Source organism: Gorilla gorilla, chromosome 3 (assembly GCF_029281585.2).
Source record: "Gorilla gorilla gorilla isolate KB3781 chromosome 3, NHGRI_mGorGor1-v2.1_pri, whole genome shotgun sequence".
Taxonomy (NCBI): Eukaryota; Metazoa; Chordata; class Mammalia; order Primates; family Hominidae; genus Gorilla; species Gorilla gorilla.
This window is the reverse complement of record NC_073227.2, coordinates 58,871,824-59,016,002: the sequence shown is the minus strand read 5'-3', so window position 1 is coordinate 59,016,002 and position 144,179 is coordinate 58,871,824. Positions and strand designations below refer to the sequence as shown.

Here is a 144,179-nt window from a genome sequence, read left to right as displayed (position 1 = left end):
TATATGTGCCACATTTTCTTACTCCAGTCTATCATTGATGGACATTTGGGTTGGTTCCAAGTCTTTGCTATTGTGAACAGTGCTGCAGTAAACATATGTGTGCATGCGTCTTTATAGTAGACTGATTTATAATCATTTGGGTATATGCCCAATAATGGGATTGCTGGGTCAAATGGTATTTCTGGTTCTAGATCCTTGAGGCATCGCCACACTGTCTTCCACAATGGGTGAACTAATTTACACCCCCAAAAACAGTGTAAAAGCGTTCCTATTTCTCCACATCCTTGCCACCATCTGTTGTTTCCTGACTTTTTAATGATCACCATTCTAACTGGTGTGAGGTGGTATCTCATTGTGGTTTTGATTTGCATTTCTCTAATGACCAGTGATGATGAGCTTTTTTTCATATGTTTGTAGGCCACATAAATATCTTCTTTTGAAAAGTGTCTGTTCATATCCTTTGCCCACTTTTTGATGGAGTTGTTTTTCTCTTGTAAATTTAAGTTCCTTGTAGATTCTGGATATTAGCCTTTTGTCAGATGGATAGATTGCAAAAATTTTCTCCCATTCTGTAGGTTGCCTGTTCACTCTGATAATAGTTTCTTTTGCTGTGCTGAAGTTCTTTAGTTTAATTAGATCCCATTTGTCTATTTTGGCTTTTGTTGCAATTGCTTTTGGTGTTTTAGTCATAAAGTCTTTGCCTATGCCTATGTCCTGAATGGTATTGCCTAGGTTTTCTCTAGGGTTTTTATGGTTTTAGGTCTTATGTTTAACTCTTTAATCCATCTTGAGTTAATTTTTGTATAAGGTGTAAGGAAGGGGTCCAGTTTCAGTTTTCTGCATATGGCTAGCCAGTTTTCCCAGCACCGTTTATTAAATAGGATATCCTTTCCCCATTGCTTGTTTCTGTCAGGTTTGTCAAAGATTAGATGGTTGTAGATGTTTGGTGTTATTTCTGAGGCCTCTTTTCTGTTCCATTGGCCTATATATCTGTTTTGGTACCAGTACCAAGCTGTTTTGGTTACTGTAGCATTGTAGTATAGTTTGAAGTCAGGGAGCATGATGCCTCCAGCTTTGCTCTTTTTGCTTAGGATTGTCTTGGCTATACAGCTCTTTTTTGGTTCCACATGAAATTTAAAGAAGTTTTTTCTAAATCTGTGAAAAAAATCAGTGGTGGCTTGATGGGAATAGCATTGAATCTATAAATTACTTTAGGCATTATGGCCGTTTTCACTATATTGATTCTTCCTATCCATGAGCATGGAATGTTTTTCCATTTGTTTGTGTCCTCTCTTTATTTTCTTGAGCAGTGGTTTGAGGTTACACCTTGAAGAGGTCCTTCACATCCCTTGTAAGTTGTATTCCTAGGTATTTTATTCTCTTTGTAGCAATTGTGAATGGGAGTTCACTCATGGTTTGGCTCTTTGTTTTTCTATTAACGGCATATAGGAATGCTTGTGATTTTTGCACATTGATTTTTTTCCTGAGACTTTGCCTAAGTTGCTTATCAGCAGGGAGTTTTTGGGCTAAGACAATGGGGTTTTCTAAATATACAACCATGTCATCTGCAAACAGAGATAATTTTACTTCCTGTCTTCCTATTTAAATATGCTTTTTTTCTTTCTCTTGCCTGATTGCCATGGCCAGAACTTCCAATACTATGTTGAATAGGAGTGGTAAGAGAGGGCATCCTTGTCTTGTGTCAGTTTTTAAAGGGAATGCATCCAGCTTTTGCCCATTCAGTATTATATTGGCTGTGGGTTTGTCATAAACAGCTGTTACTATTTTGAGATTCATTCCATCAATACCGAGTTTATTGAGTGTATTTAGCATAAAGCAGTGTTGAATTTTATCAAAGACCTTTTCTACATCTATTCAGATAATCATGTGGTTTTTGTCATTGGTTCTTTTTATGTGATGGATTACGTTTACTGATTTGCATGTGTTGAACCAGCCTTGCATCACAGGAATTAAGCTGACTTGATATGGTGGATAAGTATTTTGATGTGCTGCTGGATTTGGGTTGCCAGTATTTTATTGAGGATTTTTGCATTGATGTTCATCAGGAATATTGACCCGAAATTTTCTTTTTTTGTTGTCTGTCAGGTTTTGGTATCAGGGTGATGCTGGCCTCATAAAATGAGTTAGGGAGACGTCTCTCTTTTTCGTTTTTTTCTTTTTCTTTTCTTTTTTTTTTTTTTTTTGGAGATGGAGTCTCACTCTGTCACCCAGGCTGGAGTGCAGTGGCACAATCTAGGCTCACTGCAAGCTCCGTCTCCTGGGTTCAAGCCATTCTCCTGCCTCAGCCTCCTGAGTAGCTAGGACTACAGGCACCCGCCACCACGCCCAGCTAATTTTTTTGTATTTTTTTTTAGTGGAGACGGGGTTTCACGTGTTAGCTAGGATGGTCTCAATATCCTGACCTCATAATCCACCCACCTCAGCCTTCCAAAGTGCTGGGATTACAGGCGTGAGCCACCGCACCCGGTCAGGAGTCCCTCTTTTTCTATTGTTTGGAATAGTTTTAGAAGGAATGGTGCCAGTTCCTCTTTGTACCTCTGGTAGAATTCAGCTGTGAATCCATCTGGCCCTGGGCTTTTTTTGGTTGGTAGGCTATTAATTACTCCTCAGTTTCAGAACCTGTTATTGGTCTATTCAAAGACTCGACTTCTTCCTTGTTTAGTCTTGGGAGGGTGTATGTGTCCAGGAATTTATCTATTTCTTCTAGATTTTCTAGTTCATTTGTGTAGAGGTGTTTATAGTATTCTCTGATGGTAGTTTGTATTTCTATGGGATCAGTGGTGATATCCCCTTTATCATTTTTTATTGCATCTATTTGATTCTTCTCTCCTTTCTTCTTTATTAGTCTGGTTAGCAGTCTATTTTGTTAGTCTTTTCAAAAAACCAGCTCCTGGGTTCATTGATTTTTTGAAGAGTTTTTCGTGTCTCTGTCTCCTTCACTTCTGCTATTATCTTAGTTATTTATTTTCTTCTGCTAGTTTTGAATTTGTTTGTTCTTGCTTCTCTAGTTCTTTTAATTGTGAAGTTAGGGTATCTATTTTAGATCTTTCCCGCTTTCTCTTGTGGGCATTTAGTGCTATGAACACAGCTCTAAACGTTGCTTTAGCTGTGTCCCAGAGACTCTGGTACGTTGTGTCTTTGATCTCATTGGTTTCCAAGAACTTATTTACTTCTCCTTTAATGTTGTTATTTACCCAGTAGTCATTCAGGAGCATGTTGTTCAGTTGCCATGTAGTTGTGTGGTTTTGAGTGAGTTTCTTAATCCTGAGTTCTAATTTGATTGCACTGTGCTTTGAAAGACTGTTTGTTATGATTTCCATTGTTTTGCATTTGCTGAGGAGTGTTTTACTTCCAATTATGTGGTCAGTTTTAGAATTAGTGCTATGTGGTGCTGAGAAGGATGTATATTCTGTTGATTTGGGGTGGAGAGTTCTGTAGATGTCTATTAGGTCCACTTGGTCCAGAGATGATTGTCAAGGTATTCAGAACTGAGTTCCTGAATATTCTTGTTAATTTTCTGTCTCATTGATCTGTTTAATACTGACAATGGGGTGTTAAAGTCTCCCACTATTATTGTGGGGGAGTCTAAGTCTCTTTGTAGGTCTCTAAATACTTGGTTTATGAATCTAGGTGCTCCTGTATTGGGTGCATATATATTTAGGATAGTTAGCTCTTCTTGTTGCATTGATCCCTTTACCATTATGTAATGCCCTTCTTTGTCTTTTTTAATCTTTGTTGGTTTAAAGTCTATTTTATCAGAGACTAGGATTGCAAACCCTGCTCTTTTTTTTTTTTTTTTTTTTTTTTTTGCTTTCCATTTGCTTAGTAAATCTTCCTCCATCCCTTTATTTTGAGCCTATGTGTGTTTTTGCATATGAAATGGGTCTCTGAATACAGCACACCAATGGGTCTTGACTCTTTATCCAATTTGCCAGTCTGTGTCTTTTAATTGGGGCATTTAGCCCATTTATATTTAAGGTTAATATTGTTATGTGTGAATTTGATCCTGTCATTATGATGCTAGTTGGTTATTTTGCCCATTAGTTGATGCAGTTTCTTCATAGTGTCAATGGTCTTTATATTTTGGTATGTTTTTGCAGTGGCTGGTACCAATTTTTCCTTTCCATATTTAGTGCTTCCTTCAGGAGCTCTTGTAAGGCAGGCCTGGTGGTGACAAAAATCCCTCAGCATTTGCTTGTCTGTAAAGGATTTTATTTCTCCTTCACTTATGAAGCTTAGTTTGGCTGGATATGAAATTCTGGGTTGAAAATTCTTATCTTTAAGAATGTTGAATGTTGGCCTGGTTTGTAGGGTTTCTGTAGAGAGATCCTCTGTTAGTCTGATGGGCTTCCTTTTGTGGGTAACCCCACCTTTCTCTTGGCTGCCCTTAACATTTTTTCCTTCATTTCAACCTTGGTGAGTCTGACAATTATATGTCTTGGGGTTGCTCTTCTCAAGGAGTATCTTTGTGGTGTTCTCTGTATTTCCTGAATTTGAGTGTTGACCTGTCTTGCTAGGTTGGGGAAGTTCTCCTGGATAACATAGTGAAGTGTGTTTTCCAACTTGGTTCCATTCTTTCCGTCACTTTCAGGTACACCAATCAAACATAGGTTTGGTCTCTTCACATAATCCCATATTTCTTGGAGGCTTTCTTCATTCCTTTTCATTCTTTTTTCTCTAATCTTGTCTTCATGCTTTATTTCATTAAGTTGATCTTCGATCTCTGATATCCTTTCTTCCGCTTGATCGATTCAGCTATTGATACTTGTGTGTGCTTCATGAAATTCTCATGCTGTGTTTTTCAGCTCCATCAGGTCATTTATGCCTTTCTCTAAACTGATTATTCTAGTTAGCAGTTCCTGTAACCTTTTATCAAGGTTCTTAGCTTCATTGCGTCGGGTTAGGGAGATGGGAGTTTTATCTCTAAGCCCCTGACTGGGGCTGCTGCCATTCAGAGGTGCCCTGCCCAGAGAGGAGGAATTTATAGAGGCAGTCTGGCTACAGCGGCTTTGCAGAGCTGCGGTGGACTCTGCCCAGTTCGAACTTCCTGGTGGCTTTGTTTACACTGTGAGGGGAAAACTGCCTACTGAAGCCTCAGTAATGGCGGATGCCCCCACCCCACACACCCGCCCACATCCACAACAAGCTCGAGTGTCCCAGGTTGAGTGTCCCATGCTCCTTTAGCTCAGAGGAGTTTGTTATTACCCACCTTCTCATACCAACTTCTGTCAATTCATCAAACTCATTCTCAATCCAGTTGTGTTCCCTTGCTGGTGAGGAGTTGCCAGCTTTTGGAGAAGAAGAGGCATTCTGGGTTTTGGAATTTTCAGCCTTTTTGCACTGGTTTTTCCTCATCTTCATGGATTTGTCTGCCTTTGGTCTTTGATGTTGGTGGCCTTCGAATGGGGTTGTCATGTGGTCATCCTTTTTGTTGATCTTGATGCTATTCCTTTCTGTTTGTTAGTTTTCCTTCTAACACTCAGGCCCCTCTTCTGCAGCTCTGCTGGAGTTTGCTGGAGGTCCCCTCCAGACCCTGTTTGCCTGGGTATCACCAGCAAGGGCTGCAGAATGGCAACAATTGCTGCCTGCTCCTTCCTCTGGAGTCTTCGTCCCAGAGGGGTACCTGCCAGATGTCAGCTGGAGCTCTCCTGTATGAGGTGTGTGTCGACCCCTGCTGTGAGGTGTCTCCCCGTCAGGAGGCATGGGGGTCAGGGACCAACTTGAGGAGGCAATCTGTCCTTTAGCAGAGCTCGAGTGCTGTGCTGGGAGATCCGCTGCTCTCTTCAGAGCTCGCAGGCAGGAATGTTTAAATCTGCGGAAGCTGCGCCTACAGCTGCCCCTTCCCCCAGGTGCTCTGTCCCAGGGAGATGGGAGTTTTATCTCTAAGCCCCTGACTGGGGCTGCTGCCATTCAGAGGTGCCCTGCCCAGAGAGGAGGAATTTATAGAGGCAGTCTGGCTACAGTGGCTTTGCAGAGCTGCGGTGGACTCTGCCCAGTTCGAACTTCCTGGTGGCTTTGTTTACACTGTGAGGGGAAAACTGCCTACTGAAGCCTCAGTAATGGCGGATGCCCCCACCCCACACACCCGCCCACATCCACAACAAGCTCGAGTGTCCCAGGTTGACTTCAGACTGCTGTGCTGGCAGTGAGAATTTCAAGCCAGTGGATCTTAGCTTGTTGGGCTCCATGGGAGTGAGATCTGCTGAGCAACACCACTCGGCTCCCTGGCTTCAGCCTCCTTTTCAGGGAAGTGAATGATTCTGTCTCGCTGGCATTCCAGGTGCCACTGGAGTATGAAAAAAACTCCTGCAGCTAGCTCAGTGTCTGCCTAAATGGATGCCCAGGTTGTGCTTGAAACCTAGGGCCCTGGTGGTATAGGTACCCGAGGGAATCTCCTAGTCTGTGAGTTGTGAAGACAGTGGGAAATGCATAGTATCTGGGCCAGATAGCTCCGTCCCTCACAGCACAGACCCTCATGGCTTCCTTTGGCTAGGGGAAGGAGTTCCCCAACCTGTTGCACTTCCTGGGTGAGGCGACACCCCTACCCTGCTTCTGCTTTCTTTCAGTGGGCTGCACCCACTATCTAACTAGTCCCAATGAGATGAGCTGGGTACCTCAGTTGGAAATGCAGAAATCACCAGCCTTCTGCATTGGTCTCACTGGGAGCTGCATATTGGAGCTATTTCTACTCAGCCATCTTTCCCAGGCATCAATGTTTGTATTTTTTGTAGAGACAGGGTTTCACATTGTTGCCCAGGCTGGTTTTGAACTCCTGAGCTCAAGCAATCTACCCGTCTCAGCCTCCCAAAGTGCTAGAATTACAGGCATGAGGCACCATGCCCAGCCAACTCAATTTTTCAAAACAAAAAAATTAGTTTAAAAAACTGGCATGGTTTTACATTTTTGCCAATTTGTAATATCTAGCTTAATAGAAGACAGCTGTATTCTCATCTTGACTTCTGTATGCAGTGTGATACAATATGCTGTTTGAAAGAAATCTGGTCACACAGATATGTAATTGGAAAAGGGAGAAATACTGTCATAGCCTTTTTAGATTCTAGGGTGTATGCTTCTTTTACATTGAACTAACATTGATAAGTGGTATTTTCTTAAAGTTTGTTGTAAGGTGGCATCTGAACAGCCATATTAACAAACTTTTTTAACTTTATGATGTTAAAATTTGTTGGACTTTCTTACATCTCAAATAGATCTTTTTACACATACATGATTTTGTATCATACATGGCTCATTTGAAAATATTGGTTCACTGAGTTATGTGGATCATTCAAATGCTGATGCATTTCACTATACCATATCAAAAACTCACATTTGTTAATATATGATCAGCAAAGTCTTTATGTATTGGGACGCAGTGAAGTTCAAGGTAGTAGATACAAGTCTTCAAGGATAATTCTAATTTTCACTTGAAAACTCAAATTTACCATTGGAAATAAATATGGTCAGTTGTTTTCCCTGAAGTTATAAGCTCATGTAATTCATTTCCAAGAAAAGATGTTTGCCAAATATCCAAGTCTTAATAACAATTGTTTATTTGTCAATTGGTCACTCAAAAATTATGTTTCATAAAAATACTGTCTGGTCCAGCTCACAAGTCAAAAAAAAGTGCTTTTCCTTTGGACAGTCATGGCATTTTTTAATAGCTTTATCAGGATAAAATTCACACAATTCACCCATTTGAATTGTACATTTCAATGATTTTTAGTATATTCACAGAGTTGTACATTGTACATCATAACCACAATCAATTTTAGAATGTTTCAATTACCAGCCAAAGAAACCAAATACGCTTCAGCCATCATCTTCCAATTCCTCTATCCTCCCCAGTGATAGGCAACCACTAATCTACTTTCTGTCTCTATAGATTTATCTATTCTAGACTATCATATAAATAAAATCACATGGTTTTTGTAACAGGCTTCTTTGACTTACCATAATGTTTTTAAGGTTCATCTAAGTTGTAGCATATATCAGTACAGTACTTCATTCACTTTTATGGCCAACTTAAGATCTAGGTTATCTATATGATGAAATATTGTTTGGCCATAAGGCCTCAAACAGCTGATGCTGTTTCCATTTTGGGCTAAGTAATGCTGCCAAGAACATTACTGTACAAGTTTTTGCATGGAGATATATTTTAATTTTTCATGGGTATATAACTAAGATTGCCATTGCTAAATCATGTGATAACTCTATGTTCAATCATTTGAGGACCTGCCAGACTGTTTTCCAAGTAGCTGCACTATTTATCATTCACACCAATAGTGTGTAAGGGTTCCAATTTCTCTTCATCCTCTCTAACCCTTGTCTTTATCTGTCTTTTTTTATATTAGCCGTCCTAGTGGGTGTGAAGTTGTACCTTACAATGGTTCTATTTGCATTTCCATGATGGTTAATAATGTTGAGTATCTTTTTATGTGATTATTAGCCATTTGTATATCATCAGTGGAGAAATGTATTTTCTAATTATTTGCCCATTTATAAATGTCAATTGAGTTATAAACTCAATTTATCTCTGTATTATTCGATTGTAGGAGTTCTTTATATGTTCTAGATACAACTCTCATCAGATTTAAAATTTTCAAATGTTTTCTCCCATTCTGTGGGTTGTCTTTTTATTGATGTCATTCTTTGAAGCATAACATTTTTTAAATTTCATGATTTCTTCTTTATTTTTACTTTCATCCCTTGTGGTATTGTTGTGATATCTAAAAAACCATTGCCTAAGGCAAGGCCCACAAGAGTTACATCTATGTTTCCTTCTATAAGTTTTATAGTTTTAGCTCTTAATTTATGCCTTCAATTCATTTTGTATTAATTGTTATATACATGGTGAGGTAGGTGTCCAAATTCATTCTTTTCATGTGGATATCCAGGTGTGCTAGCATTGGTTGCTATGGAGACTATTCTTTCTCCATTGAGTTGTCTTGGTACACTTTTTAAAAACCAGTTGACAACAGATGTATAGATTTATTTCTGGATTCTCAATTCTGTTCCATTGGCCTATATGTCTCTTTATGCCAGTGCCATACAGTTTTGATTACTGTAGCTTTGTGGTAAGTTTTGAAATAAGAGAAAAATGAGAGTCTCACTTTGTTCTTTTTGCACACTTGTTCTGGCTATTCTATAATAGGTCCCTTGAATTTCCATGTGAATTTTATTTTATTTTATTTTTGAGACAGAGTCTTGCTCTGTCACCCAGGTTCAAGTACAATGGCATAGTCTCGGCTCCCTGCAACCTCCACCTCTCAGGTTCAAGCAATTCTCAAGCCTCAGCCTCCCAAGAAACTGGGAATACAGGCATGTGCCACCATGCCTGGCTAATTTTTGTATTTTTAGTAGACTCAGGGTTTTGCCATGTTGGCCAGGCTAGTCTCGGACTCCTGGCCTCAAGAAATTCCCCCATCTCAGCCTCCTAAAGTGCTAGGATTACAGGCGTGAGCCACTGTACCTGACTGTGAATTTTAATTTGTTAGTTTCTGAAAAAAAAAAAAAAAACAGCTGTTATTCTAATAAGAATTGTCTTGAATCTGTAGATTAATTTTGGGAGTACTGCTACTGTGATGGTTAATTTTAGGTGTCAACTTGACTGAATTAAAAAATACCTAGATAATTAGTAAAGCATTACTTCTCGATGTGTCTATAAGGTTGTTTCTAGGGGAGGTTGACGTGTGAGTCAGTGGCCTGAGTGGGGAAGATCTACCCTCAATGTGGGTGGGTGCCATCCCATACCTTGGGGCCCAACTAGAACAACAAAAAAAGAGGGGAAAGGATTTCTTCTCTCACCCTCCAGGACCTAGGCTACACTCTCCTCCTCTGCCCTTAGAAAGCAGAATTCCAGACTCTGCAACATTGGGACTCCAGGAGTTAACACCAGCAACTTTTCAAGTCTTCGGGCCTTTGGTCTCAGACTGAGAATTACACCATTGGCCTTCTGGTTTTGATCATTTTAGACTTGGACTGAACCATGTTACAGGCATCCCAGGGTTTTGAGCTTGAAGATGGCCTGTTGATATGGTTAGGCTTGTGTACCCACCCAAATCTCATCTGGAATTATAATCCCCATAATCCCAATGTGTCAAGGGAGAGACCAGGTGGTGGTAATTGGATCATGGGGCAGTTTTTCCCATGCTGTTTTCATGATAGTGAGTGAGTTCACATGAAATCTGATGGTTTTATAAGTTTTTGGCTGCATAGTATTCCATGGTGTATATGTGCCATATTTTCTTAATCCAGTCTATCATTGTTGGACATTTGGGTTGGTTCCAAGTCTTTGTTATTGTGAATAGTGCTGCAATAAACATACGTGTGCAAACCTGCACGTTGTGCACATGTACCCTAAAACTTAAAGTATAATAAAATAAATAAATAAATAAGTTTTTGTTAGTTCCTCCTGTGTTCATTCTCCTTCCTGCTGCCTTGTGAAGAAGGTGCCTTGCTTTCCCTTTACCTTCCACTGTGATTATAAGTTTCCTAAGGCTTCCCAGCCATGTGGAACTGTGAATCAATTAAACCTCTTTCCTTTATAAATTACCCAGTCTTGGGCAGTTCTTTATAGCAGTATGAAGAATGGACTAATACACCTGTTGTGGAACTTCTCAGCCTCCATAATTGCTTGGGCCAATTCTAATAAATCCCCTTTCATCTATCTGTCAGTCTATCTATCTATCTATCTATCTATCTATCTATCTATCTATCTATCATCTATCTATCTTCTATCTATCAATCCATCTACTGTTCCAGTTGGTTCTGTCTCCCTGGAGAACTCTAGCTAATATAACTACCTTAACAATATTAAGTCTTTCAATCCACAAGTATGGCATATCTTTTTATTTAAGTCTTTCAACCCACAAGTATCGGATATCTTTTTATTTATCCAGGCCTTCTTTAATTAAAGCAAAATGTTTTTTAGTGCTCAGTGTACAACTCTTGCACTTCTCTCACCAAATTTATTCTTCAGCATTGCATTCTTTTTGATGCCATTGTTAATGTGATTGCTTTCCTAATTTAATTTTCAGATCATTTATTGCAAGTGCATAGAAATATAATTATGTTTGTATATTGCTCATGTGTCCAGCAATGGGCTAGACTCGTTTATTAGTTCTAATAGTTTTTTAGTGGATTCCTTAGGAATTTCTATATATAAAATTACATCATCTGCAAATAAAGATAGTTGTACTTCTTCCTTTCCAATATGGACACGTTTTATTTTGTTTACTTCCCTAATTGCCCTCACTAAAGCTAACAGTATAATGCTGAGTAGAAGTGGCCAGAACAGCTTTCTCTTGTTTCACATATTAGAGGCAAAGCATTCAGTCTTACCCCATTAATATAATGTTAGTTGTGGGTGTTTTATAGATGCCCTTTAGTAGGTTGCATAAATTTCTTTCTATTTCTTGTTTATTAACTGTGTTTACTGTGAAGAAGTATAGAATGTTGTCAAATGCTTTTTCTGCTTATATTGGGGTGATCATATGGTTTTTGTTCTTTATTCTATTGATGAGGTGTGTTACATTAATTGATTTTCAGATGTCAAAATGGCTTGTATTCTTGGAATAAATCACACTTGGTTATGGAGTGTAATCCTTTTAATATACTGCTGGATTTGATTTGCTAGTGTTTTGTTGAGGAATTCTGTGTCTATATTCATAAAAGACATTGATCCGTAGTTTTCTTTTCTTGTAATGTATTTGCCTAGATTTGGTATCAGGATAAAATTAGCCTCATAGAATGCATTGGGAAGTATTCTCTCATCTTTTATTTATTGGAGGAGTTTGTGAATAATTGGTATTAATTACATAAATATTTGACAGCATTTACCAGTGAAGTCACCTGGTCCTGGGCTTTCCTTCATGGGAATGTTGGTATTACAAATCGAATCGCTTTACATGTTATAAGTCTATTCGGATTTTTTGGTCTTTCTTGAATCAGTTCAGGTAGTTTGGGTCTTTCTAGAAATTTTTCATTTTATCTAAGTTATCTAGTTTATTGCCATACAGGTGTTCAACTACGGAAATTTTGTACATAGCAGAAGTGCTCTCTATATATTTCCCATTTCACCACACAGAATATTGAAAAATATGTGCACTCAAGGATCAAAATTTAATAAAATTAATTTTTTACTGCTTCAGCAAAGACATTCTGAAGCTATTTTTTTAAAAAACCGTAATTCCTTAGTGATGAAGAATACAATGACTACGAGGGCATTTGATGCCAGTATCCAGAGGTCCACAGAGTATACTTTCAGAAGAACTGGCTTATAGTAAAGACTCTGTACTTCAAGTTTGGGCTATTTAAGTCATGCATATCCTTTTTCTCTTGTAAAGTTCTTGCAAATGAAAGCCTTGCTTATCAGACTATTGTTTCTGCAATGCTGTTTTAACAATTTTTTTAAAACTAGTTAAAATGTTCAACTTAGCAATGTCTTCTTTGCTTTCAGTTATACCAGCTCGCACCTTGAAGCAATGGTATCTGAGCTTCAATAAATGGAGACCTGCAGGGCAAAAAATAACAATTTCAGGGAAGAAAAAATATTGTTTCAAATTTTCAAATTTTACTTCCTTTAACAGGCAGTCATATTATAGTTCTGTGGGTGCTTGGATGAAGAAAAGTACTGGTGTCTATGAAAGCTCAAAGAATAGGTGCCAAAAATCACTTCTGAGCAGAGACAAAGCATGGAGGGTAAAGAAGAGCATGCCATAGAGAAAGGGCACATGCAAAAGATCCAAAGATCAGACAGCGTTTGACCCAGTAGTTAAATGGAAGTCTTTTTTTTTTTTTTTTTTTTTTTTGGCTGCAAGGCAAACTGAAAGGATATAGCTCTAGAAATAAAACTGTCAAGGTAAATAGGAATGGTATGATATCTACTCACATTGATGAGGGCAGGTCTTCTTTACTCAGTCCACTGATTCAAATGCTAATCTCTTCTGGAGACATGCTCACACTCTCAGAAATGTTTCACTAGCTATTTGGTAAAAATATTGTTTAAAATCCTCAAATTTTATTTCCTCTCATGGGCAATCATATTATCATTCTGTGGGTGCTCTGATGAAGAAAAGCACTAGTGTCTATGAAAGCACAAAGAATGGGTGCTGTTCATTGTTACATTAAGGACATGTGATACACTCTTGAGAGCAATAGGAGAGACATGAAAAATCACTTTGGCTACAGTGTGCAAAATAGATTAGAAGAGCAAGATAGGAGGTCAGAAGAGCAGTTAGAAGATTGTTGAAATAATCCAAATGAGAGAAAATGGGGGCTGGAAAACACAGTGGCAAAGGGTGAAAAGGAGCAGGTAGATTTTTAAAACAGAAACATAAAAACATCAAAACTGGTAAAATTTTAAATGCAGAGAGTGAGAGAGAAGAAAATCAAGAATAATGCCTACGTTTCTGATGGATGGTGTGTCATCTTAAGATACGCAAGAGTGGCCAGGTGAGGTGGCTCACGCCTGTAATCCCAGCACTTTGGGAGGCCGACCGGGCAGATCACAAGGTCAGGAGATCGAGACCATCCTGGCTAACACGGTGAAAACCCGTCTCTACTAAAAATACAAAAAAAAAAATTAGCCAGGTGTGGTGGCAGGTGCCTGTAGCCCCAGCTACTTGGGAGGCTGCAGCAGTTGAATGGCGTGAACCCAGGAAGCAGAGCTCGCAGTGAGCCGAGATCGCGCCACTGCACTCCAGCCTGGGCGACAGAGCGAGACTCAGCCAAAAAAAAAAAAAAAAAAAGATACACAAGAAGGGGTTGGGGATATTTAGGTGAGAAGTTAATTAGCCGAGTTTGGCACAGGCAGTTTTGGGTGTTTATGAGATATGTGAGTCGAGATATATGGTGAATTATTTAACAGAAGTTTTCTGTACATTGCTGAGAATAGCCAAGTTAGTTTCTGCTCATTTTTATTCATACCATTTTGCAAGCTTGTGTGAGTATCTTCAACAGCGCTCAGTAGCTTGGGTGTAAGAGCTAGTATGGCTGATGACTTGGTGATGATGGAGCATGCTGGGATAATGACACTGGTTCCAGCAATTCTAATTTTCAAGTGGGGAAGAAGAGCTTGTGCCACAGAAGTCAGCAACTGTGGTCCCAAGAATAACAGTCTCCAGAAGCATCCTTCAACTGTGCAATTAAAATTGAGGGTGGCCGATAAACAGGACCCAGAAGAGGAAAGCCCATGGAAGGAAAGAGACAGATCAGCAGAGTTGTATTGCTCTCACCAGGGCTTTTTCTCAAGGCAAAATTCCTGTTGTGACATAGACATCTTTATTCCATTTTTTTCTTTTTCTCACCTTTCCTTTCTTTTTTTTAGTCAGGCTTCTGAGAAGGAAAAAGCACTATATTTTAAGCTAGAAAAGACATGATACAGGAAATCCGGTGCTTACAGCCTTATTGGTAGGGATGATGCAGCAGGTCTTCTCAAATGATGCTCATGGAACACAGAAATGATTTTTGGGGGCAGATACCACCTCAGAGCCTGCCCTTGTAGCTATGCTGGAGCCACTCCAACACCCTCTGGACACCCAAGAAGATGGAGAATAGTCACCTGAAGATTCAATACAAGGAATAGGATGTCATATCAAGAAATGACAATTGCCAGCATTGCATTTCAACACCCAGGAAGCTAGAGAAGGAATACTAGAACAACTTTGTGGGGAAACCTAGTGTTTCCATAACATTGCTTGCCAAAATCATGAGCCAAGAACCACTGGAGAATGGCCCCCTCTTTACATCTACCTTCCAAATCTCATGTAAGTGCATTTATTTGGCAGAACCTAATATGCATTTAATGGCTAACACGGTGAAAACCCGTCTCTACTAAAAATACAAAAAAAAAAAAAAAAATTAGCCAGGCGTGGTGGCGGGCACCTGGAGTCCCACCTACTCGGGAGGTTGAGGCAGGAGAATGGCGTGAACACAGGAGGCGGAGCTTGCAGTGAGCCGAGATCACGCCACGGCACTCCAGCCTGGGCGACAGAGCGAGACTCAGTCTCAAAAAAAAAAAAAAAAAAAAGATACACACGATGGAGATAGGGATATTTAGGTGAGAAGTGCATTTAAAACCTAGATGAAAGGGGGTCTTGGAAATGTAATTTTTGCCTTTTCAATCAATCACTCAACGGAGAGGAGGGCAGAGTGGAGTTTAGTTGAGTCAATTCAGAGAACCCACATCCTGGGGATGCCAACAAAGAGGGAAATGTGTTTTTTTTTTTTATTTTTTCAGAAATGATGTGTACCCTCCTCCTCGCCCTATTCAGTGGATCTATGCCAAGAAATGATTAGGAAGTTACATTTCTGGCCCTCAGATGAGAAGTTACTAAGCCTTTAGTTTCTCTTACTTAAATTTTTATTTGAGGTTTCGCCTTTTCTCATACTTTCCTTGAGCCTTGTGTCACACCTGATGGACTTTTCCCAAGCCAGGATCACTTTCAAATCAGACATCCTATTGAGTGGCAGGTACTGTTCAAGGCACTAAACACACAAAAATGAAGAAAGGAATTGAAAAGCCTGGTCTTTAGGAACATTATATTATAATAGGAATGATAAACAACTAATAAAATGATTAAATAAACTACAAGCTATTTTAGGAGGTGGCGAGAGCTGTATTTAGTCCAAGGCTATTTGTCCCCCACTACTGAGGCAAGATCCTTCTGAGTAATTTTATTAATGCCCCATGTCTCATGACCAGTCTGGCTGGTGAGAGCAGACACTATGCACTGTTTCTCCAGGTCCTCTCAGTTATTTCCCCAGCCTTGGGTGGTCTCCTCACAAGCATGAGCCAAATGTACTCTGCTGAACACTTTGGGAAACTCTCCAGCGCCTGGGTCTCCCTTGACTCTCAACTTGGGAAGTCTGCTAGCTCTCCTTGGGTTCCTCCTTCCTTTTGTCTCACTTTCACAGGATAACTGTGTTGTATTTCATGATGTCCATTGTTTTGTAATGCACTATTTCATGTATTTTCTCTGCTTTGGGGGTTGTTTTAGGCAGGAGGGTAAATCTAGTCCCTTTTACTACATTATGGCTGAAAGCAAATGTTCCGATGACAGCCCCTATATGTCCCAGTTGGTATGTTTAATAATTTTATGAAATGGTAGGACAAGATACATGAATATTAAACTCTGACTCTATCACTAGAGAGCCACATTGATACTTAAATGTTGATGACTATAAATTTTATGAGGGATGGTGTGATGGTTAATTTTACTTATCAACATGACTAGGCTGTGGTACCCAGTTGTTTGGTCAAACATCAATCTAGACATTGCTGTGAAGGTGTTTTTAGATGTGATTAATATGCAGATCAATAGATTATCCTCCATAATATGAGTGGGCTTATCCCATCAGTTGAAGGCCTTAAGAAAAATGACTAAAGTTCCCTAAAAAGGAAAAAATTCTGCTTCCAGACTGTATTCAGCCTCAAGATCAATATCAACTCTTCCCTGGGTCACCAGCCTGCTGGCTTGCCCTGCAGATTGCAGACTTAGCAGCTCCAACAATCTTGTGTGTCAATTTGTTAAACTCTTTCAAGATATTAGATTATATATATAATCTTCAATTGGTTGTTTTTCTGAAGAATCCTGACTAACATAGATGTATATATGTCTGTCTTTTTTACAGCAAACCCAAGGGAACTGGAATAGCTCTTAAATAATTCAAAACCGTGCTATCTTGAGTTCTTTGCAGCACTTCTTTATTTAGAATACCAAGACATATATAATCCAATTTGTCTCTGGAAATAGTCTACTAATGACAGAATATATTGAATTGGTCAAAACTTAAGGAAATAAAAAGTTTGCTCCTCTGCTGGCTAGTGCTGACACACAAGGCCCAGAATAAGAATTTTAAGGTTGATTCTATTGTCTTTGGTATGTTCTATATCTGAAATGTCTATTACCTTAATCCCAGTGTCGTTCTCTCCCCGTGCACCATATCTCGCACACTATTACCCAAACTCATCCCTCACAGTATTAACAGCCACAGGGATTGTGGTGAATCAGAATAATCCCCAGGACTTCTCTGACAGAGATACTAAGGAAAACTGTCTTTTGCTTTGCAGCATGGCTAGAAGAATGTGTAACTAGGACTACTTGTGGCCATCTTCCTCATTTGCAGCAGGAGAGAATGAAAGCCACACAGGAAGAGTGAAAGAAAGAGCCAGATATTCTCTGCCAGGGAAGAATCTCAATTTCTAGCCTCAAGTCTTTGCTTTCTTTAGATTTTCTTTCTTGTGAACTGCTGCAATATCCTTCACAATAATGGGAGCCAATAAATTCATTTTTGCCTACTCTATTAGAATTGGGTTGGGGGTGACTGGAACTAATAGTGATTGCACATGTTTGCACCTTGTTGTTATTGGAGATTCCCATAACAAGAACTAGAGGTGTAGCAGCATCAGAGTGATTGGACTGTACCACTGCAGGGAGAACACATGTTCTAACATGGTGGAGAGATTTAATGTGTGATTCAAAATTATATTTTCTCTGTGAGTCAGTGGAGATCCAGAAGTTAATATTTTGATGAACAAAGTTATCTTACAAACTATCTTACTATTGATCATAAAAAATCCATTGGTTACCAAAAATTTCTTTAAGTTCCTTGCCTAATGCAATTAATTAATTGTTTTAATGCAAAAACACAGATAGAAAAACAACAATGAGATGCCACTGTATACTATTAGGATGGCTATAATTTAAAAAAATAATAATAAGTATTACTGATAATATGGAAAAATTGAAACCCTTAAGCTTTACTGGTAGGAATGTAAAATGGTGCATTCACTGTGGAAAACAGTTTGGTGGTTCCTCAAAATGTTAAACATAAACTTACCATATGACCCAGCAATTCCACTCTTACATACATACCACAAAGAAATGAAAGCAGAGACTTAAGCAGATACTTGTTCATTAATGTTCACAACAGCATTATTAATGATAGCCAAAAGTTACAAACAACCTGAGCACCCATCAATAGAGGAAGGGACAAACAAAATGTGGTCTATACATACAGTGGAATGTTATTCATCTATGAAAAGAAGTTAAGTTTTGATACACGTCACACATGAATAAACCCTGAAAATATGCTAAGTGAAATAAGCCAGATACAGAAAGGCAAATGTTATAAGATTCCACTTACATGAAATATCCAGAATAGACAAATTCATAAGGTAGATTAGAGGTTACTAGGGGCTGGGGGAAGTGGGAATGGAGAGTTACTGCTTAGTAGGTATAAAATTTCTGATGGGGGTGATGAAAAATTTTGAAAATAGATAATGGTGATGGTGGCATAACATTGTGAATATAATCAATGCCACTGACTTATATGCTTAAAAGTGGTAAAAATTGTAATTTTATGATATATATATCTCAAATATTTATCTTTTACCACAATAAAACAAATGATAAAGCACACACACATACACACACAACTAGAGAGACAGTACTATATGTGCGGCGACTAAGAACAAAAGACAATGGCTGCGGGTCAAACAATTTGAGGTTCAAGTAGGAATCTTTGGGAATGTTCTTGATTAGTTTGTATCCCCATTTCTTTATCTGCAAAACTAGGATAGGAAGTACAATAGCTAGTTCATGGTGTATTAGTTCATTCTCACATTGCTATAAAGAAACACCTGAGACTGGGTAATTTATAAAGAAAAGAAATTTAATTGACTCACAGTTCCACAGGCTGTACAAGAAGCATCACTGGGGAGGCCTCAGGAAACTTACAATCATGGCAGAAAGAGAAGGGGAAGCAGGCACATCCTGCATAGCTGGAGTATGAGAAAGAGCAAGAAGTGGGAGGTGATATACACTTTTAAAAAAGCAGATCTCATGAGAACTCACTCACTATCATGAGAACAGCAAGGGGGATGTCTGCCCCCATGATCCAATAACCTCCAACCAGGCTCCTCCTCGAAAATTGGGGATTACAATTTCACAAGAGATTTGGGTGGGGGCACAAATCCAAACGGTATCACGTGGGTTGGAGAAAAGATAACATTTATATAAAGTATTAATTTTGCATGGTAAACATGGTGGATAACTATTAAATATTAGCTGTTGTTACCATTATTATTGAGTTCACGCTCTACTTTAGTAATCTCCGCATTACCCTACAGTACTGAAAATTCTACTCATAATTTTTATATCATTATTTATTTAATTTGTATGAAATAATTATTTTAAAATTGTATTTTCAATCTGGAGCCTGTATATGTGGTTAAAAACTTGAATTTCAAAGCATAGGCTAAAAACCTTAGAAAATAAGGTAAGGGAAATTAAGAATAATATGAAAATCTTGAGAATTCTATGTGACATTGTGTTGCCTCTGGGATGCCAAGCCATGACAGTGCAAAAATGAATCCTGCCCATCCATAACCAATGATTGCATAGAAAGTTACAGTAGCAGCAGTTATCTTAAAATCCCAGTATGTACTGAGGTACTCTTTTAAAAGTTAGGACATGCCATTATTGTGCAGATAACAATTAGCCACAATCACCTATATATTCATGTATGTTATGCAGGAAATCCTGAGAGATGATTGCATAAAATTATCATTTAAACTTCAGAGGTAAATTACTGGACTATTCCGTTGTCTAAGAGCACTCAACTCTTGGCAGAACAATTTAGTTAAAAGTACAATTAAGCAAACAATAAACAATAGTTTGAAACTCACTTCAATTGTAAAGTGAAAATAATGGAAGTAGTAGGTTTGGAAAAATCCAGCTATTTTAGATCAGAAAATGACTTACTTATCTATGCAAATGGCTAAACAATATGTGAGATGATGGGGGTAGTTTATGCCAGTTCCTTATACAAACAACTGAACTATTTCATGCCACTATTGTTCATGTTCTTATTGTTTCTTAGTTTATTGTAGCAAACCGTATTTGTAAAAGCAAAAAGTAAATAAACTTTATCCTTAAGAAAGTTGGAGAGGGGGCCAGGCATGGTGGCTCACACCTGTAATCTCAGCACTTTGGGAGGCCGAGGCAGGTGGATCACTTGAGGTCAGGAGTTCGAGGCCAGCCTGGCCAACATGGTGAAACCCCATCTCTACTAAAAATAGAAAAATTAGCTGTACAGGGTGGTGGGCACCTGTAATCCCAGCTACTCGGGAGGCTGAGCCAGGGAGAATCGCTTGAACCCTGGAGGTGGAGGTTGCAGTGAGCCGAGATCGTGCCACTGCACTCCAGCCTGGGAAACACAGCGAGATTCCATCCAAAAAAAAAAAAAACGTTGGAGAGGGACAGCTCAATCTCGCCCATCATTAGGTCAAATTTCTTTGAAGACTTAAATTTTGCTCAACAATTTATTTGGATTTTCCTTCCACATTATTATGTCTCTGTGTTAATCTTTAAATAATATTCTAAATTATTAACAAGGAAAAACTCTTATCACAACGGTTAGAGCAAGATGGTCTTCCATTTTCTTACTGATTCTGAAAAATTGATATAAAATAAAGAAAGCAGACACTGCACACTCAGGTAGTATCTCTTCTCTATCTTGGTTTCACAATAGTTGCTGGGTTTGTTTTTTTTTTTAAGGGGATCTCAATGTGGCAAAAGTATTTTATGTTGTCAGGGTAATCACTCTAAAGAGACATGCAAATCATCTGGTAGCACTTTCAGACATATTAATTGTTTCTAGGGCTGCTGTAACAAATTACTTCAAACCTGGGGTCTTAAAACAAGAGAAACTTATTACCTCAGAGTTCTGGAGGCTAGAAGTCTGAAATCAAGTTGCCAGCAGAGCCACACTCCCACTAACGGCTCTAGGGGAGAACCTTTCCTTGCCTCTTCCAGTTTTTGGTGGCTCCCAGCATCCCTTGACTTGTGGCGGCATCACTCCAAGCTCTGCCTCCATTTTCACATGGCCTTCCATGTATCCCTGGGTGTCCTTCTGTCTCTTAGAAGTGAATTTAGGGCTGACCCTAGTACAGCATAAACTCATCTTGATGCTTACTTTACATCTACAAAGTCCCTATTTGCAAATGAAGTCACATTCTGACATTCCAAGTGGACGTAAATTTTGGGAGTCATTATGCAACCTAGTAAACTAATGAGGGGAATGGGCCTTGGCTTCAACAAATTTGAGTTCAAAAACCCAAGTCTTTCCCTTTCTAACTCTGTGACCTTAGCAAATCATACATCTCTGGACTTCAAAGTTTGTCCTCATAGATAAAATACAATGAGATTGTATTCAACACTGGAAATATTAACTATGCCCTGTTCAAGTATTTGGATGTGGTTTTTAAAATGTCTAATAACATACTTAAAGAGTGCGAGTAGGCCGGGCGCGGTGGCTCACGCCTGTAATCCCAGCACTTTGGGAGGCAGAGGCAGGCGGATCATGAGGTCAGGAGATCGAGACCATCCTGGCTAACACAGTGAAACCCTGCGTCTACTAAAAATACAAAAAATTAGCCGGGCGTGGTGGCGGGCGCCTCTAGTCCCAGCTACTCGGGAGGCTGAGGCAGGAGAATGGCATGAACCCGGGAGGCGGAGCTTGCAGTGAGCCGAGATCGCGCCACTGCACTCCAGCCTGGGCGACAGAGCGAGACTCCGTCTCAAAAAAAAAAAAAAAAAAAAAAGAGTGGGAGTAAATCAAGTAGTGGGAAAGGAATGACTCTTCATAGTTGATTCTTTATGAGATATTCTGAGCAGTTTAATGTTTAAAATTGTGACATTTTTTTCTAATATAGATAGGCTAAAAAGGATAGTGAACGTATTGCTGAAATACACCACTTGAAGGAGCCAACCGAAAAAAATAAAATATAATAATTAGTAGCATAATCCAGGTCATTAAAAACTGTTTCAAATTCATTTCTTATTTCAAATCCTGTTGTGAATATATCTCCTCTCAATAATAACCAGTATAAAATGGTAGTAGCTTATACTCACTGTTAGAAGCTGAATTTTGCCCCTGAAAAGTTTTTATGTTGAAGTCCTAACCCCTGATACCTCAGAATATGAGAGTATTTGGAAATAGAGCCTTTTAGAAAGTACTTAATTTTGGCCGGGCGCAGTGGCCCATGCCTGTAATCCCAGCACTTTGGGAGGCTGAGGCAGGTGGATCACCTGAGGTCAGGAGTTGGAGACCAGCCTGGCCAACATGGTGAAACCCTGTCTCTACTAAAAATACAAAAATTAGCTGGGCATGGTGGCAGACACCTGTAATCGCTGCTACTTGAGAGGCCGAGGCAGGAGAATTGCTTAAACCCGAAGGCAGAGGTTGCAGTGAGCCGACACCGCGCCATTGCACTCCAGCCTGGACGACAAGAACGAAACTCCGTCTCAAAAAAATAAAATAAAATAAAATTTAAAATAGAAAGTACTTAAGTTCAGATGAATATGTTAGGATGGGTGCTAATCCATTACGACTGGTGTGCTTACAAGAAGATCAAATTTGGACGCAGACATATACAGAGGAAAGACCATGCAAATACACAGGAAAAACACAGCTATCTACTTAGCAAGTTGAAAAGAAACCAACCCTTCCAACACTTTGATCTCAGACTTTTAGCCTTCAGAACTATGAGAAAATAAATTTCTGTTGGTTAAGCCACCTGGTCTGTGATGCTTTTTTTTTTTTTTTTTGGCAACCTTAGCAAATTCATACAGTCACCATTCATTTTTGCATACCACACTGAATCTAATCATATTTAGAGTTTTTTAAAATCAAGAAGCAGCACATCATTGTCTGCTAACTTCTCTATGTGAATACACTGTCTAGATTGGCATGTAAGCACAAACTGCACAGATGGCTGGTGCTTCACTAAGTCCAACTTGCTTCCCAGAATAAAGGGAAGTTTGCCTTACAGATAAATCTAGGACTTTGCCTATTAGGATCTAGAACACTGGCCTCTGCTTTAATTGTTTTTTTCTGTCTTTTTCACTAAAATTCAGAAAAATTCCTAGGTCTAATATCATGCAGGGTCACCCTATTACAATACTATGGGGTTTCAGAGAAAGGAGAGCTCACATTGGGTCAGGGGATGGGAAATGCTTCATTAGAGGGTGGCATTCAAACCATACTTCATCCCCCCTCCCCCGCCCCTTAGGGGAAAGTGAGAACGCAGTCTCTCACTATCACCAATTATGCAGTTGAGTTTCCCACATTTGGGGAAATCGCAGGGGTCAGCACATCCTGAGTTTAATGGATAAACCTCACCCTGGGAAAACCACCTTTGTGATCATGGTATCTCCTCTGCCAGCTAAGTATCAAACCATACATGAGTGGGATAGGCAGCAATTAACAGGCAGTATACTTTAACTGGAAATAAAAGATTAAGAAAATCAGTGAAGTCTGGAAAATTTGGTATTTAGAGAGAATGGTTTCATATCATTAAAGCATGTATATGTTTAGGGGGTGGTGCATAAAGGCTTTAAAAAGTATTCTAGAAACAAGTTATTGATTATTATCGTTAAGGTTAAAAAATTTGGATATTAGCCCAAAGGACAAGTGTATTTCAACTTACATGGGATAGCTGTTAAAAATAGCTTCCTGAGCCCCATTCACGAATAAATAAATAGGAATCTCTGCCAGCAGGCCTCCAATATGTGCATTATAGCTAGCTTCCCAGATGCTGCTTATTATCACACTAAAATTTGAGAACTACTGCAATAGATATTAAGAAACTATTAAATGGTCCTGCAAATTTTTGAGCAAAGAATAATCAAATTATATCTACACTTTAGGATGATTAATCTAATAATGATAGGTATTCAAGACAAGGTAGATATGGGTTTAGGAAGTTGATGCACCAGTCAAGGCAAGAGACAATGAAAGTTGAGATAAAAGTGGATATAAAGGGCTTTTTGTCTTACCGTGCAAAAAATATGACAAAGGTAGGAATGTAGAATTTTATAGCTCACATATAAGAGGATGAGATAAAGAAGTATCGAGGATGACTGTGAGTGTTAATATTGAGTGTCAACTTGATTGGATTGAAGGATGCAAAGTATTGTTCCTGGGTGTGTCTGTGAGGGTGTTGCCAAAGATTAACATTTGAGTCAGTGGACTGGCAGAGGCAGACCCACCCTCAATCTGAGTGGGCACCATCTAATCAGCAGCCAGCACAGCTAGAATAAAGCAGGCAGAAGAAGGTGGAAGGAGCTGACTAGCTGAGTCTTCTGGCCCTCACCTTTCTCCTGTGATGGATGCTTCCTACCTTCAAACATCAGACTCCAAGTTCTTCAGCTTGTGGACCACTGGACTTACATCAGTGGTTTGCCAGGGCTCTCTGGCCTTTGGCCACTGACTGAAGGCTGCACTGTTGGCTTCCCTACTTTTGAGGTTTTGGGACTCGGACTGGTTTCCTTGCTCCTCAGTTTGCAGACAGCCTATTGTGGAACTTTACCTTGTGAACATGTGAGTCAATACTCCTTAATAAATTCCCCTTCATATATACATCTATCCTATTAGTTCTGTCCCTCTAGAGAACTCTAACTAATACAAAGACTAAGTATTAAGTTGTGGTAGGGTTAATTAGAGATAGGGGCATCATAAGGAAAAGGCTGTTGAGCATTTAAGCGGGAGTACATGATGGATTCAGACTGAGACATGTTGAATTTTGCTATTCTGGTAGGACACCCAGAGCAAGACATTCAGCTGGCTGTCTAAAATATAAGCTGGTGTCTAAGAGTGATGTTTGAGCTGAAAATACTGATTCAGCATTTATCTGGAAGAGATGATGATTGAAGCAATCTGAATGGATAACACTTGGCTCTTATCTATCCAACATAGGCCATAGGAGAAAGTCACACAGAACCAGTGAATTTAATGACAAACTACAAGAATTTTAAATTGAAATTTTATTGTTATGATTTCTTACATTGTTAAGTTTATAATAGTTTACATTATGATCAGTACCTAAAATTATATTCTCTGGGCCTTAGGTTCATTTTTAAAACTAAAAACAAACAGCCCTTACAATGTAATTGTAATGAACACATAAGTATTTTTCTTGTAAAATCAAGTACAGTAACAGCTAAAGAATTGTGTCACCTGGGTCATCCTGGTCCTTACCGTTTCCAGTATCTTCTGTATTTACCTTGCAAATTCTCAGTTTTCTTCATATGGTGCCCATTGGTTGTAAACTTTCTGAATCTTTTCATTTTGACAACCTATCCTACCATGACTTGATTGTTTGGTTAGATTCAAGATTTGAAATCATTTTTATCTCAAGCTTGGAAAGAACTGTTATACTACCAGTATTGCTGAAGTGCTCCCAATGCCGATGCTTATTCCTTTGTAATGATCTTGTTTTGTCTCTGAAAGCTTCTAGGATTTCCTTTTTATCATTAGAGTTTGAATTGTTATCAAAATGATGCTAGATTTTATTTTTCTTCTTGGCTCTTAGGGGACCTTTTCAATCTAAAGAAATCTTTCTATCTTCAGTTCAAAAAAAAATTGTCTTCCATCATTTTCTCCTTTCCACTCCCTCAAGTGTGTCCTTATGTGATTTCTATGAATGCTGTACCTACTAAATCTACCATGTCCCTTAACTTTTCCATCGTTTCTCATCTATTTATTTTATTATTTATCTCTCTGTGACTTTATCTTTCAGATTGCCGATCTTTTTTTCAACTGTGTTCTTTCTAATATTTAGCATGTATACTGAATATTTAAATTTCCAAGAACTCTTTTGTATCTTCTAATTGCTTCTTTTTGTTTAGTAGTCATCTTTGTTTTATGGATCCAACTTCTTTAATACTCCTGAAGACACTAAGTAGAATTTTAATTTTTTTTAAATTCTCTTCTCTTACCTAAATTGTTTCTTTTTCATCCAGGTGTTGGTTGTTCTGTCTGTTCATCTTGATCTGTCTCTTCCATTCTATTCTTTTTCCTCCTGTGTGAGTTGCACCTGCAGTTTGGTTGTCCTGTTTCCCTAACAATCCTTTTGAAGAAGAGAGTAGGCTTCATAGAAAGGCATGACACTTGTCAACAGGCAGAGTTCCCTGTAAGATAGGTGGCCTAGGAACAGACCAACAGGCAGACAAGGCTACCATTTGACAAAATAAAGAGCGGTTTACTCTGAAGTCAAAGTGCTTTAGCATTTTGTACCCATGAGTGCAACACCCTATCCTTTTAATTTTCCTCTGTATTATTTTGAAGGACCCCAAGATCTATTCTACTTCTTTCTCAGGATCCACCCAAACCAGAAACCTGCCTCAGGACCCAATGAATTTCTTTCAAATTATGCTACTTAATCTATTACCTGAACCAGAAACCTCTGGGTTAGTGTTTTAAACATTTTCCATCTTCTTTTAGCTAGCAGTCATAATTATTAAAGTTAAATAATATTGTGATACTGTACCTTACATTCAGTATCAACAACAAAATTACCTTGCTTTCTTTTAAGAGACTTTTTTAGAGTAGTTTCAGATATACAAAAAAAATTGAGAGGAAAGTACACAGTTCTAGTATGCAACCTCTTTCTCTGAAACACACACAGTTCCCACTATTAGCATCTTGCATTAATGTGGTAGATTTGTTACAACTGATGACCGTCACCTTGCATTGTTATAGCACTTTTTTTAATAAAAACATTTAGTTATCTAATTTAATCATCAGATAGTAGGTGTCCAATAAATATTTTTGAATCATTGAATGAAATTAAGCATCTGCACATGAGCTACAATTGGTTGCAATTAAATCATATGGCAGAAGAAAAATATTAAAATAACTATATTTTTAGTTTCAGCATCTATCATTTGCTAAATTATGTCTTCCAGACTACTAACAATTCCTTGGAGTGAACATTTGATATCTAAAATTTTCCCTTCATCTGGCTCATCAGGCAACATGACTATCTAAACTATGCAAATAAACACAATAAAGCAAACACTTGAAATTATCCTTTATCAAAATATTGTTTTTACAACCCCTTTAATTGTAGTAAACTTCTGGCACAACTTATTAAAACTGGTTTTACAAAAAACATGCTCTTCCTCTTACCAACATTTGAATCATCTGAAACATTGCTTTTGAATGCCCATCCTGTGCTGGGAAGAAAATTTATCCTAACCGTCAAATATTTATGGTAAGTGATATGGTTTGGCTGTGTCCCCACCCAAATCGCATCTTGAATTGTAGCTTCCATAATTCCCACGTGTTGTGGGAGGGGCCCAGTGGGAGATAATTGAATCATGGGGGCAGTTTCTCCCATACTGTTCTCGTGGTAGTGAATAAGTCCCACAAGATCTGATTGTTTTATAAGGGGTTTTCCCCTTTTACCTGGCTCTCATTTTTCTTTTCTTTTTTTTTTTTTTTTTTCTGAGATGGAGTCTTGCTGTGTCTCCCAGGCTGGAGTGCAATGGCATGATCTTGGCTTACTGCAACCTCTGCCTCCTGGGTTCAAGCAATTCTCCTGCCTCAGCCTCCCAAGTAGCTTGGATTACAGGCGCCTGCCACCATACCTGGCTAATTTTTGTATTTTTTTAGTAGAGATGGGGTTTCACCATGTTGGCCAGGCTGGTCTTGAACTCCTGACCTCAAGTGATCCACCCGCCTTGGCTTCCCAAAGTGCTGGAATTACAGGCGTGAACCACCGCACACCCAACCTCATTTTTCTCTTTTCTGCTACCATGTAAAATGGGCCTTTTGCCTTCTGCCATGATTGTGAGGCCTCCCCAGCCACGTGGAACTGGGAATCCATTAAATCTCTTTTTCTTTATAAATTACCCAGTCTCCATTATGTCTTTATTAGCAGTGTGAATACAGACTAATACTAATAATCTTCCTAGTAAGATTAGGAAGTTGCCAAAGGAAGAAAATGCTCAAATGCTGAAAGATAGATATCTTATACTACATAAATCCTCCAAAAAAAAAAATAGTCTCAGTAATTTGTAACCTGTGTTTTCTGCTTTCGTGAGCAGGATTCTCTTAGGCAAAAAAAAAAAAAAAAGCGTCTGTTCATAGGGGTCAGATCTAAAACTTAATCCTTCATTGGGTAGAAATCCACCTCCAATGACAGCTCAGAGTTTCATAGCATATTCCTGTCATAACTGTTATTTTCTTGAATCCTTAACTTTGATGGACTTTAGAAATCAGCATGTTGAAGGGCAACCCACTTGGGTCCCCTTCCACACTGTGGAAGCTTTGTTCTTTCACTCTTCACAATAAATCTTGCTGCTGCTCAAAAAAAAAAAAAAAAAAAAAAAAAAAAGGGCAACCCACTCAGATCCCCTTCCACGCTGCAGAAGCTTTGCTCTTTCACTCTTCACAATAAATCTTGCTGCTGCTATAAAAAAAAAAAAATGCACCATGTTAAGAAGATTGATTGCTGAGAGGAAAAACCTTTTGTTTGGTTGCATACTGTTAACAACAAGAGGCCATTGGAGGAAAAAGAGCAATAGTCAAATAAGGAAACCACCATTATTTTCTTTTTGCATATGTTCTATATGTTTTGGCCCTATTACAGAGTAATCAGGATTCCCCAAAAATAACTGCCTATGAGTTTTAGAACAGGTAGGCATATAAGAATAAGATGAGGCCTGGGAGAGTTGAATTGTAACAGTGTACACGTAGAAGCCCACTGAAGAAGTCTTAGAGATTGTTCTTATCTTCATTTATCTTATACTTGGCAAAGAAACTTAAAAAAATTTGGTTGAAAGGAGTAAGTCAACTTCATATGCTAATTACTGTCTTGTGATCCTTTTACTTATTAAACTTCTTAATATAAGCCAAGAACTCTGACATAACATAATGTTTAGAACCACTTTCCTAATAGAGTTGACCCTTGAACAACACAGGTTTAAACTGCATGGGTCCACTTACACATGGATTTTCTTCCACCTGCCACTCCTGAGATGGCAAGACCAACCCCTCCTCTTCTCCTCTTCCTTCACTTTACTCACCATGAAGATGACAAGGATGAAGACTTTTATAATAATCCACTTCCACTTAATAAACAGTAAACATATTTTCTCTTCATTTTGATTTTCTAAGTAACATTTATATTCTCTAGCTTACTTTACTGTAAAAATGTAGTATATAACACATATAATTTATAAAATATGTGTTACTTTACTGTTTATATTATTAGTGAGGCTTCTAGTCAACAATAGGCTACTAGTAGTTAAGCTTTGGAGGAGTCAAAAGTTTTATGCTATATCAGTCCATTCTCACACTGCTATAAAGAACTACCTGAGATTGGGTAATTTATGAGGAAAAGAGGTTTAATTGACTCACAGTTCCACAATCTGTACAGGAAGCATGGCTGAAAGACCTCAGGAAACTTACAACCATGGCAGAAGGTGAAGTGGAAGCAAGCACATCTTCACATGGTGGCAGAAGAGAGGGAGAGAAGGAAGAAGTGCCACACACTTTTAAACCATCAGATCTCATGAGAACTCACTCACTATCACAAGAACAGCAAGGGGGAAATCAACCATAATGATCCAATCACCTCACACCAATTCCCTCCCCAACACTGGGAATGACAATTTAACACGACATTTGGGTGGGGACACAAAGCCAAACCATATCATATGGAAATTTTTAACTGTTTGGTTGATCAGTGCTCTTTACTCCTGCATTATTGAAGGGTTAACTATAAATTTAAAAAAAAAAAAAACACACACAAAAAAAGAATATTTACTTAACACTGCAAGGAATATTTAAGAATATTTATCTTAAACAGTATCTTACTTTAAAAAGTAAAATTAGATGTATTACTTTAAAAATCAGTGATAAAACTTTGTTCTTAAAATTCTGGCCACAGAATTAAAATATAAAATACAAATTATAAGTTACACAAAGGTGTAACTCATAAAAGAAAAAATATACATTTCAGTCATGTACACACATATATACATTTTGCAAATAATTTATATTCTGAATTTATATTTACTATATAAATCTTTAAAAGCTGAAAGTTTATCAAATTAACAAGTTTAATAAAGTGACTATACATTAGATAAACATGGAAAATCAGTTATTTTCTAATATCCCATCATTATCCATAAAATATTTTATGAAAAAAAATCTGAATATCTACAACAAGAAAATTAAATGCCATGTAATAAACTGCTTACAAGAGTCCAATTATTTAGACCACGTAGTACCCATGCCCTTTGCTATGTGACTTTGCAGTTCCTCTTTCCAAAGAGGTGAAGTCTATCCCACCTTCTCACCCCTGCTAAAATTTGGGGTGGGAAGGTGGTGATTTGTTTTGGCCAATACAGTAAGTCTAAGGTTCTAGAGACCTTGAATATTTTTGCTTGTTGCTTTTTTGTTCCTGTCATTGCCAAACAAACAAGCCTTGTCTAGCTCACTAGCCGGCTAGAAAAGGAAAGATAACAGAACAGCCAAGTTGTCTCAGTCATCCAGCAAAAGCTATCTTAGATGAGGTAATACCAGGTGATCTCTAGATGTGAGTGACTGCCACCAAGATTAGCAGAGTTACCTCACCAACCAGCAGCTGGCCACAGTCAAATAAGCAAACCCAGTCAAGATCATTCAAGCCAAGCACAAATTAACCAAGCCCAAGAGACTCATAAGCTAAGTAAATGTTTAACATTAAATGCCACTGAAGTTCAGCAGTTGTTACACAGCATTATTGTGGCAATAGATAATTGATACATACTATTTAAAGACATTACTAACATGGAAATATACTTATATTTTCTAGATTTCCTAAATGGCCCTAAAAGACTTAATACTCATATAGCCTTTACTATATGCCAGGCACTGCTCTTATTTAGACCCCATAATAATTCTCTAAGAAGGCACTATTATCACTGTCATTTAATAAATGATGTAACTAAGGCACAAAAATTTTAGTTTCCCCAGATCTCACAGCTCAGTGGTGGAACTAGGAATAGAACTTTAATAATATGGCTTCAGAATCCATGGTTTTAACTATTGCACTATAATACATTTTGGACATTTTGCTTACAAAATTAAAAATATATATTCATGTATTATAAATATACTATATATATATATATATAGAGAGAGAGAGAGAGAGAATATAATTTTAGTAAAATAAAACTATTTTGGTATTATGCTAGCTTGGTACAACCTACATTCCAGCCTACCCATACAAACATCCTCAGCTGTGTTGAGAGTGGAACCTAATCCAAACCAAGCTAGGCATATTTTTTCATCAGAAAGTATAAAATTGGAACAAAGAAAGAATCTGTCAAACTTTGAACTGGAACTCTACAGGGTCACCTCTGAAGCATATGAAGAAGCCAAAAATATCAGTCTACAAAGAAAAAGATGGTGAAGCAGATTTTTAAATAGAACCAGAAATCAAAGACCATGATGCCTCCTAAAGAGAGGTGTTGTCTTAGTTCCTGATAACTTTTCAGACATGGGTTTCAGCGCCTCATGAGATTCAATAACAATCCTGGCCTTGATTCCTATAAGAAACCCATATATTCTCTTATTAAGTTCTTCCTTTCTCCCTAAAATAGTTTGAGTAGTTTTTTGTGGTAGATAGAATAACATTCTCCCGAAAGATGTCCACATACTAATCCCAGAACCCAGCAAAAGGAACTCTACAGATACGATTAAGGCAGGGATGTTGACATGAAGAGATTATCCTGTATTACTCAATTGGGGCTGATGTAATCACAAGGGTTTTTATAAGTGAAAGAGGGATGCCAATAGTGAAAGCAACAATAAAACAATGGGTTGAGAACACAAAGGGGAAAAATAGAGGCAATTTGTTTCTTCATTGCAAATTTGCCTAGGGTGTGATTTTACAAAACAGTGTTTAGCAGTTTCTTTAAAAGTAAGCATAGTCCTGCATACAATCCAGGAATTGTGCTCCTAATTTTTGCCCAATTGAGTTGAAAACATACAGTCACACAAAAACAAGCACACAAATGTTTATAATGGTTTTATTCATAATTGCCAAAATCTAGACGCAAGGAAATGTCCTTCAATGGGTGAACAGCTAAGAAAATAAAGATGTATTCATACAATGGAATTTAATTTATCAGTAACAAAGGAATGACTGACCTCCAGTTTCCAGGCCAGCACATAAGGAGCTGGAAGTCACCATTTCATCCTAAGAAGTAAAAAACTGAACAAACAGAAATCAATGACTCCTTTGAGATATAACAGAGAGTTGGGGTCACAGGGCAAACCACTGCACCTCAAGTTGGAGAGACCAACAACCATAGCTTGCTGTAGCAGAAACTCACAAATACAAACTCACCAGGGGAACCAGTGGTGAAGTAGGGAAACCTTAACTATAACTGATGAATTGCTGAAATCTCAGTATGGAAAAGTCTGAGAGATAAAAACTCCAGTGGGAGGCCAGTTAGCCAATCATTGATGGCCCCACACTTTTTTGAGTTTTACCTCCAGGAACTCAATCAGGTTCTCACGGTGAATATCAGAGAATAAAAAATCAGCCTGTGCTTCTTGCAGAGGGAGGGAAAAATAAACCATTTTGAAATATGCCAGAGCATTCTGTTCTTCTTAACAAGGTTTTCCCACAGGAGAAACTAGTTAACCAAACCCTAACATGCTGAGGCTTTACCAAAGTCTAACTAATGGGGGATGGGAAATACTCAACTCCGACTAGCTCTAGTGTTTCATCTGAAAGAAGAGAAATACCCAGTGCCAGCCCATGTTAGCCATCCTTTCCCACCTAAGGGGAAGGAGGTGGAAACTGAGAAATATGTGTGAAGTTCAAAGTTCAGAGGCAAAGGCTCACTAGAAGACTGAGACCTATTCAAATGACTACAGAATGATTCCTCCTCCCCACACTTAACCACGTTACCAAAAGCCTATTTACTGCAGTTACTTTTATTCTATACATTATGTCCAGCTACTAAGAAAACATTACAAGACATATTAAAAGGCAAAAACCACAGTTTTTAAAGAGACAGAGAAAGCATCAGAGCCAGGCTCGGATATAGCAGAGATGTTGAAATTATTAGACTAGGAATTTAAAACAACTGTGATTAGGTTGCTAAGGGCTCTAATGAATACAGTGAGCAGCATGAAAGAACAGATGAGCAATAAAAGCAGAGAGATAGAAATTCTAAGAAATAACCAAAAATAAATGCTAGAGATAAAAAAAAATACTGTAAAAGAAATAAAGAATGCCTTGGATGGCCTTATTGGCAGACTGGATATGCTGAAGAAAGAGTCTCTGACCTGAAATATATCTTAATAGAAACTGCCAGAATTGAAAAGCGAAGAGAACAAAGACTGAAAATATATATATATAATATCCAAGAAGTGTAGGACAACTACAAAATGTATAACATGTAATGGGATTTCTAGAAAAAGAAGAAAGAAAGGAACAAAAGAAATATCTAAAACAACGACCAAGAATTTCCTCAAATTAGCATCAGACACCATCCGCAGATCCTCGAAACTCAGAAAAAATCCAAGCAGGATAAATGAAGAAAAAAAATGAAAAGCAAAAAACCCTACACCTAGGCACATCATTTTCAAACTACACAAGATGGAAGATAAAGAGAAAAAATCCTGGTCTATGGCCATACCACCCTGAATGTGCTTGATCTTATCTGATCTTGAAAGCTAATCAGGCAAGAGAAAGAAATAAAGCATATTCAATTAGGAAAAGAGGAAGTCAAATTGTCCCTGTTTGCAGATGACATCATTGTATATTTAGAAAACCCCATCATCTCAGCCCCAAATCTCCTTAAGCTGATAAGCAACTTCAGCAAAGTCTCAGGATACAAAATCAATGTGCAAAAATCACAAGCATTCTTATGCACCAAAAACCGACAAACAGCAAATCATGAGTAAACTCCCATTCACAATTGCTTCAAAGAGAATAAAATACCTAGGAATCCAACTTACAAGGGATGTGAAGGACCTCCTCAAGGAGAACTACAAACCACTGCTCAACGAAATAAAAGAGGACACAAACAAATGGAAGAACATTCCATGCTCATGGATAGGAAGAACCAATATTGTGAACATGGCCATACTGCCCAAGGTAATTTATAGATTCAATGCCATCCCCATCAAGCTACCAATGACTTTCTTCACAGAATTCGAAAAAGTTACTTTAAAGTTCATATGGAACCAAAAAAGAGCCCGCATTGCCAAGACAATCCTAAGCAAAAAGATTAAAGCTGGAGGCATCATGCTACCTGACTTCAAACTATACTACAAGGCTACAGTAACCAAAACAGCTTGGTACTGGTACCAAAACAGAGATATAGACCAATGGAACACAGAACAGAGGCCTCAGAAATAACACCACACATTTGCAACCATCTGATCTTTGACAAACCTGACAAAAACAAGAATGGGGGAAGGATTCCCCATTTAATAAATGGTGCTGGGAAAACTGGCTAGCCATATATAGAAAGCTGAAACTGGATCCCTTCCTTACACCTTATACAAAAATTAATTCAAGATGGATTAAAGACTTAAATGTTAGACCCAAAACCATAAAAACCCTAGAAGAAAACCATTCAGGATATAGGCATGGGCAAGGACTTCATAACTAAAACACCAAAAGCAATGGCAACAAAAGCCAAAATAGACAAATGGAATCTAATTAAACTAAAGAGCTTCTGCACGGCAAAAGAAACTACCATCAGAGTGAACAGGCAACCTACAGAGTCGAAGAAAAATTTTGCAATCTACCCATCTGACAAAGGGCTAATATCCAGAATCTACAAAGAACTCAAACAAATTTACAAGAAAAAAAAAAACCCCATCAAAAAAGTGGGCAAAGGATATGCACAGACACTTCTCAAAAGAAAACATTTATGCAGCCAAAAGACACACGAATAAATGCTCATCATCACTGATCATCAGAGAAATGCAAATCAAAACCACAATGAGATACTATCTCATGTCAGTTAGAATGGCGATCATTAAAAAGTCAGAAACAACAGATGCTGGAGAGGATGTGCAGAAATAGGAATGCTGTTACACTGTTGGTGGGAGTGTAAATTAGTTCAACCATTGTGGAAGACAGTGTGGGGATTCCTCAGGGATCTAGAACTAGAAATAACTAGAACTAGTAATGGGATAGACCCAGCAATCCCATTACTGGGTATATACCCAAAGGATTATAAATCATGCTACTATAAAGACACGTGCACACATACGTTTATTGCGGCACTCTTCACAATAGCAAAGTTGTGAATTTGGGTTGGAACCAACCCAAATGTCCATCAATGATAGACTGGATTAAGAAAATGTGGCACATATACAGCATGGGATACTATGCAGCCATAAAAAAGGATGAGTTCATGTCCTTTGCAGGGACATGGATGAAGCTGGAAACCATCATTCTCAGCAAGCTATCACAAAGACAGAAAACCAAACACTGCATGTTCTCACTCATTGGTGGGAAATGAACAATGAGAACACTTGGACACAGGGTGGGGAACATCACACGTCAGGGCCTGTTGGGGGGTGGGGGGCAGGGGGAGGGATAGCATTAGGAGAAATACCTAATGCAAATGACGAGTTGATGGGTGCAGCTAACCAACATGGCACATGTATCAAAACTGCACGTTGTGCACTTGTACCCTAGAACTTAAATTAAAAAAAAATGCTAAGCAAGATTGGGTTTGGCTAGTACTTGAATGGGAAACCATTAGGAAATACCAAGTGCTGTAGGCAACAACAACAACAACAACAAAACAACAACATCCTGAAAGCAAACAGAAGAGTAAAGAAAAAGAACCCACAAAGACCACCTTACTTATAGAGAAGAAAAGATAGGAATTACATCTGCCTTTTCAGAAATTATGCAAGCCGGAAGACAGTAGGGTGAAATATTTAAAGTGTTTAGCAAAAAAAACAAAAAACAAAAAAACAAAAAACTACTAACCTAGAATTCCGTACCCTGTGAAATTATCCTTCAAAAATAAAGGAGAAATAAGACAAAAATCGATCATTTAAGGATGCAGAGAAAAGAGAACTCTTATACATTGTTGGTGGGAATGTAAACTAGTACATCCACTATGGAAAATACTACGGAGATTTCACAAAAAACTAAAATAGAGTCCATTTGGTCCAGCCATCCCACTATTGGGTATCTCCTCAAAGGAAAAGAAATCAATATATCAAAGGGTTACCTGTACTTACACATTTATTGCAGCACTATTCCTAATAGCAAAGATATCAACCTGTGTGTCTATCAACTAATGAATGGATAAAGTGGTACAGATATACATATATATACAGATGTACATGTATATATACATACACATATATGTGTATATATATGTGTATGTATACACACATACACAACAAAATACTATTCAACCATAAAAACAGTGAACTCATGTCATTTGCAGCAACATGGTTGGAAATGGAGGTCATTCTCTTAAGTGAAATAAGCCAGGCACAAAAAGACAAATATTGCATGTTCTCACTAATATGTGGGAGCTAAAAAATTTGATCACATAAAGGTAGAAAGTGGAAAGATAGATAAGTGGGGGAGGATGAAGAGAAGTGAGTTAAAGGATAAAAACATACTGTTAGAATAAATAAATTCAACGTTTGATAACAGAGTACGGTGACTATAGTTATACAAAAATGTATTGTACTCAGGTGCGGAACACCTTAAAACCCTGATTTGATCACTACACATTATAAACACATAAAAAAATTTCACATAACAACATAAATGTGTACAAATAAAAATAATAAAGACAACTTTGAAAGTCAAAAATTATAATAAAAATAAAAATTGAAAACTGAAAAACAAATAGAAACAAAGAAAAGGGACAACAGGTAAAAAAACAGTAACAAATATGGTAGATACTAATCCAACTATATCAATAATCACTTTGAATGCCAGTGGTCTAAATGCGCCAATTAAAAGTCAGAGATTGCCTGTAATCCCAGCACTCTGGGAGGCCAAGGCGGGTGAAACATGAGGTCAGGAGTTTGAGACCAGCCAGACCAACATGATGAAACCGTCTCTACTAAAATTAGCCAGGCATGGTGGCGTGTGCCTGTAATCCCAGCTACTCAGGAGGCTGAGGCAGGAAAATCGCTTGAACCTGGGAGGCAGAGGTTGCAGTAAGCCAAGATCGCACCACTGCATTCCAGCCTAGGCAACAGAGTGAGACTCTGTCTCAAAAAAAAAAAAAAAAAATTAAAAGTCAGAGATTGTCAGAGTGAATCAAGAAACAAGAACCAACCATGTGTTGTCTATTAGAAACTCGCTTGAAATATAAAAACACATACAGATTTAAAGTATACTGATTTCAGACAGGATAGACTTTAGACCAAGGAAATTTATCAGGGATAAAGATAATCATTGCATAATGATAAAGGTGTCAATTCTCCAAGAAGATATAACAATCCTTAATGTGTATGTGCTTAACAACGGAGTATACATGAGCCAAAATCTGATAGAACTTCAGTGAAAAAAAAGATAAACCCACTGATAGTGAGAGACTTCAACATCCCTCTATAAGAAATGTACAGATCCAGCAAGCAGAAATCAGTAAGGATACAGTTTTACTCAACAACTCCATCAAACAGCTGGATATATCAGACGTGTATAGCCTACTTTATCCAACAGCAGCCTAATACACATTCTTCTCAAGATCACATGGAACATTCACAAAGGTAAATCATATTCTGGGTGATAAAATACACCTTAACAAATTTAAAAGAATAGAAATCATGCATTGTCTGTTTTCCAAGCACAATATAATTAAAGTGGAAACCAATAACAGAGAAAGAGCTGGAAAAATCCCAAAATACTTGGAGATTAAACAACACACTTCTAAACAATACACAGATCAATGAAGAAATCTTGAGAGAAACTTAAAAATACTTTGAATTAAATGAAAATGAAAACTTAACATCAAAATTTTGCAAGATGCAGTGAAAGCAGTGCTTAAGATAAATTTAAAGCACTGAATGCATAAATTAAAAAAAACTAAAAATAAAAAATTAATTACCTAAACATCCACCTCAGAAAACTAGCAAAAGAAGGGCAAATTAAGTTCAAAGTAACCAGAAAAAAGTAATAAAAAATAGAACAGAGATCAACAAAGTTGAAAACAGAAAATCAATAGAGAAAATTAATAAAACCAAAAGCTATAATAGTTCTTTGGAAAGATGAATAAAATTGATAAACTTCTAGCCAGGCTGAGAAAAACATGAGAAGATACAAATTATTAATATCAGAAATGAAAGATGGCACATCATTAAAGAGCCCATGGACATTAAAAGCATAATAAAGAATACAATAAAAAAACTCTACTCCCCAAAATTTGATAACCTATATAAAATGAACCAATTCCTTGAAAGACACTATCTGTCAAAATTCACAGAATCTGAAGAGAAAATAGATTCAAAAATCCTCGACAAAATATCAGCAAATCTGATCTAACAATGTGTTTAAAAAATTATACATCATGACCAAGTGAGATTTATTCCAGGTATGCAAGGCTGATTCAACACTGGAAAATCAACTAATGTGACCCATCACATCAACAAGCTAAAAAAAAAAAGTCACATGATTTTATCAATAGATTCAGAAAAAGCATTTGACAAAATCCAACACCCATTAATGATTAAAAAAAATTCCTCAATAAACTGGGAATAGAGGGGAACTTCCTCAAATTGATAAAGGATATCTACAAAAAACTGGAAGTCCTAGCTGAGCATTCAAGAGAAAGAAATAAAAGGTATCCAAATAGGAAAAGAGAAATTCAAACTATCTCTCTTGCTTACAATATGATTCTTAAAGACTCTTCCAAAAGGATCCTGAAACTAATAAACAATGTCAGGAAAGTTTCAGGATATCCAATCATTTTACAAAAATCAGTAGCATTTCTACAAACCAATAATGTTCAAGCTGACAGCCAAATCAAGAACACAATCCCATTCACGACAGCCGCAAAATAAAATAAAATAAAATACCTAGGAATACATGTAACCAAAGAGGTGAAAGATCTCTACAAGGAGAACTACAAGACACTGCTGAAAGAATTCACAGATGACAGAAACATATGGAAAAACTTTCCATGCCCATGGTTTGGAAGAATCAATATCATTAAAATAGCTATACTGCCCAAAGCAATTTACAGATTCAATGTTATTTCTATCAAACTATCACCATAATTTTTCACAGAACTAGAAAAAATTAGCCAAAGCAACACTAAGCAAAAAGCACAAAGCCTGTAGCATCACATTACCCAACTTCAAATTATACTATAAGGCTACAGTAACCAAAATAGTATGGTACTATACAAGAACAGACACATAGACCAATGGAACAGAATAGAGAGCTTAGAAATAAAGCTGTACACCTACAGCCATCTGATATTTAACAAAGGTGACAAAAATAAGCAATGGGAAAGGGACTCTCTATTCAGTAAAGGTGCAGGATAGCTGGCTAACCACATGCAGAAGAATGAAACTAGACCCCCTACCTTTTATCATATACAAAAATTAATTCAAGATGGATGAAAGATTTAAATGTAAGACCTCAAACTATAAGAATCCTAGAAGAGGTGAAAAGCGACGGCGCAGCACGGTGCAGCGCAGCTCCTGCTCGCCTTTCCCCTCGCTGGGCGAGAGGTGTCTACGGAGCACCCGCTGCCGCCGCCGCTACCGCTACCGCCACCGCCACCGCCGCCGGCTGCTGTCTCTATGGCGAGGAGGAGGAGGAGGAGCGCGAGCTCAGCGACACAAGTACATAAATAAAGGATAAAATATTTTATGAAACAAATCTTCAATCAAGTATAACATTTTGATGCTTGGCATCTAGACTCCCTTGTGCCCTCACTATGCCAGCGGCGACTGTAGATCATAGCCAAAGAATTTGTGAAGTTTGGGCTTGCAACTTGGATGAAGAGATGAAGAAAATTCGTCAAGTTATCCGAAAATATAATTACGTTGCTATGGACACGAGTTTCCAGCTGTGGTTGCAAAACCCATTGGAGAATTCAGGAGCAATGCTGATTATCAATACCAACTATTGCGGTGTAATGTAGACTTGTTAAAGATAATTCAGCTAGGGCTGACATTTATGAATGAGCAAGGAGAATACCCTCTAGGAACTTCAACTTGGCAGTTTAATTTTAAATTTAATTTGATGTAAGTGGGAAATAACTGTATAACCCAGACTTCTATTTTTCTTTAACCTTAGGAATTGATTTTCCTCAAGTATGGTGACATGCTAAGTGAATTTGGTGGTTATCCTGGAAATATATAAAACGTAACATTTCAAAAGCATGGTTTTCTTTTTTACTATGGGACCAAAAAAAAAATACTTTGATGTTAAAGATGTTATATTTAAAATATGACTGCAACTTTTTTTGTATTTGGAAAACTTTGGGTATTGAAGAAAGTACTTCTGATAGAAAAAATTATCTTACCACATTAGTTTTACTTTCAAAAATTTTGTGTGCAATTTGAAATATAGCCTTTTATAATATTTATCCTTATTGTAAAGATTTTTATTGCAGTCATATTCCAGTTTATGAGTAGATTACATGTCAGATGCAGTAAGACATTTTCTGGAACCTTGGGTACGTTTTCCTTTCAAGTCAGTATTACATAATCATTATGTTGCCACTTCAGCCCACAAAAGCTCTCTTAAGTTACATATAGGAGAACTAGTAGTATCCTTTAACCTGGTGTTTATCATATGTCAGAATCTGCATTCTAACTCAAGCCCTGGGTCTCCACCCAGTTTCCTTAGTTATAATATTTCTATATTATTAGTAGAAGTAGTCTTGATAGCTAAGGGAAGTTTTAGAGTGTTTTTGGAGAAGGGCAGATTATTTGCAAACTGTAAGTTGGGTAAATAAAATATTTAATACATTCTAATTAAAAAAACAAAAGAATCCTAGAAGAAAACCTAGGAAACACCATATTGGACATTAGCCTAGGGAAAAAACTTGTGACTAAGTCCTCGAAAACAATTGCAACAAAAACAAAAATTGACAAGTGGGATGCAATTAAACTAAAGAGCTTCTGCACAGCCAAAGAAACTATCAGCAGAGTAAATAGATAACCTACAGAATGGGAGGAAATACTCACAGACTATGTGTCAGATAAAGGTCTAATATTCAGACTCTATAAGGAACTTAAATAATTGAACAAGGAAAAAACAAACAATCCCAGTTAAAAATGGGTGGAATACATGAACAGACACTTCTCAAAAAGAGACAAAAAGAGACATAAAAGTGGCCAACAGACATATGAAAAAATGCTCCACACCATTAATCATCAGAGAAATGCAAATCAAAACCATAATGAGATATCATCTCATACCAGTCAGGATAGCTACTATTAAAAAGTCAAAAAGCAACAGATGCTGGTGAGGCTGTGAAGAAAAGAGAAAACTTATACACTGTTGGTGGGAATGTAAATTAGTTAAGCCACTGTAGAAAGCATTTTGAAGATTTCTCAAGGAACTTAAAATTTGACTCAGGAATCCTATTACTGGGTATATATCAAAAAAATAAATAAATTGTTCTAGCAAAAAGACACATGCACTCATATGTTTATCACAGCACTATTCACAATAGCAAAGACATGGAATCAACCTAGGTGCTCATCAACAGTGGATTGGATAAAGAAACTGTGATACATATACACCATGGAATACTACACAGCCATAAAAAAGGAACAAAATTATATCCTTTGCAGCAATATGAATGCAGCTGAAGGCCATTATCCTTAGCAAATTAACTCAAGAACAGAAAATCAAATACCACATGTTCTCACTTATAAGTGGAAGCTAAACTTTGGGTACTCATGGACATAATGATTGCAACAATAGACACTGGGAACCACTGGGGAGAGAGAGAGGGATGGGGGCAAAGATTGAAAAAATAACTATTGGCTACTATGTTCAGTACCTGGGCAATAATATAACTATGTAACAAACCTGCAAATGTACCCCTCTACATCTAAATTAAAGTTGAAATGATTTTTTAAAATGATATATACAAGAAACCTACAGCTAACATCATACTTAATAATTAGATATTTGAAGCTTTCCCGCTAATAGGAACAAGGTAAGAATACCCCCTCTCACTATCACTTTTCAACATCACACTGGAAGTCTTAGGAAATGCAATATGACCCAGAAAAAAGCAAATAAAATGCCCACTAATAAATGGAGACAATCATAAAATTATAAAATATTTTCCTTTTCAACAGCACAAACAGGCTTCCAGTATCATAACAAGAGGGTACAACTTTTCAACAGCACAAAAGGGCTTCAGTGTCATAACAAGAGGGTACAACTTAGAGAGCTGCAAGACACAAACTCTACTTAGATAGAGTTCTTATAGGAATTTCCTCAATTTGATCTACAAAAACAAAAACAAAACAGAAAGCTAACTTCATACTTAATGGAAACTGTACACTTCCCACTACAATTTTCAAGAAGGCCATGTTGTCCCCTCCCACTATTCCTATTCAACATCCTACTGGAAGTCCTAGCTAATGCAATAAAACAATAAAAAGACAAAAAAGGTATACAGATTGGGAAGAATAAATAAAACCCTTTGTTCTTAGATGAATGATCATCTATGTAGAAAATCTGAAAGAATCAACAAAAACACTCCTGGAACTAATAAGCAATTACAGCAAGGGTGTGGAATACAAGGTTAACACACGAAAGTCAAACCCTTTTCTATACACCAGTAATAAAGAAGTGGAATTTGAAGTTTAAAAGAGAATACCATTTACATTAGCATCCAAGAAAGGAATTTCCTAGGTACAAATCTCACAAAATATGTACAGGATCTATATGAGGAAAACTACAAAACTATTGATTAAAGAAATCAAAACAGAATTAAATAAATGAAGAAAATTTCATGTTCATGAATGGAAAGACTTAACATTGTCAAGATGTCAGTTCTTCCCAACTTAATCTACAGATTCAAGGCAATCCCAGTCAAAATCTCAGGAAATCATTTTGTGGATACCAACAAACAAATTTTAGAGTTTATTTGCAGAGGCAAAAGACTCAGAATCGCTGATACAATATTGGAAAAGAACAAAGTTGGAGGACTACCACAAGCTGACTTCAAGACTTATTGTAAAGCTACAGTATTCGATGTAATGTAGTATTGGTGAAGTCTTTCAACAAATGGTGCTTGAACAATTGGCCACGTAGATACAAAAAAACAAGAACCCAGATACAGCCTCATTTATTGCTGGTGGGGATGCAAAATGGTACAACTACTCTGAAACAGAGTTTGGCAGTTTCTTACACGGCTACATATACTCTCATCATACTGTGCAGCAATCATACTCCTTTGTATTTATCAAAGGAATTGAAAACTTATGTTCTATAGAAAATCCTTCATATGGATGTTTATGTCAGCTTTATTCATAATTGCCAAAACTCGGAAGCAACCAAGGTGTCCTTCAGCAGGTGAGTGGATACACTGTGGTACTTCTAGACAATGGAATATTATTCAACAATAAAAAGATAGCAATCAAGCTTTGAAAACATGAAGGAAACATGAATCCATATTACTAAGTGACAGAAATCAATCTGAAAAGGTCATATACTGGATGATTCAAACTATATGACATTCCAGAGAAAGCAAAACTATGGAGACAGTAGAAAGATCAGCGATTGCCAGGGATTAGGAAGGAAGGTGGGACGAATACGCGGAGCATAGAGCATTTTTAGTGTAGTAAAACTACTCTGTATAATACTGTGATGGTGAATACATGTCATTATACGTTTGTTCAAACAGAGAATGTACAATATCAAGAGTGAACTCTGATGTAAACTATGAAGTCTGGGTGACAATGATGTGTCAATCTAGGTTCATCAATTGTAGCAAATGTACCACTCTCTTGGGGGATATTAATAACAAGAGAGTAGAGGCAGGAAGTATATGGGAAATCTCTGTACCTTCCTCTTAATTCTGCTGTGAATCAAAAATTGCTCTAAAAAATAAAGTCTTTGAAACAAATAAGAAATGATCTGTGAAGCCACAAAAAGGCAATGAAGGAAACTTAATTGCATTTTTTCTAAGTGAAATAAGCCAGTCTGAAAACGTTATATATTATATGATTCCTATTATATGACATTCTGTAAAACACAAATAAAAAAAATTCTGTAAAACACAGACCATTCTGTAAAACACAGATCAAGAAAAGGTCAGTCTTTGCCAGAGGTTCAGGCAGAGGAGAAGGTAGTTAAATTGGAAAAACACAGATTTTTAAAGTACTGAAACTATTCCATGACACTGTAATGATTGGTACATAACACTATTTATAAAAATCCATAGACATTTACAGTATAAACAGTGAAGGCTAATGTATACAAATTTTCATGAAGTTATTTAGGAAGTCAGGATATCCCAGTATGGAATGCAGAATATGACAAAACAATCTAACTGTATTACAAAAGTATAAAACAACCTCACTGAATGGGGAAGAGAAGAAGGGTGCTGACCCAAGTAACTCTGGAAATGAGTGGAGTCTGAAATTCCAAAGACAAAACAAACTGAACATAAACTGATAAAGTTGTTTCCCATTGAGGTACAGGTTAACAACTCTGAAACAGCTGTAGAGTCACGCATCACTTAACAAATGGAATACATTCTGAGAAATGCTTCATTAGATGATTTCATCATTACGTGAACATCATAGTGCATACTTACACAAACCTATGATGTACAGCTTCCTACACACCAAGGCTATGTGGTATATATAGCCTATTGCTCCTAGGCTACAAAACTGTACAGCATGATATTGTGCTGAATACTGTAGGGAACTGTAACACAATGGTAAGTATTTGTGCATCTAAACATATCCAAACAGAAAAGGCACAATAAAAATACAGCATAAAAGATTAAAAATGGGCCGGGTGCGGTGGCTCAAGCCTGTAATCCCAGCGCTTTGGGAGGCCGAGGCGGTTGGATCACCTGAGACCAGCCTGGCCAACATGGTGAAATCCCATCTCCACTAAAAATATAAAAAATTAGCCAGGTGTCATGGCGGGCACTTGTAATCCCAGCTACTCAGGAGGCTGAGGCAGGAGAATCGCTTGAACCCGGGAGGAGGAGGTTGCAGTGAGCCGAGATCGCACCATTGCATTCCAGCCTGGGCGACAAGAGTGAGACTCTGAAAAAAAAAAAGATTAAAAGTGGTATACCTGCATAGAACACTTAACATGAATGGAGCTCACAAGACTGACTCACTACATGAGTCAGTGAGTGGGCAGTGAGTAAATGTAAAGGCCTAGAATATTTCTGTACACTACTGTAGAGTTTATAAACACTATACATTTAGGTTACACAAAATTTATAAAAACATTTTTTCTTTCTTCAATAATAAAATTAACCTTAGCTTAATGCAACATTTTTACTTTATATACTTTTTAACTTTAAAAAAATTTTGACTCTTTTGTGTAACACTTAAAACACAAACACATAGTAACACTATAAAAAATTTCTTTCATTATATCCTGATTCTATAAGCTTTTATCTACTAATTTTTTTTTACCTTTTAAACCTTTTTATTAAAAATGAAGACACAAACACACACATTAGTCTAGGCCTACACAGGGTCAGCATCATCAATATCACTGTTTTCCACCTCCATATTTTGTCCCACTGAAAGGTCTTCAAGGGCTATAACACTCAAGAAGCTGTCATCTCCTATAATAAAAATGCCTTCTTCTTCTTTTTTTCCTTTTAATAGAGATGGGGCCTTGCTATGTTGCTCAGGCCAGTCTCAAACTCCTGGCTTCAGATGATCCTCCCACTTCAGCCTCCCACAGTGCTGAGATAACAGGCATGAGCCACCGGGCCTGGCCAAACATTGGCAATGCTGTAATTCCCAATGTTGGGGAACGGACATGGTGGGAGGTGGTTGAATCATGGGGCAGATTCCCTGCTTGCTGTTCTAATGATAGTAAGCTCTCACAAGAACTGATGGTTTAAAAGTGGGTGGCACTTCCCCCTTCACTTTCTCTTTCTCCTGCCACCATGTGAAGACATGCTTGCTTTCCCTTTGCCCTTCCGCCATGATTGTACATTTCCTGAGGCCTGCCAGCCATGGTTCTTTTTCAGCCTGTAGAACTGTGAGTCAATATAAACCTCTTTTCTTCATAAATTATCCAGTCTCAAGTAGTTCTTTATAGCAGTGTGAGAATGAACTGACACAGAGGGGCTGCCAGGAAGTTCTCTGAAATGCCTTCAGGCCTTTTTCTTATCGTCTTGGCTATTATTACTTGCCTTCCTTTTAATTATACAAATTTTGGCAGCTGGCTTGAATTCCTCCCCAGAAAATGCGTTTTTCTTTTCTACCACATGGCCAGGCTGCGAATTTTCCAAACTTTTGCACTTTGCTTCCCTTTTAAATATAAGTGCCAGTTTTGCATAGGGTGTTAGAAGCAGCCAGGCTACATCTTGAATGCTTTGCTGCTTAGAAATTTCTTCCACCAAATACCCTAAATCATTGCTCTCAAGTTCAAAGTTTCTCAGATTACTAGAACAGGGGCACAATGCCTCTAACCTCTTTGCTAATGCATAACTAAAATGACCTTTGCTCCAGTTCCCAATAAGTTTTTCATCTCTATCTGAGACTCCTCAGCCTGAACTTTATTGTCTATATCACTATCAGCATTTTGGTCACAACAATTTAACAAGTCTCTAGGAAGTTCCAAACTTTCCCTCATCTTCCTGTCTTCTTCTGAGCTTTACACACTCTTCCAACTGCTGCCCGTTACCCACTTCCAAAGTTCTTCCACGTTTTCAGGTATCTTTATAGTAATGACCCACAACTAGGTAGCAATTTTCTGTATTAGTTTGCTCTTGCAGTGCTATAAAGTAATACCCAAGACTTGGTAATTTATGAAGAAAAGAGTTTTTACTGGCTCACAGTTCTGCAGGCTGAACAGGAAGCCCACTGGCTTCTGGGGAGGCCTCAGGAAACTCCCAGTCATGGCAGAGGTGAAGAGGAAGCAGACATGTCTTACACGGCTAGAGCAGGAGGAAAGGAGGTGGAGGGGGGAGGCTTTTAAACAACCACATGTCATGAGAACTCACTCATTATCACAAGAACAGTAAGGGCAAAATCTACCCCCATGATCCAATTAGCTCCCACCAGGCCCCACCTCAAACACTGAGGATTACCATTCTACATGAGATTTGGGCAAGGACACATGGCATGATTTGGGTCTGTGTTCCTGCCCAAATCTCATGTCAAATTGTAATCCCCAATGTTGGAGGTGGGGCCTGATGGGAAGTGATTGGATCATAGAGGTTGTTTCTCATGGTTTAACACCATCCCCCTTGGAGATGAAGTTGCAATAGTGAGTTCCCACAAGATCTGGTTGTTTAAAAGTATGTAGCACCTTTCACTCCCTTCTCTTCCTCCTGCTCTGGCCACGTAAGACATGCCTGCTTCCCCTTCACCTTCTCCCATGATTGAAAGTTTCCTGAAGCCTCCCAAGAAGGCATCATGCTTCCTGTACAGCCTGTGGAACTGTGAAATTGAACCCCTTTTCTTTATAAATTACCCAGCCTTGGGCATTTTTTTACGGCAGTGCAAGAACGGACTAATACAAATGCCTTCATCTTGAATAATTCCTGAAGGCTCTGCCTTAGGCTGTTTTACAATTAACTTTTTTTTTAATAAGTAGAAGGAGCATGCTGTCATACAGTGATAAAAAGTACAGTATAATAAATACACAAACTAGTAACATAGTCACCTTTCAAGTATGTACTGTGTGTAATTGTATGTGCTATAATATTATACAACTGGCAGAGCAGTAGGTTTGTTTACACCAGTATCATCACAAACATGAGTAATGCATCAAGCTACATGATAATAGCTACAACATCAATAGGCAGTAGGAATTTTTCAGCTCCATTGTAAACTTACAGGACCACTGTTGCATATGTGGTCTATCATTGACCAAAATGCAGCACATGACTGCACAAGCATACTGGAATAGAACAAATAAATAAATCGATGGATAGTGGGAGCCAGGTTTCTTACAGTTGGAGTGGGAATTTACAGGTAAGCAAGGTGAGGAGGCTAGAATGGTCCATATGAGAATGGATTAGAGTCATTAGTAGTAATTCATGTTTTAGCTCAGTTTAGAGTTGATTACATATAGAAATGTTATAATATGTGTATGTATTCAGATTAGTATACCCAGATATATTACTTTGTTTTATAAGCTGAGAGAGTCTAGAAGCAAAATGCCCAGAGTATATCTAGCACACAAATTTTGTCTTCTAATACCATTTTCTAACAAGAGGAACCAGAGCTTCTTGGAGAAATGGCTAATTCTAGGACTGGGACAAAAAAATATAGACGATGAGCCTAGGGCATCTTGAAGTGCCAGAAAGTAAGGAAGTGCTAAAAAACAAGCAAGCAGGTAAACATGTCACAATAATAGGAATATGTCAAAGGAACACAGGAACCACCTGAGGAGCTCCCAATAGCCAAAGCTAGAACAATTTGAGCAAGAAAATAAAGTACTACTGGGTTATAACTCAAAGTATAAAACAAATATCCAAGAGTTCATACTGAATAAATAAATAATTGAATAAGTAAGCAAACATGGGAGGAAGGACTAATCTCCCTTACAGAAGAATTCAAAATAATTTATATAAATGTCCCACTCTCACATCACACACTGCGGCCTGTTGGGGGTGGGGGGCAAGGGGAGAAAGAGCATTAGGACAAATAACTAATGCATGCGGGGCTTAAAACCTAGATGATGGGTTGATAGGTGGAGCAAACCACCATGGCACAAGTATACCTATGTAACAAACCTGCATGTTCTGTACATGTATCCCAGAACTTAAAGTAAAATAAAATAAAATAAATAAATGTTCCACTCTCAAGGAGGTATAGCATAACTCCCGCCTCATTACATATGGGCTGCACAGTGACTTCCTTTCGAAGACTACAGTATAGAAAGGAGGAGGGAAAAGGTTAACTTTACCTTAGAGAAACATGGCAAACACTACCTCAGTCAGGTGATCAAGGTGAACATCAGTAATCACAAATCATGTTGATAATTTGTACCCTTAAAATGATGTGATGAAAATGGCACTTTACTTCTGTGATCTTCTTCCTAAAAATCTCATAACCCCAGGATAATAATGAGAAAAATATTAGCAAATTCCAATGAAAAATCATTCTACAAAATTCCTCACCAGTACTCCTCAAAACTGTCAAATACATCAAAAACTATATATATATATATAATATATACATGTTGAGGGGTCTCACTATGTTGCCCAGGCTGGTCTTGAGCTCCTGGGCTCAAGCAATCCTCCCACCTTGGCCTCCCAAACTGCTGGGACTACAGATGTGAGCCACTATGTCGGGAAAATGGCTGTTGCTTTTACACAGTAATAGATAACTGGAACAGTTTGCTACTAATATTAAGGTTTTAATAAAAATACCTTTTTGTATACTAGCATTACATAGTACAATAAAATGCCTACACTAGAAAAGGAACACAAAACCATACATTCACACCTACACCCACTTTAACGCATAGATACTGGAAAAAGCAAAATGCATAAAGCAAAAACACCAGAAAAGTGACTGAAATGCCAGAAAAACACCAGAAAAGCATCCAAGAGTACATGTCAAAATCAGTGCTTCTTTGAAAAAAGGCCAAAAACTTTATGTTTCTTATTTTCCAGAAGAAACACCTTGGACACAAAATTTTTAGAAATTAGGATTAAATTAGAAAATTACATAGGAAAGATTAAACTTCAGAATTATGAAACAAACTAGCAAATAAATATGATTTATAAACAAATTGGGCTGTAATTCATTATTTAAAAATCTTTAACCTAAAAATATATCTTAGTCAAATTAAATGTTCATGAACGTGTTTTACAAGAAAAAATAGTATACAAAAAGTAGACGGACTTCAAGTTTCTGTCTCACCTAAGAGGAGAAAAAAAAAAGAGAGACTGAGAAAGACTCAGCTTAGGCCGGATACGATAGCTCACATCTGTAATCCTAACACTCTGAGAGGCTGAGGCAGGAGGATCTCTTGAGTCCAGGAGTTCAAGACCAGCCTGGGCAATATTGTGAGATCCTGTCTCAAAAAAAAAAAAAAATTTAAAAGGAAATTAGCCAGGCATAGTGGCATGCAACTGTAATCCTAGCTATTCAATAGGCTGAGGTAGAAGGATCACTTGAGCCCAGGAGTTAGAGGTTACACAGTGAACTATGGTGGCACTGTGAGAGGCACTGGAACTGGAATAACTCTGCCTTGAATAGGGGCTGGGTAAAATAAGGCTGAGACCTACTGGGCTGCATTCCCAGGATGAGATACGAGGTTGGCAAAAGACCTCTTTATAGATCATAAAGGCCTTGCTGATAAAACAGGATGCTGTAAAGAAGCTGGCCAAAAACCACCAAATCCAAGATAGCAACTAAACTGACCTCTGGTTGTCCTCACTGCTCATTATATGCTAATTGTTACAATACATTAGCATGTTAAGAGATGCTCCCACCAGCACCACGACAGTTTACAAATGCCTTGGCAACATGAGGAAGTTACCTATATAGTCTAAAAGGGAAAGGAATCCTCAGTTCCAGGAATTGCCCACCCCCTTCCCAGAAAACTCATGAATAATCCACCCTTTGTTTAGCATATAATTAAGAAATAACTATACATGTACTCAGTTGAGTGGCCCATGCTACTCTTCCGTCTATGGAGTAACCATTCTTTATTCCTTTACTTTCCTAATAAACTTGCTTTTGCTTTACTCTGTGGACCCACCCTAAATTCCTTCTTGTGGTGAGGTCCAAGAACCTGCTCTTGGGGTCTGGATTGGGACCCCTTTCCAGTAACAGTACCACTGCACTTCAGCCTGGGTGACAGAGTGAAATCCCATGTCTAAACAAATGAACAAACAAAGAAAACAAAACAAAAATATCTCATCCCAGCAACTAAGGCCCACTATTAAACTGAGAGTTAATCATAAGATTATGTTTTCCTTTTCCACACCTTACCACCACCAAAATAGTGCTTGGGTATAATAACAGGGGGTTACAATTTAGAGCTACAAAACATAAACTCTATTTAGATTTCCTAGAAACTTTAATTTGAACTACAAAAAAAAAAACTAAAATAACATCATACTTTTAAAAAGACATTTCCACTGGTGTTCAGAAAAAATGTAGTAGATAAAAATTGTTTTTAAAAAGACATGTCCCCCTAAGATGAAGAAGGCAATGATGTTCCCTTTCACCACTCCAATTCGACATCCTACTGGAAGTTCTAGCTAATGCAATACAGCAAGAAAAGGAAATAAGAGTTATACAAATAGGAAAGGAAGAAACAAAACTATCTTTGTTGATAGATGACATGACTTCGCTATGAAGAAAGTCCCCCAAAATAAAAAACTTCTGGAACTAAGAAACAATTATAGTATGTGGGAGCTTAACTTTATGCGTCAACTTGACTGGGCCACAGAGTGCCAAGACATTTGGCCAAAAATTATTCTGAGTGTTTCTGTGAGGCTGTTTTTGGATGAGATTAACATTTAAATCAGTAAACTAAGTAAAGCAGATTCCCCCCCACCAGTGTGGGAGGGCCTCATTCAATCAGTTGAAGATTTGAATAAAACAAAATGACTAACCTCCAAGTAAGAGAATTCTTTCACCCGGATGGCCTCTGAACTGGAACATCAGCTTTTTTCTTGCCTTCAGACTCAAACTAAACCACTGGCTCTTCCTGGGACTCACCCCTGCCACCCTTTGGACTGGAACACCACCATCTCCTAGGTCTCTAGTTTGCCAATTCACTCTGTAGATAATGGGACTTGCCAGCCTCCACAATCGCATGAATCAATCCCTTACAATAAATCTCTCTCTCTCTGTATACACACACACACACACACACACACACACACACACACACACACACACACACACACACCCTTCGTTGGTTCTATTTCTCTGGAGGGCCCTAACATAGAAAGGTTGCAAGATACAAGCTTAATATGCAAAAGTCAACTGATTTCCTTTATCAATAGTAGCATGAATAACTGAAATTTGAAACTAAAAACACAATACTATTTACATTCACACCAAAAAAAAAACTTAGGTATGAATTTAACAAAAATTAGATAGTATCTATGCAGAAAACAACAAAACTCTAATTTAAGAAATTAAAGGAGATATAAATAAGTGGAGAGCTATTCCATGTTGATGCATTAGAAGATTTAAGATAGTTAAGATGTACATTCTTCTCAAATTCATCTATAGATTCAGTTCGACCTTAATATAAGCTGCGGACTTTAGTTAACATATCAGTAATGGTTCATTATCAAATATACCACACTAATGTAAGATGTTAAAATAAAGGAAACTGTATGTGGGGTGGGAGGAGAGATATATGAGAACTTTCTGTGCTATTTGCTCAATTTTTATGGAAATCTAAAACTGTTATAAAATATAAAATCTATTTTTTAAAAAAGGCCGTTCTATGGCTTCTAGAAAAAATGAAGTAGACATACTTTTCCCTATTCCCTCCACTAAGTACAGCTAAGAATTCTGCACCGTATATACAAAACATGAAAAGACTCTGAAAAGTGGAAAGAAAACAGAAGAACCAGGAACCTTGGGATCTAAGGAATGATATGACAGTGAGTTTCACAGATTTTCTGTTTTGCCTCATTTATCCTAAACTTGGCACTATAGAAGCAGGTTTCAAATTTCCAGGTACTAGACACAGCAACAGGCCAACATTTTTTAGAAAGTTCCAAAACAGCCTGCTCTTTCTAGCCATAGGATCAGGAAAGTGGCAGAACTGCTCAACTCAAGTCAAACAGCATAGAGAAAAAACACAGCTCTATCCCCATTCCCATCACATAATGTTGAGTCTAGACTTCCACCTTAGCCAGCTGTAACAAGACACTCCTCTTACCCTCCAGGGGTGATGCTGGGGAAAGCTGAACTGGGATTCATGATTCATGATTTTAAGCCCAGCAGAAAGAGTGCCCTCCTTTTCCTTCACTGTCGGGGGTGGGAGGGGCGAGGGGGGAGATCAGGTGGAGAAACCTAACTTCCACTCATAACCAGGAAGTAGTGAGACACCTCTCCCCCTTTATGCTGTGGTGACTTTAGTGAAGGCTAAGTGGACAGAAAGGACTTTTATCACCCTAAAAGCCACATGGAGAATACTAACAAGGCACCCCTGTGCCTCTGGGTAGTTAGTAGTGGAGGCCTAATTGGGAGCCTCAATTCTGAAACCCATCTAGCAATAATAAGGCAGCCCTCTTACACCTAAAGGGTAAATGGAGGCTGAGTAGAGAGCCTCCCATTTTGTAGCACGAAGGAAGCAACCCCTTTCCCTGACTGCACAATGTCAGGTATGTAAGAAGAGGTGTCAGAGTACTGCTAAACAGATTGAAATAAAATCCAAATGTAATAACAAAATATCCAAAATGTTCAGATTCAAATGAAAATCACTCCTCATACCAAGAAACAGAAAAGTCTAAAACTGAATGAGAAAAGATAATCAACAGACGCCAATGTCAGGAAGATACAGATTATAGAATCTAACAAATATTTTTAAATAATCATCATAAAAATGTTCCAAGGAACAATTACAAATTGAATTGAAACAAAAAATAGAAAGTTTCAGCAAGTGAAAAATGCAGTGTCCCAACCAAAAGACACCAATGTCAGGATGATATAGATTATAGAATCTAACAAATATTTTAAAGTAACCATCATAAAAATGTTATGAGGAACAATTACAAAATGAATTGAAACAAAAATTAGAAAGGTTCAGCAACTGAAAAATACAATGTCCCAATCAATTAATGGACTCAACAGCAGAATGGAAGGAACAGAGGAAGAAAATAGTGAACCTGAATACAGAACAATAGAAATCACTCAATATGCCGGGCACAGTGGCTCATGCCTGTAATCCCAGCACTTTGGGAGGCCGAGGCAGGCGGATCACAAGGTCAAGAGATTGAGACCATCCTGCCAACATGGGGAAACCCCGTCTCTATTAAAAATACAAAAATTAGCTGGGCGTGGTGGCACGTGCCTGTAGTCCCACCTACTCCCAGCTACTTGGGAGGCTGAGGCAGAGAATCGCCTGAACCTGGGAGGCAGAGGTTGAAGTGAGCCGAGACCCTGCCAAGGTGGAGGTTGAAGTGAGCTGAGATCCTGCCACTGTGCTCCAGCCTGGCAACAGAGCAAGACTCCATCCATCTCAAAAAAAAAAAAAAAAAAAAAAGAAATTACTCAATATGAACAACAGATGGAAAACAGACTGAAAATAAATACAGCATCTCAGTAATCTGTGGGAATTTAACAACAAAAAAATCTAACATTTGTGTCATCAGATCCTAGAGGGAGAAAAGAAAGAGAGTGGGCTTGAAAAGTATTTGATGAAATAATGGCTAAAATATTCCCAAACTTAGCAAGATACATAAACCTACAAACTCAAGAAGCTGAACAAACACCAAACAGGATAAACCCAAAAAGTTCACATCGAGACAATTATAAAAAAACTTCTGAAAACCAAAGATAAATTAAAAATCTTGAGAGGCATAAGAGAGAAATGTCTCAAGTCCAGGGGAAATATTCAAATGGCAGTGTATTTCTCATCAGGAATGATGGAGGCCAGAATGAAGTGTCCCAGCATTTTTCAATAAGTGATAGAAAAGAACTGTTAACTTAGAATTCTATATCTAGTGCAATATCTTTCAAAAATGAAGGGAAATAAAGACATTCTCAGATGAAAAAAAAATTGTCACCAGCAGACCTATCAATAAAAGAATGGCTAATAAAATTCTTGAAATAAAAAAAACTCTTGAAACATCAAGAAGAACAAGGAACTACAAAGTGAGTAAGTATATGGGTAAATACAACAGATTTTCTCTTTCCACTTGCCTTTTATAAACTATGATTTAGAGCAAAAATTCTCATACTGGTATGGTTCTCAATTTATATAGAAGAAATATTTAAAAATCAGTTATATTATACATAAAGGCAGGCAAAGGGATGTAGATGATGCTAAGATTTCTATACACAAATATGTAAAGTGGTAACTCGTGTATGTATGTATAATAAATACTTTATTCTAGGTATTAAAATACTATATAAGCAGATAAACTAAAAATGCTACAGATAAATTAATTCTACAAAATGTTAAGCAAGCCACTAGAAGGGTGAAAAAAGACGAAACAAAAAACAGGGAACAAACTGAAAAATTAAAATAGCAGACAATAGCCCTTCCATATGAATAAATGCATTAGAAGTGAGCAGTCTAAATTTCCCAATTAAATGACAAAGATTTGGTGAGGTGTATTAAAACAAAACAAAAACAACTGAAGGTTCTGGAACTCAAGTAGAGTTCCAAGGCTGAGGTAAGCAGATCACTTGAGGCCGGGAGTTCAAAACAAGCCTGGGTAACAAAGCAAGACCCTATCTCTATTATAATTAAAAACAATTTATTTTAAAAAACCACCCAGATCCAACAATATACTGTCTATAAGAAATTACCTTCAAATATATGTCTTTAAAGAATCACAGTCCTGCCTACTTTGTCAGGCAGCCCTCATGCTCATGAAGGGTCTTAAAGAAAGAGACTTCTAGCCGGGCACGGTGGCTCACACCTGTAATCCCACCTCTTTGGGAGGCTGAGTTGGGCAGATCATGAGGTCAGGAATTCGAGACCAGCCTGGCTAATATGATGAAACCCCGTCTCTACTAAAAATATAAAAATTAGCCGGGCATGGTAGCGGGCACCTGTAATCTCAGCTACTCGGGAGGCTGAGGCAGGAGAATTGCTTGAACCCAGGAGGCAGAGGATGCAGTGAGCCAAGATCACGCCACTACACTCTAGCCTGGGCAACAGAGCAGAGACTTCTTTTCCCCCTTAATCTACCACTGCAGACAGAGCTGGGGCTTCTCCCATGGGAGCTTCATGTGGGTGCACCTTTAGACAGCCTTTCTGGAACACGTCAGGGTGACTGCATCCCCACAGGAAGAGTGCCCTCCAGGTTCAGGCTTGCATGTGGGGTAGAGTCACACTCCCTCTCTACTTGGAACACCAACGTTCCTGCAGATGAAGAGGTACCTGTCTGATCTGAATAGCCACAACACTGGGTCAGCAGTGTGACTAGGAGGTGGATCGCATTCCTGATGGCCTGGCAGTGGAACTGAGGAAAAGTCAGAGGGCAGAGTATCTACCTACTTCTTTTCCTTGGGATAGATATGGGCAAGGGTTGAAAAACTGACTATTGGGTGCTCACTACCTGGATGTGCTCGCTACCTAACTGTGCTCCCTACCTGGATGCAATATACTCAAGTAACAAACCTGTACATGTAACCCCGGATCTAAAATAAAATTGAATTTTTAAAAAAATGTTATTTTGCAGCAACGTGAATACAGCTGGAGGCCATTATTCCAAATGAGGTAACTCAGGAATGGAAAACCAAATACCCTATGTTCTCAGTCATGAGCTAAGTGAGAGGGAGCTAAGCTATGAATATGCAAAGGCATACAGAGTGGTATAATGGACTTTGGAGACTCAGAAGGGGGAGGATGAAAAGGGAGTGAGGGATAAAAAACTACATATTGGGTACAATGTACACAACTTGAGTGACAGGTACACTAAAATCTCAGACTTCATCACTATGTAATTCGTCCATGTAACCAAAAACCATTTGTACCCCAAAAGCCACTGAAATAAAATTAAAAAAAAATTTTAAGCCACATACCAAGGATGGCAGAGCCACCCTATTTCGGCCTTTGACTATACACCTCTGAACTGTTTCAGTAGAGTAATAAACTTCTATCATATTAAAAAAAATAGACACAGAACTCAGAATAGATCCACACAAATATGCTCAACTGATTTTTGACAAAGGTACAAAAGCAATTCAGTGGAAGAAAGATAGCCCTTTCAACAATTGCTGCTGGTACAATCAGACATCCACAGCCAAAAAATGAATTTTGACCTAACCCTCTCACCTTATGAAAAAACATTTAATTCAAAATGGATTACAAAACTGAAATGTAAAATGCAAAGCTATAAACTTACAGAAGGAAACAGAAAAAAAAATTTTGGATCTAGAGATTGAAGAGTTTGCAAGACACAGTATGATCTATAAAAGAATAAAAATCAATAAGTTAGACTTCATCAAAATTAAAACCTTTGCTCTTCAAAAGGCCTTGTTATGCTGAAGACAAGCCACAGACCAGGAGAAAATATTTGCAAACCATAAATCCAACAAATGATTCATATCAAAAATATATTTTTAAAACTTCCAAAATTCAACATTAAAAAATCCAAACAAAAAATGATCAAAAGAGATGAAAAGGCATTTCACTGAAGAGGACATATGGATAGCAAATAAACATATGAAAAGATGCTTAACATCACTAGTCATTAGAGAAATGCAAATTAAGTTCAAGAGACAATATCCTTACTCACTTATTAGAACAGCTAAAAAAAGTAACAATACCAAATGTTTGGTGAGGGGGCAAAGAAACTAGATACAGCAGTCCGCCTTGGGGGTTAGGTTCCCAAGACCCCCAGTGAATGCCTGAAACCACAGACAGTACTGAACCCTATATATATCTATAGATATAGATATCTTTAGATTTTTTGTTGGCATACATATAATGGTTTAATTTATAAATTAGACAAAAGTATGAGTTAACAATGAAACAGAAAAATTATAATGTGCTATAATAAAAGTTTTGTGAAAATACTTTCTTGTACTGCACTTACCCGTCTTTTTGTGATGACGTGATAAAAGGCCTATGCTGATGGGATGAAGTGAGGTGAATGACACAGGCATTGTGACATAGCGTAGGCTACTATTGTCAGGAGGATAAACTGCTTCAGGTGATCCTGGATCATAGAACCATGGTGGTATCAATGGTTGAAAGTCAAGAGCAGAAAATATTAATGACTAACGGGCAGGTAGTCTATAGTATAAATATGTTGGACAAAAAGAGGATTCACGTTCCAGGCGAGAGGGCATGGGATTTCATTATGCTATTTGGAACAGCACACAATTTGAAACTTATGGATTATTTCTGGAATTTTCCATTTAACATTTTTGGACCACTATTAACTGTGGGTTAATTGCATTCAAGGAAAGTGAAACCACAGATAAGGGGTTTATGAGACCACTGTGTCTCATAAATTGATTGTGGGAATGTAAAATGGTACAGCCAATCTGGAAAACAGTTAGTTTCCTAAAAAATTAAATGTATGCTTCCCATATGGGCATTACTCCGGAGAAACAAGAACTTAAATTTACACAAAAACCTGTAGGAAGTGTTCACTTCATCTTTATTTGTGGTACAGTCATCCATACTAGAGAATACCACTTAGCAATAAAAAAGAAATGAGCTATTGATAGGTATAACTGCTTGGATGATCTTAAGGGCTTTATGCTGAGTGAGAAAAACCAAACGTCATACACTATATTATTCCATTGCTACAACAATATATAAGTGACAATATTACAGAGATGAAGAACAAATTAGTGATGATGAAACAGTTCTATGTTGATTGCAGTAGTTACACAAATTCACACATATGATGAAATAGAACTATACACATGCATTGTATCCTTGCCAAATTCCTGTTTTCTGCATTGTAGTTACATAGATGTAAGTAACCACTGGAAGAAATTAAAGACACATGCATCCATGTGGTAAGTAAATGGACAACAAACTGTGGAATCCTATCCAACAATAAAAATTAGAAAAATCATTAAAAAAACTCTTGTGGGTGATGCCCACGATGGATTAATGGGTATCAAATTTGCCCTCCTCCAACAAACTTTAAAATAGAAAAAGATAAAAGGTAACTCTATGCAGACATTGGACAAAAGTGAAGGACGGTGATTCTTTTGTTTTCTTTTTTTGAGTCAGAGTCTTGCTCGGCTGCCCAGCCTGGAGTGCAGTTGCGTGATCTTGGCTCACTGCAACCATCATCTCCCAGGTTCAAGCAATTCTCCTGCCTCAGCCTCTGAGTAGCTGGGATTACAGGCACCTGCCATCATGCCCGGCTAACTTTTGTATTTTAGTAGAGACGGGGTTTCACCATGTTAGCCAGGCTGGTCTCGAACTCCTGACCTCATGATCCACCCGACTTAGCCTCCCAAAGTGTTGGGATTACAGGCGTGAGCCACTACGCCTGGGTAGAAGTCTCTTTCTTTAAGACCCTTCATGAGCATGAGGGCTGCCTGACAAAGTAGGCAGGACTGTGATTCTTTAAAGACATGAGATTAACTCCATAGTCACCCAGTTTTATGCCTGGGGGCACTCTCCAAAACTGGACACAGAGAGTTAAGCTCAAAAAGAACAGTGGTCTTAATGGGCAGAGAAAGATCACAATTTAGGGCTGTTGAGAAGACTGAATTGTGATGCAGGGTACAGAAGTGGAAACTCCACTGAAAAAGAGCTCCAGAAATCTGCACGAGGTGCCCAAGAACAGAACTTTCTGCAACTTGTATCTGTGACATCTAATGTGGTAGCCACCAGTACCATGTGCTACTAAGCACTTGAAATGTGGCAAATGCAAGTAAGAAACAATATTTTAAATTAATTTTAAATAGCTACAACTTGTGACTACTGTATCAGCCATTATAGCCCTAGAAGTTGGCTGAACAGTTGGCTGAACAGTAGGCTGCAAATGTGCAGAGCAAAATTCTGAAACATGACAGAAGCCTATGAGCTGAACAGAGTACAGAGGTGGCAAAAATCAGACGTGGCTCTGACCAAGCAGAATGGAGAGCCTTTGCTGAACCATATGGGCTTTCAGTTTAGACACAGAAAGGCTACACTTAAGCTGGGCACAGTGGTTCACACCTGTAATCCCAACACTTTGGAAAGCTGAGGTGGGTGGATCAACCTGAGGTCAGGAATTCGAGACAGGCCTGGCCAACATGGTGAAAATCTGTCTCTACTAAAAACACAAAAACTAGCCAGGCGTGGTGGCAAGCAACTGTAATCCCAGCTACTCAGGAGGCTGACACAGGAGAATTGCTTGAACCCGGGAGGTGGAGGTTGCAGTAAGCCGAGATCACACCATTGCACTCCAGCCCAGGCAACAAGAGTGAAACTCTGCCTCAAAAAAAAAAAAGAAAGAAAAGAAAAGAAAAAAGAAAATAAAGAAAAAATATTGCTAAAGCTTTGGAAAAGAACTGTTGGAATCTGTGGCCTCCTTGAGTGAGGTCTCACCCACCCCTAGGTTGATTGGTAAAAACTACAGTTTTGTCTGGCTGTAGCTAACTGAAAAACTAGCAACTTTGCTGTAAGAGGAGTCTTGATTTACAGCAGAGGTATAAACCTACAACTTTGTAAGTCAAAAGTAAAAAAATCACTTAGGAATGGACAAGGAGTATCTGTAGTTGCTAACCAAAGGTTACAGTCCTAGTACTTGAAGAGCAACAGAGCAGCCAGAAATTTAACAAGGTCCTGGAAACAGAAGGGCAGAAAAGGGTAACATGAGCTCTCCAAACATCTTTGGCAAACTGAAATGATGCATGCACAGGGGAGACTCAAAGAGCATGGCAAATGTAAAAACCAAGGGGAATTTGGGAACTGCCTCCTACACTGAATGCATCCCCCATCCCACACAGAACAACCAACAGTGAGTGGAAGGCTTATAGACTCAAGTGTTTGATCTTAACCTTTGTCCAAATGATTGGCTGACTGCTAAGCTATGCAGACACAGGAACTACCCCTAGCAAGCAAGAATAAATATTGAAATAAAGAACTTAAAAACTGAGCACAGACAGCAATAACTTCACATCATATATAAGATAGATTCCACAATTTGAGTCCAGTCAAAATGCTAAATTTAAAACAATACAAATCCCTTAGATATAAAACAAAATTGAGTTGCTACAATATGCTACCTAAAATGTCCAGCTGTCAACCAAAAATTATTAGACATGTAAAAACATAGGAAAGTGAAATATACTAAAGGAAAAAAAGCATTCAGTGAAAACTAAATCTGTATGGGCCCAGATACTTGATTAGTCAAGCCTTCAATAAGACTTCATAACAAATATATTCAAAGAAATAAAAGTAAAAAAAAAAAAATTAAAAATGACTCAATAAAAGAGAAATCACAATAGAAAATTATAAAGTATAAAAAAAGAGCCATCACACTTCATTCTTCCTAAGTCCTACCCCAGAGTTGCTTTGAATGTGTGTATTTAATAGTTAAATAAGACCTGAAAAGGGAGTTGGCCTAAAAATATTTTTACCGTGAAACATCAATTTCTTCAGAGTTAATGAGAATTATATGCTAACCATACCAAAAACCTTGATTAGAATTTTTAGCTTAGATTTATTGATTGATATTAAAAAGGGAAAGTTGAGGCCACATACAGAAAGCAATGGCAAAGGACACTGCCTCCAACAGAAAATATGAACCAAAAAGCATAATGGAAAAACATTTACACGTAATATACTAAATAGATGTCATGCCAACACAAACACACAAGGTGAGAATACCATGTGATAATGCAAGTAGATTGAAATGCTACCGGTGCAAGCCAAGGAATGCCAGAAATTGCCAGTAAACCACCAGAAGTTAGGAATAAGGAAGGATTCTCTCCCTTACAGGTTTTCAAAGACATCACGGCCTTGACAACACCTTGATTTCAGACTTCTAGCCTCTAGAACTGAGATAATAAATGTCTGTTGCTTTAAGTCACTCATTTTGTGGTATTTTGTTACAGCAGTTCTAGGAAATTAATACAAACATGCCTTTTACCACAGTTCTCTCCCATTGGATTATTTAATAATAAATGATTTAAAATTAGTATTTGGAAAAGATGTTTTTTAATGAGTAGACATATTAATCAGGTCTCTTTTGACACAGAAATGTTCTATATTTCATTTTCGTATTCTTGTCAAATTATAAAAATAATATCATAAATATGGACATCGCTACAAGCTATTATGTACAGTCACTGAAAAATCAGAAAAAACGTGTGAGTTAGAAATGTTTATCAAATACAAGTCTACACAAAACTGAATAAAATTTTTATTTTAAAACATCACAAGTAATTACAAAGACAAATATTCCAACTATACAAACTGTTTTTCACATATACATATATACATACATATATTTAAGGTTGGTTGATCTTTCATCTTTTTATCTGAGTAAAAAGAAGAACACTTTCCTCATTCCGGAGATTTTTGATGTTATAATAGTTACCTAAAAGTAAAGTGATAAGAAAATAAAAATTATTTACATATGAACCATTCTTTCTGATTAAGTATGTAGTCATCACCTGACGGTTGTAGTATAGGACACAAGATAAAAACAATTCACCTAACCTAAAGTAACTTATTTAATTCCATGAACTACATCAACAGCTAACCATGACACGTGATCCAGATGAGGCTTGAGAGAACAGAAATATAAATTTCACATCGTTATGAAAATAAATACGGAGATGAATCAGTCGAGAGTGTAAGAAAAGAAAATCTCTTTCTGAAACCAATCTTTATTAGGTCTACAGAACTGCTGTGGATTCCTCTAACCAGACATACTCATATATAGATGAATATAAAAGGTACAATGTTAAGTAGAATAAAATCTCAAATTTTATTTATTTATTTTTTGTCTTTTGTTTTGTTTTTTTTTTTTCTTTTTCTGGAGAACGGGGTCTCGCTATATTGCCCAGGCAGGTCTCGAACTCCTGGGCTCAAGCTATCCTCCCGCCTCTTGCCTCCCTGAGAGCTGGGATTACAGGCATGAGCCACCGCGCCCGGCCAAAATCTCAAAATTTTAAAAAGGCAAATGCTACTCTTAAATAAATGAGGTAACAAATAACAGCAAAAGTGAAATACAGATGGACCGCAAGTATCACATGTGACAGGCTTATTAGAATTGAGTACTATCACTGTGACTTTCTATATATTAGAAATTGAGAAAGTATTCACAACAGTGCTGACATACTAAGGATTATGCAAGTATGGCTATTATTATTGTCTCCTTCCAACAGAATGTAAGCTCTATAAAAGCAGGGATTTTTGCCTGTTTTGTTCATTTATATATCCCAAATCTTGCAGCAATACATGGACATAGTAGACACTTTGTTTTGTTTTTGTTTTTGAGACAGAGTCTTGCTCTGTCACCCAGGCTGGAGTGCAGTAGTACAATCACAGCTCACTGCAACTTTGAACTCCTGGGCTCATGCAATCCTCCTGTCCCAGCCTCCCGAGAGCTAGGACTACAGGTGTGCATCACCATGCCTGGTTAACTTTTGCATTTTTTGTAGACACAGGGTCTCCCTAGGTTGCCCAGGCTGGTCCCGAACTCCTCACCTCAAGCCCTCCTCAGCCTCTCAAAATGTTGGGATTACAGGTGTGAGCCACTGCACCTGGCCCATAGTAGTCTCTTAATCATACTTGTTGAATGAGTGAATGAATGACAAGTGGATTAAAATGCCTATTTACAATAACTTCTGCTGTTCAATAGCTGATGAAGCATACCATTCTTGAAACAGTTTAAAATAATGTTCTAAAAACATAATTTCTTAGAGATAACATGGGGTAAATAATTTTTGTTCTCCTCTGTAACACAACATATCTGCTGACTATATATATAAATGTATTTTTTTTTTGAGACCGAGTCTCACTCTGTCCCCTAGGCTGGAGTGCAGTGGTGCAGTCTCTGGTCACTGCAAGCTCCACCTCCCAGGTTCATGCCATTCTCCTGCCTCAGCCTCCAGAGTAGCTGGGACCACAGGTGTCTGCCACCGCGCCCAGCAAATTTTTTTGTATTTTTAGTAGAGATGGGGTTTCACCGTGTTAGCCAGGATGGTCTCGATCTCCTGTCCTTCTGATTTGCCCACTTTGGCCTCCTAAAGTGCTAGTATTACAGGCATGAGCCACCATGCCCAGCCAATATTTTCATATTCAGTAGTAAACAACTCTTGTTCTCATGTATCAAAACACTAATTGGTTGGGCACTGTGGCTCACACCTGTAATCATAGCACTTTGGAGGCCGAGGTGGGCAGATCACTTGAGGTCAGGTGATCTGTTACGGCTAACATAGCAAAATCCCGTCTCTACTAAAAATACAAAAAGTAGCCGCATGTGGTGGTTCGTGCCTGTAGTCCCAGCTACTCGAGAGTCTGAGGCACAAGAATCGCTTGAACCCAGGAGGTGGAGGCTACAGTGAGCTGAGATCGTGCCACTGCACTCCAGCCTGGGTGACAGAGCAAGACTCTGTCTCAAAAACAAAAAAAACCACCACAAAACGCTAATACACTTACCTAATGATCAAATGAAAGGAAAATATGTACCAAACTGCTCTGACATCCATCAGTCATATCACACTTCATTTTGACCACTGTGGCTTCCATTTCCATAGTGCCCAAAAACAACTATATACATGTTGTCTAAGTGAAATAAATTGTCTTACCTGAAGGAACATAGAACGAATCCCCAGTACTTAATATATAAGGTGTTTCATGTAAAGTACACAAAAGGTCACCAAAGTTAACATAAAAAACCTGCAAAAATAAAAATAAAAATCTCATTCAAAATTGAACCATGATAATACTCCAAAGGAACCTTAAAATGTAGTGGGAAGAATAACGACTCCCCACAAATGTGCTGGCTTTAATCTCCAGAACTTGTAAATACATTAAATTTCATGGCAAAAGGGACCTTGAGATGGGGAGATTATCTTTGATAATGTAGGTAGGCCCAATCTAATCACATTAAGCCCTTAAAAATAGAGTACTTTCTCCTGCTGGAAGCAGAGAAGAAATGAAGCAGAAGGAACAGTCACAGAAATTTGAAGCATGAAAGGGACTTGCACCGTTGCTGGCACTAAAGATGTGGGGCCATATGCCAAGAAACATGAGTTATTTCTAGAAACTAAGAATGACACCCTGGCCAACAGCCAGTGATGAAATGGGAACCTCAGTCCCACAACCACTTAAAACTGAATTCTGCCAACAGTCTGAACGAGACTGGAAGCAGACTGGAAGCAGATTCGTCCTTACAGCCTCCAGAAAGAAATACAAACCTGTCAACATCTTGATTCCAGTCTTGTAATACTCTAAAGAGAATACCTGGTCAAGCTCATGGTTCTCTCTACATAACTGTGAGATAGATAATAAAAGAGTATTGTTTCTTGTTTTTTGAGACGGAGTCTCACTCTGTCATCCAGGCTGGAGTACAGTGAGGCGATCTCGGCTCACTGCAAGCTCCGCCTCCAGGGTTCATGCCATTCTCCAGCCTCAGCCTCCTGAGTAGCTGGGACTACAGGTGCCCGCCATCGCGCCTGGCTAATTTTTTTTTGTATTTTTAGTAGAGACGGGGTTTCACCATGGTCTCGATCTCCTGACCTGGTGATCCGCCCACCTCGGCCTCCCAAAGTGCTGGGATTACAGTTGTGAGCCACCGCGCCCAGCCCAAGAGTATTAAGCCATTAAATTTGTGATACAGTCATGCACTGCCTAACGATGTTTCAGTCAACAGCAAACTGCCTACATGATAGTGGTCCTATAAGGTTACAATGGCATTAAAAAAATCGTATTGCCTAGTGACCTCACAGCCATCATGATGTCCCAGTGAAAAGCATTACTCACATGTTTGTGGTGATGCTGATGTAAATAAATCTACTGAACTGCCAGTCACATAAAAGTATAGCACATACAGGAAAAAGTGGAGGATAGAAAGTAGGACTAACTTGCAGCTCCCACTCAGATGGACAGAACAGCATGTGGAAACTCACATCATGAACTTTTTTGCCAGAAGAACTACTGCAGGAACATACCAAGAAAACTGAAAGAATTCACAGACTCTTTGAAAGAAATGGCTTGCTGCTGCAAACTCCATGAGACAGCTGAACAACCATGAGTGCTCAAAGTGTGAAAGGGGGGAAAGTCTGCCTCCAAACACATCCTTACTGGGGAAGCTGAAAATCCAGGTCATGAGAGAAGGATTTAACCTTACCTAGAGCTGAAACGAATTGAGAGAGCCAAGGGAAATATAATAGTAGAAGCAGAGGCAGGAAGAGCCCCGTAAGTACTCCTGGTTTCCAAGGAAGCCCAAGGAAGCCATTTCTGACTTTATCTCATAGGGTTCCTTGGGGATGGCTGCCAGTGGAACTGGGGGAGGACCACAGAAAGAAGGAAACTTCCAGCTGAACTTTAAATAATTTTGATGAAGCGTGAATTTTCCTGGGCAGAATTGGGGGAAGGGCGAATAGGAAGTTCAGATACAAGCCAGGGTAGGCAGCAAGGGGCAGGGCCTGAAAGCCCAGCTTGCTTTCTCAGCAGGGAGACTTATAGCCTAGCGCAAAATGTCAGTCCTGCTCACTGGCTGTCTGGATACAAACTTGGTTTGGTGGGGCACAGTAGGAGTGAGACTGGCCTAGCCTGGCTGCATGGGAGCTGGGGGAGGCCAGTCTGCCAGCTTCCCCCACTTCCTTGGTGACCAGTATGATGCACTAGAGACAGCCATAATCCCCTTGGGAACATAACTCCAGTGGCCTGGGAACCATATTTTCATCCCCTACAGTGGTCACAAAAAGCTCAGCCCAAGGAGAGTCTGAGCTCAGACACACCTAATCAATCCTACCTGCACCTGATGGTCTTTCTCTAACTGCCCTGTAGCCTAAGACAGGAGCTATAAGGCTCCACCCATCACCTGAGAAACCTGAATACTTACCCAGGCAACCTGTGGCAACCTTGTATCAGCAGATGCTCTCTTGAAAGTACCATCTCCTGGCTGGTGGCCAGCCACCTGCTAGCACAACCAATATTAAAGAAAACCAGCACACTAAACAAAACTACAACCAAAGACCGTCACAGAGTCTGCTTCACTCCCCTGCTACCTCCACTGGAGCAGCTGCTGAGATCCATGGCTGAGAGACCTGAAGACAGATCATATCACAAGACTCTTTGCAGGCACTTCCCAGTACCAGCCTGGAGCCCCATAGCTTTGCTGGGTAGCTAGACACAGAAGAGCAATAGCAATCACTGCAGACTGCCTCTCAGGAAGCATAATCCCTAGGGGAAGGAGGAGAGCACCACATCAAGGGATCACACCATGGAACAAATGAATCTGAACTGCAGTGCTTGACCTCCAGATGTCTCCTCTGACACAGTCTACCCAAATGAGAAGAAACCAGAAAAACAATTCTGGTAATGTGACAAAGCAAGGTTCTTTAACACCCCCAAAAGATCATACTAGCTCCCTAGCAATAGATCCAAACAAATAAATCTCTGAATTGCCAGAAAAATAATTCAGAAGGTTGATTATTACATTACTCAAGGAGGCACCAGAGAAAGATGAAAACCAACTTAAAGAATTTTTTTTAAAAATACAGGATTTTGATGAAAAAATCTCGAGAGAAATAGATAGCATAAATAAAAAACAATCACAACTTCCGGAAATGAAAGGCATACTTAGAGAAATGCAAAATACATTAGAAAGTTTTAACAATAGAATCGAACGAGTAGAAGAACTTCAGAGCTCAAAAACAAGGCTTTTGAATTAACCCAATCAAAGACAAAGAGAAAATAAATTAAAAAAAAAAATGAACAAAGCCTTGAAGAAGTTTGGGATTATGTTAAACGACCACACATAAGAATAATTGGTGTTCCTGAGGAAGAAGAGAAATCTAAAGTTTGGAAAAATTTGAGGAAATAATCAAGGATAACTTCCCTGGCCTTGCTAGCAATCTAGACATCCAAATACAAGAAGTTCAAAGAGCACCTGGAAAATTCATCGCAAAAAGATCATCACCTAGCCACACAGTCATTAGGTTATCTAAAGTCAAGACAAAGCAAAGAATCTTAAGAGCTGTGAGGCCAAAGCATCAGGCAACCTATTTAAAAAAAACCTATCAGATTAACAGCAGATTTCTCAGCAGAAACCCTACAAGCTAGATGGGACTGAGGTCCTATCTTTATCCTCCTTAAATAAAACAATTATCAGCCAAGAATTTTAGTATCCAGCAAAACTAAGCTTCATAAATGAAAGAAAGATAAAGTCTTTTTCAGACAAACAAATGGCGAGAGAAATCCCCACTAACAAGCCAGCACTACAACAACTGCTAAAAGGAGTTCTAAATCTTGAAACAAAAACTCAAAATACATCAAAATAGAACCTCCTTAAAGGATAAATCTCCCAGGGTCTATAAAACAAACACACACACACACACACACACACACACACACACACACACACACACAAACACACACACACCCAAAGTATTCAGGCAACAACTAGCACAATGAACAGAACAGTACCTCACATCTCAATACTAACATTGAATATAAATGACTTCAATGCTCCACTTAAAAGATACAGAACGGCAGAATGCATAAGCATTCACCAACAAAGTACCTGCTGTCCTCAAAAGACTCACTTAACACATAAGGATTCACATAAGCTTAGGGTAAAGAAGTAGTAAAAGATATTCCATGCAAATGGATACCAAAAGAGAGCAGGAGTAGCTATTCTTCTATCAGACAAAACAGACTTTAAAGCAACAACAGTTAAAAAGACAAAGAAGGCCATTATATAATAAGAAATGGACTAGTCCAACAGGAAAATATCACAATCCTAAATATATATGCACCTAACACCAGAGCTCCCAAATTTATAAGACAATTACTACTAGGCCTAAGAAACGAGATAGACGGCAACACACTTATACTGAAGGTCTTCAATACCCCACTGACAGCAGTAAACAGGTCATCAAGACAGAAAGTCAACAAAGAAACAATGGATTTAAACTATACACTGGAACAAATGGACTTAATAGATATTTACAGAACATTCTACCCAAAAACTGCAGAATATACATTCTATTCATCAGCTCATGGAATATTTTCCAAGATAGACTGTATGAGAGGCCACAAATCAAGTCTCAATAAATTTAAGAAAACCAAAATTATATCAAGTACTCTCTCAGACCACAGTCGAATAAAATTGGAAGTCAACTCCAAAATGAACCCTCAAAACCAAGCAAATAGATGGAAATTAAATAATCTCCTCCTGAATGATTGTTGGGTCAACAATGAAATAAAGATGAAAACTGAAAAATTCTTTGAACTGAACAATAATAGTGACACAATCTATCAAAACCTCTAAGATACAGCAAAAGCAGTGCTAACAGGAAAGTTAATAGCATTAAATGCCTCCATCAAAAAGTCTGAAAGAACACAAATACACAATCTAAGGTCACACCTCAAGGAGCTAGAGAAATAAAAACAAACAAAACCTAAACCCAGCAGATGAAGATCAGGCCATTTGGTAGAACTAAATGAAAATATAATCAGAATTGATAGACCATTAGTGAGGTTAACAAAGAAGACAGAAGATCCAAATAAACTGAATTAGAAACAAAATGGGAGATATTACAACCAATACCACAGAAAGACAAAAGATCATTCAAGGCTCGTATGAACACCTTTATGTATACAAACCAGACCTAGATGAGACAGATAAATTCCTGGAAATATACAACTCCCTAGATTAAACCAGGAAGAAACAGAAACTCTGAAAAGACCAATAACAAGCAATGAGATTGAAACGGTAATAAAAGAATTGTCAACAACAAAAAAAGTCCAGGCCGGGTATAGTGGCTGATGCCTGTAATCCCAACACTTTGGGAGGCTGAGGCAGGTGGATTGCCTGAGGTCAGGAGTTCAAAACCAGCCTGGCCAACATGGCAAAACCCCGTCTCTACTAAAAATACAAAATTAGCCGGACTTGGTGGTGCATGCCTGTAATCCCAGCTACTTGGGAGGCTGAGGCAGGAGAATCACTTGAACCTGGGAGATGGAGGTCACAGTGAGCTGAAATCGCACCATTGCACTCCAGCCTGGGCAACAAGAGCAAAACCCCGTCTCAAAAAGGAAGAAAAGAAAAAGAAAAAAAAAATTCCAGGACCAGATGGATTCACAGCTGAATTCTATCAGACATTCAATTTATCTATCAGAAAAGAGACAAATTCTTGTAAATACACAACCTTCTTAGATTAAACCAAGAAGAAATAGAAACTCTAAATAGACCAATAATAAGCAGCAAGATTGAAAGGGTAATAAAAGAATTGTCAACAACAACAAAAAAGTCCAGGACCAGATGGATTCACAGCTGAATTCTATCAGACATTCAAAGAAGAATTGGTACCAATCCAACTGAAATGAATCCAAAAGACAGAGAGAAGTCAATACGCAAGTCAATAAATGTGAAATACCACATAAACAGAATTAAAACCAAAAATCACATGATCAGCTCAATAGATGCAGAAAAAGCATTTGCCAAAATCTGGCATTGCTTTATGATTAAAACCCTCAGCAAAATCGGCATAGAAGGAGCATAACTCAAGGTAATAAAAGCCATTTATGACTAACCTACAGCCAGCATCATACTGAACAAGGAAAAGTTGAAAAGTTTCTCCTGAGAACTGAAACAGGACAAGGATGCCCACTTTCACCACTTCTATTCAACATAGTACTGGAAGTCCTGGCCAGAGCAATCGGACAAAAGAAAGAAATAAAGGGTATCCAAACTAGAAAAGAGGAAGTCAAACTGTTGCTGTTTGCCAATGACATGATCATATAGCTAGAAAACCCTAGACTCATCCAAAAAGTTCCTAGATCTGATAAGTGAATTCAGTAAACTTTCAGGATACAAAATCAACGTACACAAATCAATAGCTCTGCTATACACCAGCAGCAACCAAGCTGAGAAACAAATCAAGAACTCAACTCCTTTTACAATAGCCACAAATAATAATAATAATTTGGAATATACCTAACCAAAGAGGTGAGAAATCATAGACGACATAAACAAATGAAAACACATCCCATGCTCATGGATGGGTAGAACCAGTATTGTGAAAATGACATACTGCCAAAAGCAATCTACAAATTCAATGCAATTCCCATCAAAATACTATCATCATTCTTCAAAGAACTAGAAAAAGCAATCCTAAAATTCATTATGGAATCAAAAAAGAGCCTGCATAGCCAAAGGGAAGACTAAGCAAAAAGAACAAATCTGGAGGCATCACATTACCTGACTTCAAACTATACTATAAACATATAGTTACCAAAACAGCACAGTACTGAAATGAACATAGGCACATAGACCATGGAACTGAATAGAGCCCAGAAGTAAAGCCAAATACTTACAGCCAACTGATCTTCAACAAAGCAAACAAAAACACTAAGTAGGGAAGGGACACCCTATTCAACAAATGGTGCTGGGATAAACAGTAAGGCACAAGTAGAAAAATAAAACTGGATCCTCATCTGCCACCTTATACCAAAATCAACTCAAGATGGATCAAAGACTTGAAACTAAGACCTGAAGCCATGAAAATTCTAAAAGATAACATCAGAAAAACCCTTCCAGACATTGGCTTAGGCAAAGACTTCATGACCAAGAATCCAAAAGCAAACACAACAAAAACAAGATAGATGGGACCTAATTAAACTAAAAAGCTTCTGCACAGCCAAAGAAATAATTGGCAGAGTAAACAGGCAACGGCAGAGTAAACAGACAACCCAGAGTGAAAGAAAATATTCACAAACTGTCTGTCCAACAATGGAATAATATCCAGAATCTACATGGAACTCAAACAAATCAGCAAGATAAAACCAAACAATCTCATCAAAAAGTGGGCTAAGGACATGAATAGACAATTCTCAAAAGAAGATATACAAATGGCCAAGAAGCACACAAAAAAATGCTCAACAATAACTAATGATAAGGAAAATGCAAATCGAAACCACAATGAGATACCACCTCATTCCTGCAAGAATGGCCATAATCAAAAAATAGTAGATGTTGGCCTAGATGCAGTGAAAAGGGAACAATTTTACACTAATGGTGGGAATGTAAACTAGTACAGCCGCTACAGAAAACCTTAGTAGAGCTAAAAGTAGATCTACCATTTGATCCAGCAATCCCACTACTGGGTACCTACTCAGAAGAAAAGTGAGTCATTATATGAAAAAGACACTTGCACACGTACATTTATAGCAGCATAATGTGCAACTGCAGAAATATGGAACCAACCCAAATGCCTATTAATCAACAAGTAGATAATGTGGTATACATGTACCATAGAATAGTACTCAACCATAAAAAGGAATGAAATAATGGATGGTATTTGCAGCAACCTGCATGGAGCTGGAGACCATCATTCTAATAAAGTAACCCAGGAATGGAAAACCAAACATTGTATGTTCTCACTTATAAGTGGGAGCTAAGCTATGAGGATGCAAAGGCATAAGAATGATACAATGGACTTTGAGGACTCAGGGGGAAGGGTGGGAGGAGGAGAGGGATAAAAGACTACACGGTGGGTACAGTGTTCACTGTTCAGGTGATAGGTGCACCAAAATCTCAGAAATCACCACTAAATAAATAATCTCTTGTAATATGGTTTGGCTTTGTCTCCCCACCCAAATATCACCTTGAATTGTAGCTGCCATAATCCACACATGTCATGGGAGGGACCCAGTGGGAGGCAGTTGAATCATGGAGGCAGTTACCCTCATGCTGTTCTCATGAGAGTGAGTTCTCACAAGATCTGATGGTTTTATAAGGGGCTTTTCCCCCTCGCTTGGCAATTCTCCTTGCTGCCACCATGTGAAAAAGGACATGTTTGCTTCCCCTTCTGCCATAATTGTAAGTTTCCTGAGGCACCCCCAGCCCCACAGAACTGTGAGTCAATTAAACTTCTTTCCTTTCAAAATAACCCAGTCTTGGGCAGTTCTTTATAGAAGTATGAGAAGGGACTAATACATCCTGTAATCCCAGCTACTTGAGAGGCTGAGGCACGAGAATTGCTTGAACCCGGGAGGCAAAGGCTGCAGTGGGCTGATATCGTGCCACTCCAGCCTGGGGATAGTGGGAGACTCTATCTCAATGAAAGAAAAAAAAAAATTATCTATGTAACCAAACACTACTTGTTCTCCAAAACCTATTGAAATAAAAAATAAAATATAACACAATTTTGTGTAGTACAAAACACTTGGTAATGATAATAAACAACTATGCCACTGGCTTATGTATTTACTATACTTTTATCCATTACCTTAGAGTGTACTCTTACCACTTATATAAAAAAAAAAAAAGTTAACTGTGAAACAGTCTCAGGCAGGTCCCTCAGGAAGTATTCCAGAAGAAAGCAATGTTATTATAGGAGATGACAGCTCCATGTGTGTTACTGTTCCCAAAGACCTTACAGTGGGACAAGATGTGGTAGTGCAAGACAGTGATAATGATCCTAATCTTGTGTAGCCCAAGGCTGATGTGCTGTTTGTGTCTTACTTTTTAACAAAAAAGTTTTAAAAGAAAAAAAAAAAAATAGAAAAAAGCTTATAGAATAAGGAAATAAAATATTTTTGTACAGCCAAACAGTATGGTTGAATTTTAAGTATTACAAAAGAGTCCAAAAGTTAACAACAACAACAAAAGGATATAAAGTGAAAATGTTACAGTTAGATGAGGTTTATTACTGAAGAAAGAAAAATTCTGTTTATGAATTTAGTGTGGCCTAAGTCTACAGTATTTATAAAGTCTACAGTAGTGTACAGTAATGTCCTAGGTCTTCACATTTACTCAGCACTTACTCACTGACTCATCCAGGACCACTTCCAGTCCTGAAAGCTCCATTCATGGTAAGTGCCCTATAAGGGTAACATTTATCTTTTATGCCACATTTTTATTGTACTTTTTCTACATTTAGATACACAAATACAACTGTCTACAGTATTCAGCACAGAAACACGCTGTACAGGTTTGAAGTACAGAAGCAACAGGGTATCCTATATAGCCTAGGTTCGTAGTAGGCTATATCATCTTATGACGTTCATAAGACAAAATAGCTTAATGACTCATTTCTCAGTGACTCATAGCTGTAATTTGTTAGAGCAGCAACTGAAAACTAATACAGATGTCCCCAACCCCCAGGACAGGGACCGCTACTGGCAGTGGCCTGTTAGGAATGGGCTCACACAGCAGGAGGTAAGCAGCACGCCAGTGAGTGTTACTGCCTGAGCTCTGCCTCCTGTTAGATCAGCAGCAGCATTAGATTCTCTCAGGCACATGAACCCTATTGTGAAATGTGCATGTGACAAATCTAGGTTGTGTGCTCCTTATGAAAATCTAATGCCAACTCCCACTGCAACCACCAATTTTTGTGGAAGAAAAATTGTCTTTCACAAACCAGTCCTTGGTGCCAAAAAGGATGGGGACCATTGTAATACAGGAAGAGATTTCTTTTGTTTTTCCTTATTTTGTTTTTCCTTATTACTTACTGGCTTATGAAAATTCTACAGCCACTGTAAAGATTATCACCTACACTATAAAGATTATCACCGCACTGGGCGCAGTGGCTCACGCCTGTAATCCCAGCACTTTGGGAGGCCTAGGTGGGCGGATCACGAGGTCAGGAGATCGAGACCACCCTGGCTAACACAGTGAAACCCCATCTCTACGAAAAATACAAAAAATTAGCCAGGCGTGGTGGCGGGCACCTATAGTCCCAGTTACTCGGGAGGCTGAGGCAGGAGAATGGCGTGAACCTGGGAGGTGGAGCTTGCAGTGAGCCGAGATCACGCCACTGCACTCCAGCCTGGGTGACAGAGCGAGACTCCAACTCAAAAAGATTATCACCTACACTAAAAAAATACCTAGGCTTTATGTATGCCTCTTTAAAGGTCACATGCTTAGGACAACAAACTACTCAATCTGATTGAAGAATCAAAGAAAGCAAAAAGCTAAATCCCTATTCCCCTCAAAATCATATGTTAAACAAGCATCAAGACTAAGAAAGTAAAAGAGGATAAATCTCTCAATCATGCTGGCTTTCATATTCAAACATGCCAAATTTCATACTTCATACATAGGTAGCACACACTGGCAGTGACCTGGTTTTTTGAGCAACTAAAATAAACAGCATAAGGCCTTCAAACTTTGAGATTCAGCCATTGTTAGAAATTAGTTTGTCTCCTGAAAATTCACACTCTGGAATCTTAACCCCCAATGTGATGGGATCAGGAGGTGGGGAATTTGGGACGTAATTAGGTCCTGAGTGCAGAGCCTTCAGGAATGGGACTAGTGCCCTTATAAGAGACACAGATCAAAGTCTATGGTATTCTTATTATAGCAGCCCAATCTGACTAAGACATCCATCAAGAATGTTTTGCCTCAGATAATTATTTCTCCTCCTTATTTTTTATTACTACTTTGTACAATGATCATAATATACCAGAATAACAATAACAGCTAGCACTTATAAAGCACTTACTCTATACCAAGCAGTATTATGAGCACTTTATTCTTATTCACTTAATGTATATGCCCAGTAATGAGACAGCTACTACTTTAGTAGCTTTTTATGGGTGAAGAAACTGAGGCACAGAGAGGTTAAGTAATTTTCCAAGGTCACAATGTAAATGGCAAAGGGGGGGGAGTTTGAACTCAGGCATTTAGATTACAGAATTCATTCCCTAATCACTGTGATATACTGCCTCCCTAAATGGGGAAAAAAGCCCCCCGAAATGTTTCAAAGGTATTTTTATAACTTAATAAGACAAAAAAAGTTATTACATCCAAAAATAATTTGCCTTAATCAAAAAGACAAAAAAGTAATACTAAAAAGTATATATTTCTAGTGTTTTTTTTTTCTCATCTATTCAATTTGGTTCTCTAAGCACAACTCTCATTTCTGTAAACATTTAATTAAGAAAGCTTTTGAAACATACAAAAATAGAATGATGAACTCTCATGAATACTTAATGCTAACCACCTGCCCAAGCCAGAGTCTACTATCCTCACTCCATCTTATTTCAAAATAAATGCCCAGTATCATAATTCATCTGCAAATATTTCAGTATGTACTGAAAGATCAAGTGCTTCTAAAAAACATAACCGCAATACTGTTATCACACCTAAAAAATAAATATTTAATACCAAATATCTAGTTAATAGTCAAATTTCCAATCATCAGTTAAACATATCTTCAAGGATTTCTTTGAATCAAGATCCAGGTTAGCACCACATACAGTGATTGGTTGATCTGTTTCTTAAATTTCTCAATCAATATTACTGGTTCTCAATCAAGGTGATTTTGCCTCTCAGGGACAACGGACAATTTCTGAAGACATATTTGATTTTGTCACAACTACAGTGGTGCTACTGGAATCTAATGAGTAGAGGCCAGGTAAGCTTCTACTTACAGGGCCTTACCTACAGGACGGCCCCCACTACAACAAAGAAGTATCTAATCAAAAATGTTACTAGTGCCATGGTTGAGAAACCCTGATTCCCTAGGTTTCACCTGGTTCTTTTTTATTTCTTACATTTAATTTATTGAAAACATTAAGCAGTTTGTCATAAAAATCTTCATGCAGGTGGATTTTGCTGACTACATCCCCAGGTATCATTTGAAAGATTTCACCACACTTTATTTCTTGTAAACTGGTAGTTAAATCTAGAGACTTGATCAGATTCAGGTTTTATATTTGCTTTTGGGTTTTGTTTTTTTTTTTTTTCTTTTTTAAGGCATGGGGTTGGCAAGACTACTTCTTGGATAGTGTTGTATTTTTCTATCAGGAGGCACATAATGCTTGGTTGTATTCTTTTTAGTTATCTGTCAGCCACTGAGCCTTGATGCCTAGATCCCAATAGCTTATCAGGGATTGCAAATGGTAGTATTTTAACTCCAACATTCCTTCTTCACTCATTAGCTGGAATATTATTCTAATAAGAACAAACTCATCTATTATTTGATTACCTAATAGCACAGTTTATATAGAAAAGGCAGAATCAGTTGTTAAAGGGAGTTGGCTTCCTAGAATCCTCCAACAGTAACAAATTTTTGTTGTAGTAGTAGTAGTAGTAGTAGTAGTCTTAGAAATTCATGGATTTAGATATAATTGATACATATCAATCTACTGAAGTTATTCTTGTTAATACTCAAGTTTCATATCCTTAGCCAGCCAGTGGTAGCATCTTCAAGTTGGAACCTGAAACATGACCCAATCTTAATGGTTTCTGATTAGTAGTTTGCTATCGATTCCAAGCTCAGTTTCAGGCCTAGAATCAGGCATTCCTCCAAGGAACTGGTTCTTTTAAGTAGGTTGCTGTCACCTTTTTGTTTTTTTAGCTCTGAAACATTTGTCTAATTTTAAAAATATTCTCCACCATTTTTCATTGGGTTTTTTCTCTCTCCTGAAATTCTTATTATTTGAATTTAGGCATGTTTTTCTCTCTTCTCTACATTATTTAACTTTAATATTTTCTATTTTTTAATTTCCTTCTTGTCTCCTGGGAAGTTCTACAACCAGCTCTCATAATTAATATGTAAATTCTTCTGTAGTTTGATTTTAATAAACCTACTACTCTTCTCTTTTAAATATTCTCTAGTAGTGTTTGAAAGAGAGTTAATGGCCTATGCTGGTTCTCCATCTTGTCCTGTTTATTATCTTTTTCAAAAGCATATATTTGTAAGTGTGCTTCATGTTTTAAAATGTAAAAATACGAGTCTTATTAAAAAAAACTTCAGCTTTAATTTTCATTTATTTTCATTATAAAAAGTTAAAGGTAATATATAGAAGAAATAAAATCAACTAAAATAACTACATAATCACAGAGTAAAACATGTGAATACATGTTTACATACTTGAAGTTTACATACTTCAAGATTTTATTTACATTTTTAAATTCTAGTTAGAAAAATAGATACTATATACAAAGAACTTTTATCTTGCGTATTTGCTTAAACATTTATCCCAAGGGTCTTCATATATGGCTGTTCTTCAAAACAAAATGCTCAAACTAATTTTAATGTGCTTAGTGCAGTGCCTGGAACACATAAGTTCTGTATAACTGTTTATTATATCACAGAATGGTTTATCCCATTACTAAGTCAAAATTAAAATATAACCATTTTCTTCCTGTAGCACATTGTAGTGGTTTCTAATTCTGCAATAACCATCAATGATTCAATAAATAACTACATATGTTCAGCACCCCTCACTCTGAACTTCCAAATTACTTCCCTGGGAAAAATTTCTAGAAATGAGTCACAGGTCACAGGGTATGAATACTTTTCTAATAATTTCCATTAACTCAGTAACTATAAACTGTCATTTGGATTTAAATGTGTATTCCTTTGAATATTAGCCAGATTACACACTTTTAAACATCTATTACTCAAATTTCCTTTTGTATAATAAAGGCATTACAGTTTAATAGGTAACTGCTATTAGTTCAGTGATGATAATTCATGTTTATCCTCATTATTAGTTACTTTATTATTATACAGGGACCATCTATGCTTTTAAAATGTGTTATTTTCACTCATAATAATAACTGGAGGCCTATAACATTTTCAGTTTGAATTAATGAATATTGTTAAATTATTTTAAATCATGATTCTAACTATACTGATGTAGTAATAATCTTTGACTTTCATATGTATCTTTTCCTTGCCTTGCCTAAATTTGCCCTTCTTTGTTAATATAAACTCAAGAGTCTTCACAATTTTTCCCTCCTTTTTGAATTTACTTTAAGTTTGTTGGCAAAGAGAATCATTCTGACTGTGATACTTTAGTAGCACAATTTCAGACTCCTGAAATGTCAGATACTGAAAGATGTTCCTTAGCTATATTTTTTAACTGCTGGTATAATGTTAAATATTCTTAAAATTTGGTGCTTTTCAAATTCTATATTCTACAATTTTCAAACTCAGACTACAAATATTTTATATATATATAAAATATTCCTGTTATAAACACACACACACACACACACACACACACACATACACACATATAAAACAGACCAATGTTGCAGAGGTGTATGTCTCTAAATGGGGGTGGGGGTGGAAGAAAGGAGATAAAGAGAAAGAAGGAGAAGATAGAAACTGACTCACCTTGAATCTCGTTACAACTTCAGCCAGTAATATTGTTACATATAATAGTATATTATTTAGTACTTATTGAAGCAACTAGCTCTTAGTCCTGAGTCTATGTCTAAATAGTTAAGTAGTTTTTTTATAATCTCACTCATTTTATTTACTTTTTTCTCAGGTTACTGTTTTATTGATATATAAAAATTTTACATGGTACATGTCACATTTTAATACCTGTATGCAATGCATAATGATCAAATCAGGGTAACTGGGATGTAAGTGATTTTTGAAGAAGTCTTTTAACCTATTTCTCTACTGCATTATCATAGAAATGTGGAATTAGATTTAATCTCTATAATCCCCCCCAGCACTAAAATTCTAATGATTTGTTTGCAAACCTATATTTAAGATGTTTTTAAGTAAAGAACATTCCTTAAATTTCTGAATCTCAAAATACAGTGCTATGCAGAGAACAGATACTGTCAAATAACTGTTGGCTGGTTGACTCTAAACAGATTTAACAAATAAAAACCTTTCTCTGTGTGGTGTAGTAATAGAATTTCATTTCTGAGAAAACAGCATTTTAATGTCTCATCAAATCCAATAAATCAGAGTTCTACCAAGAGTGAAACATAAATATATAAAAAAAGTACTCACCAATATATCCTGGCCAACATGCTGCTTTCCCTTTTCTTCTTGTGGTCCTAATATCAATTTCCCAGTAGAAAAAAAGGGTGTATCCAATGTCTTGTACACCTTCAACTCACCATGCTTAACAAAAAATTGATATGTATCTTGTGGCCTTACAAGATCTAGGAGTAAAACAGTAATACAAATATAAAACAACAGCAGTATTGGTTAATGATATAACATATACACATATATATAATAAAGAGTCATTTCTGGATATATATCTGCCTTAGAGAGTTGTTTCAGAGCATTAACTCTGGAGCTAGAATGCCAGAGGTCAAATCCTGTCTCTGTCTTAAAAGCTGCATGACCTTAGGCAAGTTACTTAAGCTCTCTCTCACTGTGCCTCAATTTCCTTTTCGATAAAATTAAATAATAATAAGTTCATCTATTCGATGTTAATGAGCTGCTGTGAATATCAACGAGTTAATATGTGTAAACTATTTAAAATATTGTCTGGCAAAACGTACGCACTGTTAGTACCAGCTGAATAACAAGAATGGCAGTATTATAGGAACTGAGACAGAAAATAGAATTAGCTGAGATAAAAAAAGAATTCTCTATTTTTAAAGTTTAACATAAACCACAAATGTATCATCACCATGCCAACAGATTTTTTTTCCTGCTTGACTAATAATTTTTATTAGGTAAAGTTTGTGAGAAAGCAGATTTCTAATGGTTGTTCATAAATTACTACCTCACTTACAAAAATTTCCATTACTTAACAAACTTTTCCAGATCTATAATTAATAAATTATTCTGTCATCAATGTCTGATTCTGTTTCCCAGGATATTTGGGAATGTTAGTGATCCTACAGACTACATGATATAGAAATATATATATATATACACATATATATAGAAATATATAGATATAGAAATATATATACATATATAAATATATATAGAAATATATATATATATAGTAGATTTAAGAAACAAATAAGAAATGAACTTTTGACAACACTCACAATAACCTGGTAGAGTACAGCAATGCTTTCAGTTAAGACACTAAACAAAACTCCATACTTCTAAGCTCTGTTACCAAATAAATAATCTGCATATAGGTTTGCCAAGGTGTTAAGATATTAAATGAAATCTATTTTCATGGTCAAAATTTTAAGTAGGAGTACCATTATTACTACCTTTCTTTTTTTAGGAATTAACTAACTAGTTTTATTATTATTATTATTATTTTGAGACAGGGTCTGGCTCTGCAAGCCCAGGCTGAAGTGCAGTGGCATGATCTCGGCTCACTGCAATCTCCACCTCCCAGACTCAAGCAATTCTCCTGTCCCAGCCTCCCAAGCAGCTGGGACTACAAGCACCCACCACCATGCCCAGCTACCATTACCGCGTTTCTGATTTGACCTACTTCTCCTCTGATATAGGACAAACAGCCCTTAGTACTCAATGGTACAGTCATAACAGTTGTTAAAATATTTAAATATTTCATATATATATATATATATAGAGAGAGAGAGAGAGAGAGAGCCTGGTTGTTAAACAGTTGCATAATCCATAAACTCCTATCCCACTATAGCCCATCCCTTGGGGATCTTACATGACCTGCTAGAGACTAAATATTTAATCCAATGCAGCAGGAGGCTTCCAGGACTTTGCAGCACCAGCTTTAAGGTTAAACCTGGCATCTGTACAACTGATTGATGCCCTTGCTAGTCATCCTCACAAAGGATTCATATCCCAGGTAACATTACTGCCATCTGTAGGCCCAGAAGTTTGTCTGTGCCCTACCCACAATCCCTGCCTGGCTTCATGATAAGCGTATCCTTGAGTCTGCCAACTATCTATCTACAATTCCCCATAAACAGCCTCTGTTCCCATGTGTCCTCCTGGTCAAAGAAGGCCTAGCCCTGATGGGGGAGACGACATTCCTGATTGTAGCACTACTTGTGCCCCAGAGGACAAGTCCGGGGTGTTAAGCGTCCCCTGGAGCTGTCTGATATCAATATTCCCCCACAGTTGTCTTCACATAGGTTGCTCGTTGGAATTAGACTCTTCTGGACTTTAGCACTGATAGAATTGGGGAGAGAAAGGGAAAGTAGACAGGCCAATCATCAAGCAAGCAATATTTTCTTACAAATTGTTTAATTAAGTATTTTCAGTATCATGCCTGATCTTACCCATGAGAATAATCTCTCTTGTTTCTGGGTCCTTTACCCTCGTTGGCTGCAAAGGATCTCCAAGAGGTATACCTAGATTTACCATTAAGTTAGTCTCTGCAAAAGAAATACCATTGAAATACAAACTACTTACTTAAAATTATTCTCAATCCCAAAAAGTTCAGTACAAAATATAGCTATAGAGAAGTTATAAAACTGTCAAACGCATAAAAGTCTCTTCCTATTTATAAATCACTCTGATAAACAAAAATTCAAACTTAAAAACCCATAATGATTTAATATAAAAGCAAACACCCTAAACTTCCTATTTTCTGTAAGCCTTAACATGTAAACTCTTGCATCATCAAGGTACTAAGTGATGTTTTGCATAATCTCTAAGTGAGATAGAGGTATATAAAACACTTTAGAAATGTCTATGTTAACCATAGCTTGGGCATAGGAATGGTGGGTTTCATTTGACTGGGAAATTTACTCATGAAGAAATTTATAATATGCTATTAATAATTTTTTAAGAATAAAATTAGCTTACTTTCCATTTGGAAGAAAGTAGACATTAAAAAATGAATTTTACCTATGGTATTATTTCTGAAGTTTTTGGAAGTAAATTTCATATTTTGCAAAGAGCTTCTTCTCAAAGTACTCCTATTTAAAATAAAATCTAAAAGTTACTTTCAGAAATAAATTCATACTTCTTTCATCGTTATCAAGACAGATCCTTTTCTTATTAGATTTTTTGTTGACTTTTCCAATATTTTCTTTTGCCTTCCTTTTAGACGATATTGTGTCTGGAGATAGTACTCCACTAATCACGAATCCTCCTGAAATTTAACAAAAAAAAGTAAAATATACATGGGAAAGACAAAATCTTTAAACAAAACTCCTTAAATTTAATATGGCACATTTCCTTTCAAAGTACCAAAGAATATATGTCTGCAGCTAATAGTTAAAATAACACAAATACCAACCAATTTCATTATATCTCTACCACCCTAAATCAGAGGCTGATAAAACAGGATTAGATGATGAAACATGATTAGATGGTCCTATTGCTCCCCTGAAATCAACAGTCATCAGTGGAGGCTTTAAAAAAAAAAAAAAAAAAAAGGAGGGGGGCTAGCAATGAACTATTTATAGAAATCCACATGAGTTTAGTCCTTTGACTTAGATATATCCATCAAAGAAAGAAATATGGCCAGGCACAGTGGCTCACACCTGTAATCTCAGCACTTTGAGATGCCAAAGCGGGAGGACTGCTTGAGCCCATAAGATCGAGACCAGCCTGGACAACATAGCAAGGCCTCATCTCTACAAAAATAAGAAAGAAAATAACTCTATGATTAACACTATACTTTCTTGCCCACCCTACACTACTTTGTAGAAAACTATGAGAAAATGGAAAATGGTTAATAGGAAAAATAATGAAAACTACTTTACCTTTACCAGTTACAATTTTCTCACGTTCTAATCTAACGCTTTATATTATGCAATTGGAAATCTTGTCAGATGATACAGGAATAACAACATTCAGCTACCAAAGAGAAAATATCAGCATCTCTACATTAATCAGACAAAAATGAATTTAAATCCTATTATCAAAATCTGGGGGGGGTGATGATTAAGTAAGGTAATGTATATAAACATGTAGTGCAGTGTCTGGCACATAGTAAACAAATTTTTTTATTGACAGATATTATAACATAAATAAGTTTTACCTGATGGCCTTCCTTGATAATCTATTCGCTCTCCTCGCCAGTACTCCAAAGGTTTCAAACGTGTTCTCTTGGTCCTGCGAACATTTGGTGTGTTGGAGGGCAATACTATAAAAAGATGTCAGACAAAAGTGTATACATGGTTTTTAGTTGATGGTACTTAGCAGTGGAAAGACTGTCTTTTAGAACACGAATGCTTTATTTTTTAGAACATGAATATTTTTCTAGACAAAAGACTAGAAAAAACAAATATTTATGCTAACAATTAAAGAAATGCCAATGGAAAAACAGGCTACCAAATTGGCAAATACTTAAAAATCTAATAATACTCAGCGTTGACAATGTTAAATGTACACTCATCTTATCTGAACAATGCAAAGTTCTGTATACTAAATTGAGTTTGTTGGCTTATCTTCAAATTCCCATGTTCTTACCTATTTTTTGTTTGCTAAAGCTATGCTGAAGCTAATGAGAAGTTGCCTACTGCTCTTAGGCATAATGCTCAATGTTCCCCTCTGTAAATACTGAAGCCCTGCTCAGGAACATTTTTATTTCCCTTTCCCTACTCCTGATTCATCATTTCACCCCAAGACAAGCATTAAGTATTGAGAGGTATAGCAGTCTCTCATCACATAGGCCCACAAAATACTGACAATATCTAAGTTCTTGAGTAAGGCAATGAGAGAAAGCTTCACTCCTATTGGTAATCTCTGAGTATGAGTGAAAGAGCACTCACAGCCTCAAATAAAGGGAGAAACATGGAAAGCCACCCAACATCACAGAAAGGTGGGAACTATCATGTATCTTGACTGGCAAATATCTCTTTGGGAACCATGGATTGTTAATCTTTACATGGGCCTCTCCATGGGTTCCACAGTTCTTAGCTTTGTCTACTTACTATCCTAGCTACTGCTTTGTTTAGGAGTCAACTGGATTAAAGTGGAAGGAGATGCTGTCAAGGAAGCCATCTACCTGGTAGTTACAGTTTCTTTTACAAAATTCTCCACCCTAGCTTCATAGCTAAGGGAGGATCATGCCCCCTACTATGGGGCAAAAAGTGAGAGGACAATAGGATTTATAAATGGACAATAGACTAACTCAAGTGGCTTGTGACTTACTATGAAATTCATAAAAACTAAGTGCATAATTTTAATTTATCTGCCAATTAATCCACATAATCGTATTTCTCCTGCTTAAGAATAAGTTATATTTAGAAACAGAAACTTAAGGTATTTTTCTCAATGAAAATATTAAAAAAGAAAAATATTCTTACCTAGTTTGTGATGGATTCTGTTCTTTGGTATCACTTTAGATTTTTTTGAGTCATCTACAAAATGCAAAAGATAATATCATAAGAAACGACTGCTAATTCCATGTTAAATTAAAATGTGTTTCCTGGTCAATTTCAGTATGAGTATTTTAAATAAAGTTTGACCTGATAATGTATTTTATTACTCCTTTTGCTTTTCATTGCTCAAATATAAAAACTAAGGAAAAGAACTATTTCTCTAGACTTTGCTACAATGAATACATTGCAAGTTTGTCCAATCCACCTTATTTTGTGGTTGTTCTGTTTTGTTTTGTTTTAGACCTTTAGCAGCCTGAAACCATGCTTTTTAGTTTCTGTGTCTGGCGACAAGTGGAAAAGAGGGATGAGGAAGGGGTTTTATTGGACCAACCAGAAACAGAAACTAAGAACTCATGACTGTATTCGCTCCCTTGGACACCCCTGGTTTTTATTCTGAAGAATGTAACAGTTAAAACAAACAAACAAACAAACAAACAAACAAAAAACAGATTTTCTATTGCTCATGGAAAGATGAAATAAGCCACTTGTGGATAAAATGTAGGGCCTGATAATGGATAATTAATATGCTATTTATGAACTATCTGTAACTTTCTCTTTAAAGTTCTAAAATAGTGTAAGTGTACTGAATTTAGCAGTGTGCCAATAAGCTCAGGGGTTCTCAACTTTGGTAACTAGCACCTAAAGATGGCTGTCATCCCTTCTTTCCCTTTCTATGCACAAATGTTCTGTATCAAGAAGCAGAGTCTCATTCCCTTCTCCTTCAATCTCTGCTGGAGTTAGTGACTTGCTTAACTAATAGTATGCAACAGAAATGATGCTCTGGGGCTTAAAAGGCTAAGTCCTAATACAATCTACAGGTTCCATCTAGAAGTCTTGGGATCTCACTCTAGGGGAAGACAGCAACAATATGAAGATTAACACAAGACTGCCATGCTGTGAGGAAACCTCATGTGGCCACATGGAAAAGCCACATGGAGGAAAAGAGATGCTTGGCCAACCTCAATGTCCCAGTTCTTCCAGCTGGGTCCAAACATGTAAATGAGGAAGTTACCTCGAATGTCCAACCCATTTGAACTTTCAGATGACTCCAGCCCCAGCAGCTTGCATTTAACTATATAAATTCATGAGTGTACTCAAGTGGCAATTACCCAACTAAGCCAAGTCAATTCATAGAACCATGAAAGATAAATCAATCACTGTATTAAGCCTTTAAGTTTTGGGGTGGTTGGTTACGCAGCAATATACAACTGGGACACAATGTCCATGAACCACCTAAAACTCCAAATACAATTTTGTATGAAATATATACCTTTTTTCCCTAAAAAGCGGGTCTGAGCTTTTATCATATTCTCAAATGAGTCCATGAAAGCAAACAAACAAAAAAAAATTGTTAAGAATGATTGAATTAGATATTTTATAAAATTTCTGGTTTGGAAGAAACTTCAGTGATCATAACATCTAATTTCCCTGTCAGAAACAGGCAAATCTCTAGACATCAGAAGTAGATTAGTAATTGGGTAGGCCCAGGGAAAGGAAATGAAAGTCGGCTACTAAAGGGTAAAGGGGTTTCTTTTTGGGGGTTATGAAAAGGTTCTAACATCGATTGTGTCAATGACTACATATCATTGATTTGTACACTCTAAGTGGATTAATTATATGGTATGTGAAGTCTAGCTCAATAAATCTGTGTACCCCCCACCCCTACCCCCAAAAATTCAATTTCCTATGCAGTCTCCCCTAGAACAAGTAGAGGTCTCATCTCTGTTGGAAATTCTCCTGTGACACTGGGCCTCGGAGGCAGTGTCAGAGTCATATAAGGAACCAAAGAAACAAGTAAATATACTGAGGATAATGGGAGTCAGGTTTCTCACTATTTGAGAAGAACTCGTAATAAATACAGGCGGCCAGGCGCAGTGGCTCACACCTGTAATCCCAGCACTTTGGGAGGCTGAGGCAGGTAGATCAGGAGGTCAGGAGTTCGAGACCAGCCTTACCAACATGGTGAAACCCCATCTCTACTAAAAATACAAAAATTAGCCGGGCATGGTGGCACACACCTGTAATCTCAGCTACTCAGGAGGCTGAGGCAGGAGAATCACTTGAACCCAGAAGGCAGAGGTTGCAGTGAGCCAAGATCACACCATTGCACTCCAGTCTGGGCGACAGAGGGACACTCCGTCTTAAAAAAAAATTTAAAAATAAATAAATAAAAATACAGGCATACCTCAGAGATATTGCCAGTTCAGTCCCAGACTACTGCAGTAAAGCAGATACTGCAATAAAGAAGTCAAACAGTTTTTTAGTTTCCTGGTGAATATAAAAGTTATTTCTTCTGCTGTTTTGTTTTGGTTTTTTGAGACTAAGTCTCACTCTGTCACCCAGGCTGCAGTGCAGTGGTGGGATCAAGACTCACTGTGGCCTCAACCTCCTGGCAGCAAATGATCCTCCCGCCTCAGCCCGCCGAGTAGCCGGAACCAGAGATGCACACCACCACACTCAGCTAATTTTTGTATTTTTTGTAGAAACAGGTTTCTGGCATGCTGGCCAGGCTGGTCACAAACTCCTGGGCTCAAGCGACCTGCCTCGCCTCCCAAAGTGTTGGGATTACAGGCGTGAGCCACCATGCCCAGCCAAAAGTTATGTCTATACTATACTATAGTCTATTAAATGTGCAAGAGCATTATGTCTAAAAAAATCAGTGTACATATACCTTAATTTAAAAATATTTTATTGCTAAAAATGCTAAAGTTCAGCCAGGCATAGTGGCTCATGCCTGTAATCCCAAGACTTTGGGAGGCCCAGGAGGGTGGATCACTTGAGGCCAGGAGTTTGAGACAAGCCCGGCCAACATGGCGAAACCCCATCTCTACTAAAAATTAAAAAAACTAGCTGGGTGTGGTGGTGTACACCTTGTAATCCCAGCTACTCTTGGTGGCTGCGGCACGAGAATCGCTTGAACCCAGGAGGCAAAAGGTTTCAGTGAGCCGAGATCACACCACTGCACTCCAGTCTGGGTATTAGAGCAAGCCTCTGTCTCATTCTCAAAAAATAAAAATAATAAAATATAAAAATGCTTATCATCTGAGCTTTCGGTGAGTTTTAATCTTTTTGCTGATAGGGTATTTTGCCTTATTGTTGATGACTGCTGACTGATCAGGCTGGGGTGTCTGTGGCAGTTTCTTAAAATAAGTCAACAATGAAGTTTCCCTGGAGAATATAAAATGCTGTTGTATAGCATTTTACTCACAGCAGAACTTCTTTCAAAACCGCAATCAATCCTCTCAAACTCTGTCGCTGCTTTACCAACTAAGTTCATGGAATATCCTAAATCCTTTTTTGTCATTTCAAGGGTTCACAGCATATTCACCAGGAGTAGATTCCAACTCAAGAAATCAGTTCCTTTGCTCTTCCATAAGAAGCAACTCCTCATCTGTTCAAATTTTGTCATGAAATTGCAGCAATTCAGTTTCATCTCCAGACTCTACTTCTAATTCTAGTTCCCTGGCTATTTCCACCACATCCAGTTACTTCCTCCATTGAAGTCTTGAAGCCTTCAAAATCACCCATAAGGGTTGGAATCAACTTCTTCCAAGCTCCTGTTAATATTGATATTTTGACCTCCTCCCATGAAACACAAATAGTTTTAATGGCATCTAGAATGGTGAATCCTTTCCAGAAGGTTTATTTACTTTGTCCAGTCCCATCAGAGGAATCACTACTCGTGGCAGCTACTGCCTTACAAAATTTATTTCTTAAATAATAAGACTTAAAAGTCCAAATTATTCCTTGATCCATGCATGAGCTGCAGAATGAATGCTCTCTTAGTAGGCATGAAAGCAACATTAATCTCCTCATCTTTGTCCATTAGAGCTGCTGGGTGGCCTGGTGCATTGCCATGGATGTGCTGTCACCCAGGCTTTGTTGTCCTACTAATAGAGCAAAGTAGATTTAGCATAATTCTTAAGGACTCTAGGATTTCTGGAATGGTAAATGAGCACTAGCTTCAACTTAAAGTCACCAGCTGTATTAGCCCTTAACAAGAGAGTCACAGCCTGACCTTGGAAGCTTTGAAGTCATGCATTGACTTCTCCTCAGCTATGAACGTCCTAGATGGCATCTTCTTTCAATAGCAGGCTATTTTGTCTACAGTGAAAATCTGTTGTTTAGTAAAGACACCTTCAATTATCTCAGCTAGATTTTCTGGATAACTTGCTGCAACTTCTACATCAGACCTTGCTGCTTCACCTTGCTCTTTTATGTTATGGAAACAGCTTCTTTCCTTAAACCTCATGAACCAGCCTCTGCTAGCTTCAAACTTTTCTTCTGCTGCTTCCTCACCTCTCAGCCTCCACAGAATTAAAGAGAGTTAGGGCCTTCCTCTGGATTAGGCTTTGGCTGAAAGGAATGCTGTGGCTTGTTTAATCCTCTGTCCAGACCATTGAAACCTTCTCTATATCAGCAGTAAGGCAGTTTCCCTTTCTTATCATTCATGTGTTCACTGTAGTAGCACTTTTCTTTTCCTTCAAGAACTTTTCCTTTGCATTCACAAATTGGCTGTTTGGTGCCCGAGGCCTAGCTTCTGGACTATCTCGGTTTCTGACATGCCTTCCTCACTAAGCTTAATCATTTCTAGCTTTTGATTTTAAGTGAAAAACGTGTGACTCTTTCTTTTACTTGAACACTTAGAAGCCATCGTTGGGTTATTATTGGCCTAATTTCAATACTGTGTCTCAGGAAATAGGGAAGCCTGAAGAGAGGGAGAAAGATGGGGAACTGGCCAGTCGGCAGAGCAGTCAGAGCACATGAATTTTCACTTTCTTAAGTAGCTGTGGTTTGCGGTGCCCCAAAACAATTACAATAGTAATGTCAAAGATCACCTGATCACAAATCACCATAAAAGACATAGTAATGAAAAAGTTTGATATACTGTGAAAATTACCAAAATGTGACACAGAGACACAAGGTGAGCACATGCTATTGAAAAAAAAATGGTGCCAATAAGGCTTACTCAACAAAGGGTTGCCACAAACTTTCAATTTGTGAAAAATGCAGAATCTCCAAAATGCAGTGACACAAAGCACAATAAAACAAGGTATGCCTGTATAAATATAAATATAGAAAGATATAGATGCCTGTATTGTATATGGTGTGTACATATGTGTATGTGTGTGTGTATATATATCTATTTCCTATCTCTGTACACTGAGAAAGACTAGAAGCAATGGTATCCCAAACAAGGATCACGTCAAGTGCCCAAATCTTGGTTTCTAAATGCCATCTTCCACTAAAAAGAACCAGGTTTCCTGGAGCAGTAATTGATCCCAGAGCTGGGGCAGGAAAAAGACTGGAACATCTTATGCCAAAAAACAAAGACAGTATTCACAGAATCCTGACAAAAGCACACAGAGACCAGCTGAAAGAAAATCCAGTGACCAAATCTATCACAATTCGAGTATCATAATAAATGATCAAGATTTTACAACCCCATGGCATAAAATACTAGTAGTCCATACTGATATAAATAAAAAGAATCATGAATAAAATAATTGGCATGGGGGAGAAAAACTGGCAACTAATTAATGCGGAAGGAATTAAAGAAACAGAAAATAGAAAATAATGTGGTACCATCATTAGTGGCTGATAATTCAAGTGGGAGTCTTGAATGTATGTTAAGGTTGGTGAATGGAGGTTTGACAAGAAACAGGCTATTAAGAATATCAGAATATCACTCCACAATAATATTTATCAATTATAAGAGAAAAGCAGTGTCTTTACAGTAGAGAAACCTGGCAGACAATAACATGAACAGGTAATCAGGATTGATATCATGTCAGCAGGGCATGGTGGCTCACACCTGTAATCCCAGCGCTTTGGGAGACTGAGGTGGGCAGATCACTTGAGGTCCAGAGTTTGAGACCAGCCTGGCCAACAAGGTGAAAGGCTGTCTCTACTAAAAATACAAAAATTAGCCCGGCATAGTAGCATGTGCCTGTAATCACAGCTACTCAGGAGGCTGAGGCATGAGAATTGCTTGAACCTGGGAGGTGGAGGTTACAATGAGCTGAGATCACACAACTGCACTCCAGCCTGGGTGAGAGAGCAAGACTCCATCTCAAACAAACAAACAAACAAAAAACAAAAGCATCATGTAGATGGGTGAACGTTGTGTGCCTCCTGTGTGATGCACAAATTACATCCCCTAACTCCTAACCCTATAGCATCATTTCTGTAGTATTCCTGTCAATATGAATGGCACACATTTGATCATGAGTTAAGTTAGGAAAAAAACTAAGAAACTGGTCCATGTTGAAGGAAACTAAGGGACATGGCAGCTAAATGCAGTCGACGATCCAGGACTGGATCTTGAACCAGGAGGAAGAAGAAACTCTGAGATCCAGGACTGGATCCTGAGCTAGAAGGGAAAAGGAACTGCTAGTGAAATCTGAATGGAGTCTGTGAATGAACCTGTGTTGTATTAATGCTGATTTCCTTATTTGTATGGTTCGAGGGTAGTTATAGCCTTGTCTTGCTGAAATACATTATGGGGCATTTAAGGGAAATAATATATCATGTCTACAATTCCCTCTCAAATAGTTCAGAAAAAAGATGAATGATAATAAATGTGTATTTATTAGAGGAGGCAGGGAGGGAGATGGAAAAATGTTGTAAAATGTGGACAATTGTGAAATCTCGATGAAGGGGATATGGGATCTCTGTATAAGACTGAAATTATTTCAAAATAAATTTTTTTTTAAGTGACTAACACAAGGGACAACTCCTAAATTTCAAAGATTAAAGGATCCTAGTAAGTATGGAGATGGAAGAAAACAGGTTATCTACAAAGGAAAGAAGAAATAAGGCTGCCTTCAAATTTCTATTCATAAGCATTAACTCTTATGAAGCAAAATAGCAATACGGTGATAGTTTAAAGAAAAAAAGATCATGACTCAAGATTATGTTCTCTATTTAGCTGGTGGTTCATTGTGTTTAAAAAGAAAAAAAAATCCTGAGTCCTTGCTAGAATATGTGAGAATGTCTACCAACTTTACAAAGTAACAAGTATATCTGTTGACAATAAGTGTATATATATTAAACAATTTATTAAAGGAAAAAGTACTGACACAGCGAGTCAAAAACAATTCAGTCATATGCTGTTTCTTAGCCACTTTTAATTCTCTAATAAAAGTTAAATAAAAAGATAAATAAAGAAACAACCACCAACCAAAAGAAAGAAGAAGTCACAATACTAATATTAGACAAAACAAACTACAAAGTAAAAAGCATTTAACACAACGAAGCAGATAAATTTGACCAAAGCAGGTACACTCCATATGAAGGCTTATGTGATCAGTAACAGCAATGAAATGTACATAACAAAGACTACAGAAAATACAAGGGCAAAGACAGTTGCAGTGGGAACACTTTACTTCAACTCTAGCAGTCCTTAATAGATCTCAAATAAAAAGAATACAAAGGTTGAGAACATCAAGCTTAGTATGTCCAAATCTAACATCCTGTTCTTTTCCTCAAAATCTGCTTCTTCCCCAGTAGTCCCCAGATCAGGTAGTAATATTGCCATTCTTCCAGGAGCTCGGGCCAAAAACCTTCAAGTTCTCTCTAACACCTCTCTTTTTCTTATACACCACGTATCATCCATCAGAAAATCCTGTTGACTTTACCCTCAAAAATACCTAAAAATCCTCCTCCTGCTTTCCACTTTCTACTGCTACCACATTGGTCTAAGCCAACACCTCTCACTAGGATTATTTCAACATCTCTCCAGCTAGTCTCCTTGATTCCAACCTTCCTCCATCCCTTCAACCCCATCAGTCAACTCCTAACACAGGAGCTGCAGTGATTCTGTTAATACAGGTCAAGTCATGTCTCTCTTCTGCTCAAAACCCTCTAATGGCTTCCCATCGCTCTTAGTAAAATTTTGCCTTTAACATCCTATGTGATCTTTCATTCTGTTGCCTCTGTGACATCATTTTTCCTACTACTCGTTCGCTCTCTTCCTCTGCTCTAACCCTCTGGCCTTCTTGGTGTTCCTCGATCAAGACAGACTCTTGACCACATAAGAACTTTTGCCCTTCATCTTCCCTCTACCTGGTACACTATTTACCCAGACAGCTGCATGGTTTGCTGTCTCATCTCTTCAAATCTTTGCTCAAATGATCACTTCCTTAGTGAGGACTTCTCTGCCCACCTACCTAAAAATGTAAACTTCATTTCCCACCCTAAAAGCCATGCTTTATTTCTCTACTCTCAACACCCAACAAATCATAAATTTTGTTATCTTTTTATATTGTCTGCCATCCTGCCCCTTCCAGAAATTAAGCTGGAGGGCAGAAATTTTTGTCAGTTTTGTTCACTGACACACCCCTACCCTTAAAATAATAAGTAAATATTCCATAATTTTTCATATTTAAGAATTCCATAAATATTAAAAGTATATTCAAAAAATATATCCACTTATGTTATCAACAAAATAACTGGATATATATCTTTAAATCCATATCTGTATACAAATTATTCCCTTTTTCAAGCACCAATGGAAAAATTATAAAAACTAAGCATACACTAGACACTAGAACACAAAAAAACTTACTGAATTCAAACAATAAATAAAATAGACCAAGTTTTCTAGAACAATAAAATGAAACCAGAAAATACTAAAAGAACAAAATAAAACACAACTTCTTAGAATAACAGCAAAAATTGGCTATTTAACATACACCTGATATTAAACTAAGCAAAGAATATGTATTCATCTTTATATCAGCTTATGGGATTGGAGCTGATATCATTTTACAGATAAGGAAACTGAAGTTTAAGAACACTGAAATTTCTTAAGATAATATAGTGATGCTTCCCGATCAGTGGTGAATGGGGCAGAAAAAAAAAAAAAAAAAAAAGAACGTAGCTAGTAAGTAGTAGAACTAGAACCAATCCCAGGTCCATGACCCTGGAGACCAAGCTCTTAACTAACGTACTCTTAAATAACTGCTGGGTCAAAGAAAAATCACTACAATTTAGAGTATACTATAATAACACTACATAGCAAAATCTATCAAATTAAGCCAAAACTATACTGAGGGAAATTGAATGCTGCTTCTTTACCAAAGAAAAAGCAGAAAAACACAGAAAGCATTCAAGTTAAAAGAGAAAATACAATAAATCTAATGACGGGGGGGAAAATTAAAAAGTTAAAAGAATAGTGATTATTAGGAAAAAAAAGTATAACAGATTACAATCAAGCACGCATTTTTAGGAGCATGAAAAAAATTATAAAATTCTCTATTAAGAGGCATTTTTAAACTTCAGTATGAAAATTTTCAAGTACTGAAGGCCGGGAGTGGTGGCTCACGCCTGTAATCCCAGCACTTTGAGAGGCTGAGGCAGGTGGATCACAAGGTCAGGAGTTTAAGACCAGCCTGGCCAAGATGGTGAAACCCCATCTCTACTAAAAAGACAAAAAAATTAGCCAGGCGTGGTGGCAGGTGCCTGTAATCCCAGCTACTCAGGAGTCTGAGGCAGGAGAATTGCCTGAACCCAGGAGGTGGAGGATGCAGTGAGCTGAGATTGCACCACTGCACTCCAGCCTGGGAGACAGAGCGAGACTCCGTCTCAAACAAAAAAAAAAAAGGAAATTTTCAAGTATTGAAAATAGAGAAAATAGTATAATGAACCCAATACAACCATCAACCAGCTTCAGTAATCAACAGATCACTAATCTGCTTCATGTATACCCTTATTAGCTTAACAATTTTAAATACTGGAGTAGACACCTTAAGTGCCAATATTTCATTATGTTCTACTTAAAAAACTGTCACTCATTTTCTTTCTGTCTCACTTAGGTACAGGGTCTTATTAATCTCTAACTAAGGGTCTTAAGAGGTAGGTACTCAATATACATTCGCCATCAGTGACAATGTAAAGAAAACATTGCACTCCTTACTCCATATTCATAATGCCATAAAAATCAAGACAGAAAAAAAACAATAGTTTACCTGAACTTCCATGAACTTCCTCATCATCCACATCATTCTTTCCAGACATTAAATAATTATTATTGAGCCTGGAAGGTCCACTTAAGAAAAAAAGGAAACCACAAAATTAATGCTTTTATAATACATATATCTAATGTATTTGCCTTAATGATCATTTTTCTCCTAAAACTGCCATAAGTCTTTCTTATAAAACCAATAGTGATGTTACAAGTCATCAAAAATATATAGTCATCCCTCAGTATTTGTGGGGGATTGGTTCCAGGATCCACTGTGGATACCAAAATCCAAGGATGCTCAAGTCCCTTATATACAATGGTGCAGTATTTGCATGTGACTTTCACATATCCTCCTGTATACTTTAAATCATATCTAGGTTACTGATAATACCTAATACAATGTAAATGCTATGTAAATAGTTGTTATACTGTATCTTTATTTGTATTATTTTAAATGTCATATTGTTACTTTTTATTGTTTTATATTTTATTTTCTGAATATTTTCAATCCATGGGGGTTGAATCAGTGGATGCAGAACCCACAGATATGGAGGGCTGACTGTACTTGCTGCATTAAACAAAGACTACAATTTCATCCCATAACTGACAGCTGAGCATCATAAGTACTGAATTTATGACTTATAGATCAGAGTAACAGACTTAGTAAATTCAAATGATAACATCCTGTGGTGAAAATCAAATTATAAAAAAAGAAAGAAATCATCATATTTTAATTAAAAAAATATATAGCCAAAAATCAATGGAATTTAAAATGTGGTCCAGAAACTGTCAGAGATGATTCAGCCTCTCCTAGTCCTAGATCTCTTTCTACCTATTATGAACCCAGGATAAGCCTAGTCATAACCTCACAAATAGTAAAGAAATCTTAGCCATCCCTTAAAAGTCTGAGAATTTGCTAAAATTTACCCTTTATTCATTTTTTAAAAGGTTATATGACATCAGATATAATTAAGAGTAGGTAATTCAATTTGATCACTAAATGTGGTCATTTTAACATTATATGTCCAAATTCTTTAATACACCACCTTTCAATAGGTGGAGCCTAATTCCACCTCTCCCTGAATGTAGTGTGGACTCAATAAGTTGTTTCTAATGAACAGAATAAAGCAGAAATGACGGTGTACAATGTCAAAGACTAAGTCATTAAAAGACACTGTGATATCTATCATAGTCACACCTTCTCTTGGAGCATTTGCTTTGTGGGAAGCCAGTTGCCATATTCAGCAGCTGAGAGGGCCACACGGTTAAGAAACTAAGGTCTACTGGAAACAGCCAGAACGGAACTGGGGTCTCCAGCCAACAGCGATGTGAGACATTTTATAGGTGGATTCTCCAGTTCCAGACAAGACTTTAAAGGGCTAAAACCAGAAAGATATCTTGACTGCTACCTCCTGAGAATATCCAAGCCAAAACTAGCTAGCTAAGCCTCCCAGATTGCTGACCCATAGAAACTATGAAACAGTAAGTGTTTTTAAGCCTTTAACAAAATTAAAATAAAGTTCTTGGGTATACAGCAATGGGTAACTAATATATACAACTATTATCCTTACAATACACGCATACCTTTCCTCTAAAACTGAAGTCTTATGCTCCCCAGAATCCAAGTTTGACTCTGTTGGTATATTACATGTATATCCACTGGTCTGAGGCTTTAGGGGAACATTCTGTGCAGTCATAATATTATCTTCATTCTTTGAGCTTCTTGTAGATCTATAAAAATGATAAATGTATGAGTGTTTATACTTCTTCAAAATAAAATTTTCTTCCAGAAACGATACACAGGTGGGTACAAAGACAATATAATATTGGCTATAACGAATATCAGATCACCCTGTTCAGGTTCTGAGACTTGCAACTAGCTAAGGAAGGAAACTGGTTTCTAGTACCTACCAAGAGTCCCAATTTGAAAAATTCTGATGAGAGAAATGGAGAAGACACCTGCCAAGGAAGGTGGTGAAAGGGACATAAGGAGACCTTATCTATAAGCAGCTTGATATATATTACAGTTAATCTATCATGGTTTACTGGAGAATCCATAAACAACTAAAATTGGCTTCTTTGATATCCCTAGTCAGCCTACTGAGGGGCAATAGGGTCCTCAGAGGGACTCAGCTCATCTCTTTGGTAGTTAGTTTACTCCAAATATATGCAAACAAGATACACTCTTCCTAGTGACTGTATAATTCTTCAGGTTCTAGTATCCTCCTGGGTCCTACCATTAAAGTCAAAAGAAATAAAAGTGATTACAAGAGAATACTAGGAACAACTGTATGCCAACAAATTAAATAACCTAGATGAAATGGACAAACTCCTAGAAAGACACAAATTACCAAAATTGATTCAAGAGGAAACAGTCTCAAAATACCATGAATCAGTAATCAAAAACAAACTACCCATATAGAAAAGCTCAGGCACAGGTGGCTTCACTGCTTTTACCAAACATTCAAAGAAGAATTACGACAAATTATTCACAAACCGTTTCAAAAAATAGAGAGATAATACTTCCCAACTCATTGTATAAAGCCAGTATTACCCTGATACCAAAACTAAACAAAGACAACAGAAGCAAAGCAAGCTACCGATCAGAACCCCTCAACAAAATACTAGCAAATTCCAGCAACACAATAAAATAAAAGAGAGAGAAAAGCAGAGAATGGCCTGAAAAAGTGAAACAGAATGGGTATGGGATTTCTTTATGCACTATAACGATATATACTAATATATTTTAGGACACACTGTCATTTATTTCAGTATATCCTCAGCACCTTACTGCTTCCAACACAAAGTATGTATTACCTCAATAGGTTGTTGGAACTAATAAGAATTCATTAAAAGCATCTAGCAAATATTTGGCACATAGTATGAACTCAAAAAATGTTAACTATTATCATCCTAAGAAGAAAAGTATTAAGCTATATTCCTAACTATTGAAATCACATTAATCTCACTTAAAAGGAAACAATTTGAACTATACACTTAAAAAAGATTAAGACAGTAAATTTTATGTTATGTGTTTTTTGTCTGTTTGTTTTTTGAATCTCTACTTTGGGAGCCCAAGGCAGGAGAATCACTTCACACCAGGCGTTCAAGACAAGCCTAGGCAACAAAGCAAGACCTCATTTCTCCAACAAATTAAAAAATTAGCCAGGTGTGGTGGTCCACACCTGTAGTCCTAGCTACTCAGGAAGCTAAGGCAGGAGGATTATCTGACCCAGAAGTTTGAGGTTACAGTGGGCTATGATCATGCCACTGCACTCCAGCCTGGGAAACAGAGGAAGACTCTGTCTCTTAAAAAAAAAAAAAAAGTTTAACTCTTGGATGACAATAATATCTTATTAAATTTAACAGTCATAATTCCAGGTGCTATGTACTATTCCCTATTTTAATATGAGGAAACAAGTGCAGAGTACTACTTTGCCTGTGTGTCACCCAGCTAATGGTAGAGACTGGATTTAATACCAGGTATGTCAGAGTGCAGAGCTCTTCATGCTAATTACTGCCTGTCCATAAATGACTAAATAGCACAAATTATTAAATGCTGAACAACAAAAGTAACTATATTGTACACATAACAGACATTACCTAGAACAATCAAGATTTTTCTTCTTAGCCAAGTCTGCCTCATCACTTTCCAATGGCTCACTCAGCGAACATCTGGAAATTTCATCATGACCAACGATACCTCCAGAACCTTCAGCATTTAAAAACTTCTGTACTCTTTGGTTGCCTTTAGTTGCTGTCTTCTGCCTTTTAAGTGGAATAGTTTTTTTCCTAATATTCTTAGATGACTGATTTGTTTTCTTAGTAGATTTTTGGCTACTATTGTGATGCACTGGTAATTCATTTCTTACTGAAGAATTGCTATAAACAGGACCTGAAGGATTCAATGATAACCTAAAGTTAGTATGTTTGTCCAGATGATTTGGCTCACTGAAATACCAACAGCATTTATATTTGCATATAAACATATACACATACACACACACACACACACACACCTCAGGCTAAATTTATTTCCAAATTAAATTCTTTAAACAATGTAGCTCTTCAGTTTATAGATACATGAAACAGGCCCTTCAAATCTGTCACAGGCTTCAAGAAACACTCTCTGGCTCTGCCCACTGCCCTTCCGGCCATCCTTAATATCTGATATTCCCCAAGGTGACAGCTTCAGCTTTTCACTCCATATACTTTCATTGACGGACTTATCTACCCAGAGCTTTAATTACTATCTATATGCTGACACCTATAATATCCATCTACTGCTCTCCCCTAAATCTGCCTCTCTTGCTTTATTTCCTATCTTAATGAAAAATACAACTACCTATTCTATCCAGATATCTAAATCAGAAATTTGAGTCATGCAAGACTACTACTCCTATCCACAATCACGCCCTAAATCCCATCAATTCTACTTTATTAATGCCTTTCAAATCTTTCAAGCTCTCCCTCCTGTCATTAGTAGAAGTCCTCATTATTTCATATCTGGATTATTAAAACAGTCTCTTTACTAATCTCCCCCCTCCCTAGCCTTGTTTTTCTTCAATCCATTCCCTACACTGCTGCAAGAATCACCTTTGGAAAACAAAAACTGGATCATTACAACTCTGCTTAATTAAAGTATTTTAGTTATTATCTATAGCTTCAGGATGAAGTCCAAATACTTCAACATCAATTCATATCTACATCTAGATTTGCTTATTTCATAAACCACAATTCCCAAAACCCCCCTCCAAACAAACAAACCAAAAAAAGCCATCAGTAATGAACAATCTACAGTTTCTCTAAAGCACTGGTTGTCCAAAGGCAGTCTCTAGACCAGCAAGATCAGCATTATCTGGGAATTTGAAATGTAAATTATCATGCCTCACCTCAGACCCCAGTGAATCAAAGACTTTGCAGAGCAGGGCCCAGTAACCTGTGCCTTAATAGGCCCCCCAGACAATTCTAAAGCACACTAAATTAAAGAAAGAAAAGATCAAGCTCTCTGCTCCAGATCTCTGCACAAGCTACTTCTACTTAAAACATTCCATAACTTCCTCCTTACTCCACTCAATCACTTAGCTAACTCCTAGTTCATCCTTCAGGAAGCTTTCCCTAATTTCCAAGTCTTAGGTAGCTTGCTATCACACATACGACTGTTTACTTATCTCTACTTCTCTCCTCCAGCAGACTAACAACTCCTTGACCTCAAGTAATTGATTGGTATTTTATCTATGTATATTCCCAATGCCTAATGACAGGGGCAGGACTATGGTGAAGCAAGAGTAGCCTCAGCTGGAAAATTCAAGAAGGTACTCATTTTCAGGTCTGTGCAAGTACAGAGCCCGAACTGATACAATCCTGTGACTGACTGCCTTAAATTTTTCACCCTAGTGTCTCATTGTCTTACCCTAGTCCTGGTCCTACTTTACCTCATTCCTGCCCCATGGCAAGTACTCCATATACATTTCTTCATATATATGGAAGGGCAACAGTGTCACACGTACGACGGGCAGGCTGGGGGCAGGTCAAGTTGTTCTTCTTAACTTCAGACTTCAGTTTCTTCTTCCATCAGATGAGAGTTTAGACTATATGATATATAAAGATTCCTCCACTTTTTCGACTCCCAGCTTGATCAAAAATCCAACATCTATTTCAGGACTCTTAAATAAGTGTTTTTTGATAGTTTCAGAGATCTAGCGCATTTATCCAAGTTCTGTAAGAATTTATTTACCCATCTGTTTATGTACTCATCTGCCACATAGTACTTAGCATTTCAGGCAACCTGGGGCAGAAAAGTGAGTTCCCCAAAGCAGTAACAGTATTATTTAACACTTCAATACTAACATATGCCACCTACTATGCTAATTGCATTTAAACCTTATAAAAACTCAATGAGGTAATCATGTTACAGAATGAGAAACTAAACAAAGCAATCTACTCAAAGTGGAAGAGTGATACTTTGAACTCAGATCTCACTCCAAAATCCAAAGGCTGCAACAAAATAAATACTTGCTGCTATCCATCAAGAATCTCAATGATTTAATAATTCATAGCAATAAGGCCTCACATATACAATGCCATAGTTGTACTAATCATTCACTTATTAATCTAAATGCCCCAAAGTCAGTAGTATTTGTGTATGTGAATGCTACCTTATGATCCACCAATCTTTTCAGGATCACTTTCTTTAAAAAGGGACAATTCTCCCAAAACAATAAATGTTTCATATTGTGCAGAAAAAAGTTAGCAAAGCAGGTCTGAGTATACTACCCTTAAAAGGGCCTGCTTTCAAAGTTAGCCCTGTAAACTTAAATTTCAGGATTGTTCCCGTCATTTCCTAATTGGCAAACGTGGTGTTGTGGGTCTAAACTGCTTATGCAAAAAATATGGTTTAGGCAAATATTGCCTTCCTTCAGGGAGTCTGGAATTATAGTACTTGCTAGATAGAGAGTACCTATGTGACCACCCCCAGGAAAGATCTTGGGCACTAAGTCTCTAGTGAGCTTCCCTGATAGACATTTTGCCTATTTGTCACAACTCATTGCTAGAGGAATTAAGCAGCTCCTGTGGGAATCCACTGGGAAAGGACTCTTTAAGCTTCTGCTGATTTCCTCCAGACTTAACCCATGCACTTTTTTTCTACTGAATTTGCACTGCATCCTTTCACTGTAATGAATCACAGCCATGAGTACAACTATATGCCCAGTCCTCCTAGCAAATTACCAAATCTGAGGGTAGTCTTGGGAACCACCAACACAAGTAATTTACTTTTTTATGTGTAATAAACTATAATCTTTTAGATTATAAACTCCTTGGTGGCAGAACCTCATATTATCAATCTTTGTATCCCTCACAGCCAGGACATTAAAATAGCTGGATTATTTATATTGCCTTTCCCAACTAGAATGCAAGCTCCATGAGAGCAGGGATTTCTGGTTTGGGGTTTTGTTTCCCCACAGCTATTATCCCTATTCCTAAAATACTGTATATATTAACGCTTCAAGGAATATCTTTACAATTGATTTAATATTCCTTTTGATGACCCAATTTAACTTGGTCCTCATGATATTCTCAATATAGAAATATAAAATCAAACATAATGCCCCTTACAGAATGATTTTGTCTATGAACAAACACAATTTAAATAAAAATACTTACTCTCCTCTGATTTTACCACCCACCAATCAGATGGACGCCTGGAAATTCTTCGACTTTTCGTGACAGTTGAAGTCACTTCTTCAGGTACAAGTTTGTTCTTGGACTCACTGGAAAAGCGCTTCTTTTTAGATTCTTCCTTATCTTTTCTAGTGCTACTTTTCTTGCTTCCTAAAATAAAGAAAACCATAAAACCAATTCACAATCTACTAAAAGAGTTTTCAGAAAACCACAAGATTATAAAAAAACCGTAAATTATAGGAACTTCTTAAATTTATCCTGTGGCCTTTTCATCTCCATTTTTAAAAGTCACATGTTCTCTTTCTGTCAATTATATGTGCTGCTGAAGTAAGCACTAACTTCCTATTAAATGCAAATTTTCACACTGCTTGATAACTCTTATATACTCCTCAGCCAAAAAAATAAGTATCTTCTGAAACTGAAAAAAAATATACAGTTCCTTCCTACAACGTCCTAAGTAAAAGTAGGCAATTACTGCTTTCCTGTTTTGAAATAATGATTTTTTTCAACCTAAGAAGAGGAGATTTAAAGTGTGATTAAATTATAAACTCTGAAATAGAGGCATTATCTTGGATCATCCAGGTTGACCCAATCTAATTATGTTTCTTTTAAAAGCTGTGGTCAGAGAGATGAGATGATGGAAGAAGAGGCAAGATAAATTCACAACATGAGAAGGCTGGTATTGCTAGTTTTGCAGATGGTGGAGGAGGACCATGAGTCAAGGAATATAGGTAGTTTCAAGAGGGTGGAAAAGGCAAAGAAACAGACTTTCTCCCAGAGCCACTAGAAAGAAAGAAAACCCCACCAATACCTTGATTTTATCCCAGTGAGACATCTGACCCACAGAACTGTAAGATAATCAATGTTTGTTGTTTTAAGCCAATAAGTGTGTAGTAACTTGTCATATGACAGCAATAGAAAATTAATACAACTGATATGGTAATTAATGAGAGCATTATATTCACTAACCAATCTAGATACAGAATATATGTAAAAATTAGTGTGTAGAATATAGCAGGTACTCAGAAAATGTTTAATATTTACAATTATAGAGCGCATCTTTCAAGTATACTTCCTTCATATGTCTTTTCCTAAGAAATTATGGATAAATCAAAATTTTGTACCCTTCCTTTTAATCCTATGCATGTATGTATATTACCTATTGTTCTACAGAACCCACCAGAATGATCTTGTTAACAGTAGAAATAATGGGTTAGTAATTTTTGTGATTACAGTGCCTAATGCAGTGTATGGCATTCAACAACTGTTAGACACATGAGTGAATGATGGAAGAGAATGGACTTTTATCTCTATAAAAAATAGTCCCACGGTGCCCTGGGATTTTTTTTAACATTTTTATTTTCTAAATAATTTATCATTCTGTCTTATTCATCTTCCGATACTAACTTGTTTACTAGCCTTTTCTTTTCACTTTGCCCTCTATATATACTGCCATCTCACAAGATAAACAAAAACTACATGAGTTAGAATTAAATTATATATAAAATAAAAAGATTCTAGAAAAGAACCTATAGGCTTTTCAGGCTCTTTGTTCATTTAGGTTTACTTTGCCTACTTGCCAAAGCTAAGTTAGGATATTAAAAAACATAAAATGGGTAGAATAATGCTCATGGTTATATTTAATATAAACACTTACCCACAGGTGGCATCTGTTTTTTGGAAACACAATCATTTCCCATCTCTTCACGCTCTTCCATATTTCTGTCTGAATTTCTTTGAAATTCGTCTTGGATAATATGTGATGTATGTATGTTTTTATCTTTAGACTGTCCCACATCAAGCTGTTCTTCAGCTGGTTTAGCCATGAATTTTCTTCTCTGTTTTTGTTTTACAGTCCTTTTGCTTCTAGATGGTTTTTCTGCATTCTTGGAATACATTTCATATTTTGTAGATCTATAATTATTTACTGTTTCACCTATCAAAGCATAACTTGTATCCAGTACTGTTTTATCAGAGGGCTGAGATGTCTCTACTGGGTGAGGTTTATGGGAATGTTTGTCATTTGCCAAAGTCTTAGGTAATATATTATGATGCTTTTCTCTTGACTTTCTACCTTGAAGGAGTGCAGTGCTCTCAGCCGGGGATATTGTGCGTTGTTTCAGAGACCCTGCCTTTCTTGGTATTGTAATCCAAGATCTACTGGCAAAACTTTGATCCGACTCATCAATTATAAATTCATCCTCTATCAACTTCGTATCATCGGGAGGACACGAATGAGGTGGAGCAGTTGCCGCATGCCTAACAATGGGACTGAAACAGGGTGATACTTTTAACAGTTCAAAAAAATAAAGCTTTTATATTTGTTTAGTAAAGAAAATAATCTAGGAAATAAAATCTAAACGTCTTTTAAACTGTTTATATATCTCCTCAATTTTCCCTTAATCTTACAAATCTTTCCCTCCTTTCACATTTCTATGTCTGTTCACCCTTATTTATAATAGTAATGACATCACAAAAACTTAGAGCTAGAAATCTAGACATCAACAAATTTGATCCCACCCACCCACCCATTATATATACTAAAACTGAAGCCCAGAGAGATATAATTATAACTCAGATACATTGACTCACAGTCCAAAATGAATGTCACTATTATATATAATCTTATATTAAATTATATATTTGTATATATAACTTTTGGGGTCTGAATTTCTTCACATTCAAAATAAGTCAACAAGATTATTTCTGAGAACACTCCAAGTCTAATATTTGAATGGACTACTACTAAATTATAAAAAGTTGAGGAGGCCGGATGTGGTGGCTCACGCCTGTAATCCCAGCACTTTGGGAGGCTGAGGCAGGTGGATCACTTGAGGTCAGGAGTTCAAGACCAGCCTGGCCAACATGATGAAACCCCGTCTCTACTAAAAATACAAAAATTAGCCAGGCATGATGGCGGGTGCCTGTAATCCCAGCTACTTGGGAGGCTGAGGCGGAAGAATCACTTGAACCCAGGAGGCAGAGGTTGCAGTGAGCCGAGATTGCACCACTGCACTCCAGCCTGGGTGACTGAGCAAAACTCCAACTCAGACAGAAAAAAAAAAAAGAGAGAGAGAGAGAGAGAGATTGGGGACAATTTCTTCCTATCTTTTTTTACATCCCACAGTTCTTCATACATAGCAACACCAAATACACAGACGGTTGAATGAATGTAAAAATTACTAATATTACTATAGGACTGTAAATTGTAGACCTACAGAACTATAAAATAATAAATGTTGTTTTAAGCCGCTAAGTGTGTAGCAACTTATGACAGCATATGTGTAAAAATGCATTCCAAGTTTGGGTATTTCACATATATTTTCATATTATAATCATGGTATAGAAATAAATGGGGTGTATCTAGAAAGGTAGCATAAGCACAAAAGAAATCTAGTGCCACAGAAACAGGAAAAATAAAAGGCAAGTCTTATCACAAAGCATACAATGCTACAGAATGTTATTAAATAATGAAGTCAAACAATGTTTCCCAACTCTAGACCTTTCTCCATAGTCCTAGCCCAAACTTTATGTATTTTACTAAAAGGCAGAAAGCCTATATCATGAATATTATTGTTATTTCCCATGCCCAGTGTTGTAAAAGGCTAAAGAGTAAGACAGACAATTTCAACTACAATCTTATGGCTTATAATATAACATCAACATTAATTCTTAAATTTTCATAGAAGCATGTACATGTTAAGTACATACAAAGAGATTCATGCATTTAATGAGGTGTTGAATAAATTAAGACTAGTGCATTGAGATTACACAGTACCTCCTCCAATTAGTCAGGAAACTTTCCTAGAGAAGGGAGGAATTATTCCAAGGACAGTAATCTGATAGACTGACTAATTTTACATTTCCCTGATTGTTTTAATAGCTTTAAGCACACCACATATTGCAGTGAGATACACAAAATAAAAAACAAGGTAAACATCCAAACTCCAAAGCTGGCATACGCACTCGTTTCCACTTTTTCACTAGGATAAGAAGGCTTAGTTAGCTATGTTTAGCCATAACAGAAACAAAGACAGAATGCAAAAATTAGATTATGTTTTTCTCTTTTAATTAGAACATACACAAGGAATCAGAAATGAAAATGCCTTCTCTATTCCTCTAATCGCAAACTCCTGACAAATCTTATAATGTAAAATAGCAAATACTCTAAAAAATATACTCTCTAATGGTAGAGTTTCACAAACTTATATAATTAGAAAACTCTATAAAAACTAATAAAGAACAAAGTCAATACAAATACTATAATGAATGGATGTTAAACAGAAATGATATCCTTAGGAAACAATCTTGACACTATGAAAGTTTACAATAGGGAAAGATGGCTTCTAATTAGCTACAAAAACCATGAAACGCTTTGTAGCATTTAGGCTAGATCTTGGAGGATTTCTAAGATTTGGTCACAAGGAAATGCAAGAAAGACAATCAAAAGGAAGAGCATAAGTGGAAGCAATGATGCTAGAAAGCACTGGGAATAATGAATAGTTATATTTGACTACAACAATTAAACATAAGATGAACTTTACTCACTAGAATATCAAAAAGAACATTAAAAAATAATTTCTCAGACATTATATAATTAGCCCACAAGTATAATGCATTTGTTTCAGATGGTGGTGACAATATCCATATGAGGTTTAAAATATACACATAAAAATAATTAACTACAGGAAGCAGAGACTGAACAAAAGGGGAATTTCATTCGTTCATTTAACATGTTTTTATAAAAACTTCCTTTTTATTTTTGAGACTGAGTCTCACTCTGTCACCCAGGCTAGAGTGCAGTGGCACCGTCTCGACTCACTGCAACCTCCACCTCCCAGGTTCAAGTGTTTTTCTTACCTCAGCCTCCTGAATAGCTGGGATTACAGGTATGTGCCACCAAGCCCGACTAATTTTTGTATTTTTAGTAGAGATGGGGTTTCACCATGTTGGTCAGGCTGGTCTTGAACCTCTGATCTCAAGTGATCCACCAGCCTCGGCCTATCAAAGTACTAGGATTACAGACATGAGCCACCGCGCCCAGCAATAAAAACTTCCTAGTATATTCACTAGCACTCTGATACCTATGATAGTGACATAAGGGCAGCCTAACATAACGATTTCTAAATACTGCATTGTCGGCCAGGTGCGGTGGCTCATGCTTGTAATGCCAGCACTTTGGGAGGCCGAGGCAGATGGATCACCTGAGGTCAGGAGTTCGAGACCAGCCTGACCAACATGGGGATATCCCATCTCTACTAAAAATACAAATATTAGACAGGCGTGGTGGCAGGTGCCTGTGATCCCAGCTACTCGGGAGGCTGAGCAGGAGAATCTCTTGAACCCAGGAGGGAGAGGTTGCAATGAGCCGAGATTGCGTCACTGCACTCCAGCCTGGAAGACAGAGCGAGACCCTGTCTCAAAATAAATACATACATACATACATAAATACTGCATTGACTTCAGTCTTTGATATCACACAGACAAACCAGAAGGCAATGAAAACTGAATAAACTTGTTTTCTTTCAAGTCTAATTTAGTATCTATTAAAAAATGGCTTTGGGAGTGACTCACTGACTGGTAAAAAACCATCTCTCCTTACAGGTCAGAAAAAATTTCAATTAAAATTTTTGTTAATTAAATTACTTATTTCTAAGTTAAATAGCATTAGGAATCCTTATATATGGTTCATAGAATATAAAAGAAAAATGTCTCAAAGGGTAGTTTCTTAATAACTCACCTGGATTCACTTTTTCGTTTTACTGTTTCTAAAAACAATGTTGAAAAACTTTTTTTAGCTTGTCGTTGAATTTCATATTCTGAATCTCGTATTCTATTCTGAGATGATCCTGATGGTTTTCTTTCTTGTCCTTCTGATGTTTTATCCTCTTCATCTGATACTTTATTATCTATTTCTATTTTCTTTAACATAACTTTACCATCAAAGTTTAACCTAAAAGGTTAAAAGGAGGGTAAGCTGAATGCTCCCGTAACGTTTCTTGAGTTATAAGTCTTCCTGAACTCCTTTACAGAGACAATACAGACCAATTTAAAATTCTGTACTAGGCATTTATTTAAGACATAAATGCTGATTTGTGCATTCCAAATACATAAGATAAACTGCTCAGGAAAATTAACTTTTGTATTTATCAATAGAAAAACATGAAAGAGAAAATAATGGTTAAAGTATACATCAATGAAATGTATAGCTAGGCAATGGTTCTCAGGGCAATCTTAGAGCACTGTGACAGACCAAACTTTGAATATCAAAGTCTTAGAATATACTTAACTCCTTGGCTCCAGTAATCATACAATACTCTAAATAGAAATTACACTCATTACAGAGATCTCCAAATGCAAAAGACCTTGAATAATCCACTTTGTTTCCTAAAGGCCAAAGGTAAGGTCAAGAAAGAGAAACCAGCTGTCCACAAAGCATAGCATCCTCAATAATACTTATGCTCTGCTACCCTAGAAGTGACCTGATACATATCTACACTTGCAATTACAAAAAATATTGAGAAAATACAAATTGTTTCTCTTAGGAAGCAATCAAATATTATCAGAGAGAAAACACATTATTCCAGACTATAGAAAAGTTAACCTCTAAACTTCTCTGAAGTACACTTTAAGGCCTTCCTTAATTATTACAAACTGAATATATGCTAAATGTATACTTTCTCATAACATGTTAATATTCCTCCTTCCTTACTGTAAAATAATATAACAAGATTGAATTACCATTTTTTAATACAAAAAGTAAAATTTTTAAAGTGCGTTAACATTATTTAAATAAAATGTTACCTTTTTTTGGTTTTAACTGAAACCTCTGTACTTGAAGGCAGCATATTTACTGAATTTTCAAAAGTGTAAGTCTCTCTCTTTTGGGCACTAGATGGAACAACATTTTGTGATACAGATGTTTTTGCATCCAAAAGAACAGAAGGTGAGCCAACGGATAAGTAAAATTCTTCATCAGCTTCACTGTGATGAACATTTATGTTTCTACTTGACATTTTTTTCGAGTCAGGTGTATTTTTGGAACTAACATCAGTTGCCAGAATTTTCTGATGAACTTCATGGGCCTGAACTAGAAGAAAATTATATAAAGATATTTGTCAATTAAAAGAATAATAAGAGAATCAAGCAGGCTTTTTAAAAATTCTGCAATAATTTAATCAGAAATAGTTTTCAGAAAACTCAAAGTCATTAAGATTAGAATCAAAGATCTATGATTAAAATAAGTAAGTACTTAAGATTCTTCTATCTTTGGGCTAAAAATTGGTGACCTAGGGCAGCTAGATGATAAATTTACACATACACACATGGAATATAGATATAACAGATATAGAGAGATACAACATAAGCATGTGTGTATATATACATACACAGTATATATGTATATGAACATTTATCTATAATGAGAAAATTTAAAAGAATGTATCCATATTCTCTTAACCCTCACCCTTCAGAACGAGATGGCATTTCCCTGCTTCTCCCTCTAAATACAACTAACTTCCCTGGAAATTATCCATCAATCAACAACAGGACTCTGAAAGCTGGCAGAAAAAAAGGTAGACTAGCTAGGAAGCTCAAGACCAGAAACAGACAAGCCTTAGGTTTTCTGTCTGTCTCCCATATATCCCTGGACTGGTTGCTAGTATAACCTGTAACCACCAATAGGTGAAAGACAGGGTGGAGGCTGGGTGGAAATGCATTCTCTGAACAAGGTAAACCCAGCGAAGACCTAATGAGGAAACTCAAGCCCCATTCAGCACTCTCGGCCATGGAGCGCTCCTTACTACCTGCATTGGCAAAGCAACAAAGCCCTGGGCTGTGCTATGGGACTGTAGCAGTAAAGGAGCTCATACCAAGCCAGTCCCGCTTCTACAATCATAGATGGCAGGCGGTATGACCCACATGAAGCTGTAGAGTAGTGAAACCCCTGACCTTCACAGCCCAAGGCAACATTTTGATCCACTGATAGTATTGACACCCCAGGACATCCCAGTCCCTACTTTACAACCAGGGCACCAGCAGACAGTCTAATCTGAGGCAAGAACAGCATAAGAGAGGCCAGCAACCCCCTGTCCTCCACCCAACAATATAAGGAAACCCAGGACCAGCAGCTTCTAACCAGAACCCCACACAAGTGAACATGGACATCAAAAGGCATCTTCTACCCACCCCAGACAGCACCAACAGGAACTGAGCTAGAATCCTAACAGCAACAGAAAATGAAGTAGAACAAAATACCACTATTACTCTGAACACTTAACTATCATTGAAAATAAAACTCATAAAACTAGGAAAGAGGGGCTGGGCGCAGTGGTTCATGCCTGCAATCCCAGCACTTTGGGAGGCCAAAACGGGTGGATCACTTGAGGCCAGGAGTTCAAGACCAGCCTGGCCAACATGGCCAAACCCCATCTCTACTAAAAATACAAAAATTAGCCAGGCGTAGTGGCACATGCCTATAATCCCAGCTACTCGGGAGGCTGAAGCATGAGAATCACTTGAACCCAGGAGGCGGCGGTTGCACTGAGCTAAGATCACACCACTGCCCTCCAGCCTGAGCGACAAAGCAAGACTCTGTCTCAAAAAATAAACAAATAAATAAATAAATAAATAAATAAATAAATAAATAACACAGGAAAGAACCTATACATTAAACCAAAATAGGGCAACTATGTGCTGTAACAAAAGATTTAAGTAGTCTAAGAATCCCCTAACATAAGTAACCAAATCTCAGGAATACAATCAAAACAACTCGTCATACCAAAACCAAAACAAACCAAAAAAAAAAAAAAAAAAGTAAGAAATAATGATCAATAGACATAAATGAGATGAATCAGATTTTAAAATTATTTAACAATAAATTTTAAAGCAAACATCATAAAATGCTTTAATAATCAATTACAAATCCTCTTGTAACAAATGAAAAAGAAACTCTCAAAGTAGCATTTTTAAAAAAAAAGCTTTTTGGATATTAGCCATTATCAGTAAGTAGTGATTTTTAAATATTATTTTAAATTTTCCTAATAACAGTGATGTAAAACAAATCAAAACTACAATGAGATACTACATCACACCCATTAGGATGACTATTATTTATAAAAACAAAAGATAACAACTGCTGATGTAGAAAAAAATGGAACCTTTGTGCATGCACTGCTAGTGTGAATGTAGAATGACAGTCACTATGAAAAGTGCACAGTGGATCCTTAAAAACTTAAAATTGAAAGCAGGAACTCAAACAGATACTTTCACACTAATATTCATAGCAGCATTACTCACAATAGCCAAAAAGCGAAAACAACCCAAGTGCCCATCAACAGATTAATAGATAAAAAGTGGTATGGTACACATACAAATGAAATATAACCCAGTCTTAGAATGAAATTCTGACACATACTACAACATGGATGAACCTTGAAGACATTATGCTTAGTGAAATAAGCCAGTCACAGACAAATTTTCTGTCTGAAATTCATGGACAGAAAAAAGTAGAATGGTGGTTGCCAGGGCTAATGGAAAAAGAGATACTGTTTAATGGGTACAGTGTTTCAGTTGTGAAAAATGAAAGAAGTTCTATGGATTCATGGTGGTGATAGCCTCACAACAATGTGAATGTACTTAATGCTACTGAACTGTATACTCAGAAATAAAGTGGACAATTTTATGTTTATATTATACAATATTTTAAAATACACTTCTTTAAAAAAGAGCAAAGGAAGTGACGTGTGTATATAAACAAACTAAAACAAAAAGTCTTGTAAAGTTAAAAAATATTAAAATACCTGACAACAGAAATAACTAACAGTAGTATTTAAGTTGGGAATTCGTTGTTTCAGTTACCATGTCTGCATAATATAACTTCTTAACTTGGCTGCATAAAACAACCATTTGTTATGTTCATGGATTCAGTAAGTCAGGAATTCAGCAGAGCACAGAAGGGACGGATTCTTCCATGAAGTCTGAGCCCTGGAATCATCTGACAGCTTGTTTACACATATTTGACACCTGGTCTTGACTGCAGGCTGGGAGTCTTTTCTCTCCATAATGGCTACTTTGGGCTTCTTCACAGCATATTGTCTGGGTTCCAAGGGCAACTGGAGAGAATAAGAAAGACAGGAAGAGAGAGAGAGAAGGAGAGAGAGAGATCCAGCATGCCAAGCAGAGCCATATAGCCTTTTATGACCTAATCATGGAAATCACATGTATTACATATGCCACATTCAATGTATATGTAGAAACAACCTCACTGAAGTGGATGGGGGGAAAAGGTGATGACCTAAGAAAGATCAGAAATGAATCAAAGGCCAGGTGTGGTGGCTCATGCCTGTAATCCCAGCACTTTGGGAGGCCGAGGTGGGTGGATCACCTGAGGTCAGGGGTTCCAGATGAGCCTGGCCAACATGGTGAAATCCCATCTCTACTAAAAATACAAAAAATTATGTGGGCGCAGTGGTGCGTGCCTATAATCCCAGCTACTTGGGAGGCTGAGACAGGAGAATCACTTGAACTCAGGAGGCGGAGGTTGCAGTGCACCAAGATTGTGCCATTGCACTCCAGCCTGGGTGATAAGGGCAAAATTCCATCTCAAAAAAAAAAAAATTAAAAGGAATGAATCAGCTGGGCATGGTGGCTCACACTTATAATCCCAGCCCTTTGGAATGCTGAGGCAGGCGGATAACTTGAGGTCAGGACTTTAAGACCGGCATGGCTAACATGATGAAGCCCCGTCTCTACTAAAAATACAAAAAATTAGATGAGCGTGGTGGCTGCTGCCTGTAATCCCAGCTACTCAGGAGGCTGAGGCAGGAGAATTGCTTGAACCCTGGAGTCAGAAGTTGCAGTGAGCCGAGATCACGCCACTGCATTTCAGCCAGGGAGACAGAGGGAGACTCTCTCTCAAAAAACAAAAAATGAATGACGTCTGTAAGACTGAAGGCAAAAGAAACTGTACATAAGCACTATTCTCTAGTTGATAAAACTGTTTTCCACAAGATATGAGTCAACAATTCTGACACTCTTTTACATGTATACAGAAATGTAAAAGATAAGTAAATGGATGTTGAATGGTAACGCCCAGTTTCTCATTCATGTAATGGGAGTTTACAGATAAGCAAGAGGAGGAGGCTAGAATAATCCACGTGGTAATGGATTAGAGTCAGAGACATCAATATGAACTTATGATTACTTCAACATAGATACAGATAGTTACATTTAAAGATATTTATAGGTATGTGTTGATACACAAGTTATTGTACACACACATACATTTACCCAGCTCTATCAGTTGAAAGGGTCTAGCAGCAACAACTCTACAGGAGTGACAGCACACCTAGCACTCAGATCTTGGTTTCTAATACCATTACCCAGTAAAAGAAATCATGATTCCATGAAGAAATGGTTGATTCTGGGATGGGGCAGGAGAGCATCTTGTGGCTCCAAAAGGTATGAAAGTGCTCAGAAACAACAACAAAAATGGGCTATGTCAAAGGGACACTGGAACCAAAGTAAGAGCTTCTATTAGCCAAATCTGCAACAATTTGAATAACAAAATAAACAGTAATGAATTATAAAGTAGAAAATAAAATTTATCCATCAAGAAAAGAACAAAATAAACCCAATCAAGCAGAAGGATGGGAAAAAATAAAGAGCAGAAATCAATAAAACTGAAAATAGAAAAATACAGAAAACTATTGCAGGAAAAAAAACTACAAAATGATAAACCTCTATCTAACAAAATTGACAACTATAAGAAGACACCAACCATCAATATGTGGAATAAAATAGGGGATGATGTCACAATAGATTTTGCAGCCATCAAAAATAGGGTAATGCTTCTGTTTGAAAACTGGCACGAGACAAGGATGCCCTCTCTCACCACTCCTATTCAACACAGTATTGGAAGTTCTGGCCATGGCAATCAGGCAAGAGAAAGAAATAAAGTGTATTCAAACAGGAAGAGAGGAAGTCAAACTGTCTCTGTTTGCAGATGACGTGATTGTATACTTAGAAAACCCCATCGTTTCAGTCCCAAAACTCCTTAAGCTCATAAGTAACCTCAGCAAAGTCTCAGGATACAAAATCAATGGCAAAAATCACAAGCATTCCTATACACCAATAACAGACAAGCAGAGAGCCAAAACATGAATGAACTCCCATTCACAACTGCTACAGAGAAAATAAAATACCTAGGAATACAACTTACAAGGGACGTGAGGGACCTCTTCAAGGAGAACTACTAACCACTGCTCAAGGAAATGAGAGAGGACACAAAGAGAAAAAAATTCCATGCTCATGGATACAAAGAATCAATATAGTGAAAATGGCCACACTGTGCAAAGTAATTTATAAATTCAATGCTACTCCCATCATGCTACTATTGACTTTCTTCACAGAACTAGAAAAAACTACTTTAAATTTCATATAGAACCAAAGAGCCCATATAGCCAAGACAATCCTAAGCAAAAAGAACAAAGTGGAAGGCATCACACTACCTGGCTTCAAACTATACTATAAGGCTACATTAACCAAAATAGCTTGGTACTGGTACCAAAACAGATATATAGACCAATGGAACAGAACAGAGGCCTCAGAAATAACACCACACATCTACAACCATTTGATCTTCGACAAACCTGACAAAAACAAGCAATGAGGAAAGGATTCCCTATTTAACAAATGGTGCTGGGAAAACTGGCTAGCCATATGAAGAAAACTGAAACTGGACCCCTTCCTTACACCTTATACAAAAATTAACTCAAGATGAATTAGACTTAAATTTAAGACCTAACATCATAAAAACCCTAGAAGAAAACCTAGGCAATACCATTCAGGACATAAGCATGGGCAAAGACTTCATGACTAAAACACCAAAAGCAATTGCAACAAAAGCCAAAACTGACAAATGGGATCTAATTAAATGAAAGAGCTTCTGCTCAGCAAAAGAGTGAACAGGCAACCTACAGAATGGGAGAATATTTTTACAACCTCTCCATCTGACAAAGGTCTAATATCCAGAATCTACAAGAAACTTAAACAAATTTACAAGAAAAACAAAAACAAACAATCCCATTAAAAGTGGGCAAAGGATATGAACAGACACTTCTCAGAAGAAGACATTTACACAGCCAACAAACATAATTAAAAAAAAGCTCATCATCACTGGTCATTACAGGAATGCAAATCAAAACCACAATGAGATACCATCTCACACCAGTTAGAATAGTGATCATTAAAAAGACAAGAAACAACAGATGCTGGCAAGGATGTGGAGAAATAGGAAGACTTTTACACTGTTGGTGGGAGTGTAAATTAGTTCAACCATTGTGGAAGACAGTGTGGCGATGCCTCAAGGATCTAGAACCAGAAATACCATTCAACCCAGCAATCCCATCACTGGGTATGTACCCAAAGGATTATAAATCATTCTGCTATAAAGACACATGCACATCTGTGTTTACTGCAGCACTATTTACAATAGCAAAGACTTGGAACCAACCCAAATGCCCATCAATGATAGACTGGATAAAGAAAATGTGACACATATACACCACAGAATACCAAGCAGCCATAAAAAAGAAATGAGTTCATGTCCTTTGCAGGGACATGGATGAAGCTGGAAACCATCATCCTCAACAAACTAAAACAGAAAACCAAACACTGCATGTTCTCACTCATAAGTGGGAGTAGAACAATGAGAACATATGGACACAGGGAGGGAAACATCACACACCGGGGCCTGTGGTGGGGAGAGGGAGGAAAGGGAAGGGAGAGCATTAGGACAAACACCTAACTCATGTGGGGCTTAAAACCTAGATGACGGGTTGATAGGTGCAGCAAACCACCATGGCACAGGTGTACCTAAGTAACAAACCTGCATGTTCAGCACATGTGTCCCAGAACTTAAAGTAAAAAAAAAAATTTTAAAAAACTCAAAAAAAAAAATAGGGTAATGCTATGAACAACTTTATGCTTACAAACTTGACAGATGATTAGAAAAAATGGACCGATACCTCAGAAAACACAAATTACCAAAATTCAGTCACAATGAAATTGATAATCAAAATAGTCCTATAACTATTAAAGAATTAATATTGCTATTTAAAAGTTCTTGAAAAAAAAATCTCCTGGACCAGATGATTTCACCGGAGACTGTTACACCAAATAGTTAAAGGATTAACACCAATTTTACACAGTTCCTTCCAGAAATTAGAAAAGGGAACAATTCCCAACTCATTTAATAAGGCAAATATTACCTTGATAACAAAACCATACAAACACAGCATTAAAAAAACTATAAACCAATCTCTCCTTACTTAAATACAAAAATCCTCGAAATTTTACCAAGTCACATCCAACAATGTATAAAAAATAGCAATAGTGCATAATAATTGACATTTATAGATAACTACACCCAACAACAGAAAACTTTTTTTTAAATGCCCATTCATAAAGACATGCAATAACTTGGGTCATAAAACAAATCTTCATAAATGTAGAACTGAAACTGCACAGTGCATACTATGTCATAAAGGAATCAAGATCAGAAATTAATAAGGAAAAGATAATATGAAATTACCAAACACTGGAAAATTAACACACTTCTAAATAACCAATAGGCTAAACTCTGAAAAGATATTTAAAAATACATCAAAATAAGTGAAATGAACAGAAAATATGAGATACAAAACCTGTGGAATGCAGCTACAACAGTGCTGAGGGGGAAATTTATGCCAAATGAATACATTTGAAAAGGGAAAAAGAGCTCAAATCAATAATACACCATGACCACATGGAAATTTTATGCAAGGCTGGTTAAACATTCTAAAATCAATATGTATAAGCCACCATATCAACAGATCAAAGAAGAAAAATCATATGATCATATGGATTTATGCAAAAAATGCATGACAAAATCCACATTACCTATGATTAAAAATTCTCAGCATACTGGCAGGAGAAAATTTCCCAACCCTATAAAAAACATCTATTAAAAACTTATAGCTAGCATCTTAATGTGAAAGATCAAATGCTTTCTAAGAGCAGGAACAAGGCTAGAATTTTCACCCCATCCTTTTTTTTTTTTTGAGACAGGGTCTGACTCTGTACCCAGGCTGGAGTGGGGTGGCACTAGCACAGCTCATTGCAGCCTCAACCTTTTGGGCTCAAGTGACTCTCCCACCTCAGTCTCCCAAGTAGGCAGGACTATAGGCACATGCCACTGCACAAGCTAAATTTTTGTGTTTTTTGTAGAGACAAGTTCTCACTACATTGCCTAGGCTGGTCTCAAACATCTGGCCTCAAGAGATTCTCCAATCTCAGACTCCCATAGTGCTGGAACTATAGGCCTACGCCACAGTGCTTGGACCCATCACTGTTATTTAACATAATACTGAAGTACTAGCTAATAATAGTAAGAAAAAGAAATTAAAGACATAAACTAAATCTACCCCAAACTACCCACAATTATTATTTTAAGTGGCACAGTACTAATTTCAGTTAAAATCATAGAACAGACATGGATACCTAATATCATCATTATTAAACAACATTGACTCAGAGATTCTAGCAAAGGCAAGAAGACTGAAATAATCAGATTAAACATAACAAATAAAACCTCTCTTTAGCTGATGACATGGTTATATAGCTTAAAGAAAACTAAAAGATTCAAATTTTTAAAGGTCTAGAATTAATTTTTTTAAAAACCTTGGTAAGTGCTGAATTAAAATTTTGATATAAAAATTAGCCTCATAATTTAAAAAAATGTTCAGAATAGTACAAAAATTATAGTACAGTTAGGATTAACCTTAACAAGAAAGTCAAAGACCCAATACTAGGAGGGAGGGGAGAATGGGTAGCCAGGAGACAGGCTTTATTAAAATATTTTTTATGATAAAACATGAAATTTACCATATTAACCATTTATGAGTGTACAATTTAATGGCATTAAGTACATTCACAACACTGTGCAACCATCATCATTTCTAGAACTTTTTCATCATTTCAAACAAATTCTGTACACATCAAACATTAAATCACCATTACCCCCTACCACAATCCCCTGCAACCTCTATTCTGCTTCCTATCTCTAAATTTACCTATTATAAATACCCCATGTAAGTAGAACTACAAAATTTTTGTCCTTTTTTGTCTGGTTTATTTCAGTTTGCATGTTTTAATGTGTTCAAGATTCTTCTATGCTATGTTATATAGCAGAACTTTGTTTTTAATGACTGACTAATATTACATTCTGTGTATAAATCACATGCTGTTTATCCATTCAACTGTTGACGGACACTTGGCTTGTTTATACCTTTTGAGTATTGTGAATAATACTGCTACGAATATTAGTATACAAATGTCTGCTTCCATCCCTGCTTTCAATTCTTTTGGGTATATACCTAGGAGAGAAGTATTGGGTCATATGGTAGTTCTATGTTTAACTTTTTGAGCAACTATCAAATTGTTTTCTACGGTGGCCTGCACCATTTTACATTCCCACCAGTGATGCATGAGGGTTTTAATTTATCCATATCTTCAACACTTATTTTCCTTTTTTTGTTTTAAATAATAGCTAACCTAGTGAGTGTAAAGTGGTATCTCCCTAGGGTCTTGATTTGCATTCTCTAATGACTGAAGATTTCAAGCATCCTTTCATATATTTATTGGCCAATTGCATACCTTCTTTGGAGAAAGGTCTATTCAAGTCCTTTGCTCATCTTTTATTTGGGTTGTTTGGTTTTTCTGTTGTTGAGCTGTAGAAGTTCTTTATATATTCTGATTATAAATCTCTATCATCCTTTTCAGGTAAATTATTTGCAAATATTTTCGCCTAGTCTGGTTGCCCTTTCACACTCTTGACAGTGTCCTTCAGATTTATTTATTTATTTATTTATTTTTGGACACGGGGTCTCACTCTGTCGCCCAGGCTGGAGTGCAGTGGTGCAATCTTCGGCTCACTGCAACCTCCAGCTCCTAGGCTCAAGCGATTCTCCTGACTCAGCCTCCCGAGTACCTGGGATAACAGGTACTTGCCACCACGCCTGGCAAATTTTGGTATTTTTAGTAGAGATGGAGTTTTACCATGTTGGCCATGCTGGTCTCAAACTCCTGACCTCAACTGATCCACCTGCCTCAGCCTCCCAAAGTGCTGGGATTACAGGCATGAGCAACCACTCCTGGCTCCAGATTAACATTTTTATAAGAAAGAAACATAACTTATTTTGTAAAAAACCTAAATAACATAAAAAATGTGAATTCTCACGAAATTACTACATAAATTAAATGCAATTCTAGTTAGAATTCCAAAAGTTTATTTGGAATTGGATAAAAACTAAAAGCTCATAGAAAGAAAAAAGGTTGCAGAATGGCAGTGGAATAGTGAAGGTATTTATATCAGGACATACTATGAAGCTACTATTAGTAACAAGAGTATTGTGTTGACAGAGGAAAAAACAAATATATCAAAATTCAAAAGTATGTTGAATGTTATGTGAGATTTAATATATAATAAAAGTAGTACATTCAGAAAAGAACAGATTTTTTTTTAATTTAATAAACAGATCTGACACAACTGACCAACTGGAAGAAAACAAACTTAGAAGATTATGTCATGTTACATACCGAAACACATTCCAGATGGTTAAAGACTTAATTTTATTTTTTAAAAAAAGGTTTTCAGATGAAAAATCTAAGTTGGGATAAGACAGAACTTTTAACTAAAACAAACTTAAAGCTATAAAAGTCACACATTTAACAATTAAAATCCAACAGCCAATAAACATAAAGGTGCTCAAACTCTGGCAATCATGGAAATGGACACTAAAGTAAAAATGAGATTGCTTAATATCAATGAATGGGCAAGAACGTAGAATAGTAAATAGACTATCAGGTAAAAGGTACTCTTACACTATTGGTGTAAAAGGAAATTATAATAGCCTTTTCTGAAAGCAGGTACAGGCACAGACACATACAAACACACATGCTTTTTTTTTTTTTTCATTTATGGGCACCAATTAAGGTACAGAACTATTTAAAGGCTACCTCAGCAGAATGATAGGAGTAATGACTAAATTCTTATTTTAAACCTTTATTAACTCAATGGAGTAACACTCTTTTAATCTGAAAAATAAAAAGAAAGAAAACTTTAAAAAGTAGTAGCATGTATCACTGACTAAAGGAAATGGAGAAGAAGAGAGAAAAAGAGCACTGACCATGGAGTTGTAAGGAAATCAAAAACAAATTCATCCATTTCACAATTCACAATTCTGTCTAGGCTGACCCTGACCTTCATACTCAAAGCAACACATGCACCATTAGCATTTCTCATTTTTTAAATATATTCAAGCAAATAATGCCCATGGAGATGCCACCAACCTGATCTGTTTGTGGCTTCACTTGGTTCTACAACTAACTGTAGAGAGGCTTCTTTCTTCTTTGAAGAAACTGGAACTGACTTTGGATGTGATTTCTGGCACTGAGCACAGAAGAAATACAACATTAGAACTATTTTATTAACTTACCAATTCGATGAAATACATTTTTTAAATGGGGGGAAAAACAAGTATTCTAAAACAACAAACCAGCTGTTAAGAGTTTTATACTACTTTTTATTTTATTTCTAAAGTAATAGCTACTTTGGAAAACAATCTGGCATTATTCAGTAAAGCTGAAATTTCATACAACCTATCACAGAAACAATATTGCTCTAAACAGCAACTATGTGGACAGAAGACTGAATAAACTTATTAAATAAATAAATTATAGTATAGATATACCATATTACATACGTAACAATGGAACAAATAAACTACAATAATATAAATTATTATTTTAACCAGAAAAAAAAGCAACCTGCAGAAGTACATAACAATCTTATCTATGTAAAGTTCAAAATAGACACGTAAAACACTGTAGTATTGAGATTCACTCTGCAGGAAAGAGTTAACATAGGAGGCCTGATATATTTAAAGGACCAGCTTACAGGGCTACCCCTTGGTTGGCATCTGGAGACTTAACTTTTAGAATGTTCCCTCCATTACCAACAGACAAGGTTGCACCTGCTGCGCCAGCCTGCCTAGACTGTTTGTATAAATAAACACTGTGATCTGTGGTGAACATCTGCTTTCTTTCCTTCTGGGAGTGCGTAAAATTTTGGTAGGCAGGGGATGCCGATGGGACCAACCCCCAGTGAAAACAGGCTGAGTTTCAAAAGGCTTCTCTGAGGAGAAAAAATGTACACACGTTACTGCATTTCACTGCTGAAGGGAATGAGTACATTCTATATGGCCCCTTGGGGAACACAGGAAGCCTATATATGGATTCCTCCAGACTCTGCTAATGCGCATTTTTCCCTTACTGACCCAGCTGTGTATCCTGGCTGAATGACTATAATAAGTATCAGTCATGAAAAACACCAAAAGCAATGGCAACAAAAGTGAAAATTGACAAATGGGATCTAACTAAACTAAAGAGCTTTTGCACAGCAAAAGAAACTACCATCAGAGTGAACAGGCAACCTACAGAATGGAAGAAAATTTTTACAATCTACCCATCTGACAAAGGGCTAATATCCAGAATCTACAAAGAACTTAAATAAATTTACAAGAAAAAAATCAAACAACCCCATCAAAAAGTGGGCAAAGGATATGAACAGACACTTCTCAAAAGAAGACATCTATGCAGCCAACGGACACATGAAAAAATGCTCATCAGCACTGGCCATCAGAGAAATGCAAATCAAAACCACAATGAGACACTATTTCACAATAGTTAGAATGGCAATCATTAAAAAGTCAGGAAACAACAGGTGCTGGAGAGGATGTGGAGAAATAGGAACACTTTTACACTGTTGGTGGGACTGTAAACTAGTTCAACCATTGTGGAAGACAGTGTGGCAATTCCTCAGGGATCTAGAACTAGAAATACCATTTGACCCAGCCATCCCATTACTGGGCATACATCCAAGGGATTACAAATCATGCTGCTATAAAGACACATGTACACGTATGTTTATTGCAGCACTATTCACAATAGCAAAGACTTCGAACCAACCCAAATGTCCATCAATGATAGACTGGATTAAGAAAATGTGGCACATATACACCATGGAATACTATGCAGCCATAAAAAAGGATGAGTTCATGTCCTTTATAGGGACATGGATGAAGCTGGAAACCATCATTCTGAGCAAACTATTGCGAGGACAGAAAACCAAACATCGCAGGTTTTCACTCATAGATGGGAATTGAACAATGAGAACACATGGTCACAGGGTGGGGAACATCACACACCGGGGCCTGCTGGGGGGTAGGGGGAGGGGGGAAGGATAGCATTAGGAGATACACCTAATGTAAATGATGAGTTAACGGGTGCAGCACACCAACATGGCACATGTATACATACGTAACAAACCTGCACGTTGTGCACATGTACCCTAAAATTTAAAGTAAAATAATAATTTTTTAAAAAGCAAATAAATAAAAATAAGTATCAGTCATGAGTTCAACTATATGTCAAGTCTCCCGAGTCCTTTTAGTGAAGCACCAAATGTGGATGGTAGTGGGACCTCTGTCACAAGTGGTAGCAGAAGTGTGGACACAGTATCGGCACAGTAGAGAAATAAATAAATGACAGACTTACATGGTTTGGCTGTGTCCCCAACCAAATCTCAATTTAAATTGTATCTCCCAGAATTTCCCTGTGTTGTGGAAGGCGCCCAGGGGGAGACAATTGAATCATCAGGGTCAGTCTTTCCCGTGCTATTCTCGTGATAGTGAATAAGTCTCACAAGATCTCATGGGTTTATCAGGGGTTACCACTTTTGCTTCTTCCTCATTTTTCTCTTGCCACCACCATGGAAGAAGTGCCTTTCGCCCTATGCCATGATTATGAGGCCTCCAAGCCATGTGGAACTGTAAGTCAAATTAAACCTCCTTTTCTTCCCAGTCTTAAGAATGTTTTTATCAGCAGTGTGAAAATGGACTAATGCACTACACTGCTGTTGAGTGACCACAGTATGGAATTCAATGCCATAAAAAGACAGAGGCAGGCTTTCATTTAATCTCTGCTCTCTCTTAACATCTCATTAAAGATTTTTAAAAACAAACTCAGAAGGATGAAGAGAAAGACAAAGGAGTAGATGAGACATGTCAGCAAACATTTTTAGGTTGAAAAGCAAATTACTGGTAATTCAGCAACCCAGAGAGAATGGAAACATGCTAGCAATGGAGAAAACCCAGAAGCAGACAGATTACTGTTTATGGAGAAACCTATAAAGATTAGTAGAATTGCAAGACATCACTAAAAAAAAGGGGCAGGCCAGATGCAGTGGCTCACACCTGTAATCCCAGCACTTTGGGAGGCCAAGGCAGGAGTAACACTTGAGGTCAAGAATTCAAGATCAGCCTGGGAAACTTAGCAAGACCACATCTCTGTGTAAAAATAAAAAATTAGCCAAGAGTGGTGGTGCATGCTTGTGTTCCTACCTACTCAGGAGGCTGAGGCAGGAGGATCACTTGAGCCCAGAGGTTTGAGGTTGCAGTGGGCTATGAGCATGCCACTGCACTCCAGCAACAGAGCAAGACCCTGTCTCAAAAAAAAGAAGAGGCATGCAAACAGAGGGTGTTAAAAGCGTGTATAGTTGAATGTGTCTTTTGTCGCAGAAAAAAAAGTGTGTATAGCAAGTAGTTAAACTGGCTGGGCGCAGTGGCTCACACCTGTAATCCCCATACTTTGGGAGGCTGAGGCGGGTGGATCACCTGAGGTCAGGAGTTCAAGACCAGCCTGATCAATATGGTGAAACCTTGTCTCTACTAAAAATACAAAAATTAACCAGGAATGGTGGCAGGCACCTGTAGTCCCAGCTGCTCGAGAGGCTGAGACAGGAGAATTGCTTGAACCCGGGAGGCAGAGATTGCAGTGAGCCGAAATCGTGCCACTGCACTCCAGCCCAGGAGTGCTTTTTCTCAAAAAAAAGAAGGTAGTAAAACCGAAGAGCCCCTCCCAAACCTATCAGAAGATTATTTACTCTCTTGAGTTTCTTAATCAGAGAGACTGTGACATTAGTGGCATAAGACACAGGTGAAGTTAAGGGCAATACATGAAAACCAGAGATATTAAGTAGGAGCATTTAAACTGCACTTTCCCCTTTGCCACATCTGACTGAAATTGAAAACAATCGCAGTTAGACTTGAACCGCCAAGCGGGAAAGATTTCTTTGTCAGAAATACTTACTAGGCCAAGAGAAAAGAAATCTACAGATATTAACACCAGGATACCAATGATGAAATGGACCAAACTACACCACAGTGACATCCACCAGTCTACAAATTTTACTAGGCATATAGAGCTTCCAATGTGTTTTAGTTTCCCACTTTCAAACAAGAGGAGACAGCTAAGGATCACTGGACATATGAAAAAGGCGAGGTAATGAGCAAAGTAAGTAAAAAAGGTACTTGCAGAAAACAGAAACTGAAGAAATATTTATGAAAAGGGTTAGAGGAACCTAATGTCAAGGAATATAATAAAAATGTAGATCACTAAAGACAGATGACGTGATCCTAAAAGCCTGCAAAGAGGAAAAAAATAGTCACAAAGGATCATGGAATCACAACAGTATTCTCAACAGGAGAAGCTAAAATAAAAGAAAGCAACATTTGTAAGTCTAAGGGAAAATACATCTGACTAAAAGGGAGGCTTGATATGAAAAAATATATATTATTTTTTAATTAAAGGAAAATAATTTCTAATCTAGAATTCTGTACTCACCCAAATTACCCATCATGAAGGTAAAACCATGGTATTTTTAAACAATTAAGGTCTCAAATTCTCAGAAAGCTACTAAAGGATGAGTCCCACCAAAAAAGGAGAGGCCAAGAAAAAAGGAAGATTTCAGATCCAAGAAATAAGAGTTGCAATTCAGGAGAAAAGCAAAGGGACTCTCTGTGATACAGAGAGAGTACATGACAAAACCTATGTGATAGGTCTAAGGGTAGATTGAAGAAAAAAAAAAAGAGCAGGGACAGCAAAGCTGAAAATGATAAATTAATGTGCCTATGCATACTAAGACATTTATACTTAGATGTCTGTCATAGAAAACTGGTGATGAATTAGTCACAGGTGCACAGAAAGTCAAAAATGGAAAAACCAAAATTAAATCAAGAGAAAATTAAGAACTGTACATAAAGAAAATGTAACCATTAGTACTCTACATAGCTGTGACTACTGAAACAGTCATAATAATACCATAAACACTAACTACTAATCCTACTAAAAATTATGATGTACTAAAGAATGGAAGTTTATGTGTTGTGGTCGGAAGTAGAAACTATATGACAAATAAAGTCTAAACTTCCATAGTAGAAAGCCAATAAATAATAGCAAAGACTGGAAAAAAAAATCAAGAAACAGCAATATAAACATTATTTAGAAATATGGAGTCAAAATACCTAGAGTAATAGCTAAGACTAAAAAGTTGGACTTGGAGGAGGAAAAGTGGGGTCTACTATTTTTTTGTGGAATTTATGGAACTATTTTAACTTCCATGTACATAATGCCTTTGAGCTTTAAAAATCAATCTTCCAACAAATTAAGAAGAAAAGTATGTAAAAAGATAGGGAAGAGAATAAAATAGTGAACCAGAATAGACTGCTGATTCTTTGAAAATGTTAATGACAGAAAAATACCTGTAACAACACAGATAATTTAAAAAGGTGAAAACCAGCAATAAAAAGAGAGTAATAACTATGAGGAAGATCATGAAGTTGACTATACACAAATTGAGAACAGAGGAAATGTTTCAAGAAAATTATAAAATGTCAAAACTGGCAAAAGAAATATAAAAAATGCAATAGATCATTGAATAAAGTGGTAATCACACACATTCCCACCAAAACAGCTCCAACCATATGTTTTACAAATGATCCAAATTTGAAGAAACAGATCATTTTTGCTTAATCAAGTTATCCCAGAAAACAGAAGAGAAAAACTAATTTATTTCATGAAGCTCAGTTGTGTTTCAGTTAAAACCTACGGAGTCATATCTTATTTTACTTAAAGACAAACAAATATGAAGTAATAACTAGACCTAGGAATCTCAAGTTCGCAAACAGAAAAGCCTATAAGATAGATAAGTCTTAAGTCTGATTTTATTTTCAAATCAAGTAAACAAATTTCATTCCTTATGTGGAAGGCCTAGGCCAAGCTTGCTGCATGGAAAGGCCCTACCTGAAAAAAAACCCTAACACCTACAAAGTCTCTGTTGTTTTGAAGCATCCATCTCAAGGATTAGAAAAATTAATAATATAAAAATAAAAATAAAGAATATATGAAAAATAAAATTAAGAAAAAAATAATGAAACTAAAAACAAGCAAATGAGAGGACCGACAAAGCCAAACTTGGTTTTCTGAAAGACCAAAATTGATAAACCCTGACAAAATTAATCGATGAAAAAGAAAAGGCATAGCAGGCACAGTGGCATGTGACTCACAAGCAGTAGTCCCAGCTATTCCTTAGCTTAGCGAGGATCACTTAAGCCCAGGAGTTCTAATCCAGCTTGGGCAACATACCAAGATCCCTACCTCTAATTAAAAAAAAAAAAAAAAAAAAAAAAGATAAGGCATAAATAACCAACGTCAGGAATAAAAAAGGGGATATAACTGTAGATCCTACAGACATTAACAAGACTGTAAAAAGACATGACACAACAACATTATCCAAATAAACTGGAAAATTTAAATAAAATGAACAAATCCCTAAAAAAAGAAAAGTAGAACAGTTAAAAAAAATAGAAAATCTAAATTGTCTACTGAAACTATTAAGTAAAATCTAAATCTTTAATGTTCTATATCATCATCTAGGTAGTAGTTGTAAAAATTCAATGAAATATACACGCAATTTGTGTATTTTAATGTATTATGTTTCATAAGAAAACAAAAGTGAGGCCAGGCACAGTGCTCATGCCTGTAATCCCAATGCTTTGGGAAGCTGAGGCAGGAGCATTGCTTGAGCCCAGAAGTTTGAGACAAGCCTAGGCAACACAGTGAGACCCTGCCTCTGTAAAGAAAAATTTTAAAATGGCCGGGTGCGGTGGCTCACACCTGTAATCCCAGCACTGTGGGAGGCCAGTGCAGGAGTATCACTTGAGGTCAGGAGTTTAAGACCAGCCTGGCCAACATGGTTAAACCCCATCTCTACTAAAATTACAAATATTAGCCAGGTGTGGAGATGGGCGCCTGTAACCCCAGCTACTTGGGGGACTGAGGCAGGAGAATCATTTGTACCCCAGAGGCAGAGGTTGCAGTGAGCCAAGATAGCACCACTACACTCCAGCATGGGTGACAGAGCAAGACTTTGTCTCAAGACAGATAGATAGATAGAGAAATAATAAATAAATAAATAAGCAGGCCAGCATGGTGATATGCACGTATAGTCCTAGGTAGTCAGTAGGCTGAGACGGAAGGGTTTGAGCCCAGGAAAAGTTCAAGGCTTCAGAGAGCTGTGATCATGTCATGGCACTCCATCCTGGGCTAAAGAGTGAAACCCTGTCTCAGAAAATAAATAAATAAATAAATAAATTCGTATTTTAAAATTCTCGCAAAGAGAAAACTCCTATGAATTCCATCAAATATTTGAGAAAGAAACAATAGTGGTTCATAAAAACACTTCAGGAGAAAAGAGAAAGAGAAAATACTGAACAACCCATTTTACAAGACCAGTACAAACACAGAGTAGAACCTTTATTTTGAACATTTCTTATTTCTTATACATTTAAAGTTATGAATTCCCTCTAACACTATTTTAGCTAAATCTCACAAGTTCTGATAAGTCATATTATTATCTTCATTCAGAATATTTTATATTCCCAACATGCTTTCTTCTTTGGCCTAAAGTCATTTAAAAGTCATTGCAGTGGACCTTGGCTTTAGAGCACAATGTCTTAAAAGGGACCAGATTTACCCTCCTGCCTGAATCAATTTTAAAAAAAGAAAAAACATACAAGATTCTCAAGAAATACGACATTGAAAAACCAAAGAGAATGATTCTTGAGATGGAAAACAAATGAGGTGAACCCTCTGATCACCCATTTCCAGATGTGACACACAGGGGAAATCCTCAGTTGAGGAGCCAAAGCTGAGGATTCAGGAAGATCAAAGTGGTTAGAATTTGCAGGGTAAAGTACTGGACAGGAGACGGTTACATAGAGAAAACTGCAGAATGTGCAGATCTCTCTCAAGCATTCAATCAAATATTGATCAGAGAATGCGTTGTAAGAAAACCAGAGAAAGAACCACCCGAAGCCTTGAGGGGGAATATCCTCCCAGTTACAAAGGACCTAGAATAATCTACCAGCCAGAGTGGAAAACCTCCATAAGTAATGGGACACAGTAGAGAAGAATTTTGCCTCAGAAGGGAAGAAAATTAGCCACAGACTATATTTTGCTAGTCTTTATGGTTTCCACAGCTTCTCATATCTCTAAAATTTGTTTCCATTTTTTAAAACAGCTGCTTTAGCAGGAGTGTTAGCCTTCTGTGACTTACTGCATTCTACCTAGAAGAGGAACCTCTAGCATAACCTTGATACCAAAGCCCTGTAAGAACATTTTTCAAAAAAAGACAATATTATTCATAAACATAGATGCAAACATCTTCAATATTAGGCAAACCTAATCAAAAAAAGTTAATACTTTATGACCAAGTCAAGTTTATCCCAGAAAACCTAAAGTTGCTTTAACTTTCAAAAACCATTGTAATTTATCAAGTTTCAGAAGGCCTCTCAATTCTGAAAGAAATGGTTTTGTCTGCATTGCTTGGAACCAAAAGGCTATATATGTTTAATATGTTGATTGCCTTTTACAGTTTTCTAGTAAGTGTTATTTCTAGCACTAAATGATTTTTCTAATTAGTATTGTGCTTTTGAATAATTTGCCTTAGATTAGCTTCAAATACTTTATTTGAAAGTCTGCTACTTAGTATAGTTAAGTCAACCAATACTTTATTTCTGATCAAACTAACAGCAAACAATTAAAATATATAATCAACAGAAGATTGATTTCCCCGTATAACAATGAAGTGCCTTCATTTATTAGAATATAACCAACCCTGCCAACCTGATTAGCAACTTTGATCGCTGCCCATTTTCCTAAAAACCTAATTTGAGTATTATTTTAGGAGAAGTGAAAAATGTTTATTATAATTTGATAATTCTAATTCCCATAATCCCACTTCCAACAGAAAATATCAAATAAAACTTTTCACAAAATACCTCCAAATTTTATAGAAAGTCAATGGGAATATAGAATTCCCTTTCAAGAATAAGACTTACAAACAACTAAAATATACATGAGTATATTGTGTATACCTTCATTCATTAAAATATTAAACCTATACCAGCTCTTCTTTATCACTTACCTCTTTGCTTGGTGACTGAATACAAGTGTCTTTTATTTTGCGTGTTGAATTAGGCACTGATTTTGTAGAATTTGTACTAAAATCATTGGCAAGACCTAAAACAAAAGTATGAAATTTTCAAAAACAAGATATAGTGTAATATCTATTAGTCACAATTAAAAGTAGGTGTATATGACATGTGAAGAACCATCTGTTGACTCACTGACCACAATTAGCTTAAATCAAGTAGAGACCTCAATTCAATATTCAAATGTTCCTGAGAAGCATCAGGAAATGAGAAAAGCAAACAAAACACCTGAAGTATCAATATATGCCAGCTCTTCTTTCAGAGCTTGTATAGAAAACATTCTTTTCTATCATCTGCCCCTATTTCTTTGGCTGGCTTATTCTCTTATTCCAATACCTGCTGATGCTAATCAGCACTTGGAAAAGTTTTTGCTGTAATTTATGACTTCCTTAAACAGATATGTAAATCACCAAAGATTATCTCAAATTCTCCAGCAATTCCAAGAATTCTACACATCTATTTTCATTATATATTTTTTCTGGCTAGATGCAGTGGCTTATGCCTGTAATCCCAACACTTTGGGAGGCTGAAGAGGGCAGATCACTGGAGGGCAGGAGTTCGAGACCAGACTAGCCAACATGGTGAAACCTGGTCTCTACTAAAAAATACAAAAATTAGCCAGGCGTGGTGGCACACACCTGTAATCCCAGCTACTTGGAAGGCTGAGGCACAAGAATCACTTGAACCTGGGAGGCAAAGGTTGCAGTGAGTTGAGATAGCACCACTGTACTACAGCTTGGGTGACACAGCAGGACTATGTCTCAATAAATAAATAAATAATAAAATACTTTTTCTTGTGTATGATAATTATGTATGGACTTCCAGATTACAGTAATCTAATGTGAACTAAACGGGATGACAAATTATTGTCAAATTATTATTTTTTGTCAGTATTATCCTAAGTATACCAGAAGGTACACAAAGGATTGCATATGAACTCAAAATACCAGGGAAAATATTTTCCATATATTTAAACCCTAGAACATATTTGCTGCATTTGATATTAATTACCATGACAAATTCATATTTTCATCCATCTAACCCTTAAATTCCATCTTGAAATGAAGCCTTACTTTTTTCTTCAAAACAGTCTTGTAAGATTTCCAGAACATTCTGGCCTTGCTCTGTGTTAACGTCATGTGCCCTAATAAAGAAAGGAAAAATACAGCCTATCATTTTCAGAAGATATTTCTTTATATTACCATCTATTTGAAAATTCCACATCTCATTATAAAATATAAATTTACTTAATATGTAAAATATCTTTACTATTTGAAGACAAAACAAGTACTTGAGGGTCTATACGTTCCCTCAAGTGAACTCTTTCCTTCCTAATAAGAATTAGTATATCATAATATACATTAACAATTAATATTTCTTAGTTGAACAGCCATGTCTAAAGCTGTTTTAGATTACTGCTGTATCTCAAAAACACAAATTTTTTTGAATGAATCCAATCAGTCCTGAAATGCTTCTTTAACAGACTTTACAGTCACATCTCCAAGTAACATATTCCTCCCTATAAATTCTCAAATGCATTTCTAATTCAGTATCATTGATTAATCTTAACAGTTTATGAATCAGTATAAATTTTAATTAAAAATTATATTGAGCTTGTAGATTCACAGCCAGCTATACAACATAATACAGACCCCTTGTTCACTTTACCTAGTTCTCCTCAGTGCTAATATTTTGCAAAACTATAGCATATTATCACAATCAGGATACTGATATTGATACAATCTACCAATGCTATTGTGACTTCTCCAGTTCTACATGTACTCATTTCTGAATATACTCATGTTTGTGTGTATATATACAAAATGTATCACATCTGTAGGTGCAGATAAAACAACCAGAGTCAAGATACTGAATAGTTCCATCATCACAAAGATCCTCTATTGTCCTTTTGTAATCCTAACCACCTTTCTCTCATCTCCTTCCTGCCTCCTCTCATTCCTAACCTCTGGCAACCACTAATCTGTCCTCCATTTCTAAAACTCTGTCATGTGGAAACAATTATATGTAAATAGAATCATACAACATGTATCCTCTTGCCTTGGCTTTTTTCACTCAACACAATTCTATGGAAATCAATCCAAGTTGAATGTATCAATATTTCATTGCTTTTTAGAGTCAAGTAATGTTCCATGCTATGTGTGTACCACAGTGTTTAACCATTTACCTGTTGAAGAACATCTGGATTTCAATCAGTATAAAATTGACATGCATCTCTAACAGAGTGGACAAACTTTTGCTTAAAGGGCCAGATGGTAAATATTTTAGGCTTGTAAACCATAGTCTCTGTCACAACCAGTCGACTCTCCCATTCTAGCCCAAAAGCAACCACAGACAGTATGTAAACAAAGAGGCATGGCTGTGTTCCAATAAAATTGAAATAAAACCTGTGACAAAACATTTGGCTGGCCTATCAGCCAGAGTTTACTGATCCCTGATCTACAACATTCCTATTATTGAGAGCTGGAAAAGTACTATATATGCAGTAATTAAAAACTGTGAGCCACAGTGCATTATCAGGTCATCCATCATAAAGTTTTATAACTGAAAGATCTCAGAAATCATCCAGTCCAATAATTATCATCCAAATAGATGCGTAAAGTTACTTTTGGAGCTTTGCAGAAATACACATAATTGGTCACTTCCCACAAACCAATTTAATTAGATTTCCTAGGGTGATGGAGATAATTCTGATGTGCAAATCTAGTTAAAAACCCCTAGCTGAATCCTATGCCCTCATTTTGCAGATAGGCAAACTGAAACCCAAAATGGTCAAATGGCCTACCTCAGTTTGTAAACCTAAGTAGTATTAGTGGCCGGTTTTCTACCAGAATATATACAGGTGACTATTATAAATTCTGGCCTTGACATCACCCCAAAATACCACCTACAGGTGCATATATTACACAGCTATAAATACACTCCTGCTATTACCTGTTTCAAGGATGAGATCCAAAAAGATCGGATTTGCCAAGGTGATAATGCAGAGTCACTATTAGAACGCAGGTCACATTAGGCAACAGCTTTTTCAAAATTTATCAAATTCGTCTTTTCTTCCCCTTTGTCATTATTACCTTAGCATAAAAGCACCTCCACCATGTGTAGATTACTACAACCCCCTCCTTAAGCTACTTTGTAAACATCAAACATCTTTGCTTTTTTAAATGTGTGTGTGTGTGTGTTTACATCAGATAGCCCTTATTCCACAGAAGATTTAGGAGAGCTTATTCAAGCCTATAATAGATGCCTAAAGCCTAACATACCCATTTTATGGCTCAATCCAACTCATATGGTCTTGTTTTCCACTTCTACCCAACATATTCAACCTTCTTAAATCAGGTCTCTCTGCTACTGACAAATATATGTATTCCTACTTTGGTTCCTTCGTTAAGTTACTTTCTATGTCTGGAATATACTTTATCTTAGTCTTTAAATACCTGTTCAAGGTCCACCAAAGTTACACTACAACTTTAAAGCTTTTCTTAATATCAACAACACACAAATCCCTAATTTCTCACATGGCTGTCTATACTGCAAGTTAATGCCTAATTATATATAGGCCTACTCTCTATGATACACAAGTCATTACTTCAGTATTGCAAGTAATAATTTTTGTCCATTAAATTATTTCACAAATGTACATATACATTTTCCCAACAGAAATCTAAGCTTCTTGTAAACAAAAGAACATACTTCTGTGCCCCATTGGACCTACTAAAATCACAGCTCAATAAACATGATGTTATTCATAATAACATCTTCACTTTTAAAAACATGCTTTTCATCCTATTACTAGTAAATATTTAACTAGAAAATTTACTTTTTACAGGTTTTACAACTAAAAGAAGAACCAAAACAACCCAAATAAGCACTCAACAAATAAATGCATGACAGCATGTACTATTTTTCTTTTTGCCCTACTGAATAAGCTACATCTTTCTAATTTTACCATTTGATTCATTCTACAAAATGCTTTTCCCATGGCAGTCACTTAGTCAGAACTGAGACTCCCTCTTCCTGGTTCCACTATTTTATCAGGTGAATTTCTTTTTTCACAGCCACAAAGTCATTGCACTGCTTGCATTAACATTCCCCTGGTAGTATAAGACGACTACCCTTAATCAGTGGGCACAGAAATCATTATATTAGTCAGAGACGATAGTTTTTCCTTTCTGCATTTAAAAATCTATTAACGATGAGAATAAAAATAATCTTAAAAGCTTAAGTACATAAATCACCTGGAAGGTCGACAAAATCTTCTTCTGTAGCCATTTTTGAGATGATCCTGAAAGAAAAGTAAATCATCAATTTGGTTTCTTTAAGATAGAGTCGAGTAAAACTTATTTTCAAAGTAACTTCATCCAGTATGGGCATGCTATACACCAAACATCTCCTAAGGGCTCAAAACAATTTTGAGGTTATGTTATGACATAACATAGGTTATGACAGGCATTTAAAAACTGAACTGCAGGCATCTGGTAAGCTTTATTCCGCTTCTCTCCCCACAGTGAGAATGGCTTTATTGCTTTCTTCTGATTATATATAATGTAAACAATATATGTGCTCATAGTAAAAAGTATAGATTATATTATTCTTTCATACAACTCTTTATGTTTATACGTATAACGTCACATAATGGGAGATCATCGAAGCTGAAGATTTTCTTAGAAGGGGAGATAAATTAGAAAAGAAATGATACGGGTTTTTATATAGTAACCATAACCAAAGTATGAAATATAGAATAGTGAACACCAAAGAAGTCCAGAAATATGTAAACAAAATGAGTTGTCGCCCCCATTAGTCATTCACAGCTTGTACCTTTTAACTGATAGCTGTCTTTCAGAAGAGTTTGTCAATAACTGATGCTCCATAAATCAGCCTGAAGAACTGCATAAAAGGCCACGATTTTGACAGAAGAACTGAAAACGTCAAATTATTTCGAGACGTACTTGTTACATAATCTGTTTCTCCCAACTACCAAGTGTGACGCAAAGGCACACTTTTAAGAAGTTTCAATACTTCTACCATGGGGAGAAAAGTTATTTGGAGGCCTAGGAACTGGAGCTAGACTAAAAAGCAGAAGCCAAGATCGCGCCACTGCACTCCAGCCTGGGGGACAGAGCAAGACTCCGTCTCAAAAACAAAAACAAAAAAAAACCAGCAGAAATCACAAGCACCTCTCAAGAGTAAGACGTAGGCACAGACGAAATGACGACACGAAAACTTAAGAAATAATAAAAGTACAGTAAATTAACTCCGGTTATCGACACACGATCACACTTGATTTCAAAAATTCCTGCGGCTTTCCCACTGAAATCCCTCAGAGACCACAGCCCCAGCCTAGCATTTCCTTCTCCCCAGCCTCGGGCGCCCGTGCCCCAGCCAGCCGCTCAACCACTCGCCTGGAGCGGGGGGCCTGCACTTACCAGACCGGACGCAGCCATGTTCCGGCCCCGCTGAGCCAGCGCAAGTGTCTAGGTGGAAGCCCACACGGACCACAGCTCCAGGAAGCAGAGCAAGAAACGAATCGCCGGAATGCCAGGCCGCGGCCAAGCAATAACCTTAAGTCTCAGGCGACTGCCGCGAGAGCTGCGATCCGGAAGGCGCGCGCTAACAACACTTCCCCGCCATTGGCTCCGCCCTCAACAAACAAGAACGCTTGGCCTGTGCTTGGGTTTGAACCCGGAGACACATGCGCAAAACGGGCCGCGCCGTCCAATAGGAAGCAAGCCGTTAGTGGGCTCGCCCCTTCAGGCTCCAGGCCAACGGCCCTCCAGCCTGCAGACCCACCCGCCCGCCCTACCTCTAGCCGCTCTGCTCTTCCCACCTCCCTTTCTCAGCGCCGCGCCCGGGACAGGCGCGAGACTGGGCTTTTATTTGGAAGGCGCGATCCTGGGAACCGCTCCTTGTGCCCAATGTAAAACTTCTCAACAGTTCTATTAAGGAATAATAAGTAATACTTGGAAGGATGAGAGGTAGAAATTGCAGACGACTTTTTTTTTAATAGAATCTTTTTTTGAAGAGATTTTTCTAATGCAGATTCGTCAGCCACGCCCAGCCCATCTAACCATCATCTCTGAAAATAATTGAATAATTATGTATAATAATGGTGATGATGGCTTGTATTCTTTTTCAAGTATGTGGGCGATATTTTTATGATGCATTGCCAACAAATGACCCACGTAAATATCTATCATTTAAGTATGATGCACTGAAAAGAATTCTAATACAGAATCCTGAAACCTGCCAGCCATTGACTAGCTATGTTATGGAGGGCAAAATTGCGGCACCATTCTGGGTGTTTCCATAGTGATAGAATGGAAGTCTAAATTAGACGCTCTGAAGACTTCTCACCCGACCAGTGTAGGATTCTATGAAGCTGTATCTTATTTTATTATTTAATTTAAAATTACAAGAAAATTCTAATCAGAAAATAGTTTACTAATTGAATAAATACATTAATCAGGAGTTGAGCTAATAGATTTTTAAAACGTGTAGTGCTTTAACAAATGCTGTCACCTATGAAGGCCAATTTTTTTATTTTATTTATTTTTTTGATAGAAAAAAAGGAACTATGATCTCTGACTGAAATTAGGCCTGGATTGCACTCCATTCCATTAATTCTGCCATTATGGGCAACTAAGTTATCTGTTCCTTAATTCTCTTGTCTACAAAATGAGAATACTATTAAAGTGGTTGAGATGTTGTAATTGAATAATTCCTGTTAAGATCTAAGCACAATGTTTGGAACATAGTAAGAATTCAATAATAAAGCTATTGGAATCATTATGGAGACTTTTTTACTATGTTTGGCAGTTTTGCCAATCAGTCCAACTTATAATTTGGTGATGTCACATTTGGAATAGATAATAATAAACACTAACATTTATTGACTGCATACTCTATGCCCAGTTCTGAAATGCTTTGCATGCATTGAAGAGAACAATTAATATTCCTGTTTTATAAACAAGGGCACTGAAACACAGAGAGGTAAGTGTCTTACCCAAGATCACATCACCACTAAATGGTAGGATGGGATATTATCCCAAGAATTCTCACTCCACAACTGAGCTCTTAATCACTACACTCTTTGCCTCTGGGTAAGAAATTTTAGCAAGCATGATTATAGATGTAAAGTCCCACATGTAAAATTATATCCTCCTGCTTCCACTGGAAACTAAGTCCCACACTTATTTTGAGAAATTTGGAATGCAATGGCTTGTGCTGCTGCAGAAAGCAGGCCACAGAGGGCGCTGAGGATTAACTGTTCTAAAGAAAATAGAGCAGTACTCTTATAAAAACAGTTGTGGAGACTCCACAGTTTCCAGACAAACGTTTTACTTCCATATGTACTTGTTGTAGTACTTAATAGCCCACCATGGTTTTAGTATCCTAAAATAGGATTGCTAATTAATGGGGGGAGTAATATTTATTTAAAAACCCAAGTTTGTCATTATAAATCTCCCCCCAAAATACATCAAAGATTACTTCTTATGAACTGCTATGACAATCTTGAAGTTTTCTTTCACAGCTACTTACCTAGTTAAGGGGTGTGTGTGCCTGTGTGTATTTACATATCAGTATATGGAAGTATTAACATATACATAATTAGATGTGTATATGGGAACATAAAGTATCCAGAAATTTGGCTTGAAAGAGAATTAAAAAAAACTTTTCATTACTTATGGTTTTAGGTACATAATTTAAAGTTTGTAAATCTTGAAACTATTTCAAAGAATATTTTGTTTTAGATCTTTGATTTCCATCAAATAACTATGGTATGGGTATTTACTACCAAAGTGTCTTCCATTAAGTGTTAGCACAAAAATATTCACAACTGAACTAACACTTAAAAACTAGTCTGTATTCATTCCCACCCCACAGCTTAACATGCGCATCTGTCCTGGTGAGTGGATAAACAAATGTACCTCAATGCAGTGAAATACTCTTCAGCAATAAAAGCAAACTACTGATATACAATATGGATGAATCTTGAAAGCACTGTACTAAGTGAAAGAAGCTGGACAGCAATGACTGTATGAAAAGAAATCAAATCGCTGGTTACCAGGGTTTGAGGAGGGTGGGGGAAAAAAGACTGTAAAGGAATAAGAGGGAACTTTTTGCGGTGCTGAATATATTCTATGTCTTGATTACAATGGTAGTTACATGGCTATATCTATTTGTCAAAATTCCTAGTTAGAACTGTGCCCCTGAAAAAGGCGACCTTTTTTTTTTTTGAGAAAGGTCTTGCTTGGTTGCCCAGGCTGGAGTGCAGTGGCACAATCAAGGCCCACTGCAGCCTCTACCTGCTGGGCTAAAATGATTCTCCTGCCTCAGCCTCGTGAATACCTGGGACCACAGGCATGCACCACCACACCCTGCTAATTTTTTTTTTTTTTTATTTTTTGTAGAGATGGGATCTTCCTATGTTGCCCAAGCTGGTCCTGAACTCTTGGGCTCAAGTGATCCTCTGGCTTCTGCCTCCCAAATTGCTGGGTTACAGGCATGAGCCACCACACCTGGCCAAAATAGTGACTTTTACAGTAAATTATACCTCAGTAAATCTGTGAGAGCGATGATAAAAGAGAGAGAGAAAATGAGAGAGACTCAAAGGCACTGTATGGAAACCAAATGCAATGTGTAAACTTTGATTAGAGTCTAGTTCAAAACAAAGTAACTGTAAAGAGCATTAAGCAATAAGTGAAAATGAAAAAATTAATTTCCAGATGATATTAGAGAATTGTAAAGTTTTCTTAGGTATTATAATATGATTATGTTTATGTAATTTGTCCTTACTCTTAGGATATGCATATCAAAGTATTTAGGGGTAAAATGTCTTGTGATATACTTTGAAATTGTTAGTCATGAAGAGATTGAGATAGTTAAATACATATGGCAAAATATTAACAATTATTGAACCTAGTTCATTGGTGTGTTTATTAACAATACTCTTTCAGTTTCTCTGTATGTTTGAAATATTTCATAGAAAAATGATGGGGAAACTTGAACTTAATAAAATTGCTTAAGTTCTAAAAACTTTTGCAAAAACATTTATTATTTATTCTGCAAAAGTCAAAAGTGAAAATATTAGCAAATGACTATCATATAATTTTGTCAGAAAAATTACACATGAAAAATGAATTTCTTCTATAAAGTATAGCATAGTCACAATTATTTGCTAAGATAAAATAGATTTAGTTTTATTATTTTGGTTTTTTTTTATAATGTAATTTTTTTTCTTTTACTCCTTACTGCCAAATGTTGGTCCCTCTGTTAAGGAGATTCATTTAAGTATCCTTTTCTGATAAAAATTATCCTCCAATAGAAATGCTATCTATGCTATGTAGACCATAATGGAAAAGTTAATAAAATGTGCTTGCAATGTACAGGTAGGTGGCAGCAATGTTTACAAAATAGTTTTACCATGCTATGAGTTGTTAAGGTCTGCAATGCGTCATTAATTGTAAAGTGCTATATAAATTAACTGATCTTTACATTTCCTAAATTACCTTTGTGTCAACCATTGCTTATTAGTTATAGTTATATTCTATTATGTACACATTGTTTCTCTTAACTCAAGATCACAACAAATAACACTATTCTGTAGATCTCCATTCTGCATCCTATAAGATAGGATAGTTTACTTCTAGTCAACTTATTTTCTACTCACACAAAGGAAATTTTGTCATTGAAAACACATTAAGATTTTCAAAAGCTTAATAAAATGGTTCTGCATTATAATTTTACTCTTGAGAGGACTTAAATTACCCTGAGTGAAAATTGGCAAGTAATGTAGGATACTATTTTTAAATTTCAGGCAGTCATTGCTTTGCAAAGTAGTACAGGACCCTTAAAAAGACCATGTAAGCTGAAACCATGCAAACCGATCTTTGCTTGGGAAAAATTCTGATTGTTTCATGACCTTTAAAAAAAAATTATCAGCTGGAGGCGGTGGCTAACGCCTGTAATCCCAGCACTTTGGGAGACTGAGGCTGGCGGATCACCTGAGGTCAGGAGTTCAAGATCAGCCTGGCCAACGTGGCGAAACCCCGTCTCTACTAAAAATACAAAAATTAGCTGGGCGCAGTGGCTCACGCCTGTAATCCCAGCACTTTGGGAGGCCGAGGCAGGCGGATCACGAGGTCAGGAGATCGAGACCGTCCTGGCTAACATGGTGAAACCCTGTCTCTACTAAAAAATACAAAACAATTAGCCGAGCGTGGTGGCGGGTGCCTGTAGTCCCAGCTACTCGGGGGGCTGAGGCAGGAGAATGGCATGAACCCGGGAGGCGGAGCTTGCAGTGAGCCGAGATCGTGCCACTGCACTCCAGCCTGGGCAACAGAGCGAGACTCCGTCTCAAAAACAATAAAAATAAAGATACAAAAATTAGCCAGGAGTGGTGGTGTACGCCTGTAATCCCAGCTACTCGGGAGGCTGAGGCAGGAGAATTGCATGAACCTGGGAGAGAGGCTGCAGTGAGCCGAGATCACGCCACTGTACTGCAGCCTGGGAGACAGAGCGAGACTCAGCCTCAAAAAAAAAAAAAAAAAAAAAAAATTATCAAAATATTAACATGTCTCTTGCTGTCAGTTATAAATTTATGGGGAAATGAAAAAATAGTAAAACTAATACTTATATAGCACATTGTAACTCAAAGCATTAGAAACATTGAGCATTAAAGTGCTTTAGTTCTCAGTTTTGTTTTCTCTTTTTTTATTTTTGGCTCCTGACAGGAAACATGCTTTAGTTCTTTGTTAAAAAAAAAAAAAAAAAGAAAGCTATCAAGAATAGTTTGAACAGTGCCTGCCTTCTCAGCTGTAACTTATGATACAGTGTGAGCATCTTTTGGTGAATTGTTATACTACTTGCTAAGCTTGGGTCATTTTAAATTAAGTATATGTGGCATAGGATATATAACATATTTGTAAATTCAAGTGTCTGTAGAAACTCATAAACAATAAAATACCAAAATGGTAACTTGCAGACAGTACCTAAAAGTAAGAGTTGTTTTGTTTTGTTTTGTTTTGTTTTGTTTTTTCCGGAGGCTCCATCATTCACCTAAAAGTAAGAGACAACAGGAAGATAAGCTAGAAGCAAAGACACAGGGCAGAAATGATGTGCTGTTGACCTAGAGAAAATCTGACTAATATTGAAAAGTGCGGCCAGGCACGGTGGCTCATGTCTATAATCCCAGCATTTTGAGAGGCCAAGGCAGCAGGATCACTTGAGGCCAGGAGTTCACAACCAGCCTGGGCAACATAGTGAGACCCAGTCTCAACAAAAAATCAAAAATTTAAAAATTTAGCCAGGTGTGATTGCATGTGACTAGTTTCAGTTTCTCAGGAGGCTGAGGTGGGAGGATTGCTTGCCCCATGGCACTCTGCCTAGGCAATAGAGCAAGACTCCTTCTCTTAAACTAAAAATAAAAATTTTAAAAGTGTTCATGTTGACAGAATGGAACTAGATTATGGGGCAACTTCAATGTCAGGATAACTTTTCACTTATCCTATGGACAATGGGGAACTGAGGTATAATCAGGGTTCTATTACATAAAAGAAAATTTGTAGCCAGGCGCGGTGGCTCACGCCTGTAATCCCAGCACTTTGGGAGGCTGAGGCAGGTGGATCACCTGAGGTCCGGAGTTTGAGACCAGCCTGACCAACGTGGCGAAACGCCATCTCTACTAAAAATACAAAAACAATTAGCCGGGTGTGGTGGCACATGCCTGTAATCCCAGCTACTCGGGAGGCTGAGGCAGGAGAATTGCTTGAACCCAGGAGACGGAGGCTGCAGTAAGCCGAGATCACACCACTGCACTCCAGACGAGGTGACAGAGCGAGATTCCATCTCAAAAAAAAAAAAAAGAACAATTTGTGATGGCTAGTTTTGGCAAAAAGGGATCTGCTACCTGCATTTAACAGCTCATAAAATTTTTGAGAGGATGAAGAAACAGTGTATTTTGGACTTTCAGGAATAATTCCCAAATGCACATTCAAGAACTAAGCCATTAAGAGGCAGCTGATGTTTCTACAGTTATAAAACAAATAGAAAAATTGGGAAGCTGACATTAATGCTTATGTCTCCAAGATCATACTGACATCATGCAATCAGGAAGCCACCACAATTACAAAGCTGCCACGTTATGGAAATCACTATAAGAATTAAAGAAAGAGGAAAGAAACACAAAAAATGGCTTGACAGTCAAAGACAGGTTTATTTTAGAGAAAACCCAAGGGGGCTTCTGGCCAAGTTAGGTCAGAGGCACACTCTCTTACAGACTAAGAGTTTTTAAGGATTCAGGGTGGGAGAGTTTATCAGAGAGGCTTGTACTGCTTCTGTGTCTCTTTGCTGTGCTTATCTGGGAGGAAGACTTGTGTGTCTGTTCCCATACATCTTTCTGCGCTGCAGGCATACTCCCCCGAGTCTGCTTTTAGCTTCCCTATCTTAGTGCACCTGAAGGGAAAGGAATGTGCTTGTTAAGGCCCACTGTTTTACTGGGGCCCATTGTATGAGGGTGAAGTTTGGCAGTTACCCAAGAGACATTCCCCCCACCTCCCTCTGTGCCCAAGCTGTCTTATCTGTTTTACTCTCTGCTCTTTCTGGCTGCTTGTAGTTAGAAGAGAAGTGATTTCCTTGAAATGCATGAGGCTAAGAAGGGAGCTGGAACTTAAAGTGGCAGTGTTTGAGATGATGGTGCTCCTGCTCTGTCAGTCACCACCAATAAGAATTCTCCAATGAGTCTGGGTATGGCGGCTCATGTTTAATTCCAGCACTTTGGGAGGCTGAGATAGGCAAATTTCTTGAGGCCAGGAGTTGGAGACCAGCCTGGCCAATATGGTGAAACCCCATCTCTACTAAAAATACAAAAATTAGCAAGGCCATCATTGTTACAGAAGTGATATTAGTAGCTCTGTCAGAACAGTTTAATTTGCTAACCCTTGTAACTTTCAGTACAAAGAGTTGCATCTGGGATGATAAGAGCTTTTCCTGTTACGTATTTTCAAACTATTTTTATAGTGGAAAATGTCACTTTTGTTACTGAGGAGTAGTTTTTGGATGCCAGGTAGATACAGGAAACTGGTTTTCATACTAGGTAACTCACAGAATAATGGTAGCTTATTCTATACTTATACAGTAGTGGTGGCACACTACTGTAATCCCAGCTACTTAGGTGGCTGAGGCATGAGACTCGCTTGAACTCGGGAGGCGGAGGTTACAGTGAGCCGAGATGGTGCCACTGCACTCCAGCCTGGAGGACACAGCTAGACTCTGTCTCAAAAAAAAAAAAAAAAAAAAAAAAAAGAATCCTCTCAGAGCAGAAAGCCTCCTTACTGCTTCTGGCTCCAGAGCCACACCTTACCTAAAATGATATGATGATATGCACAAGCAAACTGATGTCTGTGACTTGACTATCAACACCCATGAAGCTAGTGATCAGACATTGGGACTTCTGATAACTTTGCCACAGAAAAATTAGATGCCTACAGGCCATACACGCCTTTTTATTGGTTAGAAAAGCCAAAGGTTGCCTGGTGCAGTGGCTCACATCTGTTAATTCCAGCTACTCAGAAGGCTGAGGCAGGACGATTGCTTAAGCCCAGGAGTTTGAGACCAGCCTGGGCAACATAGCCAGACCTCCTCTCAATGAAGTTTAAAAAACAAACAAACAAACAAACAAAAACAAAGGCAGCATAAGAATGAACCCCGCCTCCCTTCTGCCTTGCCAATCATGTTGAATGCTTTTCAATCTTAGCTGCAAAGAAGTCTGAGAAATGTAGATTTTATCTTTTTAGCCTCTGCAATAAACAAAAGCACACTAGAAGGGTTTGGAATGATGGTAAGCACCAATCCACCTTATTCCCTAAGGAAGGCATGAAGGATGAGAAATAAAAGAGAAAACATAGACTTAACCTTTGTATACATTGAGTTTGAAATGGTTAAAACTGAATTCATTATCCCTCTACCACCCAAACTATCTCCCCACTCTGAATTTCCAGTTTCTATTAAAGCTACCATTATTCTGTGAGTTACCTAGTATGAAAACCAGTGTCCCGTATCTACCTGGCATCCAAAAACTACTTCTCAGTAACAAAAGTGATATTTTCCACTATAAAAATAGTTTGAAAATACATAACTAGGAAAAGCTTTTATCATCCCAGATGCAACTCTTTGTACTGAAAATTATAAGGGTTAGCAAATTAAACTGTTCTGACAGAGCTACTAATATCACTTCTGTAACAATGATTGCCCACCTTTTTTTTCTGTTTCAAAAGACTTAAGGGAAACATTTTCTGAGTAAAAATAGCTCACCGTATCATTAATTCTCAGGCAAAGGAGTAGGAAGCTCCCTCGGTATCGTATGTCTGATAATCTCTGGAGTTGTGGTATTACAATGTGCATTTTCTCCACTGAAAATGCTGCATGTCTGGGTGTGGTGGCTAATGCCTGTAAATCCCAGCGCTTTGGGAGGCCAAGGCGGACGGATCATTTAAGGTCAGGAGTTCAAGACCAGCCTGACCAACATGGTGAAATCTCATATCTACTAAAAATACAAAAATTTAGCCAGGTGTGGTGGTAAGCACCTGTCGTCCCAGCTACTCAGGAGGCTGAGGCAGGAGAATGGCATGAACCTGGGAGGCAGAGGTGGCAATGAGCTGAGATCATGCCACTGCACTCCGGTCTGGGCGACATAGCAAGACTCAGTCTCAAAAAAAGAAAAGAAAAAGAAAATGTGGCTTAACTCTATCAATA

At 37.4% G+C, this 144,179-nt stretch overlaps 1 protein-coding gene, 1 long non-coding RNA gene and 1 other non-coding gene across 7 annotated transcripts; all 3 read right to left on the bottom strand.

Annotated features, from left to right (window-relative positions):
* Positions 1-14,020: 14,020 nt before the first annotated feature.
* On the bottom strand, positions 14,021-49,680 carry LOC129533321 (uncharacterized). Its single transcript, XR_008679466.2, has 3 exons — positions 48,926-49,680; positions 15,434-15,507; positions 14,021-14,581 (listed from the first exon to the last, which is right to left on the bottom strand). It is a non-coding gene; the product is annotated as an uncharacterized lncRNA (long non-coding RNA).
* On the bottom strand, positions 23,096-23,259 carry LOC115934471 (U1 spliceosomal RNA). Its single transcript, XR_004070263.1, has one exon. It is a non-coding gene; the product is annotated as a U1 spliceosomal RNA (small nuclear RNA).
* Positions 49,681-61,981: 12,301 nt separating the features above from the next.
* CENPC (centromere protein C) lies at positions 61,982-135,130 on the bottom strand. Of its 5 annotated transcripts, none has more exons than XM_019026022.4 (19): positions 134,855-135,130; positions 133,667-133,713; positions 130,484-130,554; positions 129,344-129,438; positions 120,310-120,409; positions 108,724-109,009; positions 107,660-107,872; positions 103,577-104,190; positions 101,902-102,069; positions 98,341-98,632; positions 96,322-96,468; positions 94,742-94,821; positions 84,696-84,749; positions 83,426-83,530; positions 82,403-82,531; positions 81,714-81,809; positions 79,537-79,691; positions 64,399-64,489; positions 61,982-62,180 (listed from the first exon to the last, which is right to left on the bottom strand). In XM_019026022.4, exons 1-19 carry the CDS (start codon positions 134,870-134,872, stop codon positions 62,110-62,112), a joined length of 2,832 nt encoding a protein of 943 aa, XP_018881567.4. In that variant the 5' UTR covers positions 134,873-135,130; the 3' UTR covers positions 61,982-62,109. The 5 variants fall into 5 exon arrangements, 4 of the variants coding, with proteins under 4 accessions (XP_018881567.4, XP_055241844.2, XP_063561342.1 ...); XM_055385869.2 differs by having other exon boundaries at positions 81,714-81,785; positions 134,855-135,095; XM_063705272.1 differs by lacking the exon at positions 64,399-64,489 and having other exon boundaries at positions 134,855-135,095.
* Between the last annotated feature and the right edge of the window lie 9,049 nt (positions 135,131-144,179).

What these genes read in the sequence shown, in the direction of transcription:
- CENPC (XM_019026022.4), bottom strand. An exon ending in AGACTGTTTTGAAGAAAAAA is followed by an intron (nt 129,439 to 130,483) that starts GTAAGGCTTCAT and finishes CTTTTGTTTTAG; the next exon opens with GTCTTGCCAATGATTTTAGT. An exon ending in TGAAGCCACAAACAGATCAG is followed by an intron (nt 109,010 to 120,309) that starts GTTGGTGGCATC and finishes ATTTTCTTCTAG; the next exon opens with TTCAGGCCCATGAAGTTCAT.